The sequence below is a fragment of the Diceros bicornis genome, chromosome 6 (genome assembly GCF_020826845.1).
Source record: "Diceros bicornis minor isolate mBicDic1 chromosome 6, mDicBic1.mat.cur, whole genome shotgun sequence".
NCBI lineage: Eukaryota > Metazoa > Chordata > Mammalia > Perissodactyla > Rhinocerotidae > Diceros > Diceros bicornis.
The window spans coordinates 20161285-20305463 of record NC_080745.1 but is presented as its reverse complement, the minus strand read 5'-3'; the positions used below and the strand labels follow the sequence as shown (position 1 = coordinate 20305463).

The following is a 144179-nucleotide window of genomic DNA, read 5'->3' as shown; positions in this document are numbered from 1 at the left end:
TGCAAATACAAACGTACCAAATTCTGAAGGTCAACATGCTAACTCTGAAATAGTAAAAATTCGTCAAGACTGAAAGAGCGGAAATCAATTTGTACTGAAAAAGAAAAAATAGCCCTGCTGTGAATCAGGCTGGGAGGACAGGCACAGATAAAGGCAGCTGCATAGGTGACAGGAATCACTATTTCTTTAAGGTCACGATACATTTGTAAAATGCCATAAGGACTCCCTCTTTGAGTGACTACTGCTTTCTTACCGATGATGCCCCCAGACCTGCTTTGCTATTCTCCATGTATTACCGAGGATACCCAATTGCTTAGCCACCCTGTCCTCATGACAGCACCTATTACGGACTACATGTTTGTGTCCCCCCAAAATTCATATGCTGAAATCCTAACCCCTAATATGATGTCATTAGGATGTGTGGCCTTTGGGAGGTGATTGGGTCATAAGGATAGATGCCTCATGAATGGGATTTGTGCCTTTATAAGAAAAGACACGAGAGCTTGTTCTGTCTGCTGACCTCCTTGTAAAGATACAATGAGACGATGGCTATCTTCAAAGCAGGAAGTGGGCTCTCACCAGACATTGGATCTGCCGGCACCTTGGTCTTGAACTTCCTAGCCTCCAGAACTCTGAGTAATAAGTTGTTGTTTAAGCCACCCAGTCTATGCTCATTTGTTATAGCAGCCTGAATTGACTAAGACAGCACCCAAGTCCTGATTAATCACTGCTTCTACTAATTTTACCTCAGAAATAGCAACCAATCCAGAACTGACCTCTGCTTCCCTTAGACCTGCCTCAGACACCTTCAAGGGGAGCCCAAACCTTTCAAAAGATGCTTTCCTCCTCCCTCTTGGCAAGCAGCATTCTATGGTTCCTGTGGAACATCCTCCTTTACTGTATTGAGTCAATAAATCTGATTTTAACAGACTACAGGCTTGTTCCTGGTGGTCTTGGGAAGATTAACGCTTCTGACAAAGTTCCTGACTGACTGGTTCAGGAAGGGGTGAACTGCGTCTCTGAAGCCTGTTTTGCCACCTTCTAATCATGGATGCACAGCCAAGACAAAACCTCCTGGTGCTGGTTTCTCACAGCGCTCACTGTTTGTCTTAGAAGTTCCTCATATGACAATTCTGCTTTAATCAGTTCTTGACAGAGAGCCAGTTGGTAGTGGGTACAAAGTATGCCGATAAGTTGTCTTAATACGAAGGAACACAAGCATTAGTGTACCTGTGCGTGTGTGCGCTAACCGCTGCGGTAAATGTCTGACAAGGATTAAAACATTCAAAACTCAAAATAACCCTTTAAGGCAAGTACTGTTATTATCCCAATTTTCTAAATTATGAAACAGGGTCAGAGAGCAAGAATTAGCAAAAAGAACCAAGATTTGAGTCCAGGCAGCTTGACTTCACAGCCAGGCTTAACCAATAAGCATATAGACCTGGTTCTAGTTTCAGCTCTGCTATAACCTTGCCATAAGCTTAGATAAGCTCTTCCTCTCTGAGGTTCAGGTAGCTCGTCTACAAATTAGGGACGTTTCAGGACATGTAACTCCCAGACCACTCCCAGGGACTAACTCCATACTTGTAAATTCAACTGCCTACTTGACTTTTTATCAAGAGCTGCGAAGGGTCTGAAATTTTACCCCACCTGCAAGCTAAGAAGTAGCCTGCCACAGTTTCATGCGTGTTGGCAGAAAACACAAGGTATTTAGGTCAGGAACAAAGAATTTTATTACCTATGGCAAAGCAAGTAGTATGATCTTCATGTTCATGTCAGTTCCCTTCATTCCCCAGGTGCCATGCAGGTAACACGCAGCAGCCCGGGTGGATGCTGCACACACAGTAGGTTTGCGTCACAGCTCAGGAACCCTGAGCATAGGGACCTCAAATCTTTTTTAATGAACAGTAAGCCTGGCTGACCTTTCCCTAGAGGGAGACATTGTCTTTATTGTACTGGACAGTACACAAACCTGCCCTCTGCTCTGGAAAGAGACACTCTTCTTATATTTCAAGGATGTTCACTACATAAACATCCTTGAAAAGACAGTCTGGAACAGAGGCTTTCGGTGCCTCTGCTTACAAGATGTGCAGAAATGGAGAAATCTATGAAGAATTGTCTCCCAACAATATCCACACCTTATTTCTACACTCACTTGGCTTCTTGCTAATTTTCTCATACATGATACACTCTAATGACTCTGACCAATAGAGGCTGGGACAAAATCTATCCATTTTGTCTCGTACAGCGTTTCAAGTTACTATGGACAGGACCCAAGCAGCAGGATGAGGCCAGCCTGCAGTATTGACCTCAACCATTCCCCCCAGGGTCCTGGACCCAAACAGCTGAACAAATCTTATAATCCATCATTGTCATTAAGATTCTGTACTGATCTTTCCACGTGGTGCAAGGCATTAACCTAGGTGCAGCAGGATGTAGTAGTGATTGCACAGTCTCTGCCTTGGCCCACAAGGACGAAGTCTAGAGCAATTCTGACATCCATAATAACCCTGGCCAGTGAGTTGAGGCTGACCTGACTACATCCCTGGGCCAAATCAGTGATCACTTCATTAAAGTCAGGGACGAATTTTGTACCACCTTTTCTAAGTGGATGAGTCCCATTGTAGGGAAAACTGTCTGCAATGTGTGCATAAATAATGAGTCAGTTATCCCTCTGGAAGGTTCTCCTGAGTAACCAAGAATAGCCTCATTTGGAGGTGATCTCTGCAATCATCTTAGGACTACATGACCTCCTGGTGGTATTTCCTTAAACACTTGAGTGGCCCACATAGGTGACCTACCCCTAAAGTACAAGTCCTTGTGTTTTTGGAAAGGAGGCAAATTAACACCAGGCTTCCACACAAGAAGTGCAACACAGGAGGTCCACATGGTGCCTCTAGAAAGAAAGGGTTATTGACAATTGTTGGAAACCCCCACATGAGACCTACATTAGTGGAAGGGCACAGATTGAGTGCCTCCAATGTAGCCTCCTGGCAGGCTGGTAAGCCCTAGAGTTACCAGTTCAGTTTAAGTAATTGAGTCTAGTCCTTGTTTTGCTGCAAGTCTAGCTTGTCCAGTTTCTCCACACCACCAACCAGCACCATTTGTCCAACCCGTGGAACGACTGCACAATGTCTGCAGGAATGGGGTGGGGAAGATGTCCATAGGTGCTGACAGATGGTTTGTGTGGGAGGTGCAGGAGTTGGGGCCACCCCTTGCTGTTTCCAGTGGCCTTCTCTGTCAGGTTAAGAGGAATAGCCATCAAATCATGGTCTGGCAGGGGATGGCAGATCCAGCAGTCAGTTAAATTTAAGAAGCTTGCCAGAGTTTAGGAGAGCTGCACCAGGGCATTTACTTTTGCAAGGAAAGCTTCAGAGGGGGTTCTGAAAGACAAAGATTATTAATGTCTCTCTCTCCCCCCTACCTCCTGGAGTCAAGGATGTTCCCTCCCCCTCCTCCTCCACAGCCCCCAGCCCTGCACCTGGGTGTTGTTCTCTCTCCATCAGTAACAAAATCAGTGAGTAGCTATAACTTCACCTTTTTCCAATCATCCTCTATCCCCACCTAGACCTTTTGTCTTGAATGGCCATGTGCAACAGGGACAAAGACGTATTTTAAAAACTTAGAGATCTATTATGCTCCCCCACCTTGGCCCACATGGGCCGCTGTAGAAGGACTCTGTGAACAGTGTACTCAGACAAGTGGTCATTATCTTCAGAAAGGCAGGAACTACGGTAGATCCAGGAATCAAGAAAGCAAGAATTAATGGGCCATCAGAATAATGGAACATAAATCTTTTTTCATCCTTGCTTTGAATCCTCAAGGTCAAATTTCCCAAGAGAATTTTAATTTTGGCCTAGTAGGACTCACTTGCCCACCCCTGGGCCAGAAAAACTCAGTTGGCAGTTCCACCAAGACCACCTAGAATCGAGGAGGGTAGTACCTCAGAGGAAGAGGAAAAAGATGTTTGTCAGACAAACTCAGCGAATGTCCATTACAGGAGGTTATGCTTTTTGTCATGGTTCTCCATTAGCACCTTCTTGACTGTTAAGGAAAAAATTATTCATGACACTTGTTAAAGATGATAAGGAAGACTTTATTCAAGGGGGGCCACAGCAATGTGGTTTTGTAGTATGGGAGAGAGATCTGGCTCAACTTTGACTGTAACGAGGACAAGTGGAGTTTTATAGCCAAAGAGCAGGATGGGGGTCAGTGGATGGAAAATTAAAAGGAAACATCAGGAGTAAGGTTGGGGGGATTCGGGCTAAACCAACTGGACAGTGAAGCTGGGCACCTGAGGGCTACTGTAGATATTCAGTAAGAACACGATTGTCTTTTGACCTTGTTCCCAACACAGACGTAGATGAATCTGGTCAATATACTCTTTTCTTGTTTAACCTCAGGAGTGACTCAGGGTTCATGAGGATTTGTGAGCTTGTTTTGCAGAAGAAAGAGAATGCCTTTGGGGAGGTTTCAGTCACAAGATGACCAGCCCCCAGCTGCTGTTGATGCCCAGAATTCAGATTGCCCAGTGGCTTCTCTGGAGTGATAGAGTACCGCTTTGTGTCTCTGAAACTCCTCCTGCCAAGCCCCTTAGCTCTATAAAACCCTCCTGCTTTCTTCTCTTGTTAAGGCAGATTTGAGAGAACCCATCCTCTTGCCTTCTTGTTTTGGCCAATTTGAATAAAACCTTTCTCCATCTCCAAGCACTGAAGGCTCAGTGATTGGTTTACTGCACATTGGGCACATGAACTTGAGATTAAGAGGTTTGGTATCAACAGGATCATTGCTGAAAGCAGGCCAGGGTGACAAAATGTCGTGGGTGGGGGATAAAGAATTTGATTAGCTATCAAGGGTGGGGGATTTTCTGATAAACTGACTCAGCAGGATTCTTGCTAAAACTGACTAAAGGACAGAGCCCAAGGTCGGGGCCTAGTCAGAAAGAGGATTCAGAGAAAATTGACTCAAGTTTGGTCAAGGAGAGAGTCTTTGTCATATCCATCCTATTTCTTTGCAGTCACATATTTCACTCATTCTTTTATCAAACATGAAGTGAGTGAGACAACAACAATAATAAGAACAAATGTAAGCACTCTGGCAGTGCAAAAATTTGCCTCATTAGGTTTAGAATATATGATTCCATGATTGAGTTACTACCATCACTTGACTTAGTTATTGAAATTAAGATGTAGCACAACTCACAACGTCTTTTGAGTGAAAGAATGTGTGGACTTTCTAGACGTGCACTGTTCGGTACTGTGGCCAGTAGCCACTTGACCACTTGACATGTGGCTAGTCCAAACTGAGATATGCTATAAATGTAAAATACACACTGGCTTTCAAAGACTTGAAAGTATGACCAAACATCAAACAATACTGCAACTCCAAGATTACAAACATGGCAAGTAATCTACAACTGATGGGAGTGAGACCAAATATGGGAGAGGTCAACCTGAAAGTTCATGACATCAGAAAGACCATGGGGGAGAAATACTTATAATCCTGGAGCAAGTGGGCTAAGGCCAGTTAGGGTGACTTTTTTGTGTGATTCTGTATCTGGACAATGAGAATTCACTGTGGACAACATCTGTGTGCCTCTCATTTTCAGAGGAAAATTATCAAAATGTGTACAGACCACAGCCATAGGTTAATGATATTTGAAATGTACTCAGACTTACCCCAGTCCAGCAAAGTGCATCCTTTTATGGTTTAGCTCTCAATTTTGCTGTTTGGCTCCTCCCATTCTTGAAATCCCAACACACATCCCACCCCTTGCCTGAGGACTGTGAACTAATTACCTCATTATCAAAGGCCAAAGTGATTCATTCAAAACACCTTAATTTTGACTGGCTACAGTGCCAGGCACTGTTCTAGGTGCTGGTGACACAGCAGTGAACAAAATAGGCAAAGATCCTGCCCTTATGGAGCCCATATATCAGTGGTCTCACTCTTCTGAATTTTCTTACTCTTTCTTCCATTTATCGGGCTACTCTGTTTTTTTAGTTATCTTTCCATGTATGTATGTATGTAGTATTATGGTGTTTAGAGGAAAATCCTTTCCTGGTCAATATTAATAAACTTATTATGGATGTTGTTTAGAATTTCAATTTTGTCTTGGAGATATCTCAGGTGATCACCTTGAAGTTGGTTCTCCTAAGAATTCCCTTGGAGGACTGGTTCAACTTTCTGAGGCAGGAACTTTCCCAAAGAGGGCAGTAACATGAAAGGTGACAAAACTGACATTCTTGCATTAAGAAAAAGGATTACAATGCCTTAAACACAGATACGCCGTTCAGCTGCCAAAAAGCCCACAAGGCTGCCAAATGCATATGGCCAACTAATGGGACCTGTCAGCTCAGGGGCTAACATCCTGAAGAGCAATGGGTAATTCGTGTAGTTAATGACTCTCCTTGATGGTGACCTTGACAATGGCCCTAATTCATTTATTATAATGATATATATATTTGATATATATATTATAATGATATATATATATAATATTTGTACAATTATTCAGTAATTGTTAAAATTAGGAAAATTGCACTGGGCTCTTATCTGTGATGCAATCAAGGACATTGTTGTTCTGTTAAAATTTTGTGGCTCCTGATTGAGGAATCAGCTAATGAACAATTCTATATTAGTGTCAAAGTAATGGGATAAAAATGTAACAAACAATTTGTTTGTACTGCTGGGAGTAAGCTAAATTGTGATTAATGAGCCAGCTGGGCACTGGTAACTGCTTTTATTTACAGCATAATAGAGATATTAGAAGGTGTGGGTAAAAGACTTCTGAGGACACTGATGATTTATTTATTGAATTACATCTTGACTTAGGTATAAATTGCAATTTGTGCTTGGTGATAAGATTTCTGATATTTACTTTCTCCCTTCTTGGGCAAGTCAACAGGGTTAAAAAGTAACTAGAATGAGTCCATTGTTTTTCGTAAATGTTTATGGAGCTATAAAACTTTCAAGTTTTCTTTACTAGACAGGATTAGATATATCTGGGGAAAAGTTAGAATGATTTGCATTGTTAAAAGAGTACAAAATGAGAAATGTCAGTTTGAAGAAAGCTCATTTTTATAACCAACAGATTGACTAGGCTAGAGATTAATGAGTGCTGTGCTCAGGATGAAAAAGTAATAAAATCAATGACTGGTAAAACTTGTTCCATAATTCTACTCCTCTGTTCCAAAGATTATCTTCTTCAGCACAAGGCACTTCCCATAATTGCATTCAGAAAATCAGTGAACAGAACTGGGCTGTTAGCGTAGCTTTCAAGTTCCCAAGCACTCCACACAGCAACCCTGTTGTCCTCCAGTAACTAACCACGTTCTTGGAATCTGCTTGTTGCCACGAGAGGGAGGGACCACTCAGGACCCGCTCTTCTTCCACCATCTCAGGCTCGCTTCCTCCACTCTTACCTCATGCTTAACAACTTGGCCATGCCAGATAATTTCACCAATTTTCAGCAGCCAGAAACCACCACTAGATTAGAAAGTAGCCAGCAAACAGAAAGAAGAGGGGTCTTCCACCCCTCACCTCAGGGCCAGCCTTATGAGCTCACTAGGACCCTGCAGTCCTTTTACAGAATCAGACACTTCCAACCCTGTAGGCACTTGGTGGGGTTGCACAGTGCCTGAAGAAGACAGAGTAGGAATGGGACAGTGAAAGAGAACAGTGGGTTTCAGCTTCAGGGGAACAGAGCTCACATCTATTTTTATTTCTATTTTTATCTCACCACTGCAAACCCAGGTCACAGCACAGTGCCTGGAACAGAGTAGAGTATGCTCTCCAAAACTGATGACTGTTGGGCCCCAAGTGTCACAGCTGCCTGTACTTTCCTCACACTGTGCTGCAGCAAGGCCCACTGGACTTAATGCAACAAAGAATCATACCATTAGATTAAAGACAGTGAGACACAGGGCCAAGATTCCATCAGTCATATTGTGTGTAGGACCTGTGGTCTTACCAGTGACTAGGTGTTTGCTTCTCTTATTAAGAGGATAACTCCTCAGATCTCCCTCTTCAACTCTTTGAACCTATGTCTGGAGTCCAGCACCAGCACTCCATTTACAATCATAATGAATTTCTTAGTATTACAGAAAAAATCTCATCAGAAACAAAAGTCATATTTACTAATATTACCCATCTCCTTTGTTTAAAATTCAGTGCATTCTCTCTTTCTCTCTCTCTCTCCCTCCCTCACACATACATTCACAAAATCAAAAATGGTAACAAGACATTTCTCACTCTAATTGCACAACAGTCATTCTCTATGCCTGCTGCTGCTCCCCCACCACACTACTCCCTACCCCACCCCCACCATGTTCTGTGATCAAAGCAGAACCGTGATGGCATCTTCTGCCCTCCCTCCGCAAGTCTGTCAACAGCACACTCTTCCCCATGCCTCCACTCTCAGGCCCTGGCTGGATTTCCCGTGGTGGTCTCCCCTCTCTTAGAGCTTCTCCACTCTCCTCAAGGGGAAATAAACCATTACTTCTCACTAATGGTTGTCATGCTCCTTGTGTATTGTGATGATCAGCCCAATTAACAGATTGGGAACCAAAGGACCTGCGTCTGGTTATGGATAAAACAAACTAACTGTGGAACTTGGGACACATGACACCATCACATGAGGGTAGAGTTTAGATGGTTAAGAAATTGCCTGAGGTCTCACGCCTGGTTAGCAACAGAAGAGAAGATATGCCAGATTTCCTAGCTCCCAGGAGAGTACTCTAATTCACATGACAGCACCATACTTCTCAGGCTTTGGGATGGCACTTTTCCAACCCTAAATTCTTGATTCTATGCAATATGGATAGATGATAGATGTTCATTTCAGAATCACCTCTGCCTGGAAGCAATGGTTGGCAGAGGACTCCCAAATATCTTCCCTTCAGGGTTGTCCCTGCCTCATACTCAAAACTGTGGAAGATGTGGGACTTTCCCTTTAGCCTCTAGCACTAACATCCCACTTGGACTGCAGAGGTACTTTTTTATACCCTCTCATCTTACATTCCCAGCATCACAGTGTGACCACTCCAGGATTCACTCCATGGTTTTTCTCCTTCACTGATTGTTATGACTGAATCATGGACCCCAATGTGTTGAAGTCCTAATTCCCAATGTGACTATATTTTGAGATAGGGCCTATATGGAGATAATAAGGGTTAAACCAGGTTATAAGGGTAGGGCCCTAATCTGATAGGACTGGTGTCCTTACAAGAAAGGGAAGAGACACTAGAGCTCTCTCTCCCCACCCTCTCCCTCTGAGGGCCCACAGAGAAGAAGCCATCTAAGGACACAGTGAAAAGACAGCTGTCTACAAGCAGGAAGAGAGGCCTCACCAGAAACCAACCCTGCTGGCACCTTGGACTTCCAGCCTCCAGCACTGTGAGAAAATAAATTTCTGTTGTCTAAGCTCCCCAGTGTGTGGTATTTTGTTATGTTAGCCTGGGTAGACATATACACTGATAAAGGCTTCTTCTAGTCTTTTGAGAAACTTGCACTGTTTTTTACACACTATGCTCCCTGCTTCTGGTGTCTAAACCTTGTCTCTGTAGCTGTCCCTTATACTTCAGCCAAAGAAGTCACAGACACTAGGAATGCTGGAATTGGATAAGATATCAGTAACTATCCAACTCAGCATCCTCAGCTATGAAGAATTAACACAAACACACACACCCTAAACGTGATTATCCAGCTGAATTACATTGGTGGTTCCTTGATACTCAAATCCAAATGCCGGCTCCCCTTTGGAGTAGTCCTTCACCATCTCCCTGTGGCCTACCCACCTCAGTGCAGTCCCGGGACACCCTTATACCTCAACTCCTGGAAGGCAACAACAAAAGTTCATGATGCCATTCCAGCTCTCATGTTTTATTCATTACCTCCTAAATCTAGTAATCCCATCCTCGTCTTCTTTCCAAAAAAAAATCCACCACTTCCTGGGAGACTTCCAGATGTTTCTCACCCCTACAATCTAGTAGACAACAATTTACTGGAATTGCTGAGTGAATATTGATGTCAATTTGTCACACTGTGTATGCTACCTAGTACCCTGTTCTCTGTTTTTACCAACCAGCGCTTTGACTTGTTGCAAAGGCCTCTGAAGGTCCATCACCTGTAATAGCTTGTAAGGAGCTGGAGGTAGATTTTGACTAGAGTCTATTGTGCAAATATCTGAAGCAGTGAGTCCTCTGACCAGTTAACGAGGCATGCACAACTCCAGAGGCTTTGATAGTCTTCTCTTCAAACTACACGTTCACTCTGAACAGTCATTCCCTCCCTGAGGGAAAGGATGGCCATCCAAAATCAGAGTGTGACCTCAGAAAGTTGCTGCTAGACTGTGCCCAAGTCTAGTCCTTGCCCTCACTGCTAAAAATCCTCCTATTCTGTGCACTAGCTTCCTCTCAAAATCCTAACTAACCCATAGAGGCAAAGGGGTAATTTTCTACATGACAACAAAAGTTCAAGGATATATATTTTGAAACAAATGATTTTGTATTCTATTGGCTTTGTTATTTTAATAAAATTATCTATAAGAGAGGCATTTAGAAAGAGATTTTTGTGTGTGTTTGTGAGGAAGATTAGCCCTGAGCTAACGTCTGTTGCCAATCCTCCTCTTTTTGGCTGAGGAAGATTGGCCCTGGGCTAACACCACTGCCATCTTACTCTACTTTATATGGGACGCTGCCACAGCATGGCTTGATAAGAGGTGTGTTGGATCCCATGCCCAGGATCCGAACCTGGGAAACCCAGGCCACCGAAGCAGAATGCGTGAACTTAACCGCTACACCACCGGGCTGGCCCCTAGAAAGAGCTTTTGATTTACCAGTTTAAGTTTGAACTTATTCTAAGTTGGTCATTTATTCTCTCCCCTTCCTCCAGTGAATTTTTTTCATGTTCTACTTTCATATGAGAATAATCACGGAAAAATCAAAGAGAATAATCAAAGAAATTCCATGTCTGAATGGGAAATTTGATAACATTTTCTCTTCTCTTCATTTTCCATTAATGATTGTTCATTAACAATTAGTTTAAATAGCATAATTCCAAGAGAATGTTCATGTGCAAAGCAATGTACTTTGATTTTTCTGCTCTTAGATTAACAACAAAGCTTTTGAAAAAATAGAGAGAGCATAAGTTAGTGCGCAGTTTTCAAATTCGACCATAATTAAACCTACATAAATCATATATATGTACATGGAGTCTAGAAAGGAAACAGCAATTACTCCTAACAAGAGTTTGATTTGTTTGCAGAATGTTAGGAGAATTTTACCTTTTCTAGAGTTCTGTTAATGTGGATATAGTATCTGTAAAATAAAAATGCATTTAGATTTATTAAATCTAAAATCAGTGTTTCTGCTTGATATCTATAGAGAAGTGGAAGCTTGTGGGTGGGGGTGTGTGCAGTAGGTTATATTACCAAACTCTTGTACAGCAGAATACCATCTGTTCAGGGACGAGGCATTCTTTCACCGTTTGTGCTTTCTTTCCCACTCTAGGAAGTGTACTAACAAATTGCAAAGATGAAATCCTAAACTCAGGCTTTCATAGAACAGTTTCTGGAAAAGACTATCATTGTAGATCACAAGATAAGAGGGACCCTAAGGAACACAGGGTTTAAAACTACTCGATATTTATGGAGGTGCTTGAAGTTCTTCTACCAAGCAAGGGTGAGTTTGGGTATCAAGGAACCACCAATGTAATTCAGAGGATAATCACGTTTGTAGTGTGTGTGTGTGGTGTATGTGTGTGTGTGTTTGTGAATTCTTCATAGCTGAGCTGTTTGTACTCTCTCACTCTACTAGCCTGTAAAAAAAAATTTTCCATGGTCAAGTTTGAGCTAAACGAACCTGTCCACCAACATTTGAAATTATGTATTTCTAGCTATCAGTGTTAGTAATACTAATTACTAATAGCTAATTAGTTAGCTAGTAGTATTTTTTTAATTGTATCTTTCATGAACTGGCCAAAAATACTAGTTTTGCTGGGCAGTTTTCTTATCTGTTGAAAGAGAAGGGGAAAATGGAAACCACAAAAGGAAGGTTAAATTTTGCAATAGATAAAGTCTGCTTCTACACTGCACTGAGCTGAGTCTGGCAGAGCTTGCTTAATAACTTAGGGAGCTGCCTGCTGTTGTGAAAGCAAATGCACAGCTATCTGGAGTGAGGATGGTGAATATGTTATGAATATTTTATTCAATCTGAGTGTGCTGTAATTAAAAATTGGAATGCAGTATGTGAACCCAGTACTCCAAAGGTTTTACATGTCATAATTATTTAATCTTTTTTTACCTAAGACCAAACAATATCTTTATTTTTTGTGTACTCTGCTACTTGCCCAAAGAAGGCTGAAAATCACACCTCTATCAATGAAGTGCTTATGTGCTAAAAACAACAGACCCTCAAATTTCTTGATTAAAAAAGTAAATATTCAAATTTTAAATTATGCCCATTAACAACAGGGGAGTTCAGGGCACAGATAGGAGTTAATCTAATAATTGCACTTGATCAGTGTTCCAGTTTACTTTATTTTTTAATGGATGGTGTTAACAGAATTATGAGAGTTCTTACATAGAATATGGATGATCAGCATGACTCTCCAGTGCCTTGCTCTACTAAGATATAAAAGTGTACAAACACCAATTTTCAAATGATTACCTCCAGCAAATGCTTATGTTTAACATAATGTTAATTTTAAAAACTGATTTATATGCAATACAAAGAACAGATGGTTTGTCATTTCTGTAGCAAAGTTATTACTGGTGTTGTTTTTCATTCATTTTTGAGAGTCCTAGTGAAGATGTTTGGTTCCCTTTTAAGTACTGAAAAAAAGATACTAAAAAAAATTTTGAGAGAACTCCTTGGTCACTCTTTCCTACCATCCCCATTTGCTGAGGAAAGGGGGTTGAGAACCTGGAAGAAGGGGACCACGGGAAACTGAAAGGGTAACTAGCTGACATATTAGAACAGGAAGTCTCACCAAAATCCAGCATTTCAGGAAGAAGAAAATGGGATCTCTGCTTCCAGCTGGGAGCAGAAAGCATGGGAGCCTGGGTAAGAGAAACAAGCAAAATCCCAATGATTATCAGGCTCAGGAGGGATGGGGGCCTCAACTAGCCACGAGGCTACAAATCTTGTCTCTTCCCACTTTCATTAAAAAATTAATTATTTAATTAATTAAACCTTATAGTACCCTCCTCCTCATCTCACTTCCCCCTGCAAAGAGAGTGAAAAATACTGCAAAGAGAGTGAAAAATAGGGAATCTCAGGTCCAAAAAAATGAGTGAGACATAAACCAATAATCACAAACATTTCAGGAAAGCCAAACCACGCACAAAAGAACAACTTTAATATTTTTTTTCTCTTTTTTTTAAGAGGGAATTTGCACCTGAGGAAACTTTTTTTTTTTAAAGTGACCAGGAGATTAAAAATCAGTATAATTTAAATAAGCATAGGAATAAGCAACACTATCACATCCTGAAATGAGAGCAAGAACTTATGAAAAGAATTAACCACAGATCTTGGAAATACAAACAGCTACTGAAATAAAAAGAAACATTTCAAGAGATGGGCTGAATAGCAGAATGGGCACTGCTGAAAACCAAACCAGAGCTGGAATATCAAGCCAAGGAATTCTCCCAGAAAGCAACACAAAGGATAAAAAGATAAAAGCTATGAACGGCAGGTAAAGAATCATGGAGGACAGATCTAAAAGTTTCAGCACAGGTCCACAGACATCCCATTGATTTGGCTGTCATCTTTCCTGCTTATCTTCTTAGCCAAAATTAAAGCGCCTTAGCGGTTGGGCTGTTTCCCAGAGTTATTGTTGGCTTCCGGCTAGTAGTGCTGGTTTGGGCCCAGTTACCAACCTCCCCTGGTATTCCCCTACAAGCACCTGTAACTTCCTGTGCCTGAGACAGGCTCCTGAGGAAACCCAGGACCACCAGACCTTCAGTGCAACCCAGTCCCCTCCCCAGCCAACACTTCGGCACACGCTGCCCACCGAGCGCCGGTCCGAGGTGACGTTCTCGGACGGTGAGTGACTTCGGGGTCAGAGGATCAGACGCCTATTCAGCGATGAGAAATCTCCCGAGCTCTTGGAAGCCGCGTAGGGAGGCCGAGATGCTAAGCGCCAAGACATTATTTGCATCACGGCCCCGCCCCTCCACCCAGGCCACGCCCCTTCGACCGGGCCACCTATCTCCGAGCGCGGGGCCTTGTGGGAGTTGTGGTCTCGCGCGGCTAAGAGGGCGCCTCCGGCCGGAAGGCGGGGCTCGCGGTCGAGGGAACCCGGGAACTACAACTGCAGAGACCGCTCCGCCTCGCCGGGGCCTTGGGCTGCGTGGCGGCCAATGAGGCGGGCCCACACGGGCCTCCAAAACAAGAGGAGGGCGGGCGGGTGGAGCGGTGCGCCCTCCCCTCCCGCCGGCCGCGATTGCTGCGCCCCCTCCCCAGGAACTTGGCATCCTTCTTTACAGGCTCTAAGTACACCCATTCTCCCAGCCCGTTCCTGCGCAGCCCTGAGGGCCCAGGATTTGGCCCGGACTTTCCGAAAATAGGGCTCTCCTCCTCTCATTCGTCTTTCTGTAGCCTCTTACCTACAGGCTCTGACAAATGACACTTGGCTTTTTAGGTTTCTGGCATAAACAGAGGCCGCTTTCAGAAAGCTGGCACCCTGCGTGGCCCACATTTGCAAACACAAAGACCAAGACCGACCCACAAGTTGCTTTGCTCACGCTACTGCCCAGTGAAGCTGCAACGCATTAACCTGTGTGGAAGGTGCCTGCCTTTTCTCCAGTCCTTCTCTTGATAAAATTCCTGAATGAACCCGTTTCAAGTTTGGATTCTGGTAAAGTATTACAGTCACAAGTGCTGGTTGCCTAGAGATTTCTACTGATTTTGGCTAGTGTATTAAAAAAGAGCCCGGAAGTTCCTCTTGTGTCGGCCCAATAAATAATTGATTTTAACCAGACTGTATGAGAGGAAAAAACCTTTTCCTTTTACCCAACTAGGTTCTCCAGTTGAGGGCCTTGGAAATTAAACTAACAAAAGACATTAAGACGCATGGGAATTTCACAGTGAAATGATAGTCAAGATGGCGGCCAAATGATTGAGGCTTATGTACCATCTTAGGCTAAACAAAGGAAAAGAGATTTGGGGCTTCTGCGAGGAGGAGGCAAGTTAGAGGAAGGGGAGGGGAGGAAATGTATAATAAATAAAGGTTGTCTTGATATGCAGATAAGAGTCTCAGATGGTAAGAGCTGTCTCTGAGAGTAGCTTTCTTCCAGGTACTGAGACACCTTTACAAATGGAAATTTCCTTTTCAAAAGGGGAAATTTATACTCTATTTTAGTCAGTGAGGGGGAGGTAAAGAACTTTTCCTGCATCTACTTGTTCTCAGTCGCCTTTAGCTCATAACCCTTATGCCGAATAGGCATATTTTGGGGTGAGGGTACGCTGATACCCTTCAAGACATTGATAAAAGAGCTGGCAGCTGCTGTGGTAGAAGTTCACAGAGAAGATGGTCAGTAATAATGACACTAAGAGTAGTGAATTTACAGAGATCACACACATACCACATGGCCAGTCCTTTATTTGGATTGTCACAGGACTCTTCACAATAAGTCTATGAAGCAGGCATGATCAATTATGCCGGTCCATTAGTAACTCTGTTACTAAATGTTAGAGTTGAGCTGTGAATTGAGGCAGTCTAACTTCAGAGCCCAGGGTTGTTACCTCCCACCTACCACAGACCTAGGATCTGTTTCAGCTCTGTGGAAAAAAACTGTGACCTTGGGCCAACTGTTCATCTCTTGGCCTCCCTTATCTCATCTCTGTCTGCACACAGCTATGTTAGGTGGTGGTAAAAACCATTCTCACTCTGAGATTGTGGGACTACTGAGCACCCAGTATGTGTGAGACACTTGCTGACACAAAGAGATGTTGGACTAAGAAATTAGTGACTTCATGGGTTGTCGTTGAAAATGGAGACTATTTTTGGTAAAGTTACCTAAATGTGTAATACTTTAAGTGCCTGTTAAATGAGGTGGTATCTTATCCTCACTTGGCTTTTCTGCCTTTTACCCAGAGAACAGGCACCAGATGATCAGCTTTTGGTGTTGGTTAGCAAAATGTCAGGCTCTTTCCTTTGGAGATCATTGGTTCTTTTGTAGCTGGTGTGGGAGATCAGAATTGGCCACCCCAAAATGTGTTTCTTTGCTTTGATTATTTTGGGGGAAACTTTGACCTTCTCCCTAACTGCCTAAAAGAATTTAAGATAGAAGTCCTGTTCCAGGAAGGAGCTAATACCATAACTATAGTATGATGTAAAATAGGTGTGATAGATGGCCCAGGAAACACTTGTTTATCAAACATTTGCATTTCCATCTCCGTGTAAATTGCCTTCCTCTTCTTTGAAGCCCCAAACCACTACCTCCAACATTCTCCTTTGTCTTGAGCTGAAGGTGGTATTTAAGGTGGCAGTTTTGGCCATTCTGGCGAGTTACTCACTTTTCCTGGGTTTTTCCTCTGTATACATGTTATAAAACTTTGTTTCATTTTCTGTTATTCTGTCTAATGTCAATTTAATTCTTAGATCAGCCAGAAGGACCTAGAGTCAGGGTAGAGGAATTGTCTTCTTCCCCTACACTGGAAACGTTCTTTCCTCTTCTGCTCTCAGTGTTGGGAGGCTTAAAGATTCTAAGATGTTGGTAATCCTATTTTACAAGGCTGTTATTTTTCCCCTTTGAAGACTAACTCTCAATCCTTTAGATACTTAAAACCCTAGATACAGAACAGTTTATTCCTATAATGTTCTGACCTCAAGTGCCAAGTAGGTTTTGCAGCACTAACCCAGAAAATAAATCCTGGATTGTGCACAAATGACTCACAAACATTAAAATGCCATGAGAAACCCAGGCATTTTTAGGAGAAAATGTCAAAATGAGAGAAAAGACTCTAGGAATATAGAATATAGAATATAGGAGGCCAAATACACTCAGGTTCAAATCCCAGCATCTTCACTTTTTGGCTTTGTGACCTTGGACAAATTAATTAACTTCTCTAAGCCTTAATTTCCCCATCCATAAAATTACAATACCTCATAGAGTTATTTTACAGACTAAGTGAAAAACAATACGATACACATTTAGTGTATTACACTTTGTGAAATAGGTGGCCCATAATGACTGCTGCGTAAGTAGCTGTTATTATTATCATTATTACTTTATTACTATTGTTGTCATCAACTTTTATGTTTTTCAAAGCACTTTCACTCATTTTATCAATTTGTTCCCTTTCAACCACTTTTTTATTCTAGATTAAGACATGCTCAGACCATTACTAGCTTTAAAAATGTGTGTATGTATGTTAGACTCGCTCAGTTCTCTCCAATCTCCCTTCTTAGATGTTTTGCTAATGAATCTGGTGCAAGGTCAGCACTTATCTTAGACTTCCCATTCACTTATTCTCTTCTTGACCTCATCTAATGTTGCTCCTACCTTCATCACAGAAAATCCAATGAAAAGTGCTAAGGCTCTCATCTGTGGACTTTTGTTATGCCGAACTCTTACAAATCATGGTGTTTTATGCTGATAAAAAGACTCATCAGCACTTGTAGCTCCTCATTAGACTCCTGAGCCTGGCTTTCAGATCCTTTGAGGTTTGGAATTCTTACTTGACCAATCAGCAAAGAGTAGCCTCCTCCAAGAGAAGATAGATTGATAAGAACAAGACTGCCCTTTATGTCATTGCATGCAGCAATTATATTTATTGGGTACTCTGGCCTAGCCCTGAGAACAGCCTATGACAGTGGTTCTCAAAGTCTGAGCCATGGACCCATGGGGGTCTCCAGGCCTTTTTTCAGGGGAGTCTGTGAGGTCAAAACCATTTTCATAGTATACCAAGGTATTATTTGTCTTTTTGACTGTGGTGACGTCTGTGCTATGGTGCAAAAGCAATGGTGAGTAAAACAGGTGAGGCCATGGCAAGAATGAAAGCAGTGGGTTTAAACAATAGAAGCAGTCATATTTTCCACGACCACATACTCAGAGTTTTTTGTTTTTTGTTTTTTTTAATACCAGTTTTAAGAATGTCTTTGAGGGAGCAATAAAAATTATTGATTTTATTAAATCTTAATCCTAGAGTACATGTCTTTTTAATACTCTGTGTTACAAAATAGGAAGTATGCATAAAGTACTTCTATACATGCTCAAGTATGACAGTTATCTCAATGAAAAGCACTTGTCTGATTAGGTTATGAGCTGAATTAGCAGCTTTTTTTAGGGAACACCAATTTTACTTGAAACAACAATTGACAAACTACATACTTGGGTAATTGGCAGACATTTTCTCAAAAAGGAATGAAGTAAACCTATCACTTCAAGGAAAACCATTGAAAGTGTTTGTTACCAGTTATAAAATTGGAGCTTACAAGCAAATATTAGACTTAGAAATATTAGAAATATTAGAAAAGTTGTGTCTGCCACTGTGAGCTTGACAGTTTCCCAACCCTGTAAACACTTTTCTGATGAGATTGGTAGTGATATTAATGAATTTGATTTTTTGATATCGTATTAATGAAATGTGTCAAGATTTGGAAGATCTGCATAAGTCAGCACTCCAATATTTTCTAAATGACCAATGCATGATGTTACAAAATCAAGCATGGGTAAAAAATGCTTCAAAGTGCTATGTAGACTAATGGATCTTAATGTAACATAGCACAAAAATTCGTTGATTTGTTTTCAGATGTCACACTGCAGCTAACCTTTAAGAAACCACTACTTGTCAAGTTTTAGTCTGGTATCAAAGAAGAATATTCACAACTGTTTGAAAATGCTGTTAAAATAACCTTTCCTTTTCCTACCATATACCTATGTCAAGCTGGGTTTTCTTCACATACGTCAATCAAAACGGTGTATCACAACAGATTGAATACAGAGGCAAATATGAGAACTCTGCTGTCTTCTCTTAAGCCAGGCACAAAGAGATTTGCAAATATGTAAAACATTGCTACAATTCTGACTACTTCTTTTGTTTTGGAAAAAGTAGTTGTCTTTCATAAAATACATATTATTTATGTTAACATGCAAGGAATATGTTTTTTATATTTTTAAATGAACTAATACATGGCTCCAAGCACAGTTGTGAAGAAGGTAAACTTGATCTTAAAATTCTCCACCACTCCTTTGGAACCTTTTTATCAGACCAGGATCTCTTTCCTGACATCATCTCACCCTCACCCCTCTAGCTACTTGGTCCCCTCTGGCTACACACTATCCTTTTTAACCACTCAAAAATTCTTCCCCAAAATAAACGCACATCACTCTAGAAGGCCATTCTAGAGAGGCACACTCTCTCAGTGAAGCCATCAGGCCTGGGGTTTTCTATGTGGAAAGGTATTTATGTACAAATTCAATTTCTTTAATAGATATAGAGCTTTTCACATTATCTATTTCTTCTGGAGTGAGCTTTGGTAATTTGTATCTTTCAAAGAATTTGTCCATTTCATCTAAATTGTTGAATTATTGGCATAAAATTGTTCATATTTTCCTTTTAATATACATAGAATCTGTAGTGATGTCACCTCTCTCATTCCTGATATTGGCAATTTGTGTCTTCAGAGAGAAGAGATTTTTTTCTGGTTATTCTGGCTACACGTTTATCAATTTTATTGATCTTATCAAAGAACCAGCTTTTAGTTTCTTTGATTTTCTCTATTATTTTTCTCTTCCATTTCATTAATTTCCATTCTGATCTTTATTATTTCCTTTTTTCAGCTTACTTTTCATTTTATTTGCTTCTTTTTTTTTTTAGTTCTTAAGGAAAATGAAGTCTTTGATTTGAGACATTCTTCTTTTCTGATATAGATATCAGTGCTATAAATTTCTCCCTAAAAACTGCTTTAATGGCATCCCACAAATTCTAAAATTCTAATATGTTGTGTTTTCAGTTTAATTTAGTTCAAAATACTTTATAATTTCCCCCCTTGGATATCTCTTTTGTCCCTTAGGTTATTTGGGAGTGTGTTATTTAGTTTCTAAATATTTTGGGATTTTCCAGAGATGTTTCTATTATTGATTTCTAATTTAATTCCATTATTGTCAAAGAACCTACTTCAAATGACTTGAATCCTTTTAAATTTATTGAGACTTGTTTTATGGTACACAATATGATGCATCAGGAAAAATGTTCTGTGCAGATTTGAGAAGAACCTGTATTCTGCTGTTATTGGGTGCAGAGTTCTATAAATGTCAGTTAGGTCAAGATGGTTAATAGTGTTGTTCCAGTCTGCTATATCATTGCTAATCATACTGCCTACTTGTTCTATCAATTAGTCTTTAACTTATCACAGTCTACCTTCAAGTGATATTATTACCATTTCATGTATAATATAAAAACTTTACAATAATATATTTCCATTTCTTTCCTCCTCACCTGCATGCCAGGAGATCTTGTTGTCATGCATTTTATTCATACATATGTCATAAATTGCAATATATTGTTGTAAATTTTGTTTAAGCAGTCAATTATCTTTTAAAAGAATTTAAATCATAAAGAAAACATCTTATATATTTACCCATGTAGTTGCCATTTCCAGTGCTCTTCATTCTTTGTGTAGATCCAGATTTCCATGGGTAATTGCTTTCCTTCGATCTAAAGGATTTCTTTTAACATGTCTCAGAGTGTGGGTCTGCTGCTACTGATTTCTTTCAGCTTTTTGTATGACTGAAAATATGTTTATTTCACCTTCATTTTTCTTTTTTCTCTCTCTTTTTTTTTTTTTCTTTGTGAGGAAGATCAGCCCTGAGCTAACATCCATGCTAATCCTCCTCTTTTTGCTGAGGAAGACTGGCTCTGAGCTAACATCTATTGCCAATCCTCCTCCTTTTTTTTTTCCCCCAAAGCCCCAGTAGATAGTTGTACGTCATAGTTGCACATCCTTCTAGTTGCTGTATGTGGGACGTGGCCTCAGCACGGCCAGAGAAGCAGTGCGTCGGTGCGCGCCCGGGATCCGAATCCGGGCTGCCAGTAGCGGAGCGCGCGCACTTAACCACTAAGCCACGGGGGCCGGCCCTCACCTTCATTTTTGAAAGATATTTTGCCAAGTATAGAATCCTAGGTTGATAGGTTTTTGCTTGTTGTTGTTTCAGTACATGAAAGATACTGTTCCAGTTTCCTGCTTGCATTGTTTCCTATGAGAAATCTGATGTAATCCTTATTTTTGTTCCTCTGTATGTTACATCTATTTTTTCTGGCTACCTTTTTTTCCTAATTAATAGACTTTATTTTTTAGAGCAGTTTTAGGTTTACAGAAAAATTGAGCAGAAAGTACAGAGTTCTGTCAAACTCCCTTCCCCCACCAGCACGCCTACACAGTTTTTTCTTTTATTAACATCTTGCATTAGTATGGTACATCTGTTACAACTTTTTAAACCAGTAACATAGTTGTTTATTATCATTATCAAGTATTATGTACTGTACGTAATTGTATATGCTATACTTTCATATAACTGGTACCACAGTAAATTTGTTTACATCAGCATCACCACAAACACGTGACTAATGTCTTATGCTATGACATTACAATAGCTACGGTATCATTAGGTGATAAGAATTTTTCAGCTCCATTATAATCTTACGGGACCACCATTGTATATGTAGTCTGTTGTTGACTGAAACATTGTTATGCAGCACATGACTGTACATCTGACTTCTCTAAGCAAGAAGAGAGTGGAGTAAAATATTAAAATGTTGTGAGAAAAAAAGCACCAACCTAGAATTGTCTCCCTGTGAAACTACCCTTTAAAATTGAATGTGTGATAAACACTCTCACAGACAAGCAAAAATTGAAAGAATTTGCTGCCAGTAGACCTGCCTTGAAAGAAATGCCAAAAGAAGTTTTTTATTTTTATTTATTTATTTATTTTGTTAACATCACATTGGTTTGTAACATTATATAAATTTTGGGTGTATATCATATTTCAACTTCTGTACAGATTGCATCATGTTCACCAAAAGTCTAGGTGCCATCCATCACTGTACACATCTGTTCCTTTTGTACTCCCCCCAACCCCTTCCCCTCCGGTAACCACCGGTCTGTTCTCTGTATCTGTGTGTTTGTTTATCTTCCATATGTGAGTGAAGTCATACAGTAATTGTCTTTCTCCATATGACTTATTTTGCCTAGCATAATACCCTCAAGGTCCAGCTGTGTTGTTGCAAGTGGCAAGATTTCATCTTTTTTGTGGCTGAGTAGTATTCCATTGTATATAGACCACATCTTCTTTATCCATTCATCCATGATGGGCACTTAGGTTGCTTCCAAGTCTTTGCTATTGTGAATAATGCTGCAGTGAACATAGGGGTGCATATATCTTTTCAAATTAGTGTTTTTGGATTCTTTGGATAAATACCCAGAAGAGGATAGCTGGATCATGTGGTATTTCTGTTTTTAATTCTTTGAGGAATGTCCATACTGTTTTCTATAGTGGCTGCATCAGTTTACATTCCCAATAGTAGTGTATGAGGGTTGCTTTTTCTCTACATCCTCTCCAACACTTGTCATTTCTTGTCTTTTTAATAATAGCCATTCTGACAGGCGTGAGGTGATATCTCATTGTAGCTTTGATTTGTATTTCCCTAATAATTAGTGATGTTGAGCATCTTTTCATGTGCCTGTTGCCCATCTGTATATCTTCTTTGGAAAAATGTCTGTTCATATCCTCTGCCCATTTTTTGATTGGGTTGTTTGTTTTTTGTTGTTGAGTTGTATGAGTTCTTTCTGTATTTTGGATATTAACTCCTTATCAGATATATGACTTGCAAATATCTTCTCCCAGTTGGTAGGTTGTCTTTTTGTTTTGTTGATGGTTTCCTTTGCTGTGCAGAATCTTTTTAGTTTGATGTAGTTCCATTTGTTTATTTTTTCTTTTGTTTCTCTTGCCTGAGGAGACATGATATTCAAAAAGATACTGCTAAGACCCATGTCAAAGAACATACTGCCTATGTTTTGTTCTAGGAGTTTTATGGTTTCAGGTCTTACATTCAACTCTTTAATCTATTTTGAGTTAATTTTTGTGTATGGTGTAAGATAATGGTCTACTTTCATTCTTTTGCATGTGGCTGTCCAATTTTCCCAGCACCACTTATTGAAGAGATTTTCCTTTCTCTATTGCATGTTCTTGGCTCCTTTGTCAAAGATTAGCTGTCCATAGATGTGTGGGTTTATTTCTGGGCTCTCGATTCTGTTCCATTGATCTGTGTGTCTGTTTTTCTGCCAGTACCATGCTGTTTTGATTACTGTAGTTTTGTAGTATATTTTGAAATAAGGAGTGTGATACCTCCAGCTTTGCTCTTTTTTCTCAGGATCACTTTGTCTATTCAGGGTCTTTTGTTGTTTCATATAAATTTTAGGATTCTTTCTTCTATTTCCAAGAAAAATGTCATTGGGATTCTGATTGGGATTGCATTGAATCTGTAGATTGCTTTAGGTAATATAGACATTTTAACTATGTTAATTCTTCCAATCCATGAGCACAGAATCTTTCCATTTCTGTATGTCTTCTTCAATTTCTTTCAACAATATTTTATAGTTGTCAGTGTACAGGTCTTTCACCTCCTTGGTTAAATTTATTCCTAGGTATTTTACTCTTTTTGTTGTGGTTGTAAATGGGATTGTATTCTTGATTTCTCTTTCTGCTAGTTCCTTATTAGTGTATAGAAATGCAACTGATTTTTGTATGTTGATTATTTTGTACCCTGCAACTTTACTGTATTTGTTAATTATTTCTATTAGTTTTTTTTTTCTTTTTTTAAGTCTTCGGGGTTTTCCATATATGGGATCATGTCATATGCAAATAGTGACAGTTTTATTTCTTCCTTTCCAATTTGGATCCCTTTTTTTTCTTTGTCTTGCCTAATTGTTCTGGCTAGGGCTTCCAATGCTATGTTGAATAAGAGTGATGAGAGTGGGCATCCTTTTCTTGTTCCTGTTCTTAGAGGAATAGCTTTCAGTTTTTCACCGTTGAGTTTGATGTTGGCTGTTGGTTTGTCATAAATGGCCTTTATTTTGTTGGGGTACTTTCCTTTTATATCCATTTTATTGAGAATTTTTATCATAAATGGATGTTAGATTTTGTCACATGCTTTCTCTGCATCCATTGAGATGATTGTGTGATTTTTATTTTTCATTTTGTTAATGTGGTGTATCACATTGATTTGCAGATGTTAAACCATCCTGCCTTCCTGGAATAAATCCCACTTGATTGTGGTGTATGATTCTTTTAATGTATTGTTGTATTTGATTTGCTAATATTTTGTGAGGATTTTTGCATCTATGTTCATCAGCGATATTGGCCTGTAATTTTCCTTCTTTGTGTTGTCCTTGTCTGGTTTTTGTATCAGGGTAATGTTGGCTTCATAAAATGAGTTAGGAAATGTCCTGCCCTCTTCATTTTTTTGGAAGAGTTTGAGAAGGATAGATATTGAATCTTCTTTGAATATTTAGTAGAATTCAGCAGAGAAGCCATCTAGTCCTGGACTTTTGTTTTTGGGGAGGTTTTTGATTACGATTTCAATCTCTTTACTGTGATTTGTCTATTTCTTCTTGATTCAATTTTGGGAGGTTGTATGATTCTAAGATTTTATCCATTTCTTCTAGGTTATCCAGGTTGTTGGCATATAGTTTTTCATAGTATTCTCTTATGATCCTTTGTATTTCTGTGGTATCTGTTGTAATTTCTCATCTTTCATTTCTGATTTTATTTGAGCCTTCTCTTTTTTTCTTAGTGAGTCTAGATAAGAGTTTGTCAATTTTGTTTGTTTTCAAAGAATCAGCTCTTTGTTTCATCAATCCTTTCTATTGTCTTTTTAGTCTCTATTTATCTTATTTCTGCTCTGATTTTTATTATTTCCTTTCTTCTACAGACTTCAGGCTTTGTTCTTCTTTCTAGTTCTTCCAGGTATAGTGTTAGATTGTTTATTTGAGACTTTTCTTGTTTCTTGAGGTAGGCCTATATTGCTTTATACTTCTCTCTTAGTACTGCTTTTGTTGCATCCCATAAGTTTTGGTATGTTGTATTTTCATTTTCATAAGTCTCCAAATATTTTTTTTTTTTTTTTTTTTTTGTGAGGAGATCAGCCCTGAGCTAACATCCGCCAATCCTCCTCTTTTTTTGCTGAGGAAGACGGCCCTGGGCTAACATCTGTGCCTATCTTCCTCCACTTTATATGGGACACCGCCACAGCATGGCTTACCAAGCAGTGCGTCGGTGCGCGCCCGGGATCCGAACCAGCGAACCCCGGGCCGCCGCAGCGGAGCGCGCGCACCCAACCGCTTGCGCCACCGGGCCAGCCCCCCAAATATTTTTTGATATCTCCTTTAATTTCTTCATGGATCCAACAGTTGTTAGTAGCATGTTGTTCAGCCTCTACATGTTTGTGACTTTTCCAGCTTTCTTCTTGTAGTTTATTTCTAGTTTCATGTAATTGTGTTTAGAAAAGATGCTTGATATGATTTCAATCTTCTTACATTTAAATTTAAGAAATTTCAGTAAATTTAAATTTAAATTTACTTGTTTTGTTTCCCAGCATCTTGTCTATCTTTGAGAATGTTCCATATGCACTTGAGAAGAGTGTATATTCTACTGCTGTTGGATGCAATGTTCTATATATATCTATTAAGTCCATCTGGTCTAGTGTTTCATTTAAGGCCAGTGTTTCCTTGTTAACTTTCTGTCTGGATGATCAATCCACTGATGTAAGTGGGGTGTTAAAGTCCCCCACTCTTATTGTGTTGTTGTCAATTTCTCCCTTTAAGTCTGTTAGTAGTTGCTTTATATACTTTGGTATTCCTATGTTAAGTGCTTATATATTAATAAGTGTTATGTCTTCTTGGTGGAATGTCTCTTTTATCATTATTAATGTCCATCTTTGTCTTCTGTTTTCTTTTTTGGCTTGAAGTCTGTTTTGTCTAATATTAAGTATGGCTATACCTGCTTTCTTTTGGTTGCCATTTGCTGGGAGTGTCATCTTCCGTCCCTTCACTCTGAGCCTATGTTTGTCTTTAGAGCTGGAATGGGTCTCCTGGAGGCAGCATATTGTTGGGTCTTGTTTTTTTAATACATTCAGCCACTCTTTGCCTTTTGATTGGTGAACTCAATCCATTTATATTTAGAGTGATTATTAATATATGAGGGCTTAATACTGCCATTTTATCTTTTGTTTAGTGGTTGTTCTATATTTCCATTGTTTCTTTTCCCTTGTATTTCTGTCTGCCATTTCAGTTTGGTGGTTCTCTGTGATGTGTTTCTCAGTTTCCTCTTTTTTTTTTGTTTTGTGACTCTGCTCTGATTTTTTGTTTTGTGGTTACTGTGAGGTTTGTATAAAAGATCTCATAGATGACATAGTCCTTTTTCTGCTGATAGCATCTTATCTCCATTTGCCTATGCAGGTTCTGTCCTTTTTCTCTTCCCCTTCTATGAGGAAAAAGAGTTTCCTCTTTTTTTTGTCACAAATTATCCCTTTTTGTATTGTGAATTTGTTACCAAATTGAAGTGATTATAGTTATTTTTAATGCTTTCTTTCCCTTTAGCCTTTATGTTGTAATTATTTACTACCCATTCTGATATAGAGTTTCAATTTTCTGATTTTGTCTATTTATCACCTTACTCAAAGCTTTGTATACCTTTGCCTTTTTGTTTCAGGTAAGAGGGCTCCTTGCAAGACAGGTCCAGTAGCAATGAACTCCCTCAGCTTTTGCCTGTCTGTGAAAGCCTTCATTTCTCCTTCATATCTGAAAGATAACTTTGCTGAATAGAGTATTCTTTGCTTACAGTTTTTATCTTTCAATATTTTGAATAAATCATGCCACTCTCTCCTGGCCTGTTGAGTTTCTGCTGAGAAATCCACTGATAGCCTAATGGAGGTTCCTTTGTAAGTTATTTTCTTCTCTCTGGTCATCCTTAACATTCTTTCTTTGTCATTCACTTTTGACAGTTTTAATATAATGTCCTTCGAGAAGGTCTTTTGGGGTTGAGATAATTAAGGGTTCTATTAGCTTCATGTACTTATATATCCAGTTTCTTCTGCAGGTTTGGGAAGTTCTCAGCTATTATTTCTTTAAATAAGCTCTCTGCTTTTCTCTCCCTCTCTTTTCCTTCTGGGATACTCATTATCCTTATATTGCATTTCCTAATTGACTTGGATATTTTTGTAGAATTTCTTCTCTTTTTAAAAATCTTAGTTCTCTCTGCCTTCCACCTGAATCATTTCTAGATTTCTATCTTTAAGCTTGCTAATTGTCTCTTTTATATGGTCTGCTGTATTCCAGTGCTTTCTACTTTATTATTCATCTCATTTATTATGTTCTTCAGCTCCAGAATTTCTGTTTGTTTCTTTTCAGAGTTTTAATCTCTTTGTTGAGGTATTCCTTCTGTTCATTAATTTTATTCCTGAGCTCATTGAACTATCTTTCTGAGTTTTCTTGTAACTCACTGAGTTTCTTCATGATGGCTATTTTTAATTCTCTGTCAATTAGATGGCAATCTTCCATGACTTCAAGTTTGGTTTCTGGAGAGTTGTCATTTTCTTTTTGTTTTACTGTGTTAACTATAGTTTTTCATGGTGTTGATGAGTTGTGCCTCTGCTGGTACAAACACCTTTGTTATTTGCACAAGTCTTTGTTTACTTTGATTCTGAGCTGCTTCTAACTGTATTTGAGAGCCTGCGTTTTTCACCCTCCACTGCCTCTGCTGGAGGTGTTGTCAGTGCCCTTGCTGTGCTCTTCTGCCTCCAAGGTTTCTGGTGCCTTGCTGTTTATGATGTCACTGCAGTCTTGGGTGTTGCCACTGGGGTCACTGGGCTGGTGAGCACCTCTTGTACTTCCAGGGTTTCCTGGATCATGGGTTCCCCTCTGGCTCTTCGCAGGCTCGGGCACTGCTGCCGCATGCACTGCTTGTACTGCTGCTCCTGGGTTATCTGAGGGTGGTGGCAATTCCACTGCTGCGGCCATTGAGTTCATGAGTATCACTGCCATGGGGGGAAGGGATACCTGGGTCACAAGCACTGTCAATGTTCCTGAAGCTTCTGGTCTCCAGTGCCTGCAGAGTTCCTAGAACCTCAAGTCACAGGCACAGCCACTGCTGCTGGGGGCCTGGGGTCTTGTATGTAGCCCCCACTGCTGGCAGGGCCAGTGTTGGGGGTGCTGCTGGGGGCTGGGTTGTGGGCATTGCTGCAGTTCCTGCAGCCTCAGGTCATGGGTGCCACCCACCAGTGCTGGGGGGGAGGGGCTGAATCCTGAATGTGGCTGTAGTTCCTGCAGTTTCTGGCCTCCAGCACTGGCATGATTCCTGGAACCTCAGGTCATAGGCACCGCTGCCATTGCCGAGGATATTGGGGTCTTGGATACAGCCTCTGCTGCTGGGAGGGCTGGAGTTGAAGGCATTAACTGCTAGGGGAGAGGAAAAGGGAGGGGTCATATGTATCATCATGGTTCCTGGAGCCTCTCGTCACCAGTCCAAAGTGATTCTGGTGCCTCCAGGAGCATGGGCTGCCTGGATTGCTGGGGCCTTCGTTTGTGGGCATTACATCAGTTCATCTGTCCTCTCGTCACAGGTGTGGCCACAGTTCTTGGAACCTCTGGTGTCGGGAGCTGCCACTGCTGCTCCCCTGGTTCCACCACCTTCAGGAGGTCCAGCCCGCCCACCTTCAGATATATAGGTGTATGGATTGCTCAGGTGTTCTGGTGTGCTGTGCAGAGAGTCTTTGGTTGGTCTATGGATGTCCTACTGGTTGTGACTTAGAGGGGAGAGACAAAGGGAACAACTCACTTTGCCTTGATGCTGACATCACTCCATTTGTTACAATTGATGAACCAATATTGATACATTATTATTAACTGAAGTCCATAGTTTATATTGGAATCCACTCTGTGTGTGTACCTTTCTATGGGTTTTGACAAATGCATAAGATTTTCTGTTTATTGCTTATTTTAAGCAATTTGATTATAATGTGCTTTGGTTTAGTTTTCTTCATGGGTGTTGTATTTGGAGTTCATTGAGCTTCTCAGATTTTTAGATGTATGATTTTAATCAAATTTATGAAAATTTTGACCATTATTTTTTCAAATATTTTTCTATCTGCCTCCCTCCTTTGGGGACTCTATTTATCGATATATTAGGCTGCTTGAAGGTATGCCACTGCTCACTGATGTCTTCATTCTTTGTTACTATTATTTCTTCTCACAGTATGTTGTTTTGTTTAGTGTCTATTGCTGTGCTTTCAAGTTCACTAATCTCTTCTGCAGTGTGTACTCTGCCTTTAATCCCATCTAGTGTATTTTTCTTCTTAGACATTGTTATTGTCTTCTCTAGAATTTTGATTTAGGTATTTTAAAAATATATTCCATGTTTCTATTTTAACTTTTTGGACACATGGAATACAATTTAATAACATAAAAATATAATTCCCTTTTTTTTTTGGTGATGAAGACCAGCCCTGAGCTAACATCTGATGCCAATCCTCCTCTCTCTCTCTCTTTTTTTTTTTTTTGCTGAGGAAGATTGGCCCTGAGCTAACATTCGTGCCCATCTTCCTCTACTTTATATGGGATGCCACCACAGCATGGTTCGACAAGCAGTGCGACGGTGTGCACCCGGGATCCGAACCCGCGAACCCAGGGCCGCCGCAGCGGAGCCCAAGCACTTAACTGCTTGCGCCACCGGGCCAGCCCCTAAAAATATAATTCTAAATGTAATGGATATAATTCTAACATTTGTATCAATTCTGTAATAGTTATGATTGATTATGCTCTCTTTACGGATCATATATTTCCTCCCTTTTTGCATGCCTGGCAATCTTTGATTGGATGTCAGACATGGTGATTTTACCTTCTTGGGTGCTGGATATTTTTGTATTCCTTTAAATCTTCTGTGTGTTGTTCTTGGAAATAGTTGGATCTTTCAGTTCTTGTGTTTAAGATTTGTTAGGCAGGTCTGGAGCAGTGCTATGACAGGGGCTAATTATTCCTCACTACTAAGATAAGACCTTTCTGAGCATGCTACCTATAGTGCCCTGTGAATTATGAGTGTGGCTGGTGGGAACAGGCACTGTTCTTTGCCCTCTGTGGACACCAGGCACTGTTTCCTCTAATCCTTTCTGATGGTTCTTTCCATGGCCTTCTGTGAATTCCTAACACACATGTGCTGATTAGTGCTTAACTGAGTACTGAGGGGGACCCTCTGACAATCTCCAGATTTGTCTCTCTGTGTAGCCCTCTCCTCTCTGGTACTCTAACCTATGAACACTAGCTGCCTTGGTTTCCCCAAACTCTTAGCTCCATTTCTTCAGTGCAGGGAGTTTGCTGGATTCTGCCTCAGTTCCTCATCCCTGCACCATGGCCTGAAAACTTTCTCAAGGCAGTAAGCTGGCGCAATCACAGGGCTCATTATCGTTGTTTTTTATCTCTCAGAGATCATTGTTCTTTGTCTAATATGGAGGGTCTGGAAAACCATGGTTTCATATATCTTGTCTGTTTTTTGAGTTGTTTCAGGCTGACAATAAATCGAGTCCCTATTACTCCATCTTGGCTAAAAGCAGAAACTAAAGATGTTTCTTTTAGGTATTATCTTAAACATTTTATGAAATCAACAAATCAAGATCTCAGAAAAACAGAGTGCACCAAAATTCATGCCTGCTGCCTACTGAAGAAATGATCCATTTAACTGTTCGCTATATTCTTCTGATTGGGGCTGATAATATCTAAGTTTGTGTGTAATACCAAATTCTGCACAGACACAGTGACAATATTTTTCAAATTCCAAATTGGGACATGTGGGCTAAGATTTTTTGGTTTATTAATTCATAAAAAGAGGCCTACGTGGGCACAGGCTACTGTAGATATACATTTAATAGCTGACTGATAGAAAATAAATAGAAAAAAACTTAATCAAAGAGATAAGACTCCTACTATAAAAATTGATGGTCCATTGGTCTTAAAATTAGATATTATACCAAGATGGTATTCTCTTTTTAAAATCCTGTCCCATCATTAATCATTCACTACAGAGTCAGATTACTTTTGTATCACTGAAGCACATATTCTACAAAAAAAAAAGTTTATCCTATAAAAGCAGATTATATTATGACTGAAGAAATAATGCTGAAAAATAGATGTGCTCTCCACAAGGAACAAGATGAAACAGATTTTTCTAGTCTTTAATTTCCAATCCCAATACCTACTATAAAACATTCATAATCCAAATAAAATTAATTTCTGTAACTCTAAAAATTTGTCACAATATTTTCATCATATAACCCATAATATTTACCACCTTCAACAGCACAAACAAATTTCTGGGTGGCATTTAAGGTCTTCTTCAGTTGGGCCCTTCCACCTCTTTCCAAACTTATTTCCCATAAGACTCTTTATTTTAACCAAATGTTCTCTCACTATTGTTTGATTTTTCACTGTATGACTAACCACACTGTCTGCATAATCTTTGTTCCCACTGCCCCTCGCCCCAGCTCCCATCCAATCATTCAAAGGCCAACAACACTTTTAGCTCTTGTTAGTTATATGAACTTTACAACTCAAAAGGATCTCTTTCTCTCATATTTCTGTCTCTTCTAAACTTTTTATAACATGTAGGTGATTCCATTATCCAGCTATACATTTTTTTTATTTCACATCTGTAAGTGTCTTCCCAAGAATACATAAGTTTTTTGAAGTAAGGGATATGCTTTTTTAATGAAATGATAATTAAATTATGAAATTATCTATCATTCACATTATAGACAAAAAGATTTGCTAATTAATTATTTTAGGCATAAAAGGTTCTAATTTAAAATACTGTATTCTTAGAGAAGGCCAACACATTACAACCCCAGACACCATAACATATGGCCTTCCATTGTTAATTAAGGTTTTGTAAATAAGAAGGAGCAGTAGTAAATTTTGATTATGGGAAATAAGCTGAGTTACATTTGGGAAACCACAGTGGAGTGCTCTGGGCAGTCAGATGAGGCCTGAGGGCCCACGGGGAAGAACAACACCCCAAAGAGGAACGAGAAGCAATGAGGGCAACGGAAAAGGCCTGGAAAGTGTTTTGCGGAAGGCCAGTCCCTGCTGGGTGTGAGTTGATGACTCTTCCAGCTGCTCAAATCTATGTCATGGCTCCCCGTTTCTCAAGAAGATGCACTGCCTTTGATGGGCAACAACAATTATGAGGTCATTCTGGAGGTGAAATGCCTGACGATGGTTCCTCATGCTCTGTCAAGTTTCAAACGGGAAAAGAACTCATTCTTGTAAGAGACCAAATTTCACCACTGACCCAGCTGCTTTAGTTCTCTCTCCTATACAAGCTTTGGATCTTCCTCTTTCCCCCCTACTCCCCTGAACCCAATTCTCAAGAGTCAAAGGTCACACTCTATTTCAGGGCTTTAAATTGTATTGAGCTGTTTCCCAGTACATACTTGGCCCTCAAGGAGTTGGGCCAGGCAAAGCCAGAGGGTGCTGACCAGCATCATTTCCATTGGTTATCAACAACAACGAGTAGGCAGAGGGGGGCAAGGGCCTCAGCTGACAAGAATGAAGGACAGGTACTGTCTCAGCCAGCAAGGCCTGAGGAAGGAATGAGGGTCTGCAGGGTTGCTCAGCTGCCATGCAGCTCCCTGGTGCCAGCCTCAAGCAACTAGTTCCTTTGCCTAGTCCCCCAGGCAAAGGCTGAGTGCCTTGCAGTGCCCCCTGCCGTCCTCTTCCAGTGGTCTCTCCAGGAGGGGTCTTCTCATCTTTTCTAGCCCTTCTAGCGAGAGATGGGCACTTCCCATCAGCTCCTCCTCCCTAGGAGGTTGCCAGACCAACCCTTATCTATCCTGCATGGTTGGGCTAGTCTGGCTTATTTATCCTCCTCCCAGTAGATAGTTTGTCATAAATGCTGTGCCCTGCTCTCAGGACTTATCTTTTGGACTATCAAAACCTTTTTCTTGTGCCAATAAAACCTAAGAAACATTTCTGATGAGTGAACCAATAACTCCAATAGATCACATTTATCCTGAATGTTCTGTCCAAAGTGAAAAATATTTGCATTTCTGGGGAGGCTTCAAGATGTCTGAGAAGTGAAATTTCATAGAGTCTATCATATGGTGTCGTATATAAACATCAACCTAGTTCTGGCTTTGTCAATTATCCTAGTCCCCCCAGTTAGTAATTCTCTACTTCAGAAAGCCCTACTTTCAACCTCACCCCATGTAATCCTTTCCTCTCTGAAAGGCCGTTGCTCGTAGAGTCTGTACCACACCATGTGGTGCCTGATGGTACCTGGCTGCTCCCTGAACCTTGGCTCTAACGTGGAGCTTTAGGAAGGGAAGGATGCCTGGCATGTCCCTTGTTCTCTCCAAGACTTAACATAGTTTGGGACACATAGTAAACAATAATCACTTTTTTATTGATTCAAACATTTGCTCTTTCTTAATTATTCTATTACCATAATTTATTGGTTCTAAGATTTACTTTTTTCTCCTAATTTTAATATCTCTTAAAGTGGCATGCATCTTATACTCACTGACATATCATAGTTTAACTGACAGTGTTTCTCCTTCTTAGCAGTACATACATTATGGTGTATCTTGCCATTGATGGAAGCTTAGATTCAATTAAATATTATGATTATGACTCTGCTACTTTAAATCCTCCAGTGGCTCCCTGTGCCCCACAGTGTAGTATCCCAACTCCTCAGCATGGTGTATATAAACCATCTCAGCCCCATTCCATGTTCTGGGCTCAGCCTCCATCACCAGCCTCATCCTCCAATCCATCCCCCTCACAACAGATGCTTCAGTTGTCCTGAACTTGTAGTTTCCCAAATGCACAGTGCTGCCTCTTGCCACTTTGAAAACCTGGCACATTTATACTCATTCTTCAAGGCTGCACTTAAGCATCACCTCCCCTAGAAATCTGTTGTTATTTTAGTGGCTCCCTCCCACCTCCAACCTTTGGTGACCTTTATCTCCCTCTGTTATAGAGCTTGTCGCACTGCACTGTGGACATGGTCTTCCCCCTGTTCTGTGAGGATGGAAGGAGCATTGAGGACACTGAGCATTTTCAGCCCAGTGCTGAACCCCGTGCCTGGCTCCCAGGAAATACTAGATCCTGAGTAAACAAATGGCGGTTCTCCTCTGGCTCCAATGGGCTCTTCTTTGCCCACCATAGGTAGTTCATTAATAAGTCAGCTTAGCGCAGGATCAATAAATAGTAGCTATTATTATTGTCATTGTTAAGTTCTAGAGATTTTTTTTCCATATATTTCCCAGATCTTTCCTCTTTCTACATTATTTTAATTCAGGCTTAAATAATTTTCTGATCAGATCAGGTGAAAATGTTTTCCTTCCTGTAACCTCTGTAAATTCTATACCTAGTAATTACAATCTATGTGGATTTACTGTGTCAAATAGTTTTATCTTCTTCAAATATAATTTTGATCACGTCACTGTCTTCTTACAACCATGTCATACCTTTAACAGCAAACTTGAATTCTTGGTTATTGTTTTTTGGTAACTTTAGAAATTCCTCCAGCACTTGGCTCTGTCTTACCTGTGTTCATCTGTTTTTGCAACAAAATTGTCCCTTCTCCAAAAACTTTCATTGTTGTTGTCAGTGGCTCCCCGTTTTGGACACTTCATTAATAGATAACTTTTTTTTTTTTTTTTTTTTTTTTTTTTGCTACTGTAAATTTGTAAAAGCAGTGAGACTTTTCACATTTCAGTAGAGGTTTACACACATAAATTTCTCTAACTGTGAGGTGAGGGTTATTCAAAAAGGAAATTTACAGGGTGTTTTAAGACACTGATAATTATTACAACTTTACATAACTCATTATTAACGTACTCTTAACCGGTTAAGCACTTGTTGGCATACCAGAAAGCAGAGTAATATGGTTCTAGAGGCATTCCAGCATAGACAAGAGGCAAGAGGCCTGAATTCTAGACTCTCACTGAATAAGGCATGAGGGCTTATAGTGATTCCATTTCCTCCTCTGCAAAATAGGCCCCCAAGTCCCTTCCACCCAAATAAATAATGTAGTGATTCTCTGAGTTATAATTTTTGTTTAAACAGTCAACTATCTTTTAAAGGGATTTAAACAGTTTTTTAAATCCCATATATTTACACATGTAGTTGCTCCCATCTGGGAACTTGGTCACTTTGACCCTCTCTGCTGCTTAAAAAATTCTCTCCAAAAGCTTCAAACAGTTCTTTGCAAGTATTTTCAGCGTAAACATTTTTCACATATTAAAAAAATCAGGTCACAAACTTCATTTATTACTGGAATACCAAGACTCCTTAGTGAAAAGCTCAGGAATCTAAAAGAGTACCATTTGCCACTCATCAAATAGTTATTGAGTTGCTGTGCCAAATGCCAGGGCCCCAGAGTGTGAGCTGAAGGGAAAGGAGCATTTTCCATCTTCTGCTACCCTATTCATTTCTTCATTACTCGGAGGGTCTTTCTATGTAGAAGGACATATTATCTGATCTTTGGAAATCATAAAGCTGAATTTAAATTCTATCCCTTCATTTCCCACAGCCTTTGTAAAGCCAAGAAGCATTGGGTGGAAGCCAACTTTGTTCCGTTTCTGAAGAGCCCATAGATGGCATTCACATTTTAAATGTTTTATTTTTGAATTTTCATTATTATTTATTTATGTTACCTCTGCTTTGGACAGATAAACAATTGCTAATGACAGTCTGAACTTCCTACAAATGTACAACCAAAAATCCCCAGGTATGCCTTGCTCAAGCTCTTTGTCCCTATTTGTAAACATTATTCCTCTCTTGATATGCATTCTTGTTTTTTATTGTCTTGCATTAGAAAGTTTTTTTTTTAATAGATTTTATTTTTTAGAGCAGTTTTAGGTTCACAGTAAAATTGAGCAGAAGGTACAGGTATTTCTCATTTACTCCCTTTTCTCACATATACACAGCCTCCCCCACTATCAACATCCTGCACCACAATGGTACATTTGTTACATTCACTGAACCTACAATGACACATTATCATCACCTAAAGTCCATAGTTTACATTAGGGTTCACTCTTAGTACTGTACAGTCATGCACCGCATAATGACATTTTGGTCAATGATGGACGGCATATACAACTGTGGTCCCATAAGATTAGTACCATATAGCCTAGGTGTGTAGTAGGCTATACCATCTAGGTTTGTATAAGTAATTCTATGATATTTGCACAATGACGAAACCACCTAACGACACGTTTCTCAGAATGTATCTCCAGCGTTAAGTGACTCATGACCGTACATTCTATGTGTTTTGACAAATGTATAATGATATGTATCTACCATTATGGTATCATACAGAATAGTTTCACCTGCCTAAAAATCCTCCATGTTCTGCCCTTTTATCCCACCCTTCTCCCTAACTCCTAGAACCACTGATCTTTTTACTGTCTCCATAGTTTTGCCTTTTCCAGAATGTCATATAGTTGGAGTCATATAGTATGTAGCCTTTTCAGATTGATTTCTTTCACTTACCAACATGCATTTAAGGTTCCTCCATATCTTTTCATGGCTTGATGGCTATTTCTTTTTATTGCTGAATAATATTCCATTCTCTGTATATACCATAGTTTATTTATCCATTCACTTACCAAAGGACATCTTGGTTGCTTCCAAGTTTTGGCAATTATGAATGAAGCTGCTATACGCATCTGCGTGCAGGTTTTTGTGTGGACATGTTTTCAGCTCATTGGGGTAAATACCAAGGAGCATCATTGCTAGATCATATGGTAAGAGTTTGTTTAGTTTTATAAGAAACTGCCAAACTGTCTTCCAAAGTGGCTGTACCATTTTGCATTCCCAGCAGCAATGAATGAGAGTTCTTGTTGCTCCACATCGTTGTCAGCATTTGATGTTGTCAGTGCTTTAGATTTTAGCCATTCTAATAAATGTATAGTAATATCTCATTGTTGTTTTAATTTGTATTCCCTAGTGATATATGATGTGGAGCATATTTTCATATGCTTATTTTCTGTCTGTATATCTTCTTTGGCAAGGTGTCTGTTCAGATCTTTTGCCCATTTTTAAATCAAGTTGTTTGTTTTCTTGTTGTTGAGTTTTAATAGTTCTTTGTACATTTTGGATAACAGTCCTTTATCAGATATGTCTTTTACAAACATTTTCTCCCAGTCTGCGGCTTGTCTTCTCATTCTCTTGACAGTGTCTTTTGCAGAGCAGAAGTTTTTAACTTTAATGAGATTCAGCTTATCAATTATTTGTTTCATGAATCATGTCTTTGATGTATCTAAAAATGCATTGTCATACCCAAGTGTCTTGACATGAGTACAGCCATGTTTGGCCACTCCATTGACCTATAGCCACCAGCACAAAAAGAAATATAAAAGCTGCTTTCTGTGTGGTGGGAACTGGCCCTTCTCCCACGGAGAGAGTTGCAAGTTGTAACATTTCAAGGCTCTCGGAGCGTCGTAGCCCGGGATGGACTGGCCATCTGTGCCAGGCTAGGACGATAACCAAAGAGAACAATGCACGTACACAACTACTGGGCTGGGACGTTAGCCAAGGGGCTCAGTGCACGTACGCCACTGATAACCATTTTGTGCATGGGAACCCTAGATGCTTGCTCTCTAACTCTGTAACTGCTTATATAAACTGCTGGAGACTGAGACCCGGTGAGAGTTCCACCTGTGGAAGGGACACCTTGCCCAGGACGTATGATCCTTGACCAGCTGCATCGATTGACAGGACTCTCCTGGCAGTGGGGCGTGGATATTGTGAGTAATTGATTTGATGTGAAGTAATTGATTTGATATGAAGTAATTGATCTGATGTGTTCTCTTTTCGGTCAACCTGGTGTTTCTCTTTCCGGTTGATTTGTGTCATTTCCCTTCAGTCGATCTGGTGTTTCCCTTTCCGATCGATCTGATGTTTTTCCCTCTTATTATATGACCTATTCGGATCTGCTGCTATCTCAGCCGATGTGGATGTTTTCCCTTTCCAGTCGAGCTGGTGTTTTTTCCCTCTTATTATTTGACCTATTCGGATCTGTTTGCGGACTATTGCCTTTACTATCCCCTATATAATAAAATATACCTTCAGTCCATTTGTTTGGAGTGGAAAGTTTCTTTTACGTCTCCGATCGAATCCCCGAACCTCTCATAACATAATTGGCGCTGTGAGCAGGATTCGTTTAAGGAGATGGCTTTCCTGTTCAAACAAAAGGTAACTGAAGCCAAGGTGGAAGAGATCCCAGGATGGGAGGACCCTGCCTTTTGCACTGTGGCTGGGGTGTGGATTTATAGGTCAGGATTATGTGACTCTTGGGATGTTCATCTGCGAGATATGAATCATTGGATGTGACCAAAACTTTGCAGACAGTAGAAAAAAAGAGATGATGTTTCTTTTCTGGCACGGCGAGGTTGGTGTTTATTGACTGCTTATTGCCGGGCTATAGAAGATAGGGATAAAATACAAGGGAGAAGGTACTCTTGGAAAAAGAAGTTTCAGATTTACAGTCCCGGCTGATGTCACCCAAAATAGAAACTCTTTCCTTGCCGTGAGCCTGGCATTCTAGTTTTAGTTGGCCCCTCTTAAGTGACAAATAGAGAGCCTGAATATGTATCCAATAATAATTTGGCGAGCCAGCCGGGAGGCTCATTGTCTGTGGCTCGGTGACCCTAGGCTGGGTGGGATGTCCTGAGAAACAGTCCAGCAGCTGCCTAGGTGATTTGCCCTAGGGCCTGCTCCCAGTGCTTTCCATCTGACCCGGCACCACTGACCCTGGGCATATTTTTCTTATGACAGGGAAACAGGCTCTAGAATTATTTGTTTGTTTGTCTATTTGTTTGTTTGTTTTTGCTTACACCAAAAACTCCCTTCCCCTCCATCTGGAGTCCTGTCTCTTTAAGAGGCAGGGCTATCCCTACTGGAGTGGGAATAATTGTGCGACTTTTACCCGGAATCTGTTAGATGCATCTATCTGTTCTGTTTGGGATCCCATTTGACTGTCTGTTCTGTATGTTTGTAATTTTGAAGGGGGGAAGTTCCATCTGTCCCCAAGGAGAGCCCTCTGGGCCACCTCTTGGCTAAATGGGCTATATTCAGCTAGGAGCCCATGTCCAAGAAGAAGATAGTTTTTTTTCTTGTAACACCACATGGCCACAATATTCCATAGACTCCAGAGAGAAAAAGTGGCCAAACTGGGGCAATTTCAATTTACCAAAACTGATGTATTAGCTTATGCAATTGGAAAAAGCCAACTAAAAAGTTAAACAACTAGTAGGAAGCCTATTTTAATCCTTTGAGGTTTTTAAATAAAATCAGGAATACTATACTGCCTCTTTAAGAGAAAATAATTAAGTAATTAAACATGCCGGCAGCCGAAGCTGAATCTGCTGCTCCTCTCCCCTCTCTTGCTGAGCTTCCCCGCTTCAACTCCCCCGGATTCCTGACCTAAAATTAAGCAAGTGAAAATAAGTAAACTTTTAAAGTAATTTAAAATTGGGATGACTATTCTGGAGAATCTGTTTCAGATGAGTTCACCTTAAGGGTTACCCTTAAAAGAGAGGATTCAAAACCTCTCACGATGAAATGCAATCTTTAATTAACACACAGAGACTTCTAAAAGATAAAGGTATTTCAAAAACAGCTTCCAAAATCTTTTTGGTAACTTGAAGCTTTAAAATTTTGCTAAATTAAGTTGATAAAAATTTATTGAGTCTCTGGGTCATTTCCACATAAGATAAAACATTAAAAATTGGTTACTAAGCATAGATTTGTCTGCCTTTGGTTTCTTATCTCAGAGAAACTGAAAGATGCTTGCGTTTATTGATAAACATGTTATGTACATGTTGAGGAATTTTCTATGAAAAAATACACGTTTCTGAAGAGTCTGTATACAAAAAGCAAAATATATGTTATCTATAAAAAAGATATAAAAAATAGAAATATTTTTGTTTTGTTAAAAAAGATAAATTTGTCCTAAAATACTGAAAAAAAAAAGACATAAGACAAATTCTAAATGTAAAAAGTAAATGACAAAAGGTTTGTAAAAGTAAAGCCCTGAGGAATTTTACATATAATCAAGTTGGCTAAAGTAAGCTGATAAAAAATTAAAATTTGAGTTTCTCTCTTATAAAGATAATTTTCTTAAACTTTTAGTCTGCTCTTTATATAGAGATTAAAAGATGTTCTTTTGAATAAGTCTATGTAAAAGACAAAACACCTATGTTTTGTTAAAGTAATTTCCTATGTTCAAAAAGACTGAAGTCTCTCTATTAAGGTTTTTGTTTTTGTTTTTTGACTGTTTTAACTCTCTGTTTGCCTTTCACTATTTTTATCAACTTGATTAAATAAATAACTAGGCATTATTTCCTATTTGACCAAGTGTTTTAAAATCTTTTGATATTTTTGATAAACTTCTGCCAAAATTAAAGTTTTTTTAACTTTAAAAAAAATTATAAAAAGACATATGATTATGATGCCAAAATACAATTGTTACTGTATTTCATGTTGATGCTCACAGTTCTTTAATTTCTACAAAACAAAAGTATAACTCTTATGCTGATCAGCTGGTACAAAGTCATGCAACACACAACCCAGGCTTAGCACAATGGGTCCACGAAAAGAGTGGACACTTCGGAAAACAAACTTCATACAGGTGGGCACAACAAAGGGGAATCCTTGTCACCCATGATGATATTGCCACTACAGTACAACAATGTCAGTTATGCCAACAGTTAAATAAACGGGGAGTTCCACACCCCTACCAAGGTCATATCCAAAAGGAATTATTTCCCGCCCATACACAGCAAATACATTTTATTGGACCATTGCCAAATTCTTGTGGATATACTTATGCCTACACTGCTGTTGATACATATTCTGGTTATTTATTGGCTATGCCAGCTAAAGTGGCCACCCAACAAAATGCCATAAAATTATTAGATACAATTAAGTTATATTATAAAACACCAAAACAAATTCAGAGTGACAACGGTTCCAACTTTACAGGTAAGTTGATTCAAACTTATACAAAGGAAAATCATATAAAATATATTAATCATATACCTTATTACCCCCAAGCTGCAGGCCTCATGAAACGAATGAATGGATTGCTTAAATAACAATTGAGAAAACTCAGTCATGGCTCATTAAAGGAGTGGCACAACCATCTAAGTACTGCTCCTCTGTCAAGGTTATTACCAACAAAGATTACAGAAGTGACAACTGCCACCCATGAGTTTATGACCTTAACCTATTGGCCCTTGACTCAATCTGCTAAACCGCCTTTTCGTGCCACGGCCGAAGCGGCTGGATTGGACTTATCTACTGTTTATTCTATTCAATTGCCCCCTAAGAAGCAGTCTATAGTCCCTACTGGGATAAGGATACAATTTCCCAAAAACACCTTTGGTTTATTAAAAGGACGCTCTGGACTAACAACAAAAGGTATTGATGTACTAGGAGGAGTCATTAATTCAGATTACCAAGAAAAAATAAAATTTATATTATATAATGGTAGTGACACAATACTAACTATAGAGTCTAGGAAACAAATGGGACAATTATTGGTGCTTCCCCTCCTGACTCCAAATGTGTCACAAGGACAACCTCCAAGTGAATTAACTAAAAGAGAAATGCAAGGATTTGGGTCTACAGGTGGATGGAAACCTGGAGCAAAAGTGTGGGTGACACATCCGCCCAGTGCAGCTCCCAGTGCCGCAGAAGTAATGGCCCGAGGGCCCACTGCAACACTCATAGTTATGTATCCAAGAAATAAACAATTATATCATGTTCCTAAAAATTCTGTTTCTTTGCATGAATAGATACTCCTGCTGTGTTCGCTATGCTATTCTGCACTTCCATGTCTGCTGCAGACCTACACCAACTAATGCCTCTGTAGGACAACCTTTGACCCTGCACTGCTGGACCAACTGCTCTGCACCAGTGGGACCTATAACCTGGACTATAAACGGCCGAGAAATTTGGTCTCAGAAACATCAAGCAACTTCTCAATATAAGATAATTTCTGTATTACCCTGCCTTCTGCTACCCTCCGTGATGGGGGCTACAAGCTAGTTTGTAGGCCTAAGTGTTACCTTATCTAATGTTATCTTTGATGCTGTACATGATTCGCGAGATCAAGTTAATAACATTTCATATTCTAAGGGATTATTTGATTGGTTACCTTGGGGTTTGGGTCCTTTATTGTGAGATAGTTTTATAATTATTATAGTCATTGGATTTTGAATTCTTGAATATGCCTTATGTACTTGTGTATAAAGTTCATTATCTGTGCATATGGTGTCTTATAGTTAATGGAGACGGCCAAGGCCGAATATGTCTTGACATGAGTACAGCCATGTTTGGCCGCTCCATTGACCTACAGCCACCAGCACAAAAAGAAATATAAAAGCTGCTTTCTGCGTGGTGGAAACTGGCCCTTCTCCCACGGAGAGAGTTGCAAGTTGTAACATTTCAAGGCTCTCGGAGCGTCGTAGCACGGGATGGACTGGCCATCTGTGCCGGGCTAGGACGATCACCAAAGAAAACAATGCACGTACACAACTACTGGGCTGGGACGTTAGCCAAGGGGCTCAGTGCACGTACGCCACTGATAACCATTTTGTGCATGGGAACCCTAGATGCTTGCTCTCTAACTCTGTAACTGCTTATATAAACTGCTGGAGACTGAGACCCGGTGAGAGTTCCACCTGTGGAAGGGACACCTTGCCCAGGACGTATGATCCTTGCCCAGCCGCGTCGATTGACAGGACTCTCCCGGCAGTGGGGCGTGGATACTGTGAATAATTAATTTAATATAAAATAATTGATTTGATGTAAAGTAATTGATCTAATATGTTCTCTTTTCGGTCAACCTGGGTTTCTCTTTCTGGTTGATTTGTGTCATTTCCCTTCAATCGATCTGGTATTTCCCTTTCCGATCGATCCGATGTTTTTCCCTCTTATTATATGACCTATTCGGATCTGCTGCTATCTCAGCCGATGTGGATGTTTTCCCTTTCCAGTCGAGCTGGTGTTTTTTCCCTCTTATTATTTGACCTATTCGGATCTGTTTGCGGACTATCGCCTTTACTATCCTCTATATAATAAAATATACCTTCAGTCCATTTGTTTGGAGTGGAAAGTTTCTTTTACGTCTCCGATCAAATCCCCAAACCTCTCATAACACCAAGATCATCTAGGTTTTCTCCTATGTTATCTTCTAGGAGTTTTATAGTTTTGCATTTTACATTTAGGTCTATGATCCATTTTGAGTTAATTTTTGTGAAAGGTGTGAGGTCTGAGTCTAGATTCATTCTTTTTGCATGTGGATGTCCAGTTGTTCCAGCACCATTTGTTGAAAAGACTGTCTTTGATCCATTGTGTTGCCTTTGCTCCTTTGTCCAAGATCAGTTGGCTATATTTATGTGGGTCTATTTCTGGGCTCTCTATTCTGTTTCATTGATCTATTTGTCTCTTCTTTTGCCTATACCACACTGTCTTGATTAGTGTAGCTTTATAGTAGCAAGTCGAAGTTGAGTGGTATCAGTCTGACTTTGTTCTTCTCCTTCAATATTGTGTTGGCTATTCTGAGTCTTTGACCTCTCCATATAAACTATAGAATCAATTTGTTGATATCCATAAAATACCTTCCTGGGATTTTGATGGATATTGCATTGAATTCATAGGTGAGGTTGGGAACAACTGACATCTTGAAAATATTAAATCTTCTTATCCACAAACATGGAATATATCTCCGTTTAATTAGTTCTTCTCTGATTTCTTTCATCTGGGTTTTATAGTTTTCCTCATGTGGGTCTTATACATATTTTGTTAGATTTATACCTAAGTATTTCATTTTGGGGAGTGCCGATGTAAATGGTATTGTATTTTTAATTTCAAATTCCACTTGTTCATTGCTGGAGTATAGGAAAGGGATTGACTTTTGTATATTAACCTTATATCCTGCAATCTTGCAACAATCAATTAGTTCCAGGGGCTTTTCTGTTGAATCCTTCAGATTTTCTACGTACATGATCATGTCATTTGCAAAGAGTTTTATCTCTTCCTTTTCTTGTCTTATTGCATCAGCTAGGACTTCCAATATGATGTTGAAAAGGAGTGGTGAGAAGGGACATCCTTGCCTTGTTTCTGATCTTAGCAAGAAAGCTTCTAGTTTCTCGCCATTAAGTATAATGCTAGTTGTATGGTTTATTTTTTATTGATGTTTTAATGGTTTCTAACATTGTGAAATTTTGGGTTGTACATTTTTGTTCATCCATCACCATATATATGACTCCCTTCACCCCTTGTGCCCACCCCCCACCCCCACTGCCCCTGGTAACCACAGTCCAGTTTTCTCTGTCCATGTGTTGGTTTATATTCCACATATGAGTGAGATCATACAGTGTTTGTCTTTCTCTTTCTGGCTTATTTCACTTAACATAATACGCTCCAGACCCATCCACGTTGTTGCGAATGGGACGATTTTGTCTTTTTTTATGGCTGAGTAGTATTCCATTGTATATATATACCACATTTTCTTAATCCAATCGTCAGTCGAGGGACACTTAGGTTGCTTCCACTTCTTGGCTATGGTGAATAATGCTGCAATGAACATAGGGGTGCATAAGCCTCTTTGGATTGTTGATTTCAGCTGCGTTGGATAGATTCCCAGTAGTGGGATGGCTGGATCATAGGGCATCTCTATTTTTAATTCTTTGAGGAATCTCCATACCGTTTTCCATAGAGGCTGCACCAATTTGCATTCCCACCAGCTGTGTATGAGGGTTCCTGTTTCTCCACATCCTCTCCAACATTTGTTGCTTTTTGTCTTGGTGATTATAGCCATTCTAACAGGCGTGAGGTGGTATCTTAGTGTTGTTTTGATTTGCATTTCCCTGATGATTAGTGATGTTGAGCATCTTTTCATGTGCCTATTGGCCATCTGTATATCTTCCTTGGAGAAGTGTCTGTTCATTTCCTCTGCCCATTTTTTGATCGGGTTGTTTGTTTGTTTGTTGTTCAATTGTGTGAGTTCTTTATATATTATGGAGATCAACCCCTTGTCAGATGTATGTTTTGCAAATATTCTTTCCCAGCTGGTTGGTTGTCTGTTCATCTTGATTCTGGTTTCATTTGTCTTATAAAAGCTCTTTAATCTGATAAAGTCCCACTTGTTTATTTTTTCTTTAGTTTCCCTAGTCTGGGGAGGCATGTCATCTGAAAAGATTCCTTTAAAACCAATGTCAAATAGTGTGTTGCCAATATTTTCTTCTATGAGTTTTATAGTTTCAGGTCTCACCTTCAGGTCTCTGATCCATTTTGAGTTAATTTTTGTGAATGGCGATAGCACATGGTCCACTTTCATTCTTTTGCATGTGGCTGTCCAGTTTTCCCAACACCATTTATTGAAGAGACTTTCCTTTCTCCATTGCATGTTCTTAGCACCTTTGTTGAAAATTAGCTGTCCGTATATGTGTGGTTTTATTTCTGGGCTTTCAATTCTGTTCCATTGATCTGTGTGTCTGTTTTTGTACCAGTACCATGCTGTTTTGATTACTATTGCTTTGTAGTATGTTTTGAAGTCAGGGATTGTGATGCCTCCTGCTTTGTTCTTTTTCTTTAGGATTTCTTTAGCTATGCGGGGTCTTTTGTTGCCCCATATAAATTTTAGTATTCTTTTTTCTATTTCTGTGAAGAATGTCATTGGGATTCTGATTGGGATTGCATTGAATCTGTAGATTGCTTTAGGTAATATAGACATTTTAACTATGTTTATTCTTCCAATCCACGTGCATGGGATATCTTTCCATTTCTTTATGTCATCTTGGATTTCTTTCAATAATGTCTTGTAGTTCTCATTGTATAGGTCCTTCACCTCCTTGGTAAGATTTATTCCTAGGTATTTTATTCTTTTGGATGCAATTGTAAATGGTATTATCTTTTTGAGCTCTCTTTCTGTTAGTTCATTATTAGCATATAGAAATGCAACTGATTTTTGTAGATTGATTTTGTACCCTGAAACTTTGCTGTAGTTGTTGATTGTTTCTAATAGTTTTCCAACAGATTCTTTAGGGTTTTCTATATATACAATCATGTCATCTGCAAATAGTGAGAGTTTCACTTCTTCGTTACCTATTTGGATTCCTTTTATTCCTTTTTCTTGCCTAATTGCTCTGGCCAAAACCTCCAGTACTATGTTGAACAGGAGTGGTGAGAGTGGGCAGACCTGCCTCGTTCCTGTTCTCAGAGGAATGGCTTTCAGTCTTTCCCCGTTGAGTATGATGTTGGCTGTGGGTTTGTCATATATGGCCTTTATTATGTTGAGGTACTTTCCTTCTATTCCCATTTTATTGAGAGTTTTTATCATAAATGGATGTTGTATCTTGTCAAATGCCTTCTCTGCGTCTATTGAGATGATCATGTGGTTTTTATTCTTTGTTTTGTTGATGTGATGTATCACGTTGATTGATTTGCGGATGTTGAACCATCCCTGCATCCCTGGTATAAATCCCACTTGATCATGGTGTATGATCTTTTTAATGTATTGTTATATTCGGTTTGCCAATATTTTGTTGAGGATTTTTGCATCAATGTTCATCAGCGATATTGGCCTGTAATTTTCTTTCTTTGTATTGTCTTTGTCTGGTTTTGGTATCAGGGTGATGTTGGCCTCGTAGAATGATTTAGGAAGTGTTCCATCTTCTTCTATTTTTTGGAATAGTTTGAGAAGGATGGGTATTAAATCTTCTTTGAATGTTTGGTAAAATTCACTGGAGAAGCCATCTGGTCCTGGACTTTTATTTTTTGGGAGGTTTTTGATTACTATTTCAATCTCTTTACTTGTTATTGGTTTATTCAGATTCTCCATTTCTTCTTGGTTCAATTTTGGGAGGTTGTATAGGTCTAAGAATTTATCCATTTCTTCTAGATTGTCCAATTTGTTGGCATATAGTTTCTCATAGTATTCTCTTATAATCCTCTGTATTTCCATGGTATCCGTTGTAATTTCTCCTCTTTCATTTCTAATTTTATTTACTTGAGCCTTTTCTCTTTTTTTCTTAGTAAGCCTGGCTAAGGGTTTGTCGATTTTGTTTATCTTCTCGAAGAACCAACTCTTTGTTTCATTAATCCTTTCTACTGTTTTTTTGGTCTCAATTTCATTTATTTCTGCTCTGATTTTTATTATTTCTCTCCTTCTGCTGGCTTTGGGCTTTGTTTGTTCTTCTTTTTCTAGTTCTGTTAGGTGTAGTTTAAGGTTGCCTATTAGGGCTTTTTCTTGTTTGTTCAGGTGGGCTTGTATCACTATGAGTTTCCCTCTCAGGAACGCTTTTGCTGCATCCCATATGGTTTGATATGGCATGTTATCATTTTCGTTTGTTTCCAGATAGTTTTTGATTTCTCCTTTAATTTCATCAATGATCCATTGGTTGTTCAGTAGCATGTTGTTTAATCTCCACATTTTTGTCACTTTCCCAGTTTTTTTTTCATGGTTCATTTCCAGTTTCATAGCCTTATGGTCTGAAAAGATGCTTGTTATGATTTCAATCTTCTTAAATTTATTGAGGCTTGCTTTGTTTCCCAACATATGGTCTATCCTAGAGAATGTTCCATGCGCGCTTGAGAAGAATGTGTAGTCAGCTGTTTTTGGATGGAGTGCTGTGTATATGTCTACTAGGTCCATCTCGTCCAGTTTTTCATTTAAGTCTAATATTTCTTTGTTAACTTTTTGTCTGGATGATCTATCCATTGCTGTAAGTGGGGTGTTAAGATCCCCTACTATTATTGTGTTGTTGTTGATTTCTCCTTTTAGGTTTGTTAATAGTTGCTTTATGTACATTGGTGCTCCTATGTTGGGTGCATATATATTTATAAGTGATATGTCTTCTTGATGTAGTGTCCCTTTTATCATTATATATTTCCCTTCTTTGTCTTTCTTAACCTGTTTTATCTTGAAGTCTACTTTGTCTGATATGAGTATGGCCACACCTGCTTTCTTTTGTTTGCCATTACCTTGGAGTATTGTCTTCCATCCTTTCACTCTGAGCCTGTGCTTGTCTTTAGTGCTAAGATGTGTTTCCTGAAGGCAGCATATTGTTGGGTCTTGCTTTTTAATCCATCCTGCCACTCTGTATCTTTTGATTGGAGAGTTCAATCTATTTACATTTAGGGTAATTATTGATACATGAGGGCTTAATGTTGCTGTTTTGTCACTTATTTTCTGGTTCTTTTGCATTTCCTTTGTTTCTTGTCCCATTTGTTTTGGACTGCCAATTCAGTTTGGTTGTTCTGTCTTATGATTCTTCTAGTTTTCTCTTTGTTTATCATATGTGGTTTTGCTTTGATTATTTGTTTAGTGGTTACCTTGAGGTTTGGGCAAAAAATCTTGTGTACGAGATAGTCCATTATCTGATGGCCTCCTATTTCCTTATACTAAGTCAATTCAGTCACTTTCCTCTTCCCCTTCTAAGTTGTTCTTGTTATACCTTATTCTATCTTGTGTTGTGGCTGTGTGTTTACAGTGATGAGGTTAAATTTATTTTTGGTGCATTTCTTCCTTTGATCTTTGAGTTTAGTATTTAAGTGGTTGCTAACCTATTCCGGTAAAGATCAACTATTTCTCTGATTTTGTCTACCTACTTTTCTCCTTCCTCCAAGCTTTGTGTTCCCTTTCTCTTCTTTTTTTCAGGCCTGAGGGCCTTCTTGAGTATTTCTTGTAGTGGGGGTCTCGTGGCCATGAACTCCCTTAGCTTTTGTTTATCTGGGAGAGTTACTATTTCTCCATCATATTTGAAGGATATTTTTGCTGGATAGAGTATTCTTGGCTGAAAGTTTTTGTCTTTCAGTATTTTGAATATATCATTCCAGTCTCTTCTAGCCTGAAAGTTTCTGTTGAGAAATCCGCTGAGAGCCTGATGGGAGTTCCTTTGTACGTTATTTTTTGTTTTTGTCTAGCTGCCCTTAATATTGTTTCTTTGTCGTTGACCCTGGCTAGCCTTACCACTAGGTGTCGTGGTGAAGGCCTTTGTCTGTTAATATATATAGGTGTCCTGTTGGCTTCACTTACTGGTATTTCCTGCTCCTTCCCCAGATTTGGGAAATTTTCAGCTATTATTTCCTTGAATAGGCTCTCTGTTCCTCTTTCCCTCTCCTCTCCCTCAGGAATACCTATAATTCTTATGTTACATTTTCTAATAGAGTCAGATATTTCTCGGAGTCTTTCTTCATTTCTTTTTAGTCTTAGTTCTCTCTCTTCTTCCATCTGGAGTATATCTGTATTCCTATCCTCTAAAGTACTAATTCTTTCCTCCATATTGTCAGCTCTGTTCTTTAAAGATTCCAGATTCTCCTTTATCTCCTCCATTGTGTTCTTCATCTCCATCAGCACTGATTGGTTTTTCTTTATGATTTCAATCTCTTTTGTGAAGAAACTCCTAATCTCATTGAATTGTTTGTCTGTGTTGTCTCGTATTTCGTTGAGTGTTTTTATGATAGCTATTTTGAAATCTCTGTCATTTAGTTTATGGATTTCTGTGTCTTCGGGGTTGATTTCTGGGTGCTTGTCATTTTGTTTCTGGTCTGGTGATTTCATATATTTTTGCATTGTGGTTCCTGTGTTGGTTTTATTTTTCCTCATCCTGGAAGTCTCTGGTTGCAATTTCCACCTGCCGCCACTGTCTGGTGGTAAAGGGCTGTGTAGTCTAAGCCCCCTGCGCTCTGCCCCGGTTTTTCTGCTGCAATCCGCAGTTTTGTTTTTTTTTTTCCCCGCTGCGATCCACGGGTCCAGTCTTTTGATCAGGTCTGCCTGGGATCGCTAGGTCTGGTCTGGTCGGTTGAGCTGCAGAGTCCGGGTTGCGGGGAGGGGGGAGCTCTCTCTTTTACCCTCTGGGTCCCTGACGTGGGAGGCTTCTCGATTGCCCCTCTTTATCCGCTCTCTGGGGTGCTCAGATGTTGATGGTAGCCCTGTGGCTCCTCTGAGTCCTCTGTGCGGGAGTTTCCCACTGGCTGAGAGAGTCCGAAGAGCCACGGTTTCCCTGCCGAGGGCCGCCCCTCCCCCCTCTCTGGGAGCCGCGCGGACCGGGATCGCTGATCTGATGGGGAGGGAGCGGAGTTCTCCTTACCTCTCCCCACTTCCTCCGGGGGCCCAGCACATTTGGCTCTCAGATGTGCGGCAGTGTGGATCCCTCCGCTCTAGGTTTTCACTGTCTGGGATTCCGTTGTTGGTCTGTGACTGTTGCTTTTGTTGTATCTTGTCGGGGGAAGAGTTCACGGGAAAGCTCACTCCGCCATGATGCTGACGTCACTCTAGTTGTATGTTTTTTATAGATGTTCTTTATCAGGAACGTGTATTCTGCTGTAGTTGAGTGAAGTAGTTGATAGATGTAGATTATATACAGTTGATTGATGGTGCTGTTGAGTTCAATTATATCCTTACTGATTTTCTACTGGATCTGTCCATTTCTAATAGAGAGGTGTTGAACTCTCCAACTATAATAATGGATTTATCTATTTCTCCTTGTAGTTCAGTCAGTTTTTGCCTCATGCATTTTGATGCTCTGTTAGGCACATACAAGTTAAAGACTGTTATGTCTTCTTGGAGAACTGACCCCTTTATCATTATGTAATGCCCTTCTATCTCTGATAACTTTCCTTGCTCTGAAGTCTGCTCTGTCAGAAATTAATATAGCTACTTCTGCTTTCTTTTGATTAGTGTTAACATGGTATCTATCACTCCATCCTTTTGCTTTTAATCTATATGTGTCTTTATGTTTAAAGTAGGTTTCTTGTAGACAACATATAGTTGGGTTTTGTTTTTTGATCTACTCTGTCTGACAATCTCTGTCTTTTAGTTGGTGTATCTATACCATTAACATTTAAAGTGATTATTCATATAGTTGGATTAATATCTACTACATTTTTTACTGTTTTCTATTTATTGCCCTTCTTTTATCCTATTTTTATCTTTTACTATTCTTCTGCCTTTTGTAGTTTTAATTGAGCATTTTATATGATTCCATTTTCTCTTCTTTCTTAGCATATCAGTTATACTACTTTTTTTCTTTTACTTTTTTTAGTAGTTCTAGAGTTTGCAATAAACATTTATAACTAATACAGATCCACTTTCAAATAACACTATACCAGTTCATGGGTAGTGCAGATACTTTGGAATAACAATCCTAATTCCTCCCTCCCATTCCTTGTATCATTGCTGTCATTCATTTCACTTATACATGTCAAGCATACATAAACATATTTATGTATGTAAGCATACATAATTGAATACATTGTTGCTATTATTATTTGAACAACTGCTGTTAGATCAAAAATAATAAAAATAAAAGTTTTTATTTTACCTTCACTTATTGCTTCTTTGCTGCTCTTCCTTTCTTTATGTAGATCTGAGTTTCTGACCTATATTATTTTCCTTTTCTCTAAAGAACTTCTTTTAACATTTCTTTTGTGTGTGTGTGTGTGTGTGTGTGTGTGTGTGTGTAAGATCAGCCCTGAACTAACATCCATGCCAATCCTCCTCTTTTTGCTGAGGAAGACTGGCCCTGGGCTCACATCTGTGCCCATCTTCCTCCACTTTATATGGGATGCTGCCACAGCATGGCTTGACAAGCGGTGCCTCGGTGTGCACCCAGGATCCGAACCCGGGCCGCCAGCAGTGGAGTGTGCGCACTTAACTGCTATGCCACAGGGCCGGCCCCTTTTAACATTTCTTTTAAGGCAGGTCTGGCAACAGATTCTCTCAATTTTTGTTGGTTTGAGAAAGTCTTTATTTCTAATTCATTTTTGAAGGATAATTTCACAGGGTGCAGAATTCTAGTTTGGTGAGTTTGTTTCTCTCAACACTTTAAATATCCACTTCCTTCTTGCTTGTATGGTTTCTGAGCAGAAGTTGGATGTAATTCTTATCTTTACACTTCTATAGGTAAGGTGTTTTTATTCTCTGGCTTATTTAGAGATTCTTTTCTTTATTGTTTTTTTGAAGTTTAAATATGATATGCCTAGGTATAGGTTTGTTTGTAGTTTTTTTAGGGGGGTGGAAGTGGGGGTGCTTTATCCTGTTTGGTGTTCTCTGAGCTTCCTGGATCTGTGGTGTCTGACATTGATTTGGGAAAATTCTCAGTCATTATCGCCTAAAATATTTCTTCTTTTCCTTTTTTTCTTCTCCTTCTGATATTCCCACTACATGTGTGTTAAGCCTTTTTTAATTGTTCCACAGTTCTTGGATATTTTGTTCCTTTTTTTTTTTTTTTTTTCTGTCTTCTTTCCCTTTGCTTTTCTATTTTGGAAGTTTCTATTGACATATCCTCAAACTCTGAGATTTTTTCCTCAGCCATGTTCACCACACTAATGAGCCGATCAAAGGCATTCTTCACTTGTGTTACAATGTTTTTTTTCTAGCATTTCTTTTTGATTCTTTCTGAGAATTTCCATCTCTCTGCTTACATCGCCCTTCTGTTCTTGCCTGCAGTCTACTTCATCCATTAGAGCCCTTAGTATATTAATCATAGTTGTTTTCAATTCCCTGTCTGGTAATTCCAACATCCTTGCTGTATCTGAGACTGGTTCTGATGCTTGTTCTGTCTCTTCAAACTGTGTTGTTTGCATGTAGTATGCCTTTTAATTTTTTCTTGATAGCCAGACATGATGTATTGGGTAAAAGGAACTGCAGTAAATAGGCCTTTGGTAAAGTGGTGGTGAGGTATGAGTGGAGGAGAAGCCTTCTTTTGTCCTATGATTTGGTCTCAGTCTTTTAGTGAGCCTGTGCCTCTGAACTGTAAACTAACTTCACAAGTGCTTCTCAGTCCCCTCTCCCCCTTAGGTGGGAGAGGACTGCTAGAATGTGTTGGAGTTGGCTATTTCCTTTCCCCCATGTGGAAGGCTAGAGCTAGCTGGAGTTGGGCATTTCCTTCCTCCAGCTTGGTTAGGCTCTGATAAAATCCCAATAGTTTAGGCTTTGGTAAAAATAGTTTCTCTGGAGGGCAGGCCTTGTTAAGAACAGAATGCTCTGGGTATTTCAAAATGGTTCCTTTTCTCCTCCCCCTGCTGGTAGTCACTGTGAGAACCTGGTTAAACTCCTGGAGGTAAAACACAAAAGTTTGTCAGCCCCCGTGGGATTTTTATCTCTTAGACTTGTCCATGCTGAGCCCTCAGCAATTCATCAGTTACACTTCAGGTTTTTCTCCCCTGGCACTGGTTCCCGTGGGAGTTTCTGCTTGTGGGTTTCTGTTTTGGTAAGGTGTGATTCTCTGTATCTGCCTGTTGATCTCTCCAATTTTGAGGACAGCAGTTTGCCCTCCGACATCACTTCTCTGATGGATCTAAGAAGAACTCTTGATTTTTCAGTTTGTTGAGCTTTTTACTTGTTGTAAGGAAGGAGTGATGACTTCCAAGCTCCTTACATACTGGCCATTATAAGTTTTCAGTATTTGAAAGAAAAATAACTATTTTATTGTTGTATTGATATACTTTTGTGATCATCATTTATGTACCATAATTCAATCACTCTACTATCATTGAACATTTAGGTGCTATGACTTTTCCCTTACTTTTTATTTATACTTAAGTACTTAAAATTATTCTTTGTGTACTTAAAATTATTCTTCTTTTGGATTATTTTCTTCTTCTATCCAAAATTTACATCCATAATCCTCAATCCCAAACTCTATTTAAAAAATGTCTATAGTAGTCATAACGGATTGGATCTTTTGGTGGGGAGGCGGGGTGGCGGGGGGCGGGGAGAGATGGGGGTTAGTCGTCTTTCCACAGCTTCAAGTCATTGCGCCGATTGAAATGGAAAATTTCTGAGTATCGTAGGAAGTTGCCTGTTGAAGTAACTAAAGTCACAATCCTCTCTCTCTACAAAAGAAATAAGTAGTCCTGAGACTGGGAGGGCTTTTCCTGAAACACTGGTGATGGGCATTTCTAAAATGCAAGTTCTTAATGACAGAAAGAGAAAGGTCAATTAACTTCTGTTAACCTATAAGAAATTATATTCTACACTGTGCAACTTAAATTTCCCCTTTGTTTCACCTGAATTAAACTTCTCTCCATGCTAACGGTGCCAAGTGTAACTTAGTGATAAAAATTTACAAGTGTCTTCCACTAAAACTGCTATGTTACAGATGTGCCTTGTTGCTTTGATGTTGTTCATGCACAGGTCCTCTGCACTCTTGCTTGCCTTTGGTGCCCCCCACCTTCCCTCCCCGTGCACTTCCATCTCCTTGCTCCTCTTCATTATTTCCTCCCTTCATAATGTTCCCATGTTCCCCAGAGAAAACCTGACTGGATAAAAATCATTGAAAATAGCATAAATAGAATAATTTGCATTTTAAAAGGGATGAAAATAGTGTGACACAAAGGAGTGAAATGCTAATGGTGTAATCTCAGATAGGAAAAGTCTCAAATCATTTCACATATGCTAACCTCCAGTTATTCTTAAAATGGAAAAAAAGTCAATTATTACCTCTGTATTTATTTGAACATTTCATAGTCTGGAAAATGAGGAGAGTGAAGGAAAATTTTTCAAGTGACTAAATCTTTGCAAACAGATCAGTCTGTGAAACAGTGTTTGTGGAGGGGGCAGGTCAAGACTGATTTTGTTAAACAGAGACCTTTCTGAAAATCACTTCTAAATTTTTATTTACATTTTTTAAATTAAATAAGATATACATAAATAAATATTCACGTACAAAGTTAGAACATCACGGATAAACCTAGTCTCCTTTAAACATTACTCTTTCCCAATCCTGGTCCTTCCGCCATTGCCCAGAGATAGCCATTATTAGCCATTGTTATGAGTTTGGTATGTGTCCATTCTTTAAAAAAAAAACAGCTTTATTGAGGTATAATTGTCATAAAACCAACTACACATATTTAAAGTGTACAATTTGATAAGTTTTGACATATGTATATACCTCTGAAACCATCACCACAAGCTCTACGTGGTGAACATCTCCATTATCCCCAAAAGTTTACTCATTTCCCTTTGTAGTCTTTCTTCTCTCCCCGTCTTTGATCCCAGGCACCCATTGGTCAGCTTTCTGTCCCTATAGATTGGTTTGCATTTCAATAGGTTTTTATAAATAGAGTCATACAATATGTACTCTTTTTTTTTACCTGGCCTCTCTCAGTGTAACTACAGGCATACCTTGTGTTGTGCTTCGCTTTATTGCACTTCGCAGATATTGTGTTTTTTACAAAGTTAAGGTTTGTGGCAACCCTGCATCAATCAAGTCTATCGGTGCCATTTTTCCAACAGCATTTGCTCACTTCATGTCTCTGTGTCACATTTTGATAACTCTCGCAATATTTCAAACTTTCTCATTATTATTATTATATTTGTTATTGTGATCTGTGATCAGTGATCTTTGACATTAGTCTTGTAATTGTTTTGGGGCACCATGAACCATGCCCATATAAGATGGTGAACTTAATCTATAAACGTTGTGCGTATTCTGACTGCTCCACTGATCAGTGTTCCCCCATCTGTCTCCCTCTTCTTGGGCTTCCTTATTCCCTGAGACACAACAATATTGAGTTAGGCCAATTAATAACCCTACAATGGCCTCTAAGTATTCAAGTGAGAGAAATAGTCACATGTCTCTCATTTTAAATCAAAAGCTAGAAGTGATTAAGCTTAGTGAGGAAGGCATGTAGAAAGCCAAGATAGGCCGAAAACTAGGCCTCTTGAGCCAAACAGTTAGCCAAGTTGTGAGTGCAAAGGAAAAGTTCTTGAAGGAAGTTAAAAGTGCTACTCCTTATTGCTGATACGGGGAAAGTTTTAGTGGTCTGTGTAGAAGATCAAACCAGTCACAGCATTCTCTCAAGCCAAAGCCTCATCCAGAGCAAGGCTGTAACTCTCTTCAATTCTTTGAAAGCTGAGAGAGGTGAGGAAGCTGCAGAAGGAAAGTTCGAAGCTAGCAGAGGTTGGTTCATGAGGTTTAAGGAAAGAAGCCATCTCCTTAACATAAAAGTGCAAGATGAAGCAGCAAGTGCTGATATAGAAGCTGCAGCAAGTTATCCAGAAGATCTGCTAAGATATTAATGAAGGTGGCTACACCAAACAACAGATTTTCAGTGTAAATGAAACAGCGTTATATTGGAAGAAGATGCCATCTAGGACTTTCATAGCTAGAGAAGAGAAGTCAATGCCTGACTTCAAAGCTTCAAAGGACAGGCGGACTCTCTTGTTAGGGACTAACGCAGCTGGTGACTTGGATTTGAAGCCAATGCCCATTTACCGTTCCAAAAATCCTAGGGCCCTTAAGAATTTTTAAGCCCACTGTTGAGACCAACGCTTAGAAAAAAAGATTCCTTTCAAAATATGACTGCTCATTGACAATGTACCTGGTCACCCAAGAGCTCTAATAGAGATGTACAATGAGATTAATGTTGTTTTCATGCCTGTTAACACAACATCCATTCTGCAGCCCATGGATCAAGGAGCAATTTTGACTTTTAAGCCTTGTTACTTAAGAAATACATTTTATAATGTATAATGTATGGCAGCTGTGGCTGCCATAGATAGTGATTCCTCTGATGGATTTGTGCAAAGTAAATTGAAAACCTTCTGGAAAGGATTCACCATTCTAGATGCCATTAAGAACATTCATGATTCATGGAAAGTGGTCAAAATATCAACATTAACAGGAGTTTGGAAGAAGCTGATTCTAGCCCTCATGGATGACTTTGAGGGGTTCAAGACTTCCGTAGAAGAAGTAACGACAGATGTGGTGGAAATAGCAAGAGAACTAGAATTTAGAAGTAGAGCATGAAGATGTGACTGAATTGCTACAGTATCATGACAAAATTTTAATGGATGAGGAGTTGCTTCTTATGGATGAGCAAAGAAAGTGGTTTCTTGAGATGGCATCTACTCTTGGTGAAGATGCTATGAAGATTGTTGAAATAACAAAGAATTTAGAATATTACATAAACTTAGTTGATAAAGCAGCAGCAAGGTTTGAGATGATGGACTCCAATTTTGAAAGAAGTTCTGCTGTAGATAAAGTGCTATCAAACAACATCGCATGCTACAGAGAAATCATTTGTGAAAGGAAGAGTCAATCGATGTAGCAAACTACATTGTCGTCTTATTTTAAGAAATTGCCACAGCCGCTCTAGCCTTCAGTGACCACCACCTTGATCAGTCAGCAGCCATCAACATCGAGACAAGACCCTCCACCAGCAAAAAGACTCCTACTCACTGAAGGCTCAGATGATGGTTGGCATCTTTTAGCAATAAAGTATTTTTTTAATTAAGGTGTGTACATTTTTTAGATGTAATGCTATTGCACACTTAATAGAGTACAGTATAGTGTAAACATAACTTTTATATGTACCGGGAAAGCAAAAAATTCAGGTGACTCGCTGTATTGCGACACTCACTTTATTGTGGTAGTCTGCAACACAACCTGCAATATCTCTAAGGTGTGTCTGTATTTTGAGATTCATCTGTGTTGTTATGTGTATCAATAGGTCATTCCTTTTATTGCTGAGTCATATTCCATTGTAAAGATATACCACAATGTTTTTACCCATTTACCTGTTGATGGAAATTTGGGTTGTTTCTAGTTTGAAGCTATAAATAAAGCTGCAGTGAACATTTGTGTACAAGCCTTTGTATGGACATGTGCTTTTCAAAAACTTGGGTAAATACATAGAATAGCAAGATCATGTGGTAGATGTATATTTAAATTTTTAAGAAACTGCCAAATGGTTTTCCAAAGACGTTGTACCTCTTAACATTGCAACCACCAAGGTATGAGAGTTCCAGTTCCTCCATGTCCTTGCCAAGTCTCAATATGGTCAGTCCTTTAAATTTTAGCCATTCTAACAGGTGTTAAGTAATATCTCTTTATGGTTTTAATTAGAGTTTCCAAAAGACAACTGATGTGGGCATCTGTTCAAATGCTGATTTGCCATCTTCTTTGATGAATTGTTTCTTTGAATGTTTTGTCCATTTTTTTATTGGATTTTTTCCTTATAATTAAGCATTGAGAGTTCCTTTTATATTTTGGATAAAAGTCCTTTGTCAAATACGAGCTTTGCAAATATTTTCTCCCAGTAATGGTTGGTCTTTCCACTATTCTAACAGTTTCTCTAGAAACGTAAGAGTTTTGAAATTTGATGAAGTCCAGTTTTTCAATTTTTTTCTTATAGTATTTTTGGTATTGTACCTAAGAAATCTTTGCTTAACCCAGATAAGAAATCTGTTGTCATCCTTATTTTTGTCCCTCTGTATTGCATCTTTTCTCCTGTAGCTGTTTTAAGATTTTGTCTTTATTCGTGGCTTTGAGCATATTGATTATTCTGTGCTTTGGTGAAGTTGTTTTCATGTTTCTGGTGCTTGGGGTTCATTGAGCTTTTTGAATCTGTGGGTTTAAGCCTTTCATCAAATTTGGAAAGCTTTCAGCCATTATTTCTTCAAACATTTTTTGGTCCCCCTCCCTTTTTCCATTCCAGGGATTTCAGTTATATGTGTATTAGGGGACTTGAAGTTGTCTCACAGTTCTTTTTATTTTTTATTAAAAAAAAGTTTTTCTGGGGCCAGCCCTGTGGCATAGTGGTTAAGTGCGCACACTCCACTGCTGGAGACCCAGGTTCAGATCCTGGGTGCGCACCGAGGCACTGCTTGTCAGGCCATGCTGTGGCGGCATCCCATATAAAGTGGAGGAAGATAGGCACAGATGTTAGCCCAGGGCCAGTCTTCCTCAGCAAAAAGAGGAGTATTGGCATGGATGTTAGCTCAGGGCTCATCTTCCTCACAAAAAAAAAGAAAAAAAATTTCTCTCTCTGAGTTTCATTTTTGATACTTTCGATTGCTATATCTTCAAGTCAATCTTTTCTTCTGCAAAATCTTATCTGCTATTAATCCATTTTTTATCTCAGTATAGTTTTAATCTCTGAAAGTTCTATTTTGTTTTTTTTTAATATTTTCCAAGTCTCTACTTAGCTTGTTGAACCTATGGAATACAGTTATAATAAAAGTTTTAATGTCCTTCTCTGTTAATTCTGGGTCAGTTTCAACTGACCACTTTTTCTCCTCATTATGAGACTCTATTTTCCTACTTCTTGCAAGCCTGGTAATCTTTGTATCCCAGACATTGTGCATTTAGAGCTTGTTGAGTACTGGTTATTTTTGTATTTCTATAAATCTTTTTGAGCTTCTTGAGATGCAGCTAAGTTACTTGAAAAGAGTTTGATTCTTTTGTGTCTTGTTTTTAAGTTTTGTTAGGTGGAACTGGGGCAGTGCTTGCTCAGTCTAGGGCAAATTATTCCCCACCACTGAGGTAAGACCCTTCTGTGTACTGTATCAAATGCCCATGAATTATAAGGTTTTTTCCCAGTCTGGTTGATAGGAACAAGCACTATTACTGCCCTGAGTGAGCACCCTCTAACCCTCTCACATATTACCTCTAATCCTCCTTTCCCCAGCCTTGGATAATTTCCAATATGAAAGCACCCATCAGTAAGTGTTATGCTTAGTAGTCAAGGGGGACATTCTATGGATCCCTAGGGACCTATCTGTGAAGTCTTTACAGCACTCTGACCTGTGACTTCTAGCTGGCTTGGTCTCCTCTGACTTTCAGCTACATCTCTTCAAATAAAGGGAGTCCATCAGGCTCTGCCTGGTTCCCTTTCTCTGCGCTAACTGGAAATTCTCTCAAGGCAGTAAACTGGGGCAATCATGGCAATCACCTTGTTTATATCCTAGCTCTAAGGGCACTGTCCTTCTTTGCCTGATGTGCACTGCCTTAAAAACTGTTGTTTCACATATTTTGTCTCAGTTTTTTGTTGTTATTGTTTCAGGCAGCAGAGTAAATCTAGCTCCCTTTACTCTATCTTGGCTGCAAGGCAAAGTTGACACATATCCATTTTAAAACGTTTTACATGTAGTAATAGAAAATATATAGATTGGTTTGTGTCTGCCCCTCATATCATTCTGCAACTTGTTTTTCCATTTAAAATGTTTTTGAGCTTATTTTTTTATAACTTTCTATAAGATATTCCATTGCATGATTATATTATATCACATTTATCCATTCTCCTATTGATGGACATTAGGTTTGTTTCTGATCTTTGCTATTACAAACAATGCTGCAACCAATATTCTTATGCGTGACTCCTTGTACCATGTGTAAGAGTTCCTTTAGGGAAGATACATAGTTCAGATTGCTCTCCAATGTGACCATATCAATTTATACTCCTACAGTGTATGAGGATCTGTTTCTCCACAATCTTGCCCATATTTGATATTGGCAAGCTTTTAGGTTTTTGGCAATCCGCTAGCTCATTATTGTTTTAATTTGCATTTCTCTTATTTTTAGTGAGGTTGAATACATTTTAATATTTTTATTGGTCATTTTTGTTTCTTCCAGCAATTTTCTGTTTAGTCTTTGCCTAATCTTATATTGAATTATTTTTTATCATATTTTAATTTACTTAAATAAATGCTTAAAAATGTAGATACTAATCTTGTGTTTTATATATAAATTATATATTACATAATATTCTATTTTCTAATTATAAATACAACTATTTTATAATTACATTTATTTTATATTTTATAATTATAAGATAGAATATTGTATGTATAATTAATTTATCTAAGTTTATCCTCTGTTTTATAATTTTCTATTGTCTTATGGCTTAGAAATAAAATTTTTATCTGGTTAGGTTTATCAGATTTTTTTCTATGTCTTTTGATATTTTGCCTTATGAAAGCCTTTCTTGTTACTGAAGTTATTAAGAGATTCTCTCACATTCTCTCTTAATAATTTTAAAGTTAAATGTTTTGCAGTTAGATATTTAATCTACTTGAAGCTTACATCCGTGCATAGGGTAAGGTAGGGATATAAATTGCATTATTCAAATATTTAGAAAAATATCCCAATACTATTTTTTGAACTATCCAGCTTTTCATCATTTAACTGCCTCTATCATGTAGCAAGTTCCAAAAGGATACACAAGTCTGGGTCTTGAATTTTTTTTCTGTTCCATTAATCCTTTTTTACTTTTCTTGCACCAATACTCACTGTTTTAATTACTGTTGCTTTAGAATATCTTGCTATCTAGTAGGGCAAATCCTCTCTTTGTTATTCTTTTCCAAAGTTATCTTGAATTTACCCTTCCATATGAATTTGTAATCAGTTTCATGTTCCAAGAAAATCCTGTTAGTTTGATTGGGTTGTACTGAATCTATAGATTAACTAGGAAATCATGACTATTTTTACAATATTGAGGCTTCTTATCTATTAACTTGGTATAGCTCTCTATTTAGTCAGACTTATTTTTATGTTTTTCAGCAAAGCTTTGTAGTTTTATGGAACTTATTTCTAGTTACCTTATAGCTTTATTTGCTGCTGTTAATGGGATCATTTTTTTCCCAGTTGGTTTTTGTTGGCATATAGGAAAGCTGTTGGTGTCTGACATGTAGAGCTTTATCTCTCCTCTAAGCTCAATTCACTTATTAGTTCTAATAGTTTCTCAGTTGACTCACTTGGATGTAAGTCCACCATCTTGTCTTAGCTCAGAATAAATTCTAAATGACAACTTGTTAAATTAATTTTTTAATGATTGATGATTTTCTCGATTCCTGAGTCACCAACCTGAGCCTTTGTCTACATTCTGCGGGTACAAAGCACAGGAAATGGAGCTCTTGTGCCAACTATGCAATTTTTAGTTGGTCTATGATAGCACTGGGTTTTCTTCTCATTTGCCCTTTTCTCCTAACAACAAAAACAAAACAAAATCTCCTCCAGCTGACTTTATTTAGTTGGGTTTCAGGTTTTAATATATAAAGTTCATCTGTTTGAACAGATTTTCTCTCAAAATCTGGAGCAAGAAATAAATTGTTATATATAGAGATATCCACTGAGAAAGCAGCTGGAAATGATGCTCAGTATAAGAGCATCTAAGATCAAGGCATCAGGACACAACTGTGAGTGGTGAATGAGGATCTGGAGGCTGGAGGAAGATTTCTAGAATAAAAGTGCTCGCTGCTCAGCCACACCTTTTCTCCCTGTCTCTACTTTCTTCTCCGCATCTCCCACTCCCCACCCCTGGCATTCTAAGTGTTTTTAGCAATGTACCATACTGAGAATCACCCACACTGTGCCATTCTCTTTGTGGGAAACCAAACAGCACAAAAACTGTGGTTTTCTAGTTCATGCAACTTAATGGGTAAATAATTCAAAATAAGCTGGTAGTAGCAGTAGGCAAAAGAGATTTAATCTCTGGTACATAGAACGGCATTGCTTAAGCGAGAAGTAGAGGAGCCTTTAAGAACTATTCATACGTAAGTATATGCACCAGAATGCTGTGTCCCTGTCAAACAGGATTCAAATCAGCAAAAATGATATTTTACTTAAGTTTTTTAGTCCCTCTGTTATCATTTTGGAATATATCCTTTTTATGCATGTATGCAAATCTACAAGGCAATCAATTTGTCTGAGACAATGAATGCTTAAAAAGGCAACAAAAGAACATTTTAAATTTTCAGATATAAGTTTCCCTCACATTTGGACAAGGATGTGAATTCAGCTCTGTAATAAATTATAGTGTATTGTAAAGATTAAATGGTCTCTTGGCCTGCATTCTCTCCTTGCTCCATTCTATTCTACACACAGCTGCCAGACTAATCCTCCAAAAACACCAATTTTCATATGCCACTTTTCAAAAACTAGCTTCTTAGCTTCCTGTTGCCTGAAAAATAGTTTCAAATGCTTTTGTCTGGCATTCAAGGCTCTCTATGATGTGGTCCTCCTAAACATTTCACTCCTGCTCATTTCTTCCACCATGTACCAGCTGTGTGATCTCGGGCTAGTTATTTAAAGACTCATCTCCCAACTGTCCCAGCAAAGTTCCCACGCATCTCCTAGGCTCACTGGCTCATTCAGCAATGTTCTGAACGGCTGTTACTGGGTCCCATGCCAAGCCCTGGAATCAGGAGTCACGGGTGATGTTGCTACCACCAAATTGCATGGACTGAGGGTGGGAACAGTGGTTCTCCAAAAGAAAACTGGGCATTATATGAAAAGTTAGATGGCAAAACAACAGAAATCAACTACAATTGCCTTAACACACTCTGGACAAAATTTAACAAATATCTGTTCCAAAAAGGAGGAGATAAACTTATTAACTCTTACTTGGGCCTCTTCCACTATATACAATTCCACATGGGTATATCAAGCAAATTCAACTGAGTGACTGTCCCATTCTGGAACCTAAGGAGTCTCCTTTAGTCCCGAATCTGTACACTACCATTGCAGTTCTAGCCACTGTTATATAGATCAGACCCTTTTGGGGAGCCCAGTTAGCTGGGTTCATCTGTACACAATGTACGTACTCTTTGAAATAAGGAAGTATGTGGTTCAATAATATAACTTTTCATCTTAGGTTGCATAAATTTAAATAACACTTACCCAAAATGGTGTAAAATGAACAAAAACAACATATTCCATGATGAATCAAATAAAATATATTTTGAGTTGCTGTTTTCCCCATTTGAAGATAACATTTCTGATAATTGTCATTATCTGTGAAAAGACACAAGACCAACAGTTTTTTCCCTACTTAAGGTGGTAGCCATATGTCATGAATGAAGGTCTCAGAAATTGCCTGAAAGCTTCCATGGCAAACTGTCAGTCTGTGGGTAGTCACCGCCAAGCCACTTGGCTTCCATACATCTTCAGTGCCTTTCTTCCACACACACTCACACACATACACAAACAAGAGAGTGATAAAATCACAAATGTACAACTAACTACAGTTCTGTACCTACACTGTTAGCCACATTTAGTGTGATTCTGGAGGAGCAGGAACCAACTTTACGTCCAAGTCAGTCAACTCTTTCCCACAAAACTGAATGAAAAAACAAAGTCAGCATTTTTTTAAACCAGTGGCCACGTAGTAAAAACTGTACATCATTATCCATTCATTGAAAAAGTAAAGTCACTAGGATGGTATAAAGGTGTATAAAGGTGTATAAAGGTATAAAGGTGATAACCAGTGCCTTTTAACTTTTTGACGATGAACACTTTTTCTCTAAGATTGAGAATTATCTCCACTCTCTCTGTATGACCATTACCACAGTTCTGTAGTGAAACAATATTTGCAAATCTCTCTTGATCATAAACTCCTAAGAGTCAGGGCCTTCTCACTTTGGTTTCCCCAGGACATGGCATTTTGTTTGCAGGGGGTGGGCAGAGGGGCAGTTTAAAAACTACATTAATGGATGCTACCAGTCGATCCATTGATCCATGCTATGAACAAACACTATAATAAATATTGTTTTATTTCTTGTAACAAAGGCAGTAGGAGCTTCTCTCACTAAGTCTATTCCAAGGAAAGAATGAAAGCAGGACAGCAGCTGATTTATTTGTACCTATTATGTGACAGGTACTGGTGCAGGTATTTTTACATATATATTATTTCCTTGAACTTTTACAATCCTGCAAATTCTTACAGACTTGGAGTTTGCTAAAGTAATACAAACTCATGGTGACAAGCCCATGAGTCAAATCCAGCATGTCTGACTCCTTGATTACCAAGTTCACTATCCCCATTTATTGTGAGTCCGAGATTCTGAAGAATTTAGGTGCTATTAAGAAATGCTGAAAAAAAGTTCCCTTTGGGAACTCCAGTGGATGAGAATGTTTTTAAATTACTTCTTTTGTAAATTACAAAACAATAGCTCCCATTTGCATTACACTTTGTAATTCACAAAGTGTATGGGAAAAATAAAGATAATGATTATGTATGGTTACAATTCATAGGAAAGGAGGTACAAGGAAATGGAATGAAAGGCAATAATAACCCACGTACATGGTCGTCTCGCTTTAAAAAAACTAACCTTAGGGCTGGCCCCGTGGCTTGACGGTTAAGTGCGTGCGCTCCGCTGCTGCCGGCCCAGGGTTCGGATCTGGGCGCGCACCGATGCGCCGCTTCTCTGGCCATGCTGAGGCCGCGTCCCACATACAGCAACTAGAAGGATGTGCAACTATGACATACAACTGTCTACTGGGGCTTTGGGGGAAAAAATAAATAAATAAAATTATTAAAAAAAAAAAAACTAACCTTAAAATGCATTTCAGCCATCCATCTTCTATTTGATATAATAAACAATGGGAATGATAAAAAGATGAATTATAGTTCAGGGTTTTAAAAAGCAAACTAGCTTTAGAGCAATTCTTGAGGTTGTGTTGCTAACAAGGTAGCCCAACTTGATATGTGGTTCCTGACAACCTACCTCAGAAGTAATTCATAAGTACAGAAAGAACCACAAACCAAACATCAGAATGGATTCTAAGAGAAAATACCTTTAAAAAAAGTTCCCTTGCTATCAAAAGGCAGACCAAAAAGAAATTTATCCTCCCACCCACAAATTCCCCAGAAAGCTTTTATCTGGAAAGTTTTGCTCTCTTTAGACACACAGGGGGGCCACGGCATATTCCAGAGAACAAAACGCTAATCTGGAGGGTGCCATGGGTCTCAGGACTACCAAACAGATGGGGAGAGCACAAAGCAAGCTCCTGGTGACCAAGAGGGTCTGTAGACATTTGCTGCTTTCCTGCATCTTTCAGAGCTGAGTTTTTAGCCAGAGGCTGCTCCTTTATGATAAATTGCTCATATTGTACACTAAAAGCCATTACATTGTCTCTTTCAAACCAATCCCTATCTTTCTGTTTTTATGTGTGAAAGCAGACATAGTTTATTTCAAACCCTGAAGAGATTCCTATTGATTTTAACTTGCCTGTAACCTTTGTATAATTCATGATTGATGATAGATTTAATTAGAGTATAACCATCTTAAACATATTCTTAGTAAACGATTCCAATCTGTGCTCACGTAAGCAATTGGTATAAAATCCCTTTTAGTAAACCGCGGTTTTTTTAAGGACCAAGTCAGCATTTCCGAGAGAACCCCAAGCTCTTTTTTCTAAAGAGGCTGTGCGAGTATCAGGCGCTCTCTCTTCGCTGCTTTGTGTAGCACTTACCCTGGAGGTCATGCAGTAACTATTGCCAAAGAAAAATCAAAATAGAAATTATTAGCGTGTGCCATCATGCAGCGGCATACTCTGCCTGAAGATCAGGAAATTGTTTAAATATCAGATCGCCGGCAGGCATCTCAGCCCAGACCTGTGTGCGGAGAGTTGTGTCCTGGCTGAGGGCGTCTTTAGGAAGTCAGGAAAGCGACCCGCGACTGCAGCCGGGTTTTAAGGCTAATAATTCCTTCGCGGTCTGTCTTGGGCAGCAATCGCGTGGGCTCCGCGGTGAGACCTGCTCAAGGGGGACCTGGGCGCGGGGCAGGAAAGACGCCCGCAGCGGGCGCTGAGGACGCCCCGGGCACCCGGGGGTCGTCCCTGTGCCCCAGCCCCGGCCCACGGCACCCCGGCTCCCGCCCAGCGCCTCTGGAGGGAGGGACGGAGCGACACGCGGAGAAGGGATTTTGCTAATTGCCAAAGCAGGAAGTGAGCGCGAGGAAGACGCGGCGGAAAGCCGGGGAGGAAGAGGAGGTGGAGGAGGAGGAGGGGCGCGCAGAGCCGGGGAGGTGTGCTCCGGGTGCGTCGGAACAGCACGACTTTCCATCCCTGCAGTCCCGCTCTCCTCCCCTGTCCCGGAGGGCGCCCAGCGCGGCTCGGGCGCTCGTTGGCCCCAGCCCGCCCCCATGGCTTCTCCGGACGACCCTCTGCGTGCAGGTAAAGTGACACCGCGCCGCGCCCTCACCTGGAGCGGGCACCGCGGGCCGGGAACTCGCGAGGCGTCCGCGGTTGCGGCGGGGCTGTCGGGGCCGAGCCTCCCTCGGACCCCCGAGGGGCGCCCTGGGACGACTCTGGACCCCTGCGCCCGACCCGGGTCCGCGCGGGGCCGGGCAGGGGACAGCGGCGGCGCCTGGGCCCCGAGGGCACGGCGCTAGGTTCCCCCCTGCGAGAGGCTGCTATCACCGCGGGGCGCGCTGGCCGCCTGCGCTCTCCACGGACCCCTGTCCCTCGTCTTCCTCACGCGTGCCTAAGACGCTCCTTCTCTCTTCCCACTCGGTGGACTTAGCCCCTTTGTTCTGGTCTTCGGATGCCAGGTTGAAACAAGTCCCTCTGGCAGAAAAGAGCGCGGGGGGTATTTCGTTTATTCCTTCCAGGCTCTCCCTTTCTCCCTACTCACGTGCCCTCACCTTTCACTCTTTCTCTCCTCATTTCACTTCTATCAAATGGTTGTATTCTAAATATTGGCCCTCCGAGCTATTTCAAGAACTAGTATCCACAAAACCAAGTGGCTGATCCCGCCTATGGGATCCCACCTGTGGGATCCCAGCTGTAGTGCCTTTGATTAGAATGGCCCCTAGGGCCAGCCCAGTGGCACAGCGGTTAAGTTCCTGCCTTCTGCTTCCGTGGCCGGGACCCCCAGTTCGGATCCTGGTCGCGGACCTACTCACCGCTCATCAAGCCATGCTGAGGCGGCGTCCCACATAGAAGAGCCACAACTCTACAACTGTGATACACACTGTGTACTGGGGCTTTGGGGAGAAAAAAAAAAAGTGGAAGATTGGCAACAGATGTTCCTGCAGGGTCACTCTTCCTCCAAAAAAAAAAAAGAATGGCCTCTAGTTCTGTCCTTATTTTAAAATATTGTGTTTGTGCCTGAATCTAGATTTTTCTTTAATCTCTCACTTCAATTTACAATCCACCTCAGACTTTACCTTCCAAGAATTCTCTATCCTTGTTCTCCCGTTACCCAGGCCCGATCCTCAGTAAATGTTTGTTGAACACACAAATGAGTGAATGATATATCCCCCACAGCACACTGGAGCTTTTAGTTTTGTTGAAGTTGGAAAGGCTAGGGAGAGAACCACGTATACAGATACAGAACTGGGTATAACTGCTTAAATAAACGTGTTTCCGTTTTATTTTTATTTATTTATTTTATTATTTTTGTGTGTGTGTGAGGATCAGCCCTGAGCTAACATGCATGCCAATCCTCCTCTTTTTGCTGAGGAAGACTGGGCTAACATCTGTGCCTATCTTCCTCCACTTTATATGGGACGCAGCCACAGCATGGCCTGAGAAGTGGTGCATCTGTGCAGCGCCCAGGATTCGAACCCGGGGCCACCAGCAGCGGAGCGCGCACACTTAACCGCTGCGCCACGCGGCGACCCCTATTTTATTTTTGCATTATTCCGTTTTATTTCCTGGGATCTGGCAGGGACAGAGTTTGAATGTTCCATCCTTAATTTGTGGCTTGAGCAGTTAGGAGAAGGAGACAGTAAGGATCAGCAGGTAGATCAGAAGACAGCTAAATTGGCATTGTGATGTGCTGGGTTTGGGAGAGTTTCCTGGAGATTTTATTTAAAGAAAAATGTAAATTCTTCTGTAACTGGGGGATGGTAAACATTTTATGGATTGGAGATGGAAAATAAATTGTCTGGATATCCTTCCCCTTCCCCCATACCCATTGTTAGGAAAAACAGAAGGGGAAATAAAGAGAGAAATCCTCCCACTCCTCATCCCCACTCTCAACTCCACATCCACTTCCTCTTCTGAGAACCTAATTGACAAGGTGCCAAGAGGTGTTAGGACAGATTTTACTAACAGTGGTTTCAGATCTCAGTAAGTGATGATGGTGAGGGGGACTCAAAAAGATCTTGATAGGGATCCATTGAATGGGGATAAATGCAAAATCTGCTTGGGCCTCCCAAAATCAATGGCATCAGAGGGGGCCTGGGAAACACAGTTTAATAGTGACACAATGTATAAAAAGCCTCAGTGAGTCAATAGTGTGGTGAGGCCACCAGGGCAGCTAATATAATCTCAGATGACTGTAATAACACTATAGGATCTAGAATTCTCGTGATGGTACTCTTAGTCTGCTTGGCCCAGCCAAAGTGGATGCTTACAACCTGGAACAAATGGTCAACCTGGAACAAAGGGACTTGGAAATCCTAGCACATGTGGCATGATGTGAGAACTGAGGATATGATGATAGGAGGGTGTCATTTGGAAGGAATCTGTCTACTTGACTTTAAGAGATAGAAAACACACCTGTAGGTGAAATCTTTTTGGCTTCTACAAAGAGGCTAGAGGCCCCCCAAGGTAGAGATGTTGTCCCTTACAGAGATGTTGAAGAACATATTCAGGCATCTAAAAGGTGTCCTCCTGTCCATTCCCACTCTGGAATTCTATCAATAAGATGAGGGTTCCTCCATTTAAAAAAAAGATTTGAAAACCACTTTCCTTTTCTAACATCTCACTTAGTTTCTGCGACCTCCAGGACACCCTCACGTAGCCCTTCCATTTCTGTAATGAAGCCGTAGATGGTGCCAACATGTGGAACTTGTTAAATGGAATTTTCACTTCTCCACCCCAGACCAAGTTACCATACTCTCTAGCTGGATTTCCTACACTCACCTCCCAGCTGGTATTTTCACACCCACTCTTACCTTCTACCAACCCGTTCACCAAAAGGTGGCCAGAGTGACCTTTTAAAAACAAATCGAGGGCCTGCCCGGTGGCGTAGTGGTTAAGTTCACACGCTCCGCTTCGGCGGCCGGGTTCGCAGGTTTGGATCCGGGTCGCGGACTTATGCGCTGCTTATCAGGCCATGCTCTGGCAGGCGTGCCACATAAAACAGAGGGAAATGGGCACAGATGTTAGCTCAGGGCCAATCTTCCTCAGCAAAAAGAGGAGGATTGGCAATAGATGTTAGCTCAGGGCTAATCTTCCTCACCAAAAAAAAAAAAAAAATCAGATCCTGTCCTTCCTCTGCTTAGAAACCTGCACTGACTTTCCAACAAATCCTCAGTCCTTAAGTGGTTTCCATACTCTGTACATCGATCTCTACCTGTCCCTTCAACGGATTGGTGCCTGTTCTGTCCCCAGCTCTCTGCACTGCAGCCATACTGCCTCCTTGTGTTTCCTTGAGAGCCCTTGTACCTCCTGCCTCCCAGCCTTTGCACAGGTTGTTCTCACTGCCTGGAAAGCTCCCTTCACCTCCCCCCACTTCAGTTACCTCCTCCTTATCCTTCAGATTTCAGCTCAAAAGTGATGTGGATCAAGCCCCACATTATACACTCTCGTGCACCCTGTACCTCTCCTTTCTAGCACTCATCACTGTTTCTAGCTGTGATTATTTCACCACTCTCTCTCCCCCATTAGACTATAAGCTCTTGGACAGAGTGCACGTCTGTTTAGCTTGGCAGCTTATTTTGAGCACCTGACACAGTAACCAGCACATAGTAAGCCCTGGCTAAATACTATCACCTCAGTGAATGAATGAAAGATATGAATTTTAACCACATATGCTTCAAACTGTGGCAGAAAAACTCTTCCCATATTGGCATCTTAGGAACTTATTCAAGTTAGATATGTTAACTGAATTTACCTGGTAAAGTTAGAAAAAAAAGATGTTTGTATATCTACATGCATATAACAAAGGTGTATATATATATATATATTATACTGATATGAGCTTAATTTAAAAAACAACTTTTTACACTAAGAAAATTTACAAGACTATTGAGGTCACATGGAAGGAAAATAGTCATGCTGGCTACAGAGTAGCTGTCTCACTCTATCTCTGCCACTGATAAACAATCTAACACAGAATAAATTGGAATTGTCTGTCAAATGTGAATAAAATCTGGTATGTGTTCATACAGATATTAAAAGCAAAGCAAAGAAAGAGGCTTTGAAAGTCTGGGTTGGGGAGGTGGTGCAATTCGTTGCTTCATTGTGATGAGCTAGGTGCCCACGGCCATGGAGCACATCGACGTCTGTTCTCTCTTTGTTCTTGGAGACTCGTTTGCCCTGCACAGCGAGGCTGCTCCCTGGGAGTCCTGGCCCTAGCGACCAGCTCAGGACAGCCCTTTAGGTGGCATGTCCTCTCTCACCTGCCCCTCTGGGCCCTCCTGAGTGTTTAGATCGGTCCGAGGTTGTAGATTGGTCCGAGGTGGCAACCTGCCCTCCTTGCAAACTCCAGTAGCACTGGAGGCAGAAACCAGGACTAAAGGGGGAACCACTTCAAGGAGCACCCTTATTTGAAAAGCTGGACCAGCCAGTTCTTTCTCTAAATTCACCAGAGAGTGATGGCAATCTGGTTTTCCTTTCTCCCCTCCTCCTTCCCTCTTTTCTTCCCCTCCCTGTGGGGTTTTCCAATGCCCACTTCATTTCTTTTCCTTTCTTTTTTATTTTTTTATTTTTTTTTGTGAGGAAGATCATCCCTGAGCTAACAGCCGTGCTGATCTTCCTCCACTTTGTGTGGGACGCCGCCACAGCATGGCCTGACAAGCGGTGCATCGGTGCGTGCCCGGATCTGAACCCGGGCCGCCGCAGCAGAGCTCGTGCACTTAACCGCTACGCCACGGGCTGGCCCCTCTTTTCCTTTCTTATAATGTCTCTGTTTTCCAAGTTTTCTTCTTTCATCCCTTTGTCTCTTCCCTCCTCCTCCCCTGCCCTTGCCCTTCTTGAATCTGATCCCCTCTGTAGGCGCCAGCCCCTGACTGACACACTTAGTTAAATTAATGCTCCCCCACCCTCCAGAGAAGTCACTCTAGGAGGGCACCTTCTTGATCCCTGGTCCTTTCTCAACTGGTTCAGCTCCTGCTCTGAGGTCAGAGGATGACAGAGTGGGGTTGTTGCAAAAGACAGAGAAGAAGATAAATTGGACAGTGTGTCAGCACTGCCACACGGCATTTCTGCTGCTCTGAGAGCTTTTGTAATCTTGAATGTGTTTAGGGCTATAGGGCTTCTTTATAATCACTAATGAAAATAGCTGTAGGTCAAAAGAAAAACTATGAAACAAGAAATAATAATAATAACAAATGAAAGTAAATTAACTCTGAAATCACAAGTTCAAAGAATTGCCTTCAATTCTTCACCAGAAAGTACAAACGGCCCCACTCTTTTGGCTCAGGATGCTTGGGAAAGCCGGGAAGCTCTGACAAGCTTCCCTCTTTGTTTTCTCTGAAAGGACATCTTTCCAGGAGATCTTGGATCTTCCTTTGAGAAACTGTCTCTAGGAACTATTGGCGCTTATTTAATGTGACTAATAAAGGGAGATGTCAGAATGTGACAGGACAGCTCTTGGGCAGCTCACCACTGTCTGTGTTGGACCATATGTGATTATTCCTTCTGGAGAGGCTGCTGGCTGCAGTACATGGTTCCCAGGTGCTCCTGAAGAAATTGTGAGTCAGTAGCTGATGAGATTTGGGTCTTCCAGTGGATGATGAGTAGATGAGATTTTAGATTTAGAGTTGATGCTGGAATGATTGAGGCTTTGGGGATGTTGGGTGAAGGTATTTTGCACATGGGAAGGACATGAATTTGGGGGGCCAGAGAGTGGACTCTTAGGGGTTGAACTGTGTCCCCTCTAAAAATTATGGTGGCATCCTAACTCCTAGTACCTGGGAATGTGACCTTACTTGGAAATAGAGTCTTTCCAGACGTAATCAAGTTAAAATGAAGTCATTAGAATGGGCTCTAGTCCATGGCTAGTACCCTTATAAAAAGGGGAAATTTGGACACAGAGACTCCCCGAGGAGAGTCTGTCAGGTGGTCAGTGGATGAACCACTTTTAGAACCCTGGAGGTCATGGAAAACAGGTAGATTTTGAAGCCAGAAAGTCCCAGATGCAAATTCTGGGTCTTCCTTTACCCTGTGACCTTAAACACTCAATATGTAAAAAGAGGGACACATACCTTTCTCAAGGTTACTGTAAGGATGAGCTGAGACTGTGTGTAAACCATGCAGCACGGGGGTGGGGGGGGCACTAGGTAAGCAAGAGCTCTAATTGTCGTTGAAGATGAAAGTGCTGTGGACCTGGGCTTCCTTTGTCATAGTAACTTTCAGCCTGAAGATGCCCTTTTACCTGTGGAACCACTACTTTTCACCACTCGTGGACTTTTAAAGCTGGAAGGGCATGTGGAGGCTCTCTGTTCACCCCTGAATATTGTGAGTCTGGGACTTGAGGCCCAGAGAAACAAGTGATTGTGCAGCCCGCCTAGCTTGCTCTCACCTGAGGCCCCTGAGAGCCCGGCCAGCCACCTTCTCACCTGCTCACATGAATTAAATATCATTCTCACTACCATCAGTGAGATCCTCTTTTGTCACTTGCCAGTGAATTTGGGGTGATCTGTGCCTCGTTTAGAGTGAGCAATCTGAGAGAGTCGAGACAGTTTAGGGAGAAAAGCGTTGCCCAAGACACTAGAGCTGCAGCAGGAGCAGGAGGAAGTCCCCACCCAGCCCTGGTGCAGCTGCTGGTTTGCCACCTCAGAGCTCACATGGTCCCCCTTCTGTTTAAGCTCCCATGTCCCATCTGAGATCAGAGCCTCACCTGGGGGCTCAGCCTGCCGTTACCTGGGGCGTGTAAAAGTAAACATTTTAAAGCTTCTAAATAAACTATTTGACTTAATATTGTAAACATGCAGCTGCAAGAGCTCTCAGACATACCTGAGGACAACTTCCTACTTCTAGACCAGTCTCAACCAGGATCAGCCCTCCTCCGAATAATCTCTTTGGTACACAACAGCCCAGGCCTGTGAGAACAAAGACAGCTCCGCGTGAACCACAGTGACTGCCAGGGAGGAGGCGGGATCCGATAGAGCACATGGGGCACCACATGGGCCTGGGTCCGTGAGCGTATTGACGATAACATGCAAGGAAGAACTTCATCCATTCGAATGAAAATAAAAAAAGACCTGGAGGTGCCTCTAATCCTGGTTCTAAACATGTTGCCTTTCCTGATTGCCCTCTCACTTTGCCGTCATGCTTCAGAAAACAAAAAACCTAAATTCTACATGCTCTTCCCATCTTAAGTTCCATTTATTCTCAGAGATTTCAGACCAAAGCAAGAGACTTTGGGCCTCCAAACCCTGTTGTCACCTTCCTGCATCTTCCTGTTCACCTCATAACCCTCTGAGACATGCTCACATATCACAGAGCTCGATCAGATTCTGAGGGGGAGTGGAAGTTCGTCCGTCCTGGTGGTTCCCAAACCTGGCCTGACCAGAGTAACGAGGATCAGCTGAGTGTGGGAACCAGCGACCTATGGCCCCCTCATGTTACAGAGGAAGAGCCTGAGGCTGCGAACGCTTACACAAGTCATCTAAGGTCATACTGCTAGGCTCACCAGGGTCACACTGCTGGGCTTATCCAAGGTCACACTGTTAGTAGGCATCGATGTTCTCATTGTCCAAGCTCAAGATGACCCTTGAGATCCACCAGCCCTCTGTTTCTGTGCCAGACACAAGTTCTTTGCTGGGGCTGGGAACCCGGGGAACCACAGGTTAGCCCCGTTTGTCCATTCTCCAGTGCGGTCTTGCCACCTCTGGGCTCTGCCAGTGACCAGGACACAGTCCCCACTGATGAAGCTGCAGATGTCTAATCCTCTGCTCCATGGGAAAGGCCACCTCCTTTAATCTCTCCAGTGACTGTAGGCTGTCATAAAACAAAGAAAGAGATATTCCCTTCATACCGTTTCTCCTTTGGGTGTTGGCAACATCACCCGGGCAAAGAAATGTGGAAAGCCCATTCTCAGATGTGAAACGTCTAGGGAGAACAAACAAATTGTCTCAATAAATTGTCCTGCTGTCCTTGTTTGGATCCCCAAAGGCATTCCCAGAACCTAGTGCCTGGTTGACAGCATGTCTTTAATGAGGATTTGGGAAAAAAATGAAAGTTGAATCTTGGCTGGCCCAAGGGTTTTGCAGGTCATGCACTGCACAAATCTGGAGGATCCCATTCCAACAGATCTGGTTATTTATTAAGATAGTTTTCTGGCAGATATTTTGTAGAGTGTCTCGGAAAGGGGAAGCTTTTTTCTAATTTGTACAAATTCTTAAGATCTAGTGGTGGCCTGTACCTGTTTTTATATTTCCTCATTAAATTCCTTAAATGCAACAAATGGTAAAACATAAGCAAAATATTGAGAAATCAAGACTACTTTTTGTTTGATAAAGATACTGTGAGATATTTTTGACTTTATTAATTCACATGAACCACATTCAGAAGCTTAATATTTTAAAATGATGAAAATGAATTGCAGAAGAGTAGGAAATAAGGACAGAAGCAGAAGTCAGAATTAAATCATTCCTGCTCAAAGTTATAATCAAATCTATTATGCAAACGAGTTGTTAATATCATGTCTGCATAATTCGTGGTTATTTGTAACTATGAGTATTTGTAGATATTTATGAATAAACTGTTCCAAAATGGTGTTTTTTTAAAATAAAATTTATGTCTTCATCTCTTTCTTGATGAAGTCTAAACACTTTTCTTCTTATTTTGTCTGCACTAATGATTGAAAGTGGATTTTTCTCCAACTGACTAGGGTAGCTTGCCTCTATATGAAGACAGTTATCAAAGGACACCTTTGTGCTCTTAAATTAAAGAAAATACTCTCCTTTTTATTTTTTCACAGATCATATGGCAAAGGAGCCAGTGGAGGACACAGACCCTAGCACTTTATCCTTTAACATGGTAGGTTTTACAGGAATGGTGAGGACTCTTGTTTTTCCTTTTTTCCATTTGTTATTTCTTTACATTTTTATTACTCAGTATTTACATGAAAATCAGAAACCCCCAAATAAGATTTTCCCAAGATAAATTTCTTTATCATGGTATTATCTGTGACACAATAAATTTTGAGTTTCTCCAGGCTAAAAATGGTGTTAGACTCTGTTCTTGTTTTGCACATATCAGAAGTGATCTTCTTAGATTATGTGAGGTTTTGTCTACTTTATACTGTCTATTTTTATTTATTTATTTATTATTGATGTCATAATAGTTTATAACATTGTGAACTTTTAGGTGTACATTATTGTTTGTCAGTCACCATATAAATGCGTCCTTTTACCCCTTGTGCCCACCCCCCAACCCCTGTCCCCCTGGTAACCACCAAACTGTTCTCTCTGTCTGTGTGTTAGTTTATTTTCCACATATGAGGGAAATCATGTGGTGTTTGTCTTTCTCTGTCTGGCTTATTTTGCTTAACATAACACCCTCCAGGTCCATCCATGTTGTTGCAAATGGAACGATTTTTTCTTTTTTTGTGGCTGAGTAGTATTCCATTGTATATATGTGCCACATCTTCTTTATCCAATCATCAGTTGAGGGACACTTAGGTTGCTTCCACTTCTTGGCTACAGTGAATAATGCTGCAGTGAACGTAGGGGTGCATAAGCCTCTTTGTATTGTTGATTTCAGGTTCTTTGGATAGATACCCAGTAGTGGGATAGCTGGATCATAAGGTATTTCTATTTTTAATTTTTTGAGAAATCTCCATACTGTTTTCCATAGTGGCTGCACCAGTTTGCATTCCCACCAGCAGTGAGTGAGGGTTTTCTTTTCTCCATAACCTTTCCAACATTTGTTATTTTTTCTCTTGGTGATTATAGCCATTCTAACGGGTGTAAGGTGATATGTTAGTGTTGTTTTGATTTGCATTTCCCTGATACTTAGTGATGTTGAACATCTTTTCTTGTGCCTGTTGACCATCTGTATATCTTTCTTGGAAAAATGTCTGTTCATATCCTCTGCCCATTTTTTCATCGGGTTGATTTTTGGTGTTCAGTTGTGTGAGTTCTTTATATATTATGGAGATTAACCCCTTGTTGGATATATGCTTTGCAAATACTTTCTCCCAGCTGGTGGGTTGTCTTCTCATTTTAATTCTGGTTTCATCTGCCTTGCAGAAGCTCTTTAGTTTGATGAAGTCCCACTTGTTTATTTTTTCTTTTGTTTCCCTTGTCCATGTAGATGTGGAACTTGAAAAGATCCCTCTGTGACCAATGTCAAAGAGTGTACTGCCTATATTTTCTTCCAGGAGTTTTATAGTTTCAGGTCTTACCTTCAAGTCTTTGATCCATTTTGAGTTAATTTTTGTGTAGGGTGAAAGAAGATGGTCTACTTTCATTCTTTTGCGTGTGGCTGTCCAGTTTTCCCAATACCATTTATTGAAGAGACTTTCCTTTTTCCGTTGTATGTCCTTAGCTCCTTTGTCAAAGATTAGCTGTCCATAGATGTTTGGTTGTATTTCTGGGCTTTCAATTCTGTTCCATTGATCTGTGGGTCTGTTTTTTGTACCAGTACCATGCTGTTTTAATTATTATAGCTTTGTAGTATATTTTGAAGTCAGGGATTGTGATGCCTCCAGCTTTGTTCTTTTTTCTCAGGATTGCTTTGGCTATTTGGGGTCTTTTATTGCCCCCTATGAATTTTAGTATTCTTTGTTCTATTTCTGTGAAGACTGTCATTGAGATTCTGATTGGGATTGCATTGAATCTGTAGATTGCTTTAGGTAGTATGGACATTTTAACTATGTTTATTCTTCCTATCCATGTGCATGGGATGTCTTTCCATTCCTTTATGTCATCATCAATTTCTTTCAATAGTGTTTTATAGTTTTCATTGTATAGGTCTTTCATCTCCTTGGTTAAATATATGCCTAGATATTTTATTCTTTTTGTTGCAATTGTAAATGGGATTGTCTTCTTGAGTTCTTTTTCTGTTAGTTTGTTATTAGAGTATAGAAATGCAACTGATTTTTATAAGTTGATTTTGTACCCTGCAACTTTGCTGTAGTTGTTGATTGTTTATGATAGTTTTCCGATGGATTCTTTAGGGTTTTCTATTTATAAAATCATGTTATCTGCAAACGGTGAGAGTTTCACTTCTTCATTGCCTATTTGGATGCCTTTTATTCCTTTTTCTTGCCTAATTGCTCTAATTGCCAAAATCTCCAGTATTACGTTGAATAAGAGTGGTGAGAGTGGGCACCCTTGTTTTGTTCCTATTCTCATAGGAATAGCTTTCAGTTTTTCCCTGTTGAGTATGATGTTGGCTGATACATGGCCTTTATTACATTGATGTACTTTCCTTCTATACCCATTTTGTTGAGAGTTTTTATCATAAATGGATGTTGGATCTTGTCAGATGCCTTCTCTGCATCTATTGGGAGGATCATGTGGTTTTTATTCCTCATTTTGTTAATATGGTGTATCACATTGATTAATTTGCGGGTGTTGAACCATCCCTGGGTCCCTAGTATAAATCCCACTTGATCATGGTGTGTGATCCTTTTAATGTATTGCAGTATTCGGTTTGCCAATACTTTGTTGAGGATTTTTGCATCTATGTTCATCAGGGATATTGGCCTGTAATTTTCCTTCTTTGTGTTGTCCTTGTCTGATTTTGGTATCAGGGTGATATTGGCCTCCTAGAATGTGTTAGGAAATATTCCATCTTCCTCTGTTTTTTGGAATAGTTTGAGAAGGATAGGTATTAAATCTTCTTTGGATGTTTGGTAAAATTCTCCAGAGAAGCCATCTGGTCCTGGACTTTTATCTTTTGGGAGGTTTTTGGTTACTGTTTCAATCTCTTTACTTGTGATTGGTCTGTTCAGATTCTCTATTTCTTCTTGATTCAGTTTTGGGAGGTTGTATGAGTCTAAGAATTTATCCATTTCTTCTAGATGGTCCAATTTGTTGGCATATAGTTTTTCATAGTATTCTCTTATAATCCTTTGTATTTCTGTAGTGTCCGTTGTAATTTCTCCTCTTTCATTTCTAATTTTATTTATTTGAGCTTTCTCTTTTTTTTCCTTAGTGAATGTGGCTAAGGGTTTGTCAATTTTGTTTATCTTCTCAAAGAACCAGCTCTTATCCTTTCTACTGTTTTTTTGGTTTCAATTTCATTTATTTCTGCTGTAATTTTTATTATTTCCCTCCTTCTGCTGAATTTGGGCTTTGTTTGTTCTTCTTTTTCTAATTCTGTTAGGTGTAGTTTAAGGTTGGTTATTTGGGATTTTTCTTGTTTGTTAAGGGGGCGCTGTATTGCTATGAGTTTCCCTCCCAGGACCACTTTAGCTGCGTCCCATATGAGTTGGTATGGTGTATTTTCATTTTTATTTGTCTCCAGATGTTTTTTGATTTCCCCCCTAATTTCTTCAATGATCTGTTAGTTGTTCAGTAGCATGTTGTTTAGTCTCCAGGTCTTTGTCACTTTCCCGGTTGTTTTCTTGTAGTTGATTTCTGTTTCATAGCATTATGGTCGGAAACGTTGTTTGTTATGATTTCAATCTTCTTAAATATATAGAGGGTTGCCTTGTTTCCCAACATATGTTCTATCCTTGAGAATGTTCCATGTGTGCTTGAGAAGAATGTGTGATCTGCTGTGTTTGGATGGAGTGCTCTATATATATCTATATATCTAATAATGTCCACTATTTCCTTATTGACTTTCTATCTGGATGATCTATCCATTGATGTAAGTGTGGTGTTAAGATCCCCTACTATTATTGTATTGTTGTTAATATCTCCTTTTAGGTTTGTTAATAGTTGCTTTATATCCTTTCGTGCACCTGTGTTGGGTGCGTATATATTTATAAGTGATATGTCTTCTTGGTGGAGTATCTCTTTTATCGTCATATGTTGCCCCTCTTTGTCTCTTATTACCTGTTTTATCTTGAAGTCTACTTTGTCCGATATAAGTATGGCAACACCTGCTTTCTTTTGTTTGCCATTAGCTTGGAGTATTGTCGTCCATCCTTTCACTCTCAGCCTGTGTTTGTCTTTAGAGCTGAGATGTGTTTCCTGGAGGCAGCATATTGTTGGATCTTGTTTTTTAATCCATCCCGCCACTCTGTGTGTTTTGATTGGAGAATTCAATACATTTACATTTAGAGTGATTATTGATATTGAGGCCTTAATGTTGCTATTTTATCACTCATTTTCCAGTTCTTCTGCATTTTCTTTGTTTCTCGTCCCATGTGTTTCAGACTAACAGTTCAGTTTGGTAGTTCTGTATGATGGTTTTCTTAGCTTTCTCTTTATTGTATGTGTCTCTGTTCTGTTTATTTGTTTAGTGGTTACCATGAGGTTTGTATAAAAAAATCTCATAGATGGTATAGTCTATTTTCTGATGGTCTCTTATTTCCTTAAACTAAGTCTATTCCATCCCATTCCTCTTCCCCTTCTAAGTTATTATTGTCACAATTTATTCCATCTTGCGTTGTGAGTTTGTGTTTAAAGTCGTGAGGTTATATTTATTTTTGCTGTTCTCCTTCCCCTAATCTTTGATGTTATAAGTGTTTGCTAACCTGTACTGATAGAAAGCTGCAATTTTTCTGATTTTCTCTACCTATTTTCCTCCTTGCTCAAACTTTGTATCCCCTTTCTCTTTTTTTTTTTTTCTTTTTTTTTTTTCAGGCATTTGGGTCTTCTTGAGCATTTCTTGTAGTGGGGGTCTTGTGGCAATGAACTCCCTTAGCTTTTGTTTATCTGGGATAGTTATTATTTCTCCATCATATCTGAAGGATGTTTTCACTGGATAGAGTATTCTTGGCTAAAAATTTTTGTGTTTCAGAATTTTGAATGTGTCATTCCACTTTCTCCTTGCCTGTAAAGTGTCTGCCCAGAAATCGGCTGAGAGCCTGATTGGGATTCCTTTGTATGTTATTTTTTTTTCTCTTGCTACCCTTAATATCTTTTCTTTGTCATTGACTTTTGCCAGCTTTACTACTATAGGCCTTGGAGTGGGTCTTTTTATGTTGATATATTTAGGAGATCTGTTGACTTCATTCACTTGTATTTCCAGCTCCTTCACTAGGTTTGGGAAGTTCTTAGCTATTATTTCCTTGAACAAACTCTCTGCTCCTTTTTCCCTGTCTTCTCCCTCTGGAATACCTATAATCCTTATGTCGCATTTCCTTATTGAGTCAGATATTTCTCAGAGAATTTCTTCATTTCTTTTTAGTCTTAGTTCTCTCTCCTCCTCCATCTGGAGCATTTCTACGTTCCTATCCTCAATAATGCTAATTCTTTCCTCCATATTGTCAGCTCTGTTTTTTAAAGATTCCAGGTTTTTCTTGATCTCCTCCATTGTGTTTTTCATCTCTAATATTTCTGATTGGTTTTTCTTTATAGTTTCAATCTCTTTTGTGAAGAAGTTCCTGATTTCATTGAGTTGTCTATCTGTGTTTTCTTGTAATTCGTTGAGCTTTTTTATGATAGCTATTGTGAATTCTCTGTCATTTAGGTTATAAATTTCTGTGCCTTCAGGATTGATTTCTGGGTGTTTGTCATTTTCCTTCTGGTCTAGAGATTTAATATATTTTTGCATACTGCTTGAGGGCGTGGGCTTATTTTTTCTCATTCTGAAAATATCTGGTCACAGCTTCCACCTGCCACAAGTAGGTGGGGGTCAAGAACTGTGTATTTTGAGCTCGCTGAGCTCTGTGGGTGCACTGGCTGACCAGTTGTGCTGGTCAGGCAGGGGGAGGGGCTCTTTCTTTTGCCTGCCTGATCCCAGGGGCTTCTCATGCTTCCCTTGCTATCTGCTCTCCTGGGGTGCTAGCTAGATGGAGGCACCCCTACAACAGTTCAGTCCCCTCCATATGGGGCTTTCCCACAGGCTGTGAGAGAACTTGGAGAGAGATGGTTTTCCCACAGAGGACTGCCCCTCTCCCCTCTCTCTCTGAGAGATCCACGCACAGACCCAGTCCCAGGTTACTGTTGTTCAGGAAGGATAGCAGTTCTCCTAACCTCCTTCCAGTTCCTCTGGGGGTTCCAGCACCTCCACCTTCAGACGTTTGGCTGTGTGAGTCTCTCATACATCTTTTGTGTTGTGTGAATGTCCTCTGTTGATATTTGAATGTGCTTTTTGTTGTATCTTAGTGGGAGAGAGTCTATGGAGAAAGCTTACTCTGCCATGATGCTGATATCACCCTATCTGTCTATTTTTAATCACCCCTTCTTCAAAATTGAAAATATCTAACTTGAGGTTGAAGGGAAAAATAGGACTACCTTACAGTGACTGAGTGCTACTGACATGCCAGATGGGCACACTATTGATTTACCTCCTTTACAAAGTTCAGTCCCTGCAGCCACCCCACATGGCAGGTGTTGCCCATTTTACAGATGAGGAACTGAGGCCCAGGGGTTGAGGTAAGTTGCCCAACTTAGAAGCAGCCTAGGTGGGATTCAAACCCAGTAGCTGACTTCAGATCCCTGCGCCACCCTCCCAGAACCACTCTGGGGCATGTTCTGCTGCTTTTAGGTTTACCAAAGATTTCACATACATTGTTTCTCATCCTCTGAATAACTTCTGAGATGGTAGGGCAGGTGCTTTTATCCCCATTCTAGAGATGAGGAAATGGACGTTGACTCATTTGTATAATGTCACCCAAACTGGAGCCCTGCTCTGCTCTTACTTATGACCAAATAAGCGCCTTTGGCAAAATCACATGGGTCACTATGCAGATAGTGTGAGACACATTCCTTTTTTTCAGAATGTTTGGAGGATAGGATCTACTGAGTCATGAAAAATTCTGATTAACTAATTGAGTTAGAATGACATAAAATACACTTAATGATATAATTAAATTAAATGTCTTTAAGTCTGGTGATTCACAAGGCCCCTCGGTGTCTTGAAGACCTGAGACGTTTGTTTCATGTCCTTTAGTTACCACTGCACAGGTTGGTTAAGTGGGGACAGTGTGGGGGATCAAGCTTTAACACACAGTGGAAATTAATATGAAAAATTCCATCTCTCAACTTTCATAAAAACAGAACGCAGAGTGACCCTGTGGTCATTTCTTATGATCCCCTCGGGTGTAGTCTGTTACTAAGGCCTTGGTTTCTATAAAGTGTTACTCAGTTTACCTTCCTGCTGCCCCATCTGTGATTTTCTGGTCTCCCTCTCAATTCCCGCGCACCAGGCTCTCCCTCCCTCCGAGCCATGCTCCTTACTGCTCACCTTGAGTTAGGCTATCTTTAATCACTTTTCTACTCTGGGGACAAAGTGATTTTTCTGAAGCTTACTTGTATTAGTTTGGTAGGACTGCCATAACAAAGTACCACAAACTGAGTGGCTTCAAACAACAGAAATGTATTGTCTCACAGTTCTGGAGGCCAAAAGTCAGAAATCAAGACATCGGCAGGCCTTGCTCCCTCTGAAACCTGCAGGGAAGGATGCTTTCTTTTCTCTCCTAGCCTTTGCTGGTTGTCGGCAATCCTTGGTGTTCTGTGGCTTGTTGCTGCATCACTCCATTCTCTCACTTCATTGGCACGTGGTCGTCTTCTCCCTGTGTGTCTGCGTCTTGGTGTCTCTTCTCTTATAAAGACACCAGTCGTATTGATTAAGGGCCTAGTCTATTCCCCTATGACCTCATCTTAACTAATTACATCTCTAACAACCCTATTTCCAAGTGAGGTCGTATTGTGAGGTACTGGGGGTTAAGACTTCAACATATCTTTTTTAGGGGGCACAATTCAACCCATAATGTTGCTGCTACTTCCAGGGTTAAATATATACTCTTTCACATGGCAGATGAGGTCCTTCACCTTATCTCAGTATCCCCCCGAGTGTGTAGCTATTTGCTGCTCCTCGAATCCCCAATGCCTTCTCACCTTCCTAAGATACTGATAATGCTCTTCCTTCCAGCGAGGAAAATCTCCCTCCTTCCTCACCTAATGAACTCCCATCGATCCTCTCCTCTCAGTTTAAGCATTCCCTGATCTAGGAAGCCTTCTGTGCCTTGCCCTGGGACCTTCAGGTGCTCCCTTCTTCACAACCCAATCCTTACTTTTTTTCACACTGTACTGGTATTGTTTGCTTGTCTGTTTTCCCACAAGACTGTGTCGACCATCTTCCCATATGCAGAGCTGGGCACAAGGCAGGCAGCAGTAGATGTTTGATGAGGCAGCCAAACTTCTTGAGAACCAACAATGGCACCCCACCTAAATCCCTTAGCCTCACTTCCAGGGTCTTATGTGTAAACTGGCTCTATCTTTCATATCCAACCCTGTCTTCCTCTTTCCTCCTCCAACATGCATCTCTGCTCCAGGCTGACCGGTCCTCTACACCTCCCATTCTTTGAACCATTTGGCCTTGCTCCCCTGTGTTCGCCATCTGCAATTACCGGCCTCCTTCCCCTCAGTCATCCGAGTCCTGGGCATCCTTTAGGCCTAGCTCAAATGTCAGTCTCTCCAGGAAACTTGCACTTTCTCCAGCCTGGTCATTCATTCATGCAGACTTTTGGTAGATGTTTAATTAACACTGCATCAAAATCTGAGGATGCAAAGATCATAGTCCCTTGAAACACTCAGTCTATCTGAGGAAATAGACAAGTACTTTAAAAAGAGCCTGATGAGTGTTATAGTACAGGTGTGTTTTCCAAGCTCAGGGGAGCAGAGTATGGAGAAGGATTTAGCCGGGAGGAAAACTATTTGACTTTTAAGTTCTCTGTGATTGATGAATGATTTCTTTTGTGGAAAGGGGTTGGAGGCTTCTAGAGGTCTGAAACTTTATAGCCAAGCTCCAAAGAAACTCCAAGGAAAGGCATTTAAAACAAAATCTTTGGTTCCAAATTTGTTTGTTTTTCTCCTCTGTCAAAGGAAGATATGGGTGAAACCTACAGGAAAGTTGGAAGGTGCAATGTTTTTCAGGTTGGAGAACAGTGGAACCAAACCCCAGATGGAGCAGATGTGGGAGCTGAGCCGGGGTTAGGGAATGGGATAGGGAAATTGGGCACATTTTCACTCCTCTCATGTAAGTCTCCAGAGAATGACTACATTGTTTAATCTGAAGTAAAACTTTCCAGAATATTAGATACCTGCATGTAAGTACCAACGAAGAAATAGGTGATTGTAAGAGCATTTGCTATTTTGAATTCCCTATAGCAGTACTGCCCTCAACTAATGCATTGAGGAACTGTACATAATTGTGCATAATGAGTAACCAATTTGTAGAGCTTTGTGCAATCAGTAGGATAGTTACCTTTTGAATCCTGTCCTGTTCAACCCAGGACAGGGCGCTACAATAGTGAGTACTGCCCAGAAGACTTGCTGTTGACCCCAAGGAATGTCACAGAAACGGTGACAAGAAATGGGTCTATCCCCGTAATTCACGAAGACAAATGCTCCTTAATTTTAAACTGCAGGAAATAGATAGGGAGAATAGCACTGCAGAAAAGAGAGGAAGTGTTGTTTAGTGGTCAGAGCTGGGGAAATGAGGAAGGCTTATTCTATTTCATGTTCTAAAATTAACTTCTCATCGACCTTGATTTCATTTCTATAAATTGAGAATAAAAACAAGCAATGGGTCAGGCCTATTAAGTGCAAGGCTGAAAACTTGCAAGGTTTTAGATTAAAACCATGACTTTCCCAAGACAGAGCTTTCTTTTCACTTTGATCTTATAATTGACTGTGGTGTTTAAAAATAACTCTCTCTTTTGTTGGTTTCTACAGTCAGACAAATATCCCATTCAAGATACAGGACTCCCTAAAGGTATGTACAGTTAATATAACTACTTGAACTTGTGATTATTTTAATATCTTGAACAAAGTACTAGTCAAAGTAATTTTGCATTATTTAAAATTGTAAAACAGAAATATACCAATAATTTAGTTCATGACTTGTTAATGATTATCTCAGGTATGAATTTTCTTATTAAAATCTATAAGTTATTTTATCACAAATTATACATGAAATTCCTGTGGTGTTTTTAACATGAATAAAATGAAGATAACCAGGACTCTGGGTTGCAAGTGACAGAAACCTCACTCAAATTAGTTTTTCTTTTTTTTGTGAGGAAGATCAGCCCTGAGCTAACATCCACGTTAATCCTCCTCTTTTTGCTGAGGAAGACTGGCTCTGAGCTAACATCTATTGCCAATCCTCCTCCTTTTTTCTTCCCCCCAAAAGCCCCAGTAGATAGTTGTATGTCATAGTTGCACATCCTTCTAGTTGCCGTATGTGGGACGCAGCCTCAGCATGGCTGGAGAAGCGGTGCGACGGTGCGCGCCCAGGATCTGAACCCGGGCCGCCAGTAGCGGAGCACGCGCACTTAACCGCTAAGCCACAGGGCCGGCCCTCAAATTAGTTTAAAGAAAGGGGAGTGGGACTTATTGGCTTAGGGTCTTTGGGCGCTGCCAGGTGCAAGCATTTAAATGATGTCTCAGGCTTAGTCTCTCTCTCATGGCTCTGTCATATGTGTTGGCTCCATTCTTGGGCAGGCTTTGCCCACATGGTGGGAAAGATGGTCATCAACACCTCCAGCTTTACTTGGTGTTGCTCAAGATGGCAGAGAAAGAGGGAGCCTTTCCCCCAGCACCCTTAGCACAATTTTAAGGACAGTTGTGATATGACCAGTTTGGTCACGTGGCCACCCCTGAAATCAATTGTGTCGTCAGGAGGATGGAGGACTTTGGCCAGGTCTGAGCCTTGAGGTTGGGCGGGGTAGGGTATGGAGTCAGTTCTACCCAAACCACAGGAAAGAGGGTTCTGTTACTAGACAAAGGGTCAAGGGATGCTTCTCAGGCACCAAAGCAAAAAAATCTGTCTTTTATAACCCATAGACTAATGTTTTAGGCATGGTGCAGACCATAAAGGTAGCTAGGCCTTAGCCTTTTCTAATTTCCTCTTTGGGGCAGTCTGCCAGGCTGTGTCCATTATGGAGGCCAAGCTGCTAGTTGTCACACTGGAGCGTTTACCTTGTGCTCTGCTGACAACATAGAGAGGAGAGTTTGGATGGGATGGGGGTGGGGAACAGTCAGATCTGACCAGCTTCAGAGATGCCCTCCCACCGCCCCCACTGGAGAAGTAGGACTTCCTAGCACAGCTAATGTGGGTTTCCTGGCAGTTCTTGCGGTATGGGTAATCATAGGGTCGCTGGACTGGAGGGTTGGGAGCTCCCTGTCAGGACCAACTGTGATTAAGCCTGGTGTTCTGCAAAGTCGTCCCTCCCCTCCATTCCCTATTCACGAGGCTCTTCTCCCTGCTCCCTGAAGTTACACCATTAGAGTTTCATTTCTTTTGCCTCCCTTGCATGTCCTGAGAGTGGCAATGGTGTAAGGAAAAGAGACTGAAGGCCAGGTTTGAGCCCAAATCGTGGCTGTACTAGGGGAGGCTTCTGGAAGCTCACTTCCTTCTTTCCCCTCTCCATTAGTGACTTCTAAGTGTCCTGAATCCCCCAATCTGTGATTCTCTAGTTCAGCAAGAAAGTGGAAGGTACAAGCCAGGCAACCAGGGAGAGATGGGAGGCAGTCTTGGGTGGTGCTCCTTAGTCGTCAGTGTGTAGTGAAGAATCATCTGGGGAGTGTGTGTAAAATACAGATTCTGGGCCCTGCTGCTCTGAAATAATGATGTGGTGGGTCTGAGGTCAGGCCCAGGAGGCTGTGTTTTATCACGTACTGAAGTGGTTAGGACGCAGACCTCACTTTAAGAGCCTGCCTAAGAAGCTTCAAGGATTTGGTGTGCCTGTCAGTGAGGCATATAGAAGAAGGAACCAAACTTCAGCCAAACCACCCTGCCTAGCTCTGAGTGGCCTCAGCAAGTGACTTCACGTCTCAGGGTCTCCATGTCCTGCCTGCAGCGTAGGGAGGACAATGTTAGCATCCACCTCCCAGGGTGCTTGTGAGATTCAATGAAATGAGTCTGGAACAGTGCCTGGCACACGGAGCATCAGCAGGGGCGGAGGGAAATCTGGCAAAACTGTAAAAAGTCAGGGTCAAGGTCTGTCGAAAGCTTTCATAGCAGAGTGGCAAAAGTGGACCTGTTTTAGACAAAGACTGAGCCGCGGTGACTCTGAGAGTGCAGTGTCATGGTTTGATCTGTCTGAAGATCTTTTTATCACCCGTGAATGTGATTTCCTGTTGTGAAAGAAAAAGAGTGCTGCTTAGCAACCTAATACTACAGCAACTGCACTATTGGGTTTCTCCTCGAATTTGAGTTTTACAAAACCTTAATTAAAATGGTGAAGAGTTTCTAGGTAACATGACTGTGATTTTGTGCACAAATTCTGTGCATATAATTTCTTATCTCCAAAGAAATACATTGTCTTATATGTAATGAACCATGTCTAGAAGTTTAAAAACTTACTCCAACATTTGCATTCAATAATATTAACAATTTAATGTCTGCTAGTATTTTTTTTAACATACCAATGGGGCCAGTATCATCATTAAACATTTATAGTAATTTTCTCATTGAAGTTGTTTTTAGGAAGAGAAAACCCATATGAATTAGTGAAGAGACTAATTCATAGATTTAAAATTAAACGTAATCTAGTTATATTATGTACAAATTCGGACTCCGACATTTAAGTGCATTTTGGGGGGGCCTACTTTATTTAATAGAAGAGTCATTTGTAATTAGCTTGAACAATTTCCATATGGTTAAAAAGACCCCAAACTTTATTTTCTTAAGCAGATTAAATAGATTTCACAAAATCTTGATTATACTTCTAGTTAATTCCTACTTTCTTTGTGGACAGTATAAAGCTCTTCCTTAACACAGTCCAAACAGGAGTGGTTCTGAATAATGTGGTTTCAATCAACTGTGGAAATCTAGTGTAATTTCAGTGATCAGCATGTTTTTGAGGTGATACATGTTATTATACCTGTTTTCTCATCAGGTACAAATGCATAGCTTCCGCCTCAGTCAGCCAACCTCTGATTTTAGAGGTTTCAGGGGATCAGGCCTCTTTTATGATCCGTGTTCTATGAGTCTGCAGGCACTAAACTGAGGACTACTTTAAGATTGGTGTTTATTTTGTATCGCAGAATTCCTGATATCTCATAGAAACTGCCGGCTTGAGTTCTGAAGAGAATGTGATTCTTCACATTTTGAGAGAAAAATGTCTTTGGAAAAAGAATTCTGATTTTTGAGCCATTATTCATAGTGAGGGGAAATTGTACATAAATACATCATGAAGGCATCAAGATTTTATCATCTTTGTTTTCTTTGCTGTTACTGCTCTTTTATTGTTCAAAAAATTTTATAGTGAATTTAGAGTTAAAGAGAAGTAAAGTCGACTGATTCTATTGTTAATAATTTTGAGGAATTGGAACGTTAAGCATAGATGATATTTGGGGGGCCTTTTAGAACAATTCATTAACTAAATGTAGAAGCAGTAGTTCAATTTGAAAGGAGAAAATAGGCAAGTACTAGAGAAATCACTAAAATAATTCAGAAGTAAAAATGTCTGCCCTCAAACTAGAAAGCCAATATGTTGTATTTCATATGATTTCTCACCTCCCAGATGGACAGTATTTTGTTAATGGGTTTCCTTGTTCTAACAGGAAACTAAACACCCCAACACCTGCATGATTAGCTGTGTATCCTGATGCTGCTCCTTCCATAAGTACACTCCCTCCCACCCAACCTTGACCAAGACTCTCTTGGGACTCTCCTGTTACAATGAACCAAAGGAAAAAAAAACCCTCTCCCCAAAATTATGACACAAATACAAAGGTGACCATTCTGAAAAAATTTTTTTTTCTTTTGGGGAGGGCAGAGCGGAGGGAGAGGTAGGACCACAGGAGTGTTTAGGGTACCACCTAAGAAAAGTTGCTATTTAAATTGAAGTTATCATTGTATTGGGGGAAAAAACCCACTTTTACAAAAATGCTGGGTTAACAATTATGACACTAGCCATTGTGAGAATTAGTATGACTGAAATCACATGTCCATTACTTTTTGCTGTGAAGAATCACACTTTAGTGTGCATCAGAAATCAGTGGGATGCTTGTTAGTTGACAGATTTCTCGGGCCCCTGAGATTCTCATTAAGGCGGTCTGGACTGGAGCCCAGAAACCTGCATTGTTAACAAGCAGCCCAGGAGATTCAGATGCAAGAAAGTAGGGACCATGTCTTGAGAAACACAAGCCTAGGCAAGATCTCTACTGCTCTAGCTTAGAAAGATATCATATAGAATCTCAGTAAAAGAGATTCTTGTAAAGAATCTTGTAAAGACCATGTAAAATCATGGTCTTTTACTGAGTTTAAATTTCTGCGTTTAAATTTCTCAGATAGGAAAAAAAAGTCCTTTAATCACAATTGTATAGGAAGCAATGAATATAGCCCCTTATTAGAACAATTCTAGCAGCCTAGCACATAATGGTGAGTGAATGTAAAAAATAAATAGATGAATCAATCAATCTCTCATTCAATCTAACTTTTGAACCTTGAGTTAAATTATTCTCTATTTAAGGCTTTATAACTCTAAAAATTCACGTGACACTAAACATTTCTTTCATATACTATATTTGTGTCAACTTCCAAGTTTAAAGTGTGATGTTGAATTCTGTGGTTAAAGATTAAAATCTGATGGAACAAAATCAGTTTTTAACATATTTGTACAATCTTCACCACAAGTTGGAGAACTGTGAGGTTAACACATATATATGTAAGAAAACCTAAGAATGGAAGTTCCTTCCTAATAGTTCATTTTGAAAGGGGTTAAACATTTCACGTGCATATCATGTTCCTTTGACTTTTACTGGCAATCCCCACTTTAACAGCAGAACTGAAATGGTTTTGGTTTGACTTTCAGAAGGATGAGCTATCAAGACAAGTATAATCCCACTCTCTTCTATCTAAAAGGTTTGGTAAAATGTCAAACACATGGAATTTGAGGTAATGGTGATCAGAGGGGAATGTGCTTTGAGTGCCTCTTGTTCACCCCATTGGTGAGGGAGGGATCCTGCCCTGGGTTTATGGGGATGGCCAATGACACAATACCCGACTAGGGACAGATGAGATCGACAGCAGTTTATGAGTCACATGTACTCACAGCCTGGGGGAGGAGGACACTGCACGCTATGCAGGGTCACCTGGGGGTTGTGCTCGGGAACAGAGTGAGCAACTAGGCGCTGTGGATGACAAGTGTTGTATCAAGAGGATGTGGTGCCTCCTTGTTCTCGAGGTAGGATGTTATTGGCTTGTCTGACTAATTCTGTGGGCTTCCTGGGAACTGAAACCCACTACTCAGGGATAAGCAGGAAGTGTGCCTGGTCCCCTTGATAAGGAGCGTTGTTTAGCTGGGGGACTTATCCGCGGAGCAGAGTGGAGAGGGGAACGTGCAGTTAGGCCGTTCAAGGCCCTCCTGATTTTACCAGGTGTCAAGGCAGCACATAATATTGAGTCTTCATTTTTTGACTCCATGATGCCTTGGGATCAATTTAAATCTTAGTGATAATTGAAACTTCCACGAAGTAGAAGAAGAGGCTCCCAAAAAAGGCAAAATAGACACTTGACCAGGAGAGAGAGGGCCATGTGGTGAGGTGGTCATCAAAAACATGAACTGTAGAGGTGTCCCCGTTTATGGCCAATAAAGGCAATTAAGGAACCTGTGTGGCATGGTGTAGGGAGTGCATGTCCCCAGACAGCATGAATTTAGATTACTCAATGCCTATGGCAAGAGTGACACCGGGCAAGGGGTCTATTTGCACTTTGTAACTTAAATAGGAATTCTGTGAGGAGCCTGTTATATCTCTTGGTTAAACCTGCTTCCTATAGAGTAGGTGGAAGTTCCATTGAATGGCTTCTTTTAGAGCCCAGGATTGTGTATTCTGAGAAGTGAAATGGATGTCTTGGTCACTATCAGTAATGTCTGGAACTCCAAAGGGGATAGAGAGTGTTCTAGTGAGGCCTTATATTGTGGCCGTACTATATGTAGAGACATCTATTGCCTTGATTTATATTTTGTTCATCTGTGAGGCAAGAGGTTCCCAGAGTTCTTTACCCCAAAGTGGGCAACTCTTAGGCAATGGTCCAAGAGTTTATAAAAAAAAATATGCAGATACGGCCATTTGTTGGCCAGGCCATCCAGCACTAAGATGATGGGCCAGTTGTGCTGACCCTTGGGTGCCATCCTCTATCAGGGACATCCTGGTGAACAGATGGAAAGCAGCAGCAATCCACTGAGCTCCATCGTGTATGGTGGTGATATCATTTGTAAAGTCTACAAACTCCTATTGCTGTTCACTCAGTTGATCTGACGGGGCTCCCGAAGTAACCTAGGAATCTGGGAGAGAGGTGACCTCTTCTAGCACCGTGGCGTCTGGCAAGGGACTGAGGATAGAGGAGGCCACCCCCTCCTGCAGGTGGAATATGCCAGAAGGCCCGGGTATAGCTCCATCCAGTAGCAAGAAGGCCTCAGTAGCCGTGTCGGCTTTGTATGGTACTGCTTCCATGATCCAAAGCATAACGGGTAGCAGGGTATGGAGGCTCACAAGCTTGGGGTCAGTGAGAGCCTCTGTTTCCAGGAGAGCCCAGGATGTGGCCAGCAGTTGCTGCTCTAATGGTGTATAGAGAAGGGCCTAGAAGGGTAGTTTCTTGCATCAGAAGCATATGGACAACTTATAGCTGTTCTAGGCGGTCCAGAGACTTGAGGAGGAATATGAAGAGGTGGCTAAAACCCCTACAGTGAAGGAATCTCTAGGGGTACTAATGTGAGTGCCTTTTGTAGACTTTTGTTGGAGAAGGCCAAATTTATGGTGGGCTGATTTGCAAGTAACAGTATCAATGAAATTAAGTAAAAAATGTAAATGAGGAATATGTTGCTTCCAGAACCCAAAAAGGACTAAAAGATGTTGGACTTGGGGGTGCTGAGAGGGTCAGTAGCTCTGTATTGACAGTGTCAGGGATGGAGGAGCCCTTAAGTTACCAAACAATTTTTAGGAATTTAACCAAGGTAGCAGGGCCGTGCACTATGTGTGGGGCAATGGCCCATCCCCTTTATGGGAGCTCTTTTATGGATATTTGTATGGCCTGGAGGGGTATGTCAAATGAATGTCCTCAGAGGAGGGTGTCATTCATGTGTGTCATACCCGTGGTCCCGGAGAAAGTTGGATGTCAGTGAAGATCTTGCCTGCAGAGACTGTGTGCTATGACAAGACTGTTAGGTACCCTGTGGGTAGCGTGGTCATGATGTATTATGTGGCTTTTGGAGATAAAGGCAAACTGCGACTGAGAGGCTGTTGAAATAGGTGCTCAACAGAACATATTAGCCAAATCTGTAATAGCCAAATATTTACTAGTTGCTGATTGGATAAGTCAGTAATTTCAATAATATTGGGTATTGGGTGTGGGGGCCTAAATGGATGGGACCACAGTATTATGGTCACAGTAATGCACTGTGAGGCACCATTCATTTTCTTTCAGGTTTAAGAACAGGCCAAATTAAGCTGTTAAATGGAGAAGCAGTAGAGATAATCACCCTTTCACTCATTAGGTCTTATATAACAAGTTTCGATCTTTGAAGGTCCTGTTTTATTTACATTAGGCCATATTAATTATTTTAACTGGGGGGTCCATAGGGTCCCATTTTGTCAAGTCAACTTCTAACTGCTAAAGATTTAATTTAATCTTCATTTATCAGGTCAGAGCAACCATGCCCACTATGGGAGACTCTAACGCAATGGGTTCTATGACCATGGGAAATTTAGGCAAAACAGTAGTTCTGATGGTTAGGGTGAGGCATGCCTGTTTGTCCTCTATTTTATATTTAGGAACTCCCCAAAGATGATGGGGGCTACCATGTTTATATTTAGCGGCATCTCCAGGTACAACTGTAATTTGAGCCCCAGGACTGATTAAGTCCATGAGGGTTTGCCAGTTCACACATTTCAGCAGATATTAAAGTTAATTCAGAACCTACGTTGTAGGGCACAAAGCCAGTCAGCACTCTTTTATCTGTTGACTGTATAAATTATTTTGTAAGTTTTGGATTTCCAGTTGGGTCCAACGGTGGACCTCGTTTCGGTTCTTTTTTTTTTCCTTTTGTCTCCTCCTCTGTATCCAGGTTTCTATCTATCTTTCTTTCATTCTCTCTCCCTTTTTTTTTTGTCACTGGATATACTTTGGTTGCAGGTGGCGGGGGGAAGGATGGGATCCTCTCACTCTGCTCATATTTATAAATTTCCTCCTCCAGAGAGCCTCAGATCAGTACCATCGGGGTCGGGGGCCCTCCCTATGGCAATGGTTGCTTTCATATGGTTTAGAACCCTAGGCTCACGTCAGGTTTGAATTAACCCTTTCACTGTGCTGCAGGGGTACCATGGCTTTTTGCCCTATAACTCTGAGATTAGGGTCTTTGTTGCACCCAGGCAGAGGCAGCAGAGTGGCACAGTGGGATAGCGCTGGGCCTGGAACCCAGAGGTCGATAGACTGAAACCGAGCTTTGCTGCAGCCCTGCCTTTTCTGCCACATGAGGTTTTTGGGTTTTTTTCCTTCTCTGCACAAAGTCCCTCAGAACATTTTGGATTTCTAGCTGCATGAAGTCACAGCTTTCAGTTTCTGTCTCTGTCTGATCATCCATGGTGCAGACTTTCTGGGTAGTTACTGAGAGAGATTTGCAAGGCTGGTGGCCCACTTTGTAGGCAACCACCTCTTCCTTCGGGGAATGCCAGTCAGGGTGCACATCCAGGAAGGTCATTTTGTTTATGGCCCGGGTGGGGGCCATGAAGCCCCTGATTGCAAGATTAGACCTTTGGCGTGCTGGTATGCAGTTGCACTCAGCTCAGGTGTGCTGGCGAGGGGTTTGACATTGGGAGAGCAGTCAAGTACCAAATGCTCCCTCCCCTTCTCTTTCTTCGTGAGCTCCTGGGCCATGGGCTGCCATGGATGTGCACCGTGATACCCTTGGGGGTCAGGAGAGCATATGCAACAGCAGCAAGGGAAGCAACAGCAGCAAGGGAAGCAACAGCAGCAAGGGAAGCAACAGCACAAGGGACAGGCAAGGTGGCTGCCCTTGCCTAAACAACAACAACCACCAGGACGCCATGCTTAATTCTCCCTGGGGTGGTGATCTCCTTCTTTCCTGCAAACCCCACAAATGCACAGTGATGTAAAAGCACAGTGTCTATGTGGTTGCCCCCAAGCCCCCAATTAGCCAGCGATGGTCACCAGGCGAGACACAGTGCCCAGAGAGCTCTAGCCCAACCCCTGATAAGTGAGACTTAAGCAGCGACCAGTTAGGGCACTGTACTATCCTTATAGGTGGGATCCTCAGGGGCACCTGCCAAACAGTGCTCAAACCTGACAACACATCACACTGGGGTATAATCAGTTAACAACAGTCTTCATCTTGGGGATGAGAACATTTTAGGTGGGAAGAGAGGACAAACACCCAACAAAGATAACACAACAATTCACAGGCCAAAGTGCAAGTCTGCCAGCAACTGGCAGTTCTGTCCCAGGCAGCCTTCACCACATCAGTGAAGTTAGTTAAATATGACCACATGTCCTCTGTCGTGTTTGGACCATCCTGTTCATTATGCCATTTGTTTTGACTACCTCGTATTCACCCTGTTGGTGAGGGAGGGATCCTGCCCTGGCGCTATGGGGGTGACCAATCATACAACACCCAACATGGGACAGATGAGATCGACAGCAGTTTATGAGTCACATACACTCACAGCCTGGGGGAGGAGGACACTGCATGCCATGCTGGGTCACAGGGGGGTTGTACTCAGGAACAGAGTGAACAGCAAGGCACTGTGGGAGACAAGCATTGTAGTGTCAAGAGGGTGTAGTGCCTCCTGGTTCCTGAGGTAGGATGTGATTGGCTTGTCTGAATAATTCTGTGGGCTGGCAGGGAACTGAAACCCACTATCTACTCAGGAATAAGCAGGAACTGTGCCTGGTCCCCTTGATAAGAAACATTGTTTAGCTGGGGGCCTTATCCATGGAGCAGAGTGGGGAGGGGAACTTGCAGTTAGATAATTCGAGGCCCTCCTGATTTTACCAGATGTCAAGGCAGCACATAATATTGAATCTTTGTTTTAGGCCTTACACCACAGAGTGTGTGCTTTCTTTATCAAGCTTTGTGTCTTTTCCCCCCGCCAGCTGAGGAGTGTGATCCAATTACTTTGAACTGCCCAACAAATGCTGATGTGCAGCATCAGGTAAGAATAATTTCAATTATATTTTTACCCTTAGTACATGCTAATCCAACTATAATTTTTTAGAATTATCTTCTAGAGTTTTAAAAATAAAGAAGAGGATTTTTAGATAATAAATTAAGTTTGGGAATGATCTTTAAGCATCCCAGTAATGTAGCATATCTATAGTTACTTCTAGTAACTATGGTAGCTTTAATCCATTCTTTGAAATAAATATTTATCTATATGCCAAAGACAGACCCTCAATGTTAGTGAGTTAGAAAAGAGGGTTGCTTTCTTTCAGATGTATTTGATATGCTGTGGATAGGAATGTTTTTTTAAGCCACAACAAAACTGGATACTAATAACATTTTTGTAATGTTTTTATAAAACTTTTGCTTCTTTCAGCTATCAGAAGTCAAACTTTTAACATATTTTTATTTTTCCTAAAAGCAAATACATTTATTGTTTTCTGATTATAAAAGAATGGTTGTTATTTTAAATTTCAGACAGGACAAAAATGTACAAAAAAAATTGAGAATTGCCTGTCATTCTGCTGTTCAGCTTTTGAGGTACATCCTTCCAGAAGCTTCCTTGGGTGACTGTGTGCTTCAGTTACTTCTTGTACTGCCCAATACATCTCTTTTCACTCACTCAAAGCTCATTAGCAAAATTGCACGATACTTCATATCTGCTAAACTATATTTAGAGCATTAAATATCTCGAAAAGCATGTCTTGCCTCAAGATGGGCTGGTTGGTCCTGTTCCTTCCATAACACCAAGTTAATTTTTCTTTTTTTTTTTTTTTTTTTGTGAGGAAGATTCGCCCTGAGCTAACATCCGTGCTAATCCTCCTCTTTTTTGCAGAGGAAGACCGGCTCTGAGCTAACATCTATTGCCAATCCTCCTCCTTTTTTTCCCCCCAAAGCCCCAGTAGATAGTTGTGTGTCATAGTTGCACATCCTTCTAGTTGCTGTATGTGGGACACGGCCTCAGCATGGCTGGAGAAACAGTGCGTTGGTGCGCGCCCGGGATCTGAACCCGGGCCACCAGTAGGGGAGCGCGCGCACTTAACCTCTACGCCACGGGGCCAGCCCCCAAGTTAATTTTTAACAAGACAAATTTGAAGTTTTGTTTCGGCTTGCTTTTAAAACATCAGTCTGTAATAAATCATAAATAGTGATAGTCTTGGATAGTCAAATCACTTCTGCAATAAAGCAAAGTTATACAATCGTTGATAAAATAAGCAATTTTAATTATAAAAACAGCTCTCTTGAAAATTGTCAATGGTGCTACTTTTAACTTTGACTTGAGGGTCTTCAGTCACCTACTGTAACTATCATATTCTTATTTGTTAATCCTGATACTTAGCATTTTCTTTCGAATTACAATCTAATTATTGACTTTGGCACTGACTGAATTTAAACTATTTTAGTAAACCTAAAGTGAAAATTTTTTCTTTCTTGCACTCCTTATTTTTTTGACAAAGTTTTGCTTCTTACATTTATTGTGACATGATATGGATTCCCTTGAAGATAGAAGAATGCTGCCTTGTTTGTTTAGTTTGCTGGTAGGCATTTTCCAAAACCATTTAAGATTAGGTACAGAATATACATTGGGACACTGTTCAGTATTTTTTCTAATTTTAGTGTTATAGTTCTGGCTTCATCAAGTAAAGACTATCCTGAAAGAGGAAAATATATTTATAAACTAAAAAAAGGGGGAAAAAACTGATTTGAGATTTTTCTTCTGTTCTGTTTTAGAACAGAATGTCTTATATTCCTATAAAAGTAGACTGTACCTAGCTACTTCAGTTGGTGGTTTCTCTGTATAATCCATAGGGTTTTTTCTAACTGCTAGATATCCAGAAAGATACTTTGAAACCAACTTGGCAGTTAGAACAAAGAAAACTCACTAGAGGAGAATCGTTGGAAACAAACAAACAAAAACCCCCACACTCCGTTTTCTTTAGCTCAGACATTAATGCAAGCTGAAAATATGTTCTTTAGAATGTTTAATATTTGCTGTTTTAGTGATTTTTATAATTTAAACACTAAAATCCACTTCTACTGAGATTTAATTTTAGTTGGCTTTTTTGAATGATGCAAAGGAAAAACATTGTGATGTCTTGGTGTCAAAAATTAAAGTCTGACAGACAAAATGACATAAAGAACCATTTACTTTTAGTAATTTAAAATCAATAGTGCCTCTACCAGGGCTATCCAACTCCTACAGTTTATTACAGCCGGTATTTATTGAGCTCTGAGACCAGATCTGGACTGGGTGTTCTTGGACCTAAAAAAAGCGGGAGAGGCAGAGAGGAGATAAGACCCCCGGCAGAGCTTACAGACTTGGAGAAGCAGCACACACGTTAGATTCTACACGTCAATATGGTTCATATGTTTAAAAAATTCCTATGGTACTTTATGTTAAAGAAAACATTTCCCAGAGCCTTTATCAAACAATAAAGTTTTAACTACTTTAAAATACATGCACAAGTATATGGCAGATGATTGTAAAGCAAAATTTGTTCCAGATTGTAGCCAAGAATCCATGCCAAGAGGAGACTGAGGTAATAATAAAAATAAGAAGAATAGTAAATATTAGGATGCTAAGTTGGAGTTATGGAAAGAATGACATTTTCCTCTATTTATGTTGATTATTTGGTTTTACCACACTCAAGTTTTTTTTTAAGTTTTAAAAACCACATTAAATTACTGGCTCATTTAGTTGTGACAAAAGTATCCTACTAATGTAAGATGTTGTTAAGGGAAACTGGGTGTTGGATATACAGGCACTCTCTATACTATCTTTTCAAATTTGCTGTAAATCTAAAACTGTTCTAAAATAAAAATTTATTTTAAAAAACGCAATAATAAAATTTAGAATCTAGAAAAATGATAAAACTCATCCACAATTCCACCACTCTAATAAAACTATTTTTGTTATTCTGATGTAATCCCTTATACATTTTATATGCATAATTATAAAAACTGTTTGTAAGTAATTGTATATCTTGCTTTTGTTAGGTGACATTATCTCGCAAACATTTTCTCCAGTTTGCTGCATGGCCTTACCGTCAGTTTGACTCCTGCCTGATATTGTCATTTCTGACACAGAAATGGATTCTAGTATGTGTGTCTGAGGGTAGGTGAGAACAATCCTTCTAGAAGGAATGGTATAAGCAAGGGCTCTGAAGAGAGGCAGTGACAAAGAGTGAACTTGGCCTGGAGCTGAAGTATTGGGAGATCAGGCGATGAGGCTGAAAGATAAGTTGGAGCCAGGGCCTGAGAGCCTTGAAGGCCAGAGAGGGGTAGATGGAAGGTATTGGGGGTTTTAAGTGATGGTCCCATGACCATATCTGGGACCCTGGGGGGACAGGAGAGAAGATGAGACTAGATTTTAAGCCTGTGACTGGGAGATGGTTGCTACTTACAATATAAATAGAGAATTCAGGAAGAAGATCAGATTTGTGTGTTGTTAGGATTGAGTTTTGTTTGTTTATGGGCTGTGAAAGAGGAGATAAAAGTTTGTAGAGTTTGGGGTCTGTGAAATTTGTGGCAGTGCTCAGTAAGGTAGAAACTGTAGCACTAGATATTGGCTTAGGATTCATGCATCAGGAGGTTACAGTTGAAGCCCTAGGAGTGGATGAGACTGTCAAGGAGAGAGTCCTCGTAGAAAAGCAAGGAGGAGAGCCAAGGATGGAACCTTGAGAAACATCTCATTTTAGAGGCCAGAGAAAGAAAAGGAGCTCAGAAGCAGACAGAGGAGTAGCTAGAGAAGAAAGCTGTCTGTGGTCAGGGCTACTGTACTTTCGTTCGTAGCACATCCCCAGTTTATAGTTATATGTTTCTGATGACTTCATCGTCTCTTCCAGTGGTTAGACCATGCCCCATGAGGGCAGGGACCACTGTGTCTTTTTGCTCATAATTGTATCCTCAATGCCTAGTACATAGTAAGTCTCAATAAATATATGTTGAATAAAGAGAGAAAAAGGCCGGGATTAGGCATTGCCTCAAGTGCCAAGGAAACAACTGTCAGCATCACCTGGGAGCACAGTGTGGCCAAGGGTAAGGCGTACAAAGACACCATTGGACTTATTAGTCAGATGTTACTGGGACCTTTCAGGAAGGAAATCGGTCATAGGGACAAAAACATAACGGCAAGGCTTAAGGAGTGCGTGGGTGAGAAGAAAGTGTATGCAGTTCTGGCAGATTCATTAAGGTCGCAAGGGAAAATATTAAACTCTTATTTGACAGTGTTGGAAAATGCAGAAAAAGCTTCTTTTTTTAGAATGGGAAACATCAAAGTTTAAAAGATTAGGTATCACCAGGAGTGGAGAGATTAAAAACTAAGAGAGAAAAGTGGAATAATTAATGGGATTTATTATTCCCCCTGGAAGGTAAAGAGAATTAATTTTGTTAGCAAATATTTATTGATAACATACTTAGCAGTGTTTTGTGGAGAAATACAGCACATGGATTTCCCTCAAGGAATTTGTAATCCGGCGGGGAAGATAAGATGTATGTACACATATGTTAGATAAATAAAGTTATCAAAGGCACAGAAAGATGAGTTAGCATTTTAAAAGACCCTCAATTCTTTTTCAGAGGCAGGATTAATAGAAGGCTGGATGGATAAAGATATAAACATTTTTTTAGACGTAAAGACAAGTAGTTGAGTTAGTTGATGTCAAATTTGAGTTGTGCCTTAAATGATGACGCTTGAATGGGGCAGGAAGAGAGGAAATCCAGTGAAGATATTAGGGGCTGAAAAGTTTCTGTTCATACAGCAGAGTGGCCATAGGCTTTTGTGAAATAGGCAGTGGTATGATAGCATCTGATGAATTGGAAATAGATTGCAAGAGGATAGATGATGAAACGTCTATTCATCCATTCATCTATCAAGTATTTGAGTGCCAAGAATGTATTACCACCGTTCTCTTAGATGCTGGGGATACAATGGTGAATACTTAGAGCTTACAGTCAAATTTAGCATTTAAAATCTCTGGCCAGGAAAATTGAGTTCATGGAATGAACTCAATGGATGCTCCCAGAACAGAGGCTCCATATGCAAGTAAGCTAAGAACCTCTCCCTTAGATTCTTAGATAATCTCAGCACACGTGCAGAAAGGGAAAAGAGGGAGAGAAGACACCCGATTGAGTTCATTCAATGGGTAAACAAACTTCTCTGAACAGAGAAAGACTTGTTTCTCCAACCATCTGGCATACCTGTTAATGCCCCTGCATCCAGTGTTACCTCTAAACATGACTTTGGGAAGTGCTGCTCTAGTGGAAGTCTTGAGTGCTAGGATGGAAGTATGGACTTGATCTCCCAGGCCCTGGGAAGTTTCCTTTCAGAAGATTCCTGAAAGAATCTTCCCGAGGAATGATGAAATAAAAACAGAGTTTGAGAAAGGTTATCCTAGCGGTGGCTTGTCCAGGGGATGGGTAGGAAGAAAGACTGAGGCCGGGAGACCCCAAGTGGCTATTGCGATCGTCCAGGAACACAATCCCAAGGGCTTAGATGCAGGTTGGGGAAGGGAGAACTGAAGAGGAGAGAGTGCAATTCAAAAACATTTGTATTTGTTTGCTAGGGCTGTTGTAGCAAAGCACCACAAATGGGGTGGCTTAAGCAGCAGAAATTTATCGTCTCCCAGTTCTGGAGCCTGTAAGTCTGAGATCAAGGTGTCGGCAGGGTTGGTTCCTTCTGAGGGCTGTGAGATAGAGTCTGTTCCAGGCCTCACTCCTTGGCTTGTAGGTGGCTGTCATCTCCCTGTGTCTCTTTTTATCATCTTCTCTCTGTGTGTGCCTGTCTGTCTCCAAATTTCCCCTTTTCATAAGGACACCATTCATTTTGGATTAGGGCCCACCTCATGACCTCATTTTAACTTGGTTACCTCTGTAAAGAGTCTGTCTCCAAATACAGCCATATTCTGAGGTACTAGAGGTTAGGATTCCAACGTATCTCTTTTGGGGGACACAATTCAACCTCTAACAATGTTTGAAAACAAAACAAAACAAGAACCAAACAATAACAACATATTTGAAGGACACATGAAAACGATTCAGTGTCTGACAGGATTTGGGACTGAAAAGGAGGGAAAGGTTGAAGATCTGCTTCAGAGAATCCCAACTGGTGACCAGTGGTGCATGGTGGGGCCACTGTCAAAAATAGGAAAATAGCTTATCTAGGCAGTGGGGAAAAAAAGTGAGTTAATCTTTTTTTAAGCTCTTAAAATGTCATGAAGTACATCATAAATGCTTTGTGGGTGTGTAGCGAATAAATAAGACTAACCATGAACAAATGTATACAATATAGAGCGTTTCTGATGGTAATAGTGCTGTGGAGAGAAATAAAACGGGAGTGGGGGGAATGGGGAGAGCCAAGACTGGTGGGAGCTGCCATTTGTCATAGGGAATCGGAAACAAACCATGTGGTGTTCAGGGTATCAGAGCACATGATGTGTTTTTGGAAAGTGTTGAAGAAAGCAGTAAAAGTGGTAGATGTGGAGAGTCCCCAGAAATGAAGAGCTTGTGCTAATTCAGGTTCAAACAGCCTTGCCTCTTCCGCTGCACAGGCTGTGGTGTGTCCGTGTGGTTTGCAGAAGACACAAGGCCAGGTTCCTCCCTCCTGAAACCCACAGAGGAGCTGAGCTGGCAAGACACACATACAGGGAACAGACACAGCTCGAGGCACTGACTGTGGGACTCAACCAGGCACACGAGCCCCAAGACTGGGCTCCCAGGGATTCTCCAGGACTCTCTCCTGCACTGGGTTAGTCCTGTTATTTGTAGGGGAGGAGAGAGAGTGGAGATTCATTAGTGAGACCATCCTGCTGGTCATCATTGAGAAGAGAGGCCGGCGAGGTAGAAGGAAGGAAATGGGGGCAGGTTGCAGGAGCTCTGAGCTTCCAGAACAGCAAGAGGAAGACCAGAACCTTCCCAAACCCAGGAGAAGTTTCTAAAAGCCTCACAGGTGATTCTGACACATCCTACTCCCTCCCCCTAAATAAAATCGTTGTATAGGAGGGATAAAGTGTCTGGCCGTGGGTTAAATTCACCTATTCCACAGCAAGGTTTATGTATGAATCATTTTAGTCTATGTTAACATAAATCTACAGTGGAAGTTATTGTGGGATTAGTCACAAATGTACCTCTTGTCCTTCATCTGCCATATCCTCTCACCACCCTACCCTTCTGGACTGTTTTTGGGTAATCCATGAGCCTGGCACATCACTTTGCACATAGAAGGTGCTTCAGACGTCGGCCCTGGAAAGGGACAGGGATCCTGCACTCATCAGGTGGCTGCTATATGATCTGGCACTATACGCAGTAATGAGAATCTTTGAGGACAGATTTTAAAAACATGGAGGGGCCAGCCCCATGGCCTAGTGGTTAAGTTTGGCACATTCTGCTTCCGCAGCCCGGGTTCACAGGTTCGAATCCCTGGCTTGGATCTACACCGCTCGTCAGCCATGCTGTGGCAGCGACCCACACGTAAAATAGAGGAGGATTGGCACACATGTTAGCTCAGGGCTAATCTTCCTCAGGAAAAAAAAAAAACATAGAAAGCAGCTATTAGTGACCCACAGAAAACAAATTTAAATTTTCTTACTAAAAGTTATGAGTGTCCGCCTGTGATCTGATTAGAGCAATGGTTTTGGGCCCTGACTGCACATTAGAATCATTTGGACAACTTTTATAAAATACCAATGCCTGGGTCCCATTCCCCAGAGATTCTAGCTGAAGTGGTCTGGGGTAGGCTCCAAACATTGGTATTTAGTAAATGTCCCGGGACTTACTGTGCCGCCAGAGAGAAGAAGGCTGGGTTACACCATGAGTCCACAGGGTAGAGGAATCCGGACATGTCCACAGCATTAACTCTTCATTTGGCACACCTGCAGGCTGCTCCTACCTGCTGCCAGCTGTGGACCAGTTAGCTGAAGTAGAATTGGGGCAGCCTGGGTGGGCCCGATCCTGGAGTCATTCCCTTCCCCGCATGGTCAGAACAGGCACATGGGGACAGTCCCAGCTGCTGGTAAAGAGCACGGGAGAGAGGATTCTTTGACACCCAAAACCCATTCTCCATCTCTTAGGCCCAGTAATCCAAGGAACACACATTGGGAAATGCAGTGTATTTCTGAGTAAGAGTTTGGGCGATTTTAGATTTGTTCTTCGCTTAACTAATGTGCGTTCTGATACAGAGATTATGCAGACTTTCAGGACGTTAGAGGTGGAAGAGGCTGTGTCATTTGGTCCATCCATTTGGTCCATTTCTCACTTTGTAGGTATGAAAACAGAGGCCCAGAGAGATTTTTTTCCTTCTCAGAGCTAATGAACATATCACATGTGTATTAGTTTCCTAGGGCTGCCGTGACAAAGTACCACAGACTGAGTGGCTTAAACAGAAATTTATGGTCTCGCAGTCTGGAGGCCAGAAGTCCAAGATCAAGGTGTCGTCCGAGTTGGCTCCTTTTAAGGGTTGTGAAGCAGAATCTGCTCCATGCCTGTACGCCAGCTTGTGGCGGTTTGCTGGCACTATTTGGCATTGCTTGGCTTATAGAAGCATCACCCTGATCTCTGCCTCTTCATATGGCTTTTTCCCTGTGTGGGTATCTGTGTCCAGATTTCCCCTTTTTATAAGGACGCCAGTCATATTGGATTGGGTGCACCCTGATGACCTCCTTTTAACTTGATTACCTCTTTGAAGACCTTATTTCCCAATGAGGTCACCTTCTGAAGTACTGAGGTTAGGACTCCAACATATGAATTTTAGGGGGACACAATTCAACCCATAACAGCATGCAATGATTTGGTGTTGGTTATATTGCAGTGTTTATCTTGGAAGGTAACACCTAGTCAGCATTTAATGAGTGGATAGATGGATCCATAACCCCTGGCATCTGGGGTATTGTGTGTGTGGCAGTTAATCTGTGTCAGAAAACACACACCAGATTGTTTACATTCTCCTCTAAGCAGAATGCCAGAGCTTTCCCAACTAACCAACCTCAGCTGTTATGATTTTGCTTTGTCATTCATTCTGTCTGTATAGGTTACACTTATGTCTCTTCCTATGCATTTTCTTTGGTTCTACCCCCCCGTCTGGGATATGGCTGTATGTTTACTCACCCTTTGCCAAATCACAATGCCTTAGATATGATAGGCATTGATTATTTATTTTAAAATGTTAAATGTAACTGTTGAGCTAGGAATAAAAAATTATTTCTGTTAAATGATTACTTTTCCATAGTAAAAGTAATGTGCTTATTAAAAGAAGAGGCAGGAAGTATTATTTCCTCTTTTTTTTTGCTTTGCATGAGTGTAATCATTTTTTATATAGTTATAATCATACTGTATAGACAATGTAATGTTTTCCTTTTCACTTAATATAGTATCGTAAGCATTTTGTAGAAGGAGTTAATTTGATGTAATCAAAAGAATAATAATTATAGTTCACATTTTTAAGGCAAAGTTTTGTTCCAAGCACTTACCTGTATGAGTTCCTTTAATTTTCAAAATGACTCTATGCAAGATGTACTATTATTATGCCCATTTTACAGATGCACACTGAGGCACAGAGAGGTTAAATCCTTTGTTTAAGATCACACAGCTATTGAGTAGTAGAACCAAGATTTGAACGACCCAGGCAGTCTGACTCCAGAGTCCATGCTTCTAGCTGATACCAGCCTCACCAGGGGCTTTGGAGCTAGACAGACCTACTAGGCCCCTAGCTCTGCCGTCTAGCTGTGTCACCTTGAACTAGTTACCTAACCTCTCCCAGTCAGTTTCCACCTCTTTAAACAGGTGTAATAATACCAGTCTTCTAATACACAATAGATGCTCAGTAAATACCTGGTTAGTATTATATTTAAATGAAATGAACTCCATACAGTACTTAAATCTCTCATCCAGTTCAAAGCTCCTCTCTTCACCTCCAACTGAGGCCTGGTCTGAAATGTTGAGCCCCAGAAGAGGACCCTGTGGACCTGGTTTCCTCCCCTTCCCCAGCTAGTGAATTCAACACTGTGCAGTTACCTGATCTGGGTAGAGCGCTCCCAGCTAAGTGTTTACATCTGCCCCCAACGGCTAACCCAGCTCCTTCTCCCCCAGTGGAACATCATGTACCTCTTACCTTGGGCAGGGTCCTTTCACAATGGCTTTGGTCCACTTGGCCATGGAAAACTTGCCCCACTGTCCTACCTTGAGGGACAGCCCCAGCTAGCTTCTAGCTTCCTCATACACACAGGTTAGGGTCTCCTAGTGGCAGAAGGGTTGGGGCTGTGGGTACCTACAGATCAACAGGCATCCGGCTGAGGAGTGAGAGGCTGGTCTCTCCCTTCTGGCAAGCACCCCCAACAAGTGGTGATCTTCAAGCCCCCCTTACTTGGCTTGGGTAGGACAGAGAGCCGCCCCTTCCTCCTTATGGGCAGAGGAAGGGAAGCAGCCACAGCTCTCACTTCTTCCACCAATTCTTTCAAAGAAATCTCTCCTTCTTATATAAGCTGAAGGTGGGCTCATACCACTATTTTTGGCCACTCTTAGCTGGTCCTTTGTGGTTTACCTGGCAGCTCTCTGTGGAATGTATGCATACCATTGTCCTCAGCTTGGTGCCCCAGTCAAAACTCTTAAGACACTAGCAAAATATCCCATCTCATATCCTATAATATAATATTCTATGCCGTAGAGTTACTTAAGAGCTTCCCTATTACGGGACTTGGAGATTGTTTCAACTATTTTGCTGTTCTAAATACTGCTGTGGTGAACGTCTGAGTGTCACTCCACACCTCTCCCTTCCCCCGTGTAAGGTTATATATTTCCTTAGACTGCGTTTACATCTGTATTTACAGACTAGACCTAGGAGGCCAGACTGCCAGAGGGTTCTTCCACTCAGCAAGCTCTAAGAGCTCAAAGTCAATTCCTAGTGATAAATGCTACCAAATAAAAAGAATATGCAGTTTTATTTGTTGAAAGCCTATCAACAGCGAATTGATTTCTTTGAAATTAAACAAGTCTTTCGAAAATAAAGCTCTACATTATGTTACTCAAAGTAAATGGTGGGCAAGGGGCACACACTCAGTTTTTTTGTGTGTGTGTGTGAGGAGATCAGCCCTGAGCTAACATCCGCCAATCCTCCTCTTTTTTTTGCTGAGGAAGACGGCCCTGGGCTAACATCTGTGCCCATCTTCCTCCACTTTATATGGGACGCCGCCACAGCATGGCTTACCAAGCAGTGCGTCGGTGCGCGCCCGGGATCCGAACCAGCGAACCCCGGGCCGCCGCAGCGGAGCGCGCATACTTAACTGCTTGCGCCACCGGGCCGGCCCCCACACACTCAGTTTTTAAGCCATGGAACTCCAAGCATGCTGGTCTGTTGATAGTTTACACAAAGTACAGTATGGTGGCCAGGGCTAAAGTTCTCAGTCCACTGTAAGCCAGACAACTCTCTTAGTTAATGATTGATGCTAAAGTAGCAGCCCAAGAAATTGTGTCTAATTTTGTATCTTGTTTATTCACCAAAGAAACAGGAGTCTTTTATTTCCATGGACACATATTTTGTATCTTAGGGGGGTCTCTCCCCTGTGGCCTTGATCCCTCACATACTGTCTGTGCCTTCCTTTCAGATCTCTGGATTCTCACCTTCCTCCCAGCTCCCCTGCATGCCCTGCCATTCTGGCATACGCTGGTCCCTGTCTGTCACGCCTTATCTCGGTGCCAGTCGGTGCTCAATCAGAGAGGTGGCTCGACATTGCTAATCCTGACAATTCAGAAAGCAGGTCTGGGCCCAGATGCCCAGGTTGACAACTGGGCATCTTTAGAGCTTAAGGGGACTGTAGAAATCCTGTTGGTCAGCCCCTTGTTTCCCAGAGGGGACCCGAGACAGTAGAGGAGTGGCTGGGCTGGGACAACAACGGGGTGTTTGTTGTCCAGCACCACTCCCCCCGCCCCCGGCGCCCAGCATCCTGACTTGGTAGCGGTTGGTGTTGCCAGGTGCTGCTGGGCCTCTTGCCCTGCCTAATCTCGAGAGGCTCAAGGCTTGTCCACAGTTCTAAATGAGACCAGTCTGGCAGACTAGCGTGGGCAAAAGCCACTTGAGTAGAATTGCTAAATGGAGGGGCTGCTCTTTTCTTTAAATTGCACTCAGAGGTAGTCGGCAAATCCCGTCCAACAGCCTCCTTGCCTTGGCAGAGCAGCCGGCCCAGCAGACTGTCTGCACATCCGAAGCAATTCCATGCCTTATAATAACAGGGAATGGACCCAACCAGCACTTGCTGTAGATGAGATCTGTGTGAGTCAGCCCAGCAGGCCCCTACCTGCTCTGCTTGATATGCAACAATCTTTTCAAGCTCGAACAAGATCTGTTTAATAGATTGGGGAGTCCTTTAGTTTTTTCTCTAAGGGAAAATCATATAGTTCTGCTTTTAGGAAATACTTGGTAGTTCCTTACTTCATCCCTGAGATGAAGTTTAAAGAATGAGGAACCAGTGCTACCAGGTAGAACTAGAAAACTTTGCCTAGAGCCTTTACTTGGTAATTTTAACTCTAGTGAGAGGGACTCGCTTCAGCCTTGCAGTCACTATCTACCAGTCATCACAGACTGCACTTCCTTGAAACAGGCTATGAGAGGGTTCTGATACAGAGCTGTCTGGGCATTTAAAGGAGGGAGAAGGGATTACAAGGGGTTGGTTTCATTAGAATGGAAGTCACCTGTTCCATTCTGTGAATTTAAGTATCACTAATCTCCCTTGGTCTTGTGCTCCTCCCTCTCCCTGCTCCCTCTGTTCTTCCTCATTTGTCCACCTTCCCATCAGTCTGTCGCATTGACCATCTCACCTCTAGTAGGGTGATAGAGGGTGCCACATTAGAATAGATGGATGGATACACTAACCATTAGAAAGTTAAAAATAAGTGAGTAATACCAGGTGAATTTGATTAGGGTCTTTAAAAGCCATAGATCTTTTCTTTCTGTTTTTGATACCCTAGACAATTTTGCCTAAAACAGTTAACAATCTGATTCTATCTCCCATTTGGTACTTAACTTCCTTAAGTTGTGTCATCTTACTTTTTCTAGAATAAATTTATTTATTCTGGATGATGATCTTCCAATGACCCTCTTCCTTCTGTGCTCATGCCATCCAGGGGAACAGTCACATCTCGTAGCACATTATCACTGGGCACAAACCCCCTCCCCCTCAGATTCTGAAGTTGCCCTCTCGGATCCAACCTTGTCTCTTCTTTCTTCCCCTTCCTAACTTCCTCTGCCTGTAAGCTTAGTTCTCAACAGCCCCCGCTCGTCAGGCATTCCCGTGATACTCTTGCTGATTTTTGGTGGAACCTGCCTTGCCAAGCCCTGGGCGTGGGTAAATCAGGACCACCTGCATTCTCTGTTTTTGATTGCTGAAGAAAATGATGAAATGTAGTTTCCCTGTTCCCACTATAAATTCAACCACAGACATCATTTCAGAGATTTGAGTACTTTTTTTTATGATTAACTTCCCAGAAATGAAATTTTAAGAGAAAAATCATAGTAGTCTAATTTGATGTTGTCTGTTAACGTCTATATGTTTGACTTATTTCTACTTTGGGATAAGTCAAAATGTCTATGGTAACACATGTACAAGCCAAAGGGCAAAAATGCCTGCTTTCTAGCACTCGGGAATTACTTCCCTAAGAACAGCATAAGAGGTTTGTTTATTAATCATTAAATTGTACAGTCCTTTATTTTATCTGCTCTAATTGTTTGACTTAAGGGCTTCTATTCTCATTATCATTCAGTGCCCTATTAACTGTAATGCCTTTGAACTTCATAAGTGGGTTAGAATTTCATTTAAACTTCCAGTTGGTGTGGGTGTCAGGGTGCAGCCGCCCTCACTCACAGTTCAGAGTGTGAGTCGATACAGCTTTCAGGAAATGGTTAGGCAGCTGCTGTTACTCATTGATCCAGCAATCCCACTTTAAGGACTTGATACTACAGAAATCATAGCAGAGTGTGTTTGAAATAGAAAAGAGTTGCAGATAACTTTCACGCCTATGAGTAGGAACTGGTTGAATCAATTTTGGTACTTTGACACGGTGTAATACAATTAAACCATTAAAAAGAGAAGAGACAAATGACTTTAAAAGATATCCATAATATATTATTAAACAAATAAAGCAAGTTGTAGACTAATATGGTTTAGAGCTTAAAATCTCTCTCTATATATAGGTTGTAAATGTGGCTATGACTAAGGAATCAGGAAGGATGTGCACCAGATTATAACCAGTAACCTCTGGGAAGGGAGATGGGATGAGATATTGAGAGAAAAAGATTTTTACATCATCTCTTGTTGCTTTTTAAAAAACAGTATGATTTTGAATACTTTTTATTTTCTGTGTGTTTTTGGTGTTTTTTCAAATTAAAAAAAAAAAACTAGTGGAATAAATCATTCAAACATTTAGATGGTATTTAGGCTCAATAAACTTTTCATATATTGGCACTTGAAACCGAGTCGTCTTTCTTTAGCCCACACATAATTATGCACCACAGGAAAGTTATAGACTGAAATGAGGAGTTTATGAATGCACTTCCTCATCTCACAGCCTTCGATTGGTCCGTGCCCCAGGTCCGTGCCCCAGCGTCGCTTGTATCCCACAGCCTAGGATTTGTGAATGTAAGGAATACAGGCAAAACCTCCCTGCCTCTCTCTAATATCCAAAGCCTCGTGGTCTACTTGCATTTGCACATGCAAACCATAATCTCCTGTCAAACACCTCATGATATTCTGAGCAAGAATCAACTCTACTTCACACACAAAGGGAAAATCCCTCCCTCTTTCATCTTTGAAACCATGGCAAAGGTATGAAATTACACCTCAACCTGCCTGGCCTCGAAGTCGTGGAACAGCTACTATCGTCCTTGACCCCCACTTCAACTCCAGAAGTAGCAGGTCTTCTTGTAATTGGATAGAAAACTCATTGAAGAGAAGAAAGAACTAAATGTACATAAACCCACAGGTTCGTTCTAATCCTAGCAAAGCACCATGACATTTATTTCAAATTTCCCTGCTTCCGTATTTAGTTCTTTCATCCTCCATGAAACTTGCCCTGTTCTCTGAGGTCTCATTTGAATTCTTGCCCAACTTTGTGCTCCCTTGGCCTCTGTCTGTGCCTTTCTAACACATTATTCCTTGTGGTGTCAGTATTACACACATCTTTGTACCTCAAGGCAGCAGGGGCATGTCTCCTTTGTCTCCATATTCCAGGCCTAGAATGGTCCCTTACACTGCATAGGTGCTTGATAAATGTATCCTAAATTAAATGAATTTCTAAAAGCCAGTTTCTGGAATATACTTTCAAACAAATAGATATGTCCAGTTTTCCACATGTATATTATACTTCAATAAAAAGTAAAAGTAAGTGTAAACAGTTATTACAATAATAGTAATTAATTTTCAGAAAAAGAACTGAGTGTAAATTGCTTTAGGAAAATCCAACAGGAGACTCATAGTCTAGTCCTAAAGTTTAGAAGTGGACAATTGATGAACACATTCAGAAGAGTGATGCACATGCGGGATCTGTCTTGGGAATTCACACCGCTAAAAGCTGCTCGAGCTTCACTTGCCATGTGATGGGAGAGAGTTTGGAACATCTATGCTATAATAGCTAAATCCATGCTATTTAAGCCCTATGACTGTTGCACACTTAAGCATTTAAAATCATATTTTCAAACCAATTACTAAAATATTTTCTGAAAACAGAGAGATTGAGCTTTAGCATTGGTTGTTCTCCTGAAGAAGCTATTTAAGTAATTTGACAAACTGGTACCTCAAGTGTGTAAGTCGTTTGCACGGGAGGCATTTCTTCTCAGGCTCTTTGCCTGTAGTTTAGGTTGCTGTCACCAGATAAGCAAGGATAACTTGGTTTTGATCTTCATGGTGGTTTCCAGCCAGACTTAGGCTATAATCAGGTTAACCAACCTATCGTGTGCTTTCCCACTGAGTTATCCTCCCCTTATATGGAACTAGATAGTCCAGAAGAGTGTGTTTCACAGAAAACTAGCCTCTAGGTACTGGTTAGAACATTCCCCGTCAATCTGTCAGCGTCTTGGGCCCTTCAGTCCGTCCCCGTATGGACTGCATGTGGAGACACATTCATCTCTGAGTTGGGAACTTTCCCTGGGGTGTTTTCCTGGCCCCAGGGTCTCTGGTGCTCGGAGCTTGGTGTGAAATCACCAGGTACAAATCTCCCGAGATAGCTCTTCTTCAGCACCCAGTGCTTGCAGCTGCCGAAGCAGAAATGGGACCTGACTACCAGTTAATAAACTAACCAAAGAGCAAAATTAGGGTAACCCAGCCAACGTTCTTTCTGCTCAAAGAATTCTTGGCAACAGTTAATACATTTGCCCAAATATCAGGTAATTCCCTCGTATTTACAATGAGAAGGTTTTACAAAATGGGAGTTTTCTTTAGCCTACTTGAATATATGAAATATTGGTGTTCAATTTTGCAGTACCTTCACATTTTCTAAGGAGATTAAAAAAATTTTTTTATTGTGGTAAAACACATGTAATAATATTTACCATCTTGACCGTTTTTAACTGTACAGGTCAGTGGCATTAAGTATATACACATTGTTGTGCAACGGTCACTGTTATCCATCTCCAGAACTTTTTCATCTTCCCTAACTGAAACTCTGTACCCATTAAACACTAACTCCACTTTCTCCCCTCACCCCACTCACTGTACCCAATCAGGATTTTACTTTCTGTCTCTTTAATTTGACTCCTTTAGGTACCTCATATAAATTGAATCATGCAATATTTGTCTTTTTGTGTCTGACTTATTTCACTAAGCATAATGTCCTCAAGGTTCGTCCAAGTTGTAGCAAGTATCAGAATTTCCTTCCTTTTTAAGGCTGAGTAGTATTCCACGTTTTGTTAATTCATTCATCTGTCAATGGACATGTGGGTTGTTTCCATCTTTTTTCTTATCTACAGCTGTCTCTTTTGGCATACAGACTCAACCATACACAGAAACTATTCTCTTCCACAAAACCAACACTTTATACTTGAACTTCACTCAAAATTAAAACAAGGCCTTTGAACAGATATCTGCAGTGTTTCTCATTTCTACGATGATAGTTCTTAGCTCCTCAGCATTTGGAGGAGTAAATGAGCTAACCCAATACAGCGTCATTTGCCTGGCACATAGTGTGCACTCAGCAGAAGTCAGTCATTGGGAAATCGGGAAGGAATAAGGGAAAAAAGAAGGGGGCAGAAGGGGGGGTTGGTTTCAAGAGTTGGCTTAGAATAAGGGAGACCTGTATGTGCTTCAAGGCCCAGGGATAGGATCCCCTGGAGGGAGAGGGACAGACGTTCGAGGGAGGGGCTGGAAGGGGATCATTTTAAGCCCCTGTCTCATTTCTCCTGCTCTCCTGGGTTGCTGACAGCTAAGCCCACTGATGCTCTGAGCCCCCCAACGCTGTCCTCTGTGTTCCTGGGTCAGTTTTAATGGAGCAGCGAGTGCTCAAGCTGTGGCTTGTGAGGCTGAACACCATTCATTCCCTCAGACCTGGACCCAGTGTCGTAGGGACGTCACAGGGCTGGGCCTCCATGCCCAAGTCACAGCTCCCCCAGGCCCCTGGACTCCAGTTCCTAGAACTGTGCTTATGTTAGATTCCCACTACCAGCTTCCCTCCTGAGGATGGGTACTGGCCCTGGGTGTCATCTGCCCGCATTCCCTACTGGTGTGTCTCAGCCCTCTGATATCCGAGTGGAGCCCACATCTTTCTCTTGGAAATTCCCACACCAACTGCTTCCAGAACCATCTGAGAACTTGCCTCATCCTTTGTATCCCGTGTCTTGTCCATGAGCTGGGCCTCTGCTCCCTTGCCCATGTCAGACCACTCCTCAGGGCTGATCTGGTCCTGGAGGCAAATCTCATGTTGTAGCAAGAGGCCACCTTGCCGGGATTCTGAGTTCATTGAACCTCCATTAACATTTGTTTTTTTGTGTGTGTGTGTGAGGAAGATCAGCCCTGAGCTAACATCTGCCAATCCTCCCCTTTTTTGCTGAGGATGACTGGCCCTGGGCTAACATCCATCTTCCTCCACTTTATATGGGACGCCACCACAGCATGGCCTGACAAGTGGTGCGTCGGTGCGTGCCCAGGATCCGAACCAGCAAACCCCGGGCCACCGCAGCAGAGTGCGCGCACTTAACCGCTTGCGCCACTGGGCCGGCCCCCATTAACATTTTTTTGAACAGAGCATCTGAGCTCAGTGCTAGTGATATAAAGACTAATAAGACATGCCCCACCCTTTGCAGTAAGTGCCATTAAAAACATCTGCACAGAGGGCCCGGCCCTGTGGCCGAGTGGTTAAAGTTCGCGTTCTGCTTTGGTGGCCTGGGTTCGCAGATTTGGATCCCAGGTGCAGACCTACTCCACTCACCAGCCATGCTGTGGTGGTGTCCCACATACAAAAAAATAGAGGAGGATTGGCACAGATGTTAGCTCAGGGCGAATCTTCCTCAGCAAAAAAAAAACAAAAAAAAATCTGCACAGAACCATAATTCAAGGATAAAGGATCAGCCTTGAAGATGGAAAGACACCATCTCTTTGGAGATGGGAATGAAGGGGAAGAATGGGGGCAAATACGTTGGTCCTACCTATGTCTCAGGGGATAAGGGGCATGAATGGGTATGAGGCCTTCAGCAGAGTGGAAAAGGTTTGGAGTAGGACCCAATAGGGCCTTAAGGAGGACAATTAGAAGGGAAACCAAGAGTGACCACGTTGCTGCTGGGCCCAGCTGAGATCAAATCTCATGAATGTGTGTGGTCTGTCACTTCTTTTTCCCCAGCAACACTCAGCGGTTTAGAGCAAGACTGGTAGAGTGGCGTTCATGCAGAGCTAAGGACTGGCAAGGGGCCCACAGCTGATGGACAAACCTAGGGTGTTTTTAAACATATCACTAAGATGCTTGACAATGACTAAGTGGACAGGAATCCGGGTGAGACCCGAAGGATGGAATGGAGGTGGAGGCCACACAACTGGTTACCAAGGAGATGAGGCCAAAGAGCAGCGTCAGAGGGAATGAGGGAGGGGTAAGGAAAGCATCGTGAAGAATGCAGTCCTTCCCCTTATCTGGAAAACATTGACTCCATGCTATATTTCAGTCTTCTTTCCTCCCTACCTCCCACTCGGCCTCCCCTCTGCAGATATTAGGTGTTATCTGTCTCAGATGTGCTAATCACCATGGTGCAACATGGGCGAGACCCTTTGCCTCGTAGTCTGGTGTCTCGTGCAGAAGAGAGATTCTTCAAACCTCTACGCTCAATGTAACAAGCGCCCTGTGGGGTGGCACATAGAGGATGCCATGGGAGCCCTCAGGGCACTTACTCCAGACTGGGAGTTTGCAGAAGCCTTCCTAGAGGAAGTGGGGTCTCCGCCGAGGTCTCAAAGGTAAAAAAGAGTAAGCAGATAGAAGGGCTGGGAGAGGGGAGCATTTCAAGCAGACACAGCCGCACATGTGTGCTCTGGCCACCTCCATGTCCTCACTGCCCACCTGGTAGAAGCTAGCTTTGGCTTCCACCACTCTGCTAGAAGTCCTTTCAGAAATCACCACTTATCTCCTCACCAAATCTTGTCTCCACGTGGCCCTCAGAGCCCCTGACCATTCTGCAACTCTTGGTGCTGTCACCTCCTGCTTCTCTCCCCTCCTCTCCAAGCCCCCTTCTCTGCTTCCTTTTCTCATTTTCTCCTTTGCCACCGAATGGCAGGTGTTCGGATACTCCTCAAGGTTGTGACCTCACATCTTGCTCTCCACAGCCTCTCTCTTCTTCTATAATCACTTCAACGTCCATATTTCCCCCTTCGGCCCTGGCCTCTCCAAGGACCAGTACCATGTGTTCAACTGCCACGGACATCTCATCGTCTTATCCGTCACCTCCTCACAACTTGCTCTTCATTTCGCCTCCTTTCACTCATCCCCCTAATGGCTGTATCTCTGCAGTGTCTCCAGCTTTATCCCTTCCTCTCCTAGGCAAGTGGTTTGGGGTCTCCTTGATCCTTGCCCACGAGTCAGTCATGCTCCCCCACGCCAGTCACCTGGCCTCCACGCCCTCCCTGACCACCACGGATACCTACACTCCAGCTGCTCTGATCCTAGACAGCTCTGAGAGTGCCCTGCTTCTGAGGAGAGTCCTTTAATGACTCGCCATGATCTACAATATGAAGTCCAGCTCCTTAGACAAGCTTTCAGGCCTCAATCCGCCTCAGTTCTTTTTTCCCGTCTCATCTCCCTCTAGTTCCCCTTTCATTGCCTTTGCTTAAGACAAAATACCCTACAGGGGCCCCATGATTTTCCATTTCCTTGCCAGCTCACGTGGAACTCTGGCTAAATGCCCTTTCCTCCTAAGTCCCCACTCTCCAAATCCTCAGCAAGGCTCATCCCAAATGTCTCTGATTCAAAGAAACCTCCACTGGTTTTTCTGTTGGGAGAAACTTCTCCCCTCTGACTTTATCTCTGCCTCCCTAAAGGACTCACCATCTTCGGCCTTGTATTTTAATTATTCGTGTGCCTGTCTATTTCCCCAGCATATCGGCAGGCAGGCCTTGAGATCAGGGGTCAGGTCCTTTTATTTTTGTATATAGGTTCCAACATGGGGTCTTGATGTATTAGCTGCTCAATAAAGAGGTGTTGAATGTAGACATGAATGTGGTTTCAGTAAGACTCTAAAAAACACAAAAATGAGTCTTTTCTCATTTCACTCAGAAAACTAACCTAAAAAGTAGCATAATATAATAATCAGGGCAAGAACAAAAGGTCATAGATATTAAGCTAAATTCTATCTTCATCCCCCTTCACAAGTGATTCTGAGTCCTGTCCCTTGTCCACATCAGGGGGCTGATTCTGGCCACATATTGACTTTGATCAAATTTTCTCCAGATTATGAGAAATCAAGTCAAATATGCTGTGTAATGTAGTCCTTACTTAAAGGAAAGTTCGTGATTTAGCAGGGACCTCAATTGAACCACAAAATCTGTCAAGTTTTAACATTCATGTCTCTTAACCCTGCCTGAAGGTCCTGTTTCTGTTTCCTCCAGCAAGTTTCCAATTCAGTGAGCAGAACCGTGACCATGTTGATAAAAGAGCAGGCCTGTCCGATCCTGCTGGAGTCATGCAGATGTGAAAAGGCAGGTCTCTGCATGACTTGGCGACTAGTGCATAGTGGCCCTAACATCCCGGAGCTTCTGGGTTTAGCCTTGTAAAAGTACAAAGTTGCGTAGAAGAATTTGTGTCCTTTCAGAGACTTCCTGTAACTCTTACAAACTATGTATACATATGGTGTGCAAGTTGCTTTTGTTCCGGTAAGGACAGCGACAGCGGTGAGGAACGAGACTCAAACAGAAGCTAGAAATATTTAGACTAGTGAGGAGGAAAAATCTAGCTGGTAAGACATAGGAATGCTTCTTGTGTGGGAAAAAAAATGAGGCTTGTAATTAGACAAATGTGTGTACACTGCTGAGACATGGGGATTTATGAGCCAGGAGCAAGGAGAAAGGCTTCTAGAAGATAAAGAGAAAAAGACTGTTTAAAATGTTTGACACCAGGGAGTTAGCACGTCTTTAAGGGTGAAACTCTCAGAGATCTGAGGATGTAGAGCACCTTAGAGGTAAGCTAATCTCTCAGCACCTCCATGTACAAACGAGGAATCAGAGACCAGCACTGGGAAGTGAGGCGCCCGGGATTATGAGTGCAGCTTGACCCTGAACTCCAGCGCTGCTTCTGCAGTTCTGTGGATGGAGCGGGTGATGTGAGCTAGAGAGAGGTTTTAGTTGTATAAAGATGGAGGGAATATAAACAAACATATCCTGGGGCTGGTCTCCTCTGCTGACTTTATTGAAAATACTCGCCCACACGCACGCACACACACGCACACGCACGCACACGCACACGCACACACACCCTCCAAGAAGATCAGAGTAAATCCCTCCACGTGGCATATCCCATAGCATGGTCTTGGCTGTAAAAGTAGAACCCTAGTCAGATGTGCTGAAACACGATTACCTCTCAAGAGATTTGGACACTGCTTTTTTAACAGTTTCTCTTTGCTGCTTTGTAGTATATACTTAAAAAGTATAGTAGATAAAGGAAAGAATTGTAACCTAGACAGACAAACAACAAGCCCAACAAAAAGTATAAAATAAGGAATAATCCATGGGACTAAAATAAGCAAAATAATCCATAATGTGAAATAAAAATAAAACAATAGCACATTGTAGTGTGCATTGATACATTTTTTAAAAAAATAGGGACAGTAATTCATTTAATAGACTTTTGTTGAGTGTTTTCCGTGTGCCGGGTGCTGAGGACCCAGCACAGGGAACAAATGGACAAAGCTCCTGCCCTTCTAGAGGGAGCTGTGTAGTTCACTACCCATTAAAATACCATTCTTAAGATCCATTGCCCCGCCCAGGTTTGGGTGGAAATTTAACTAAATTGGAAAATTGATACTATCTCTGTTCGCTAATGGGTATGATTTTAATGACGGTTGCTTTTTGGTTTTTAGGGAGAAGAAAATGGCTTTCCAGACAGTACTGGAGATCCCCTTTCAGGTAAATGATTGACTCTAACGATTTCTGGGCTGCAGTGATAGCTAGTGTGGCTAAATTAAAGGTAATTGGAGAATGTGTTTATCATTAACTTTCAAAATGTATATTACAGACTAGAGAAACTTCCCAACCACATGCCGTGGTGAACTGCAAGGAAATCTTACAAGATTTCATGAAAGCCTTCAAAGAGCATTGTCTCTGAGTTAACCCTTCTCTACCTGTGAGGGGCACAGCAGAGTTCTGAATTGGGCAGGTTTAGGCTTGGTCAGAACCGAGCACACCCCACCTCTCTCTGAGTTCTGGGAGCCACAGGGTTGGTGGAGAACTCCACCAGGTGGAAGAGAGCAGTGGGACTTAGGCAAACCCAAGAGCGTGGGGAGGGCCAGCTCAGCCGTCCACTGCCTCCACTCCCTCTCTGTGCCCCTCCTGACATTAGCCATGTGCTATTCCCCACCCTTTTCTGCTTTTAGTGTGTTTAACCAAAGAAACATTCACTTTTGTCTCCCCCTCCCCTTTTTTTATTGTGAGACAGAACCTTTGGCAATGTTTAGATTTCTTATTAATCAATCATGGGGAAAATATGGAATGAGCATTAAAATAAGTTACCAAAATAATAATTAAAAAACAAAAAACCTCACCAACATTTTCTACATCTTTTAAAACATATATTGAATGCACTGAGTCATCAGGGTTTCTTTCTTTCTTTCTTCTTAAAGGAGTGGGGTGGGGGGACCCATAAGACCCTTGGGATAATCTGTCATCACTCCCAGACTGTGCCCAGGTAAGCATGCTGAAAATCAGAACATGCAGTGCATAATCAACTCTTTTTTTCCCTTAGAAACATGATGCTAGCAACAGTTATCTCTGGGTGGTAGATTCTAGGTAATTTTTTTCATTCAACATGTTTTGATTAATGAAGGACCCACTGTGTGCCAGGCTCTTTAAGGAGGCCGTGTGGCAGAAGTGCAGCTCTGGGAGACAGAAGTTGGGATTCTGGTTCCAGCTCAGCCACCACCTTGCTGTGATTAGAGAGATTTGGTGAGATGAACTTCCAGTGGAGCCTTCCCACCAGGTTTCGTGGGACAGGCCCAATGTCCAGGGTCCCATCCGGACACCCCTTTGGAACTCACCTTCCTTGGACCACACACCACTCCTACCAGAGGCTGATAATTATCCCTTGTCCACAAATGCTGCAGTGGACCCAGGCTCAAATTAGAAGCACCTAGCTGGGTGACATGGAGGAGGGGAAGCATATTGGCAACAAGCAGAGGCAATTTTTATTTTCTTTCCACTCGTCTATATTTTAAAAATTTCAAAATTTAAAAAAATTTTAAATTGAGAAATAAATTTTCTACAATTTAAAAATTTTAAAACATGATTAGGTATCAGAAAAATCTCCCCCCGCCCAAAACTTTCATCTGTATATACAAATGTATATATAAAAAATGATCAGATATAGGCAGATACATACAATGCATAGTAAAGTAAGCAAAAGAATCTCTAAAAGGCTAACTGTGATTGACCTGGGTGGTAAGAGCATGAATTTTTTCTTGCATATGCTCATCTGAATTTTCAGATTTTCTGTGACAAGCACGTATTTCTTTTTAATAGGGAAAAAAAAACCTATATTTAAACTTTTTAAAGACTGACACCCCACACACTAATGTGAAATGGCAGCTAAAATGAAAATGAATAAAGTAAGTTGGTTAGCGGGGCCGGCCCCGTGGCTTAGCGGTTGAGTGCGCTGCGCTCCGCTACTGGCGGCCAGGGTATGGATCCCGGGCGCGCACCGACGCACCGCTTGTCCGGCCATGCTGAGGCAGCATCCCACGTACAGCAACTAGAAGGATGTGCAACTATGTCGTACAACTATCTACTGGGGCTTTGGGGAGAAAAGGGGAAAAAAAAAAACAGAGGAAGATTGGCAATAGATGTTAGCTCAGGGCCGGTCTTCCTCAGCAAAAAGAGGAGGATTGGCATGGATGTTAGCTCAGAGCTGATCTTCCTCCCCAAAAAAAAAAAAAAAAAGGAAGTTGTTTAGGAATATCTATAAACCGTTCAGGGATTCTTAAGTGTTAAGGTCATTATTAATAGATTAACTTTCTTCAAGTTTTGGATTATCTCTAAAAATTTTACCTATGTCAAAATAAAATGGAAGACTCTCAAAGAGAAAACTTTTCACAGTGATAGCGGTAATGTTATTGAGAGCAGGGACTGTGCTGTTGAAGTTGGCATCTTCAGCGCTAGCATGGTGCTCTGCATGCAGGAGTGTTCAGGTGTTTGGTTGGTTGAGTTTTTAGGGGTTTTTTTTTAATAAGTAAATGAGAGGCATAGCCTTGATGGCTTTGCTCTTGGATGAACTGGCAAAAGCAGATCTGCATAGTTGGTCTTTGAATGAGAGTAGCAATTTAAGAAAGATTTATTTTATTGTTTTATTTACAAACACTGATTTAGCATTTACTGTGAATACCAGGCCTGCTTCTAAGTACTTTACAAACGTAAAGTGTTCATGACAACTCTATGCATAGGTCCAATTATTTTCTTCCCCAGGTAGATGTGATGGAAGCAGTGCTGGGTCTCAAGGCTGGTGCTCTGTCACACAGGCCCTAAGTGGGGTTCAAGCCCCTGGCCTGGCCCCGAGCTCACTGCCAACCGCCACACCAGGCTACCTCTTTACTGGTCAAATGCATCACCTCTGTAGTACACCCATTGAATGCTTGGGTGTCCTACAAGGGGGCGAAGGTCAGACTTCTCTCAGTGTCTTAAGCTGAAACAAAGCCAAAAATCAGTCAGCCCCACTCCCACAAAAGTCAGTCTCTGAGCTGCTGAAATACCTATCACAAAAGCTTGCTACTTTCCCTGGGTAAGGCCTTCTGACCTTAACTCAGAGCCTGGCTTTTTATTTAATTCTCATAATTTGAAAACCTTAGTTATCTGCGATCCAGTTTATAGCTGGTTAAAATAGGAGGGTGGAGGGTACTCCGATAAAAGGAGGCACGAGACAGGAGTGAGAAGTGACAGCTGACAGTTTGTAATCACGGAAAGAAAAAGAATACAATTCAAAGTCAGCTACCACTGAAAAAGCAATGCCCCCTGTGTGGAACCGTTGCACACAGGAGCAAACAGCCCTGGGGCAGAGCACGAGAAAGAAGATCTTCATAGTGATGCCCTGGATTAAAACAACAACAAACGACGTTCAGTTTACCCTGTTAAAGGAGACATTGAAGTTTTACAGTGTTTTTATACAAATTTTCAAAATGAAGACTTTTGGGCATTAAAGAAATAAGGCTCAGTTATAAGAAAAAAAATTCCCCAAATTGGAAAATAAAAACCTCTTGTATTTGCTTCTAGTGGTGGTAGATATCACACGGACCGTGACACTTTCTGCACCTGTTCTCAGCAGTTGCCGGTTTTTCAAGGATGACTTTCTGACGACCTCGAATAATTCAGCACTTGCCTAATCTAAATCTAATTTCCCCATAGAAATGAATGTAAAATAGGATTTTCATTTTTCTCGAATTAGGTCCATAAAATGATACTTTGTTAATATATTGTGTCACATAATTTCAGAATTCAAATTCACATAAAATTCTATGCTGAATTTTAATCTGAGTCCTTTCTTACGTAAGAGTTTATTTCATTTTTTCACATGCCTTCTACACTCCAATATTGTTTGATGACAAAATTGAGGCCCAGTGTGATTTACTAGATCCATCCAATTTGTCAGTGAGACTCCCCGGTGCTGCCGCCAACTCCATGTCTCCTGGATCGAAGGGTGTTTTAGAGAGAGAAAATGAAATCATATTGTTTTTCCCTTTGGTTAAGAGATCAAACGCCCACCAAAAGCCCTTGGGTCAGTTTTTAGTAGGTAAAAATAACTCTTCATCACTTTCCAGCTCATAGCATATCACTACCTACCTCTGACGAGTAATGTGGTATGTGCGCACCCCAGTGATTTATCAAAGCCATAAACTGGCATTTTAAATATATTTCTTTCCAACCACACTGGAAACCACACACAGAAAAAAGCATGAATTTATACCCTTAATAAACATAACTGCAGAAGTATTTGACTCTACATCGACACTTGTTGGTGTTTTGCAGGCTCCAAATCTGATAATTTATAGACACCTGGATAGAGTTATTTTATTTCAGAACCACAATATTTTGCTATCTGCAAAGTTGCCAATGAAAATGTTTACTATTTAGGGCCGGCCCCGTGGCTTAGCGGTTGGGTGCACGCGCTCCGCTGCTGGCGGCCTGGGTTCGGATCCCAGGCACGCACCGACGCACTGCTCCGGCCATGCTGAGGCCGCGTCCCACATGAGCAACTAGAAGGATGTGCAGCTATGACGTACAACTATCTACTGGGGCTTTGGGGGGGAAAAAATAAATAAATAAAATTATAAAAAAAAAAAGAAAATGTTTACTATTTAGTTATTTGAACTAACTCAAGCCCCAGTTATCTGGGAGCATTATTATAAACAATCTGAGGGCTAACAGTGGCACCGAGCGCATTGGAGGGAAAGACCCTGTGCTTATAGCTCTCGAAACCGGAGTGCAGGGAGACACATTAGGTCAATCTGTGATCCACTGCCAACATCCTGACTGGAGCCGTCTTCTAGGCTCAGCTAATCATGACCTTTGTGAATTCCGAATCTTGCTCCAGTTTACAATTAACTGTTAATTAATTAACTGTAAATTGAGTATTTTATAACCTGCCAGCCCCGAATTTAAGGATTAGACACTGCACCATTGGACATGAACTGTTTCTTACAATTCTTTTCAATGACATAGACATACTTTGTTGATGAAATGCTTGCTTCCTGAACTCTTCCTTAAAGTATAATGTAAAATGTGTGTGAGAGAGGATGAAGAGTAGGGGTGAGGGGCAGAAAACTCCCCACAGAAAGATCCATTCATCAGCTTGTGAGTGTGGGGAAATATTATCTATCCACAGACTCTTTATCACCAAACAGACATGCTGTCTCTCAAAGACAAGCAGCTGTAATTCCAGCATCTAACTTTGGCAGGCCCTTCTGACTAAGAACTGACTCTGTAGATGTCTTTAAGGCAATGGTTTTCACCCATGGCTGCACATTAGAATTCCCAGGAGAGCTTTTAAAAATTCCCACGTCCTGCCTGCACCCCAGACCAATTAAATAAGGATTTTGGGTAGGACCAGACATCAGGATTTTGTAAATCTCCTGCAGGGGACGTGGGAAGAGTTTCATCTCTCCCGCACCTCTTGGGTGCGGCTCAAGTTGAGAACCACTGCTTTAAAAAAGGCTGTTGGTTATGATCCCTCAGCTGCAGCTACTAATTCTTTGTTGCGTGTTTACCACGTGCTAGGAGGAGGCTTTAACGGACGGTCTCATTTAATCCTCTCAACAGCCTTATGAGATAGGTATTGCTCTGCCTGCACTGGGAGTGAGGACACGGGCTTAGCAAGCTCGAGAACCTGCCAAGCTGCACACCTGCACAGTGTTAACCGGGATTGACAGTCAGTTGGCATGCCTCTAAAGCTCTTGTCGTTAATTTCTGTGATATACAGGGTACTCCTTCTCCATAGCAACTGGTAATCTTCAGTAATCTTTCTTCTGCCTTGTATATATTCAGCACTAAAAATGTTTCAGTTGATTTGAAAATGTCTACGTACCTCTTCATAGGCCGCCCAGAGGTTTCTAATTTGACTATTTCTCTATGTCACACTCTTCATTGATTTGATTTACTCAACAAATATTCTCGAATGCCTACTGCATGCCTGGAATGAAGTGGTGACATCAGACATCAAAGTCCGTTTCTTCTAGGAGCTTATATACTAGTTGGGAGTGACAGGCAATAAACATAAATAAGTAAGTAATAGGGTGGTAGGTGCCTTGAGGAAAATAAATGAGGGTAATGGGATTTTGCCTGGCAGAGGGAGGGCGCTGCATTAGCTAAGAAGGTGCACCAAGACCTAAGTAATGCAAAGGAGCCAGCCATGTGGAGATCTGAGGAAAGGGGACTCCAGGGAGAAGAACTAGCTGGTGCAAATGTCCTGAGGCAGGGCTGAGCTTAGTGTTCTAGGGACAAGTGTGGGCAGCGAAGAGCAGTAGAGAAGGAGGTGAGCTGGGAGATGTCAGCAGAGACCAGACTATGTGGAGATTCTTTCTTCCTGTCTCCTTAAAAAAATAAATGTAAAGCCTAACATCTTTAAATAACATTTACATAAGACTTGACAAAAATGCTTTCACATCACTTATCTCATTTAATTCATGAGCTATAGGAATTATTATCATCTCCATCTTATAGATGAGGAATCTGAAGTCCATAGATGTTAAATGCCTTGAGAAGTCAAGCTCTAGGAAGTTGGAGCACTGGGATTTTATGAGGCCCATCTGATACAGATCCAGAATCGGCATGATTCAGGATTATGCGTGTAAAGGATTCAGTGCAGGGCTAGTTACACACTAGGCACTTGATAAATGAGTTATTGTGAGGATGAAAACCCACTGACAAATCTGGCCCTTCCTCCTCTGATAAATTCTTCCTTAGTTCATGTGACCACTCAAACTAAAGTTACAGAGAGCAAGTCCTTCCAGGGTTTTGGCCTCTAAAATAAGAAGTCATCATAAATTAACGGTGGGTTCCATTCTTGCTTTGCATCAGTGGAAAATACACAGGTCAAGTGTCAAAATATGGCAAGTGGGGACCCTAATTATTAGAGAATCTAAGCGAATTTTCATTCATAATTACCTTCTTTGTTTTCAATAACCCTCTCCTTTCTTCCCCAAATCTAGAATTGATCCATCTTTTTGTATTTTAAGACCAATTCTATACTGTTTTCCACCAAAATCTGTTTACTGCCAGCAGACACCAGCAACATTCTCTTTCCTTTACTATTAATTCTCTCTTCAGGTTCTAAAATTCATTAAACAATAATAACAAATCTACCCCGATTTGTCCTGAGGACAAAGCACAGTTCTCATTCATTCATTCATTTAGCAAACAATTTTTGAGTTTCTACTGTACAGCAAGGTTGTGCTTGTCATTTGAAAGGCATCAAATAATAATCCCATTTTTCCCCCATTTCTGATGAAAATTTCTTTGGTCCTAAGTCTCTCTCTCCCCACAATTGTTTCTTCCCCAAGGCATGGCACAGTCCATCCTTTATGTGTACTGTTGCGTGACAGGTGTTTAAAGGATGGCAGGACAAAATGTATCTGATAAGAAAAAAACATATTTTCCTGCTTAAGTCCCCCAGAGAGCTAATTATAGTTTATGATTCTAAAAGGCAGCTTTAAATTCACTATTGTTGGCAGTTCGTGTAGATTCCACTTCAGTAAATGGTTTGTCATTTGTGTCATTGCAAATACAAAGGAACACATCAATAGGTTTTTGGCACATCATTTATTTTTAAAACAAACTGGTAAATGGTCAATGTCATTGTTCAAAGAAATAAAACCTCATACACTAGAAGGTTTCAAGGAGCTTCACAGAAACCTTACTGATCTTTTTATTCTTCTTCTTGACACTAAAGGAGAAAACATTGCCAATACTGAATCTTACAAAAGTAACATAGAGAGGACCTTCAGATGTTTAATTCTAGACTTAGAGGTTATGGCCTACTTTATATTTCTGTGATATTTAAAAATTTTTTAAGTATCCTAATAAACACAATAATTATAGAAAATTAGGAAATATCTATTGTTAACATTTTTGTTATACATAATTCCAGATTTTTCTCTATGCCTATGAATGTGTATATAATATGCTTTACATGGATATGAATGACTGTATTATTTGTTTTTACAAAAACTGAATTATGCCTATTCTCTGGTGACCTGCTTTCTTTTCCACTTGGCAGAATATTGTTAATTTGACCCTATCTTTAAATCAGGGCAAAGAAAATTGCAAAATTTCCCTTATACCCCTCTTTTGGTGAGAAACCACCTTCACCATTAGAAAGTTCTTTTTTTAGATAAATCAACTTCTGTCCCACCGTGCAGCTAAAGTCTTCTTTATACACCATTGTTACTGTTGCTGAAGAATAACTTCCCCTATATTACATAGAAATGTAATTCAACATTTTAAAACTCTAAGATATGGAACACACTGCAGAAGGATATGAGTCTGTTCTCAGGGCATTTGAGGTATAATGAGGAACAAGAAAACCATACAGAATGTCTCACTGCTGGGCAGAGTCAGGAGATGCAAACAAAATGATGGGGTTCCAAGTGAGACGACATTCCAGGTAGGAGCCTGGAAGATTTCATGGAAGAGGTGGCTCTGAGGCGGGTTTTATAGGATGGATGAAATTTGGTAGAGGAAGGGAATTTTAATAGAGGAAGTTCAGGAAGAGGGAGAAGGAAAGAAGAGAGAAAACTGATCAGAGAGAAAACACCAGAAAAAGCACGGAGGTAGAAAAATAGAAGGTATACTTTCTCCACCTATGAAATTGACAAAGATTTTTTAAAACTAACACTTGGCACTGACAAAAGGTGAAGTGGGATAAGCACCATCACGATACACTCTGGTTGGAGTATCAATTGGTACAGCCTTTATTTCTGGAAAGCAATTTTGGGCATATGCATCGATAGCCTTAGAATGCTCATACCTGGGCCTAATAATCCCATTATTGGTGAGATGATTAAAGATGGGGCCAAATACACATGCAAGGGTCTGCATGGAATTGTTACTCATAATCATGAAAATTTGGGAAAATCCTAAATGTTCAATAGTTTATACAAAATCCATAATCATATATAATTTCTAAATTTTCTACACTGAGCTTATATTAGTTTTTCTTTTAATTTAATTAAGCTTAAAAAAACGAAAATTCAGGTTGTCTATTCAGGGAATGGAATAGTCTAGATTGTCTGGAGCACAGGTTATATTAAGGAAGTCATGGGGAACGAGACAGGAGTAGTAACACGGAGAGCTTCCGGTGGAGGCTGCGACGTTGTAACTGGATGGACGTGGTGAAAAAGTCTGTAAGGACGCCAGGGAACTGCAAATGTCAATAGGGGAGTTGAGGTGCTTTTGGTGCATAGGGGGAGAAATTTAAGTCCTGTTTTAGGTCCACTGAGTCGGAGATGTCATCTGGACATGAAGAGGAGCTTTCCAGTAGTCGGTTCTGGAACACAGGAGAATGGGCAGGTTTAATCATTCATTTATTCACTCACTCATTCAATAAACACTGGCTAAGCATTTACTGTATGCTTAGTATGTAGGAAAGGGCAGTGCTGGTCCTGCGGATGCAGTAAGAAAGGGCCTTCCATTCTAGTGGGAGAGCCTTGTAGAGGTTGTTGGGAGTGGAGGAGATGACCAAAGGGAGAGAATGTGGAAGGGGAAAGTTTAGGGCTAAGAACAGAACTGGAGCACCTTCTTATAACTCCCAAGGACTCGGCGATGAGACAGGCTGGGATCTCAGCATGTCAGGCAGACAAGGGAAGGGATGTGGCTGAGACATGGTGGGATGTGTCTGTTGATACGGGGTTTGGTTGTCAGAAGGAACCTTCAGAGAGGACACAGTCTGCAATGCTATATACAGTATCCAAAGGGCAAAAGAGTCTTGGGTCCAGTTCTGGAGGCAGCTGTATCCAAGGGGAGCTAGTGTGATGGGGGCATTAGCAGCAATAGGAGGTCCTGGTGATCCTCAAAGTCAGGTGGGGATCTGCTTCTCTGATCTGGATTTTCCTGCTCAAGCAGAACTGGACTCTGGCCAGCAGTTGGGGTGCAGGGAACTGGGTCCAGTCTCCACAAGGTTTGGCAGGAACTAGGCTGGGTCACATGCTGCTTGAAGCCAAAGATGAAGATTAAGAACATGGTGAGGCATTGGAGACAGCGGGTTTTGAATTCTCCTTCTAAAATTTTAACAGTGAATAAAAGAAGAGTAAGAGAAAAATGGCTTCGGCAAGTTATGAAACCAGAGGAGGTTCTTATTTTTTATGATCGAGGAGCCCTAGACATATTTTTGTAGATAAAGGAAAGAGAATCAAAGAGATGGGTGGTGGAGATGAGGGGAAAGAAAGGAGATGTTTGATGAAACAAATCACAGAGAAGGTAGGAAGGGGTAGGCTCAAAGGCATAAGTGAAGCTTGGCAAAGAGGAGGGATGGTTTTTGATAAGTCTTCTCTGTGTTAAGCTAAACAATATATTTGTTAATGTAATACATTGTTTTAGTTATCACAGAAATATAACAGCAATAGAGAAAATTTGGAAAACAGAAACATAGTCCTACCATATTAACACAATAGCTGTTGTTATTTTTGTGCATTTCCTTCTGTAGTAATGTTTAGAGTTTTCACATAGTTCTAATCGTAGAGTACATACATTCCTTTTATCTTGCATTTTTGACTTAACCCTACGGAATAAGCATTTTCTAGGTTGCTACCTAGCCTTCAAAATTATTTAAACAATATTCCATCAAGTAGTACCATAATTTATTTCACTAGTCCCATAATTTTGACACTTAAGGTGTTTAAAAAATGGATAATATAAAAAAGACTAATAATTTTCATGTATGTACATTTTTAAATTCTCTCCTTAGGCTGGATTCCCAGGAGCTATATTAGTAGGTCAAAGAGTATGGACATAATTTCCATGGCTCTTGTCATCATTTGTACTTGCCTCAAAATTGCTGGTTCTCAACCTTACAATCACCAAAGTGACTCCCTTTTTCCAAATTCTTTACTTTCCTAATTGGAAAGTCTTCTCTGTGTTAAGCTAAACAAGAAGCTTTACTATAGCTTAGTGTAGTAAAGGCCATCACAACCTCCCAGAATTTTCCAAGCCAGTGATGTCTAGCGTAGCCTTTGACTGTTAAAATCCCTAGTCAGAGGGATCAGGAGACCCAGTGCTGTTGTGGAATCTAAGTCACTGAGGTTGTCATGCTGTGTAGATACTGCTTACAATTCTATTATAAATGATTGACAAAACCTCTTAGCTGCTAAATTCATCCTCCTGCTAACACGCTTCCCGGTACTAAGCGGGTTGTAAGAATGCTGCCCTTCCTCCGGGCTGTGGCTGCTCTTCTTGGTGAGGCTCAGCTCAAAAGCCTCCCACTCATCCATCCCACTGTACACACCTCAGGGTGTTGGCTTCACTTCAAAGGCAGCCCCATGAGTGAAGAAAACACAGATAAAGGCAAAGGAATGATAAGATGGCTGTAAATTTAAAAAGTAAGTTTTCTGGCATTATCAATTATCACTCATTTTCAAATATGTGTATGGAGTGGATATTCCAGTTTTCAGTATGTTTTTTTTAAGACCTTTTAAAGAGTTGTGCAATCCTTTATACCCTAACATGCTATGTTTGGCATTAAAAAGCTGTCAGGGCTGACTTGTAACTTGGAAGGGGTAAGGGTTGAGGTGCAGGCAAGTATGGGCTGGTTTACTCGTGGGTCAGCCGAGTCTGACCCCCACTGGACTGGTGGTCTGCCCACAGAGAGAGCTCTGCTCCTCAGAGCCCTCCTTCTGGCCAGCAGTCTCACAAATGCACATTTGTAAGACACAGAGAGTCTCAGAAAGAGAGAGAAACTGGTCTTATAAAATCTTGCTGCTGCTTCCAGCTAAGCCACCGTCTTTGGCTATCAAGAACAACACATTATTGTGTGAGTATATAGAAATGACGATCCTGAAATCTTCCTCCATAAGGTACGCTGTGTTATGCTTACACTGATGCTATTGACGATGCAGCAGGAAAATAAAGGACGGAAGAGATGAACGCGTGTCTTAGGCCTTTTGCTGACATGTGGATTGTACTGTTTGTTCCTGCAGATATAGGCAAGGACAAGTCCTGCAAGGAGAACTGTCCTTGTTCCTCCTGCTCGCTCCGGGCCCCCACCATAAGTGACTTGCTCAATGATCAGGACTTACTAGATGTGATCAGGATAAAGCTGGATCCATGTCACCCAACAGTCAAAAACTGGAGGAATTTTGCAAGCAAATGGGGCATGCCCTATGATGAACTGTGTTTCCTGGAGCAGAGGCCCCAGAGCCCCACCTTGGAGTTCTTGCTCCGGAACAGTCAGAGGTCGGTGGGCCAGCTGATGGAGCTCTGCAGGCTCTACCACAGGGCCGACGTGGAGAGGGTCCTGCGCAGGTGGGTGGACGAGGAGTGGCCCAAGAGGGGCCGTGGAGACCACGCCAGGAACTTCTAGACCTCTACTCCTTCTTGTTGGCCTCTTCGGACATGGAAACAACCACAGGTTAAGGAGGAATGTGAATCTGTTCTTTTTTAAGAGTTTAGGATAAGGATATGGAACAGTGGACATTGGTTTTCCCCAAAGCTGGTGGTTTTGTGGAGGGGTAGGTTATGTTTTGGTGGTGGATATTCATTTGTTTAGTTTTGCACATCTGTTTTAATTTAATATTTGAATCTAGAACTGGGAAACATGTTTTGTAGGCTCGTATAAAGACCAGGGCCAAAGCCTATCATCAGAATGGATTCGTGCCATGATGAAAATAAAATTATCTTCTTCCTTAAATACTGCTGAAGACTGAAATAGGAACTAAGATTGTTGATGGCCCCAGACAATCATCATCACTAAGACCCTTCAAGATCAACAGCACTCCCACAGCTTAGAAGAAAACGATAGGGAGAAGTTAACCCTGTTTGGTCTGTTTGTTACTTTTTTTTGTTAGGTGAATTAGAGGATACTGGTATTATGTGGTGATACCCTTCAGAACATATGTGCCATCTTTTTAATTCAAATACGTTATAAACTGCACTATCAAAAATGTCATTTGCTGAAGTATTTTTGAAAGAAATAAACCGATGGATATTGGGAGGACAGAGTCAGGAATTAGTAGAGTGATAAGGACCATGGGTAAGGTGTTTGACAAAGAGTGCTCAAAATGCCCTGTGTTACCCATGACTTTTTAAAAGTTAATTTAAAATTTACTTTGACATATTTTGTACAAGGCTGAGGGTTTTGCCCCTGAGATGAAGCTCGGTTACGAAATAGATAAAAATCAGCTGGCCCAAAGGTGCAGTGTGACCACCTCTAGTACCTATTGTCCCAGCTTAAATCAGGGCCCAATAACATTACACAGCAGGTTAGCCAAGAAGGGGGAATCTTTAAGGGTGATGCTGGGAGGGAAGATATGCACTAAAATCCAAATTTAAAAAAATTTTTAAACCAAGTGAAAAATTGGATCCGAAGAATATCTAATGTTCTTATTTGATGGTTTAGGGGGAGGAAGAGTGTGGTGATAGGAGAGTTGGTTATTGGAGAGATCATATTTTTCTAGTTTTTTGGGGGAAAAAAAAGAGATAGAAGGCAGAGCCTTGGTTTGCTTGACAATTTCATAAAAGTGCTATTTGGTTTTGGCTATGGGTTTAGAAAGTTAGGGCACTTTGTTCAATTTGGGGGGATTCTGTATAAATCCCTGATTAAAACAAGCAAAAATGATGAACAGTATTGATTGGAGTACAAGAAAGATTAGGATCAACTCAAAATTATTTTCTAAAACACCACCATTTTTTTCCACTAATGGTTACAGTGGATTTTCTGGGGTTGCTAACATATAAAGTCAGCTTCACCAGCAAAAGTAAACTCTAAACTAGCACAGTCTACTGTAGAGACTTATTCACACTTCTGATTCAGTGTTAATCACACCCAGCTCATCTTCCCTTGTCAGATTTATCAGATAAATGTCAGGTTTATCACAAGATTTATTTAAAGTAACAGGCAGTAATAAAATGTAGAGATTTTAAAAAATAGATTCTTTTGCAAATTGATGTTGAATGAGGTGGTTGTTAAATATTTATTGTCAGCCACATTCCAGGCCCTTGTCAGGGGGCTCTAATCTTCTAGTAATTTGATTTTATGTACCATGTTCTCATTAAATGACATGGGGCACGTCCTCATATGTTGTCCCAAATTTACTGTGGGAAAATATAGACGAGCTTCTGGCATTGATTGTTGACGTTTTAGGGAAATGGAACTAAAAGGGTGTGATTATTGGGTGTTTTGTGGTCCCAGACCCCCAGCAGTTGGATGCTCATCACTGCTTGTATCCTACACCCCCTTAGATATAAAGAGTGGGTCCCAGCCTGACAGATGTCCACCAACTGCTGCCTGGCCAGGTGTCACCAGAAAGTCCCTTCCCTCCCCATGCTGCTGGGGAACTCCCTCCACTCCTTTCCTTTCACAGTCCCCTCTCTCATCTCCACCCAGGCAGACTTGTCACCTCAACTCAACAGCAGCCTTCAGGGTCTGTGACCACGCAGAGGAAGTAGGAGAGGGGAGACGGAGGTGGGGGAGGGGGAAACCCCTGTCTGCTCCCCTTCCTCAGCCTGCTCCTTCCTCCCACCACCTCTAGGCCTCGACCTCCCCAAACAGAGTCAGGAAAGAACAGGTGGTACCTCCACCCCTACTCCCAGCCATCATTCCCACCGAGGGAGGTTGGGAAGGTTTCCCTTATTTCCTGAGACTCCCTCCACCTCTGATTGACAAGAGGCAGAGGAGCAGCAAAAAGAAAGGGCAAGCTGAGGGAGGAGGGGATGGAAATAACACCCACCCCACTGCCCTGCCCTCCCTCCCCTGCTGCCCCACGCACTTCCCTGGTCTTCCGCCTAGTTCCCAGCTCAGTGAAGGCCCTGCTCGATTGAAAGCCACAGCAGGCCACAGGCCACTCTCCGTGGCTTGGAACAGCAGCTGAGGGAGGTGGGCCTCTAACTCCCTCCAGTAGGGCCACAGCTGCAAATGAAAAGTAAAACCAAGTTCCTAATATCCCAGATTTAAAATCTGGAAAATGTGATGAAAATTTTCTCATGGAAATACTGTTAAACATGGTGATTAGGGTCTATAGAGCTGTCAGATACTTCACAAATTTATGAATTAAAAGCTTTTTGTGGGCTGGCTTGGGCACACTGCTTCCTATTGGCACTGCTGCTATGGGACATGTTTCCAAAATTCCAAACCCAAAATTTTGATCTCAAAACTGACTTTAAACTGAAGTTATCATCATATATATCTTGAACATGGCCATTGTTCATAAGTGTCAGCTGAAGTTACCTTTGAGTTGGATCCAAAAGGTTAAGACAGAATTCAGGTGGCTCAGATATGGGCAGGGCCAAGTGTCCTCCTTTATGTTTAAATTCAGGAATTACAGGAAAACCTTGTGATCACAGAGCACCGCCCACTCATCTCTCCATTTGGCATCATTATTTCCAAAGTCATGATTGCTAATAATTTTCACCACTGGCTGTGAAAGCTTAGGATTTCTATTGTAACTGCATGAGGGAAGTGCCAGAGGGGAAGGGATTTTTTAAAATAGAGAGTTGATATAAATGTGCTGTTTTAATTTGACTCTACCATTATTTGCACATATTGACATCTATATCTATTGACATTTACCTTGTGAAAAGTTTTAATTATTAGGAGTATAATATTAGCAGAGAGAAATTTAACCAAAAGTTTTTTTAATTAAAGTTCATTCAGATTCTAATGACTAATTGTAGGATGGCTTTTATCTGTGTTACATACAGAAATATCAAAGTGTAATTCTCAACTGAAATAGAACTATAACTTCATTGTGTAATAACCCAAAATAATTATCTTTAAAGTTAATCTGTAGCAGATAAATACCATAATAGAATAAATATGCTGATACTTTACAAAGGGGAGAGTGGAAAGGAAGGAACTTACTTTATGACTAATTGATCAAATAATTGTTAAAATTTAAATTCATTAATACGTAAGAGCTTTGCTCATTATGCAGTCTGTAGGGATCCGAGTTAAATTGACCACACAATGAACTAAACTGCTTATGATGAGGGCCTTTTGCAATTAGAAGGAGGAAATCTCTTTAGCTAAGTTCCACGACATACTCTTTTAAACAAAACTCTCACCTGCAATGTTACATGATGAGGCTCTATGTAAGATGCATTTTATCTGCTTGCAGTAAAAAATTACTAGACTAAAGAGAATGGGAAGTAAAGCTGCATTAGCCACCCCACACACCCAGGACACACACACCTACACGGAGAAAGACTCACGTAAGAGGAGGGAGACTCAAATAAAGCACACCTTATTTAAAATAGTTAGGGCTTGGGCCAGCCCCAGGGGCCTAGTCGTTAAGTTCAGTGCACTCTGCTTTGGTGGCCCAGGTTCAGTTCCTGGGCACAGACCTACACCATCATCAGTGGCCATGCTATGGCAGCCACCCACATACAAAATAGAGGAAGATTGGCAGCAGATGTTAGCTCAAGATGAATCTTCCTCAGTGAGAAATAAAATAAAATAAAATTGTTAGAGCTTAGATTGATTGCCAGGATTGCTCATTGATATTCAAGATAACCCATGTGAACGAGTCACCCATTTTTGTGGGCACTAAATAATTATTCAATACTATAGAAAATTTGGGGTAATTGGACCTCAGTTTTTCCTTAATGGTAATTTTTATGTGGTACTGCCCTCTGCTGGAGTATAAAATCTACACACACATCCTTCATGGCTTAGCTAAGAGCAGCGTAGGACCAACCTTCTATTAATTATTGGTTGTGTGTTAGAACCCTACGTTAGAACACGTAGTCCCGCTAAAAGGTAGGAAGAGTGCAGTTCTTTTACAAATTGACAAAGACTAGCAGAATGAGGCCAGCATAATTGAGATGAGGATGCCAGTCCCCTGAAGGTGCCCCTCATTACCTCACCCCGTCATTCAGAGTTCCATACTCTGGGAATTATTTTTAACACTTGGTAGGACTTTTCCTCCATGTAGAGTTAGAGTGAGCCATTTGTGGACATTTGGTCTCTCTCCCTTTCAGTGTAGTGATGTTCCGTCTTCACCATCGTGAGGAACAGTGGCTTTCATGTAAAAAGGCAGAGGGACTGAGCTCCTTCGTTATGTGGACAGCAGCCAGAAGCACTAGACTGTCCTCTTTCTCTAAAATATGTAATATAAACACATGTTCTTTTAAACACAATATTAATAACTAAAGTCTGGCAGATTTTCTTTCCCTTTCCTTTCTTTTTTAGATGAATAAATCTGTTTCCTTTAGTTTTAAGCCAAGACTATCCTCCTTATAACACTTTTCTAATTCTGCCCTCCCTGTTCTGTAATTCTCCTCTCCTTTGGGTTCATGTTTCTGCTCTGTGTTGCTTATTTTAGAGCCATTCACTCATTTCTCAAATCAGATTTCCTCTGTATGCCCATGGCCTTCTCTCTCCCAGCTGTGGGCTGACATCTGCTTCTATTTTCACTTACACATGCAGAAACAATTTGTTGGATTGTCTTTCATATTTAATGACGCTTTGGCCCTAATAATGTTAACACTGTTTTCTGCCCTTGTAACTGAAACATACATAACTACATACGCCAAGGAAATGATGAGAAACGTTCACCCTGTTTGCTCCATGATTTCCTATTGGGAATTCAAACTCCACCTTCTGAACCCCGCGCACTTGGTCATAAATGGACAGGGGCAAGTCTTGCTTCCCTTGTGTTTAGAGAGGATCATGGCCATGAGGCTAAGCCATGTGCTGGGCCTGCTGGAGCCTCTGGGCGAGTGGGTACCACCCCTGGTGGTCCTCACCACCTAGAGGAAAACTCACAGCAGAGGAAAGCCTGTTCTCTTTCTTCCTGTGGCCGTGTTTAGCTGAGGATGCCTCCTAGAAGTCAACTCCACAGTTGAATTGAAGAGATCAAAGCAGCCGACAGTGCAACTCGAAATGATTGAGTTTATCAGCCCTCTTGGAAATGTATCAGGGTAGCTTCTCATGACTTGCAGAACTGAGCCATGCTCTTCTGTTTTATGTGACAGCCAGTGACCATTTTCCTTTGAGGCAGGTCCTCGGAAGCTTCATGGAGGACATTTCTTCAGCTGATGAAGGCAATACTTTTTTTTTTTTTTTTTGGTGAGGAAGATTAGCCCTGAGCTAACATCTGTTGCCAATCCTTCTCTTTTTGCTGAGGAAGATTGGCCCTGGGCTAACATCTGTGCCTATCTTCCTCTACTTTATATGTGGGACGCCTGCCACAGCATGGCTTGATAAGCAGTACATAGGTCCATGCCCAGGATCCGAACCCATGAACCCCAGGCTACTGAAGCAGAGCGCATGTACTTAACCATGCCACCAGACCAGCCCCAAGGCAATGCTCTTAAATGACTGAGTTTTTGTGATATTCTATGTTTATATATCTTTGTGCTGTACTTTTTAAGCTGTCTTCATTTTGATCTCCTGTATGACTTTATATTTTTCTTATAAATAAATAAAGATTATTTTTAACTATAATAATAGGTGCTTAAAAATTAAAGATTTTTGTCAACCACTATCTCTAATGGGTGCTTTTATGTAGATTCCAACACAATCATTGCTTCATGTGTTCTGTTGGTCAGTCATCAATCAGAAACCTAGTGAGTTTCTAAAATGTGTCCTGGACAACGGGGATGCAAAAATAAGCAACGCCTTCCTACCCTCAAGGAGCCTATAGACTAGGGAGAATCACTGTCCAGGAATGGGCAGAACAAAATTGAGAATCACTGAAGTAGGAAGAAAGATGGATTAATAATCAATCTAATAAAGTGCTTCAGATGCTGTAATATCTGTACACAAAGGGAGATTTCATGGTTACTTTCCACCTCTCCTAACTTTGTATCTCTGGTCCAGGCTTCTGCCAGACATCCCGAATTATCAACTTGACGTCTCCACATGGATGCTTCACAGGCACCTCAAACTCAACCTGTCCTAAACTGAATCCATGATCCTTCCTCCCAAACTTGTTTCTCACCAGAGTTTCCTACCTTACCATCCACCTTGTTGCTGAAGTCATCCTTAAGACCTTCCTCTCCTTCTATTCTATCTCCCAAATGTCACTTAAATCTCTTTCCTCCTCTCCATTCTCGTGACCACCATCCTAACCCAAGCAGCCACCCTTTCTCACCCTAGAATGGCCTCCCAGCTGGTCTCCATATAGCTGGTGGATCCTGTCATCCCCACATTAACCCCTTAAATGGGTTCCCATTTTGAAGATAAAGTCCAAAATCCTCAATATGGCCTACAAGGCCCTGTGTGACTTGCCTCCACCCCCCACTTAGCATCATCTTGCTCCACTCTCCCACAGCTCCTGATGCTTCAACCACACTGGACTTCTAGATCCCCATGGCCATCATTCTCTTTCCTGCCCAAGGCTTCACCACGTGCTGCTTCCTCTGCCCCTGTCCTCAGACCTGGACACGCTGGCCTTCCCTAGCTCATCCTATGCAGCCCCCAGGTCTCCCCCTGAATACCCTTCTCAGAGAAATTGCACCTGCCTCCCAGATTTGGTTGTCTTCCTATTATTTCCCCCCACAGCACTAATCACAATAGTAATAACTTATGTCATCCCTGCCAGGCTGCAAACCCTGGAGGACAGGGGCCTTGTTCGGTTATTCATCTCTGCATCATCATCACTAACTGGATAGAAGAGATTCTAAGTATGCTTGAATGAATGAAATGGAGCTAGTGAAGAAAGACTCTAAGTAAAGCAAAGCCTTTCTTTATAATTGCATGGCCCTTGAGGAGGAAAAAGTTTATAAATAGAAAATAAAAAATGAAAGGATTTGTTTACCCAACCATGAATGCCTCTGGTACACTGGGAACTCTTGTTTATTTTGATGAAGTTCATCCCCTTCCCTTCATCTTCTAGGCTTAAAACATCAAAGCAAAAATGTTCTGGAATTAGATGGGGTGATGGTTGCACAACATTGTGAGTATACTAAAAGCGACTGAATTGGACACTTTAAAATGGTTAATATGGTGAAATTTACGTTATGTGACTTGTATCCCAACTGGAAAAAAAACAGCTTAAAAAATAATCAAAGCTGTCCCCACAGGAGAAAGTGAGGCAGAAACAGCAGCTCCCAGCTTAGAGACAGGAGTCGGCAGCTGCGGGGAGTGGAGGAGAAGGCAGAAAGGGGGAAGGTGAGAGAGAGGCTAGCCCTGTCAACCAGTGAAGACTGTGCTCTGTGAGCCCGACTAGCCAATGTGTCACCCATCTCCTTGGTAACAGCTAAGATGATGAAAGCGCTCTGATATGTCATCCTTCTCTTTGGTAACAGCTAAGATGACGAAAGCACTCTGGAGCCCTCTTCTCCACTTCTCTTCCTTGTCTTTACCTAGGGCTGAAGATCCTCTTCCTTAGAAGTTCTGTAAAGCTGAGGACCCTGCTCGCAATGCCACCATCCATCCAAACACCTTCTCCTGCTGGTCCCTCGGTCCTTCCCCCTCCCAGGACAGGACAAAACACTGACAAGGCCAAAGTGATCAGGGCTGTAGCTGTTGGATTTGTACAAGTTACTGAAAATCATTATATGTTTGGTGTGGATTCAATAAATAAAAACATAAGAGAACCAACTGGACCGTGTAAACAGAGGGAGCATAAATTGAAGGCAAAAAATAAATTATGATGATATTTGTCTTCCATTCAAATTTCTCCCACCTTAACAAAGGCCCCAAAGTTCAACTTTATGATTGTCTATGGCTACCTACCGTCTTATCTTTCTCTTTTCCCTCACTGCCTAGCTTCTTGAAAGAGTTGTCTGCCCTTTCTGTCTGGAACTCTTAATTTCCCAATGTATCCTGTGACTTGCTGAAGTCTGACTCCAAGGAAAGTGTCTGGCAGAGGTGAAGAATGACCTTCTAATTACTGCTGCCATCCCTTTATCCATAACCCATCCATATCCCTTATGTAGAAGAGAGCTCACCTTTCTCCATGCATGGCCTCTAGTGTCCACTGGTGAGGTTCAAATTGGTTGACAAAATGGCATGATAGACCCAACAGAGAATGGTTGCTCGGGATCCGAGGAGCTACTGAGACTGAACTCAAACCATGGCTACTGTAGGTGGATGGAGGTGTGTCAGGGGAACTGGATAGGTCCTCCCACAGAAGTCACATTTGCATGGGCCTCCTAAGAGAGAGCACATTCTGAGCAAAGGAACCAGGCAAAACAAACTCTTAAGGAACCAACACATACTCCTCGGAAGGAAGTAGGGATTTTAAGCACACTGTGGTGGGTGTTTCTTGAATCTTCCCCCGATGGATGCCCCAAACTTTGATATCCTTCCGAGAAATAACACGCTTCTAACAAACTGTGACCCAAAGGAGAGAGAACCATGCTCACTCACTCTGTCACACATCTCCATGAAGCTGTGGCACCCTGGCTGCTCAGGATGGCCAGTGGCAGAAAAGGGCCACAAATGGCAGAGTGGGAAAGAGCAGTGCCCTTGACCCCCAGGTACCGTGGAGCCACCACCATGTGGCTGGAAGAGTCCACCATGCTCAGGGGAGAAATGCCTTATCCAGAGAGGCCTGGGAATTCCATGGGAGAAAAACACAGGTGTGATGCCCCCAAGGACTCCCAGGAAACCATTTCTGGCTGGAGAGGACTCAGGGGGTGCTGAGGGCCTCCTGTGTGCAGTTGGAAGCAAGGAGCCAGGGAAAATTTTCTTTCTGCTACATTTCATATTAAAACTCATCCCTCCCTTGGCTTCTGAGACTCCATTCTCTCTTGGTTCTTTTCTACTTCTCTGATTTTTTATTTTTCATCTCCTTTATAGCCTCCTCCTCACCTGTCTCATTAAATGTTGGCAGCCCTCAGCATTGTCTTTTTCCTTCTCTCTCCTTCTCATGTTATACGCAATCTCCCTGGCTTCAATTTCCACCTCTGTGCTCCCCAGCACAGAGGTTTTATTTCTTAGCCCTGATCCCCTCTTACGCCTCCTATACGTATATGCAACCTTCCATTGAACAAGGTCCAGGTGCTTCAAACACAATACATCAAAAACAGCAGACAGCAGATCCTGCCCAATATCTGCTCTTCCCCCTAAATTACTCATCTCAGTGAAGAGTTCCTTTTACTCCAGTAAGAAACTGGGAATTCAAGCTTTGCGTTGCTCTCCTTCATGACCGCATTCTATTGATCAGTCCTGTTGACACTGCCTCAGTCCCTACTGCCCAGGCCAGCCTAGGGCCTCATCTTCTCTTGCCTAGTCCATTGCCATGATCATAATTGGCCTCCCACCCCGTTTCCTTTTACGCCTCACCACCCCCTTCACACGTCATCCCTCGTACATCTGCTACAGCGATCCAAAGTCAAAATCAAGTCAAGTTACCACCTTGCTTCAATTCCTTGATATGCTTCCCCTGCGCTCCCCCACCCTCCCACGTGTAGCCAAATAGAGTGAGTGTCCCTATAAGTGAAGGAGACTGTTGTCACTCTTTCCAGGGGCGTGATATATGTTTGTCCTGAACACACATATAGTAACTTTATTCACGCCATAGTGATGAAGCCTCATTGTCACTCTAGCCTAATTACAATTTAAAAACTCAACTTAAAACTTAATTTAAAAACTCGGTCCAAGTCAAACACACTCTTGGTAGCTGGAAGCAATATTCTGTTCAGGTCCTTGAGGGGTCTAATTTTACTTCCATTCATGAAAACAAAAGTCCTTTACACACCAGTCAGAAAAATACATAATGGACATTGTCTTACCTGTTCTTGGCAAAGACAATTTAGCTCTTAACAAACAGGATGACTATGCAGATGATATTTTGCTCCAAGTTAACACTTAAACATTGAATTAGAAAGCTTTCTCATCGGGGGAGGTATTCACTGGAAGGTTTCTGAAAGCTTCATTCATTGAACAAATAATGCTATTGTGCAAGCACTGTGCCAGGCCCTGAGAAACTAGTGAGACACGGCCCTGCCTTCTAACCAGTGTGCCCAGGGTCCAGGGCAGCCCACGCCAGCACTGCTGGCCCTCTCAGGCCCATCTCTTCCCCCTAAGTGCTGGATCAAGCAGCTTCTGGCCTACTGGGCCAGGTTTTTCCCATCATAGCTAACAAAGAGTCAATTTTCAAAATGCATGTGTTTTAGTTAGGGTTCTTCAGAGAAATAGAACCAACAGAATGTATATATACCTATAGAAAGAGATTTATTATAAGGAATTGGCTCATACAATTATGGAGACTGACACATCTCAAGATCTGCTGGGTGAATCTGCCAGCTGGAGACCCAGGAGAGTTGATGGTATTAAATTCCAGTTTGAAAGCCAGCAGTCTCAATACCCAAGAAGAGCTGATGTTTCAGTTCGAGTCTGAAGGCAAGAAAAGACCAATGTCCCAGCTCAAGGTTGTCAGGCAGCAAGAGTTCCCTTTCATTTGTGGGAGGGTCAGCCTTTTAGTCTATTCAGATCTTCAACTGATTGTATGAGGCCCACCCACATTAGGGAGAACAATCTGCTTTCTCAGTCTACCAATTCAAATGTTAATCTCATCCAAAAACACGGTTACAGACACACTCAGAATAATGTTTGAGCACCCCTTGGCCCAGTCAAGTTGCCACATAAAGTTAACCATCAAAGCATGTCAACATGTTTGACTGAACCCAGAATACTTTTAGGAAATATCAACTCTACCACAGTAAAAAAATTATCGAGGGCTTAGGGCAGAGAATCACCCAGGGAATCATCAAAGCTGTAACTCGCAAGTGTCTACAATAAAGATGCCTTAATCAGAAAAAGAACACTTTACAAGGTTGAATGAGAGCAGGAATACTCTTCTTAGCTCTGCCGAGTCAGAAACCCAAATGGTAGATCTATAGAGGTGAATTTCAATAATCTTTTGAGAGTGCACTACCTGTTTGTTAGTTAGATAACAAACTGGTTCTAAGACCCTCTCACGTGAAGTTCTTTTTTTTCATTCGCCATATCACAATATAGAATGACTGGCACAAGGATGAAAAAATACTTATTCGGAACATCACTAGAGGTTAAATGCCAAGACTATTTAAAGTATAAGACCTTCTTTTACTGGGAGAATCTAGGGTCTGTTCCTGGAGCTGGCCTAACCACTCCTCCCAAATCTCCATAACGGGTCGGGTTAGCAGCTACCTGTGTTGTATGAATTGAGTCAGAAAACATATTTCCACTTCCTGCCACCCCCATTGATATTGCTCTCTTAGGCTATCTTATTTTGCAAGGAAAGACCTAGATAAAATATGGTAAATATTAAGTGAAGTTGTAACCTATTCTTATTTTCTGTTACTGTGGAGATATCCTGGAATACCTCTGAGATCTAAGTACTGTGGCACTTAAATAATTCCTCAAACCAAAAAGGATGTGAGATTTCCAGAATTTTAAAAGTAATAATAGCTAATGTACTTAGATAGCATTTACTACATGTTTATATATGTTACATGTGTTAACTCATTTAGTCCTCACAGCCCTATGAGGTAAGTACTCTTCTTATCTCCCTTTTATAGATGAAAAAACTGAGGCCCAGAATGGTTAAGTTGCTCGCCTAAGGTCATGCAACTAGTAGGTGGTAGAATCAGGATCCCAACCCACGCATCTGGTTCCAGAGGCTCTGTGCTGAACCACTGCCGTGCTTTCAAAACAACCTAAGGACAGAAAGTGAAGAAACACAGTTTCATTTCTGGATGTTCAGAAATGACTATCATGAAGAAGTCATAAGATTCCTGGAACTTCTATAATTTCACTCTTGTTATTTTTCAAAAGCCCTGTTTCCCCAGAGTGAAGTCTGTAAAATCTAGAAGGGAAGGAAGGAAGGAGGGTAGTAAGGAAGGAAGGAGGGAGGGAGGGAGGGGTGATGGAAGGAGAGACAGGTAGGTGGGAGTGTGGGGTGGCAGGAAAGCTGGGGGCAGGACAGGACCAGTTGCATTCCGTTCCACTGTGTCCAAGGGGATTGTGGTGTAGGTGGTGTAGATGGCAGTCGATTTAGGAAAGCAAAGAAAACAGGTTCAGCCTTTGGGGCTTTGAGGGAAAAAAAGGAGGTGAACAGTGGACCCTAGCTTACCAGGGAGAAGACTCGCTGAATACCCAGATATGATCCGTTAGCATGCGTTAATCCCTTATATCCTGAGATCACTTTAGCCAGACTGCGTTATGGCAGAATCTTCAGGTCAAAGGAATGGTTTGCTTTGATTGGGGTTTCCTTTCGCGCAGCCAGCTCCTCAAGGGCCAGCCCCGACCCCCTGCCCTCCCACAACACTTAGCAAAATCCCAGAGCAGGAACAGCAAAAGTGCCAAGCACAACAGCCGTGTGGGGAAGAAGACACTGGGAGTCAAGGGGGCTTCAGGAGTTAGAGTTGCCCATGGACATGGTCTGAAATTTTTGTTGCCTGGCCAGTCACATTAAAAGTTCTTAACAGGGGCCGGCCCGTGGCTTAGTGGTCGAGTGCACACACTCCGCTGCTGGCAGCCCAGGTTCAGATCCCGAGTGCATGCTGACGCACCGCTTCTCCGGCCATGCTGAGGCCCCGTCTCACATACAGCAACTAGAAGGATGGGTAGCTATGACATACAACTATCTACTGGGGCTTTGGGGAGAAAAAGGGAAAAAAAAAAGGAGGAGGATTGGCAATAGTTGTTAGCTCTGGGCCAGTCTTCCTCAGCAAAAAGAGGAGGATTGGCATGGATGTTGGCTCAGGGCTGATCTTCCTCACACACACAAAAAAAGTTCTTAAACAGGTGCTCGATTTCATACAGTTGTTTTGAAGAGAGGACTTGCTTCTAAAAATAAAAAAACTGCATTGATAATGAATTTATATAATGTAAATTTTATATAATCAAATTATCCATTGAAACAGAAATTTTAAAGAAAAAATCATGTATTTTTCACACATACCTCCACCAACTAGGGCTATAGTACTTCTGTGGTGGACATCTGGAATTGCTTTTAAGGACCCTTAAATACTGACCTGATTATTTGATTTTTCTAAAACCAGATTAGTCCTACATTACACATATTAAAAAGTTCAGATTAAATATTTACAAGACCTAGATGATTTTTTAAAAAACTCTGCAAAGTTGTATTCATTCATAGAATTCTACAAATAAAAAAATGATGTAGCAGAAAAAGTACAGTATCTTTATTGGCATATGAAGAT

At 41.2% G+C, this 144179-nt stretch overlaps 1 protein-coding gene across 1 annotated transcript; it reads left to right on the top strand.

Annotated features, from left to right (window-relative positions):
- The first annotated feature begins 66564 nt into the window (after positions 1 to 66564).
- EDARADD (EDAR associated via death domain) lies at positions 66565 to 136518 on the top strand. The gene is made up of 6 exons (XM_058542969.1): positions 66565 to 66755; positions 75463 to 75521; positions 85289 to 85328; positions 95673 to 95731; positions 118256 to 118301; positions 130061 to 136518. The coding sequence occupies exons 1-6, from the start codon at positions 66725 to 66727 to the stop codon at positions 130441 to 130443; spliced, it is 618 nt and encodes a 205-aa protein (XP_058398952.1). The 5' UTR covers positions 66565 to 66724; the 3' UTR covers positions 130444 to 136518.
- The last annotated feature ends 7661 nt before the right edge of the window (positions 136519 to 144179 follow it).

What these genes read in the sequence shown, in the direction of transcription:
- EDARADD (XM_058542969.1), top strand. Translation starts at nt 66,725, where the DNA reads ATGGCTTCTCCGGACGACCCTCTGCGTGCAG. An exon ending in GGACGACCCTCTGCGTGCAG is followed by an intron (nt 66,756 to 75,462) that starts GTAAAGTGACAC and finishes ATTTTTTCACAG; the next exon opens with ATCATATGGCAAAGGAGCCA. An exon ending in AGATACAGGACTCCCTAAAG is followed by an intron (nt 85,329 to 95,672) that starts GTATGTACAGTT and finishes TCCCCCCGCCAG; the next exon opens with CTGAGGAGTGTGATCCAATT.